At 44.4% G+C, this 144,179-nt stretch overlaps 2 protein-coding genes and 1 long non-coding RNA gene across 8 annotated transcripts in view; all 3 read right to left on the reverse strand.

Moving 5' to 3' along the window:
* Positions 1-807: 807 nt before the first annotated feature.
* LOC135234517 (probable phospholipid-transporting ATPase IIA) lies at positions 808-62,509 on the reverse strand. 4 transcript variants are annotated; one of them, XM_064299202.1, is made up of 29 exons: positions 61,673-61,724; positions 60,971-61,073; positions 58,961-59,105; positions 56,179-56,292; positions 54,719-54,827; positions 49,762-49,820; positions 46,933-46,984; positions 44,061-44,155; positions 43,334-43,414; positions 41,771-41,846; positions 41,243-41,319; positions 40,559-40,719; positions 39,296-39,438; positions 36,353-36,465; positions 34,094-34,303; positions 26,770-26,931; positions 22,851-22,943; positions 21,091-21,174; positions 19,760-19,930; positions 19,268-19,366; positions 17,770-17,859; positions 16,400-16,544; positions 15,775-15,839; positions 14,829-14,984; positions 14,017-14,081; positions 8,710-8,818; positions 8,200-8,257; positions 6,112-6,315; positions 808-2,633 (listed from the first exon to the last, which is right to left on the reverse strand). In XM_064299202.1, exons 1-29 carry the CDS (start codon positions 61,707-61,709, stop codon positions 2,497-2,499), a joined length of 3,213 nt encoding a protein of 1,070 aa, XP_064155272.1. In that variant the 5' UTR covers positions 61,710-61,724; the 3' UTR covers positions 808-2,496. The 4 variants fall into 4 exon arrangements, with proteins under 4 accessions (XP_064155272.1, XP_064155273.1, XP_064155275.1 ...); XM_064299203.1 differs by lacking the exon at positions 61,673-61,724 and adding an exon at positions 62,342-62,480 and having other exon boundaries at positions 809-2,633; XM_064299205.1 differs by lacking the exon at positions 61,673-61,724 and adding an exon at positions 61,410-61,594 and having other exon boundaries at positions 815-2,633.
* Positions 62,510-69,256: 6,747 nt separating this feature from the next.
* sall4 (spalt-like transcription factor 4) lies at positions 69,257-80,314 on the reverse strand. Of its 2 annotated transcripts, none has more exons than XM_064299207.1 (4): positions 80,125-80,314; positions 72,586-75,174; positions 71,924-72,228; positions 69,257-71,657 (listed from the first exon to the last, which is right to left on the reverse strand). In XM_064299207.1, the coding sequence occupies exons 1-4, from the start codon at positions 80,189-80,191 to the stop codon at positions 71,223-71,225; spliced, it is 3,396 nt and encodes a 1,131-aa protein (XP_064155277.1). In that variant the 5' UTR covers positions 80,192-80,314; the 3' UTR covers positions 69,257-71,222. The 2 variants fall into 2 exon arrangements, with proteins under 2 accessions (XP_064155277.1, XP_064155276.1); XM_064299206.1 differs by having other exon boundaries at positions 72,577-75,174; positions 80,125-80,313.
* Positions 80,315-91,376: 11,062 nt separating this feature from the next.
* LOC135234523 (uncharacterized) overlaps positions 91,377-144,179 on the reverse strand; it is a 54,080-nt gene continuing 1,277 nt past the window's right edge. Inside the window, exons 2-7 of one of the 2 annotated variants that reach the window (XR_010324126.1) lie at positions 133,198-133,249; positions 133,000-133,084; positions 131,673-131,776; positions 128,663-128,742; positions 99,507-99,687; positions 91,377-92,243 (exon numbers count right to left, since the gene is read on the reverse strand). This is a non-coding gene — a long non-coding RNA (uncharacterized LOC135234523). The remainder of the gene's footprint in view (positions 92,244-99,506; positions 99,688-128,662; positions 128,743-131,672; positions 131,777-132,999; positions 133,085-133,197; positions 133,250-144,179) is intronic. The other variant, XR_010324127.1, reaches the window with a different exon arrangement.

The raw sequence follows: 144,179 nt of genomic DNA on the forward strand, positions 1-144,179 counted from the left end.
TTTACACCCAGCTATCTTGCCTCTGTTTAATAATGGTTAAAGTGTGCGAGCAACTATACATTATGCGAAGCCAGAGAACACAATTTGTTCTTTAAAATAATTTAAGACGTATATTTATGAAGGAAAAAAGAATCCCTTTTTGTGCATCGCTAACTCAAACGCATCCAGGTTCGGCTGCCTAGGGAACGCGCCCGTTCCACAGCTGTTTCTAGCAGCGCGACGCGCGGTTGTAAAATACTTTCGTCTGATGTCAGGCGGGCTCAGTGAAAGTTAGCGGTAGTTACGGGAGGGGGGGGAGGGGGGGGGGAGGTGCAGCTCCCGAGAGGGGTAATTACGGCTGAGTCACGCGCTGCGGAGCGGTGTGGCTAACGCTAGCGTGGAGGGCGGCCAGCAGACGCTGTGACGCGCGGCCAGACGGGCCTGCGGCCGGGCCGGACAGACGGTTTACGCAGCCGCTCGTCTGTGGTCCAGCGGTGACCGGGCCCTTCAGACGCGGCTGACCTTACCGCTCGTGGGCCTTTCCTCAGGGACAAAGGACAATGACCGTTTAACTGTCTGGGACTGTGAATCACACCGTTTAAATAAAGAGCACACACCTCTGCCCCGCCCGGCTTCTGTGACTGATACGCACACACGCGCACGCGCACCCGCATACGTGCACACACACACACGACACACACACACACCACACACACACCCACACACAACACACACGCACACACACACACGCACACACACACACACACACGCACACACATACACACACACACGCACACACGCACACACACCCACGCACACACGCACGCACACACGCACACGCACCCACGCACACACGCACGCACGCACCCACGCACACCCACGCACACACACACACACACGCACACACACACCCACACACACACACACACACACACACGCACACACGCGCTCACACACACACACACACCCACGCACACACACACACGCACACACGCACACACACACACACACACGCACACACACGCACACACACGCTCGCGTGCTTGCGTACACAAATACATACACATATGCACGCATACAGACATACACAAACACGCACACACGTCACAGAGTTATACAAGCGAAGCTTGCGTGTGATGAAAGCTCACTTTTACGAACACGTGCAGTCACACAAATACAGTACTATACACGCACACAGAAGCACATACACAGAAATATGAACATGTGTGTGGGTGCACGCACGTGAACGCATACAAATGTACACACACGCTAGCAAATACATACGTAATTACAACTGTGCACAAATGCATAATGTTCAAACACTCCGCTCCCTCTCCCGCCCCCACACACATACACACACACAAGCAAGCAAGCAAATCTGCATCTTTCCATACATGCACTAAGCCCACTTACCAGAAAAGAAAAAAAATGCCAGTTAGAATTAAATATTGCACAGGGCTCAACTTCCTGTGTTACAGAATATATGGTCATTTTGAAGACAATTTCCTATTTACATGAGAGGATTTCAATAAATACAATTGGAAATCTTTATTAAGTCCAGTGTAATTAACTTTCCCTGCTCCGCTGTGCAAATGGTAACACAACTATGTTAGCTAATCATAAATATTTCTTAAAACCACAGAACATTCAGTCTGTAACTAATTCCAGTGTGAACAGACTGACAAGCTAAGTATTTTGGAGGGGGTCAGAGAGACCCCCTTTCCACTCCAGTATGTCCCAGAGCCTCCAAAAAAGCCTTGATTAGAGTCATCAAGTTACGGGTCAAATGACATTTCCCATAATGCACAGGGACTAAAACGGCCTACAGCATCGTAACACGTTATGTACTGATCCTGTGGCAAGAAACGCCTAGCTAGTTCTCCTGTGAGACGTGACATTTCAAATGTTTTCCAAAACTCAATCCAGGTCAGAGCATTTGAGCTGAATTAAACTGGAGGCTGTTTACCAATGTAATCGCTCTTCAAGTACCGCGTATGTCAATAAGTATGTCAATATACATAAGAAATTAGCCTATCGGGCGTTGTTCGCTTAGATCTTCCCCATTAGCTGAGGTGATACTCTTCACTCATAGGTTTAGTGTGACTGTGAATATCTATGAGAAAGAACCTGCATTCTTCAGCAATGTAGTGCATCTTCATTGATGGGCACACAAGATTACAGCCATCAAAACTCTGAACCAAAACACTCAAATGAAATAAAAGCCGAGTGCAAACCAAGCACACTCGAAAGATGTAATAAAATCGCCCCTGGGGAGGTGGACTGACGATACTGTACTTTGTGAATTCTCTCTGGGAATATGTATTTTTTTCTCTGACTCTCTCTCCGTGACACCTTTCTCACCCGGATAAAGGGGAGGAGCGATCGGCAGGCTTTAGGGCCAATCTCGGCACCAGAGAGGGGCGGGCTCTGTTCGAGGCGAAGGAGGGATCCGCCCCCTCGCGGGGATAAGAAAGCGGGCGTGGGAGGAGGAGGAGGAGGCAGCGGGAGGGGGCGGGGTTAAGAGGTCAGCTTGGAGTAGTTGGGCGGGGAGAACCTCCGGCGCAGGTACTTGAGGATGTAGAGAGGCAGGCAGCTGATCAGGGTGATGGCCGTCACCTTCCACAGGAACGACAGGGTGGCGATGAAGTAGACGTCTGAGAGAGAGAGAGAGAGAGAGTGAGGGAGAGGGAGAGAGAGAGGGAGAGAGAGAGGAGGGGGTGTCATTGACCTGAGGGGGTGTCTACATTAGCAGGGGAGTGTTCGCAATCAAATGTGATCTAGCTAGCTATTTAAACATAAAATCGAGTTAGTCACTATGAAGGTTTCAGAATATCAGTAAATTATGAAAACATAATGATAAATACTTTTCTCTTTAATTTATTAATATTTGTGGCCATGTAGTTCATCTTGTGATCAATAGAAAGATTAAATGTGATCATACAATTTAAGTGTTTTTCTTTTAATTTGTTATGAATCTTTGACTTGTATTGCAGAGGTTATGGGTTCAATTTCCAGGTGTGCACTGTTGAACCCTTGAGCAAGTTACCCAAACCGCTTCAGTAAATATTTAGCTATCTAAAAGGATTGAACGTAAAAAAAAGTAAGCTATATACATCTCACTCTGGAAATCCTTAAACGTAAAATGTAAAAGTGTATGAAAATGAATACCAGCCAGTTGAAATACCACCCAGCCATGAGTGACTGGAGATGGCAAAAGCTTTGCCCAGATGCTGGCAATTTTGGAAATGCTTGGTTTGATGAAAAAGCCGTGGGGATTGGTTCTCATGGAATCACCCCGAATGCCTCGAGAGCGCACCCTCACACCCTCCCTGCAGCTGCTTTGAGTCTCTCCCTCGCCTGCGCTCGCTCGTCCCACGGTCCCTTTCGCTCACCGCCGGTCGACCCACCCGAGGACCACATTCAAAACAACCGCGCTCTCCTTCAAAGCGACCGCCCTCTGGCTTTGTGGACGCACGACGGTTTCTCTCGAAAAACAAGGCTCTTTTACCCAGAAAACCTATCTTTCCTCCTCAGAAAGGGGAAAAGACGGAGGAGGCCTTTTCGTCGAGTGGAACCGTGGGGGCTCCCTCAAAGAGAGCCGTCTGGAAAGGGCATGACCAGCGCCCGCAAGCGAAAAGAGCAGCCCTCAGCTAAAATAAGGCCCCGGCAGGCTAATTAAAACCCAAGGGGGATAATGGAAACCCGCGCCGCGTGTCACGCTGTGCTGTGAAAGCGGTGGCTGCTGGCCGCCCTGTGATGTGGTCGCAGTCTAGGTGATTATTTCCCACCATAAACTCCCGGGCAGCCTCAGCCCGCTACTGTGCTCGACGAGCAGCCCATATGTGCACACGTCTGCCTCAGTGCCCCTGCAGCCAATGCTGTCAAGTGGGTCAAGTTTCTGTGTAAATGGAGGTGAATTATGTAATCGGGTTTCAGTGCGAATGCATGTGAATTATCTAAAGGGGTTTTAAAAGTGAATGAATGTACATGATTTAAATAAGCCTTCAGTGCAAACGAACATGAATTATGTAATCGGGTTTCCGTGTGAATGCATGCAAATCAGCTAAACAGGTTTCAGAGTAAATTCATGTGAATTATTTAAATAGGGTTTCAGTGTAAACAAGTGCTAATTAAGTGCTAGTCAGGTTTCAGCACGAAAGAATGTGAATTACACAAATCATGTTTCAGTGTGAATGAATGTAAATTACTTAAACTGAATAAACCAACACTCACTGCACACGCAAATTTTATATGAAAATAAAGAGGGGTGAGCAGTTAAGAGGAGGGAACATTTATTTTAAAAAATATCTGTGAAAATTATGCATAATTTACCGACTTTTAAAAACCTTCCCAATGAGTAAATCTTATTTTTATTTTGCTACACTGGGTATCTGCTAGATCAGTATTGAATGCAGTAGCACTGATCTCTGGGGTGCTCCATTGGTCTCTCGAACGAGGCAAAGTTCCACTTTACTTTGGAACAACACTACCGTATGAACCTTAAAGGACTGAAGTTACTGAACCGACATATTTCTGAAAAATTCAGACGCGGCTGAACATGTGCGCTACAGAAAAGACAGCTAAAGGAAGCGGAAGCCAGCCATATTTCACGCTCAGTAGCCGTGATTTACCGGGTCAAGAAAAAATGGGACATTTTATGAAAAATATGAAATATTTGTTCTGTGATTTTTTTTGTCTGTGAAACTGTGGTGCCAATGACCCTTGTCTCTGAGGCAAAAAAAAGGAAAATAGGAAAAAAAAATATATATATATATAAATGGAAAGAAATTTGTGCTCTACTCGAGCCAAGGCATCGAGAATAAATCTGCATCTTGTTTGCGCTGACAAAACGGCCTTTCAGGTCTATTTGCGCGTTCGCTGAATGTTTCAGTGGGCAACGGCCTCTGTGGGGAGGGGAAACACAGTCGGGCCTTTGTGAGCTTGATTGGCGGGTCTCCTGGGCCACTGACGAGGACGGTAGCTGACTCACGGGGACGTGTGAGGCGGGCTCTCGATCAGCTCCACCGGGGACCAACGGACCTCTCAGCGGAGCCAAAGGAAGAGGGCGGAAAGACGAACCGAACCGGCCGGAGGGAGCTTAGACGTTGGGGCAACGCTTCCGAAACGTCGGCAGAACGGTTCTGGAGGTCTGTTCTGCGTGCGGCGCTAGCCGGCCCGATAAACAGGCAGGCCTGCCGTCCTCGGGGGAAGGAAATGAACAAGGGGCTGTGGAATTTCCTCTTTGATACTTCGGGAACGCAGCCTGCCGCTTCCACTCCGCCCTCCTCCACGTTCACCTTCAAGCTTCCTAACGGCTCTGGGGTTCCAAAGATGACAGGGGGTGGGGCGAAAGGGAGGGAGGTGGGTGGGTGGTGGCAGCTGCACAACAGAGGCGCTGTATTGGTGGTTCAGCACAGGCATGGATTTTCTCAAAAAATGTGCAGGACAGCCAGAACTCATGACAGGAAATGCCCAGAGAATCCCATCTGCCAGGATGGATCTCTGAAAGGCATCCGGATCTTTCACAAAGCCCACGCCTGAGTCTCCTCAGAGGAAACGAAAAGCATGAGGACCCATCAGAACGCAGCCAGAATACGCCTGCTTTTTAAATGGCTCCTGACGGACGCGTTCCCACTCCTCCCATCATCCTGATCTCTGACAGCACTTAGCCAATCACACCGGTGAGGCCCAGCTGGTCACTCAGCTGGCATCGGCAGATGGGGGCGGTCAGGGTGATAAAGGTTTGGTACGTTACAGCATTACTGAATCAGACCAGCGGGTTGGAAACATGAGGGGGAAGGGAGCCGGGGGGTTGGGGTTTGGGGCGTGGCTATGAAGAAGAGGAGGGGCTGGGGGGCTGTGAGGTTATTGCAGAAGTCGAGAGGCTAGGATGTGTAGTTATTACAGCAGAGGGGGGTAGGGGTGTGGTTATAGCATCAGAAGAGGGTGGCTGGGGGTGTGGTTATTACAGAAGAGGTGTGGCTGGGGGTGCATTTATTATAGAAGAGGAGGGGCTGGGGTGTGGTTATTACAGAAGAGGAGGGGCTGGGGGTATGGTTTTAACAGAAGAGGAGGGGCTAGGGGAGTGGTTATAGCAGAAAGGGGGAGGGGCCAGGCAGAAACAGAACTCACCGATGAATTCGTGCAGGAAGACCAGCGAGGCGACGTAGCAGGCCAAGCTGAGCAGCTCCGCCACGATCATCAGCCAGTGCCAGGTCTGCACGGTCAGGGCCACCATCAGCAGCTCCGTCAGGATGAGCGAGGTGAAGGAGATGGCCACGATGTGCACAAACTCCGACTCAAACAGCAGCAGGGCCCCGTACATGATGATACTGCCTGCAGACCCACATCACAATACAGCGTCACTAATATATCAACACACCCAGCGTCGCTAAAATACAGACAGCGTCGCTAACATGACAGTTGCTACCATACAACACAGAGCACCACTGACATACAGCACATAGTGTCGCTAACATACAAACATAGTGTCGATAACATACAAACATACAGAGCGTTGCTAACATGACACACAGAGCCTTGCTAACATACAAAAACACACACACACACAGAGAATCACTAACAGACAAAAGAACTGGAGCAGCTAGACCTGCTCCGGATTGAGACTTCTTCCACACACAGCACACGCATTGTTCTCATTGGACCTCACACTATTCCCCAGTAAACTGGCCTGCTGTAGATTCAAACTGGCAAGCTCCTTCACTCCCATCTCAGATAAGGGCTCGAGGGTCAAGCAATCATTCCAATGATATTGATGGCCTGCTGCGTTAACTTCCGTGGTGCAAGAGAACCCGGACTAACGGGCTATTGTTCGGGTTTGGAAATGGAGAAGACTGCGGTATTCAAGACGGGTCATGTTTCGCTGATGAGAAGGAGAACAGAACACATTTTTCCGTAGTTCCAGACTTTTCCATAACTTCCTCTTGCCATGTTATTGTGACCCCAGAAACCTGACATTAAAAAATATGCTTCCTGTGATTGAAAAATGGGTGTCAACACAAGGAGATGAACCCGGTCACCCCAGAAAGATACTCGGGTTCAATTCCACGTGTTTGATCCAGCGCATTAGAAAATTCCCCACTTGACTGTCTCAAAGCGCACATACTCAGATAATATGAAATGGAGAAACGTGTCATATAAATTTGTGATTACTATATTAAAAATATCGTTTTTATATGTATCGCAAATATATATCAAATAAAAGTTCAGTTCTAAATACATTATAAAGATACACATTACAACAATCGTCATAAAATTATAGAACAATCCACAAGGTGTTGAGATCCATATACAACAAGAACAAATTCTGTGTCATTCACAGAACTAGCGTGCTGAAATCCATCTGGGGCTTAACCCTTTAAGGTGTGAGACACAAAAACATATTCTTAACTGAACATTCTAATGCTGATGTACAGTACCACTATGATAGAACATAAATAGAAACTTCAGAAACCACTTAAGGTTAAACAGAAGGGGCAGACAACGCTGAGGGGAGGGACCTGGACGAGCACGACACACAGGGGGGGAAAAAAAGGGAAAACTACTTGACATCTCACGACCACAGACGCATGAAATAAACACTACTCTGGTAATTAAGAGAGGAAGAAAGTGTGTGGGAGAAGAGCTTTCGCCACACACAGGAGTTGTTTGTATAACTGTGGGTGTGTGTGTGTGTGTGTGTGTTTCTTGTGTGGATGAGGGGTGTGGCAAAGCGCACTTTTCATCTGGGAGTTTATTTTGACCCGCGCAGACGGGCGTGTGACCCCAGATGCTGTGTCTCTTTTTCGAACGGGATACAAACAAAGCTTCTGGCGGCATTTGGGAAGGTTTACGCAATCGAGGCTCGTCAGGGAAAAAGATGCTGGGGGATGCCGTGTGAGTAGTGTGCGTGGGGGAGAGCAGCCGCGCTACTCCTCGTTTGTTATGACAGACTTCCTGCATAGAGAGCTCTGACAGAACTGGAAGCCTGCCTCCGTCTCCATGACTCCCGTAACCACAGCAACCCTAACTGCCATGTGTTCCATTCTGCTAGTTGTAGACTGGCCACCTTTAAAGACCTTGGGCAATTCTTTTTACTTTAGAGTACTTCACATTACAATACATTCTTACCCAGTATTTCATTTGGAGTTATATTTATCAATACCATATGTACATAATTAGGTGAGGCAAAAAGTGTGCTTGATTTTAAAATAAACTTACCTTGGTAAATACTTATCAGCACCCATATCAGAAACGTTTTGAAGGATAGAGGGCGGCCCTGTATGGGGAAAAAAATGTAAAAATCAGGAAATCAAACAACAATTAATGCTAAAGATAAAGGGATTTATGACTGTATGATGATACTGAAATATATGTCAAATTCCTTTTAAATTTATCAGGGGACTCAATCAATTTATTTAGGTGAGTTAAAGTATATGGAGGAGCATTCTAAAGCAGGTGGCAGACCCTGTAGCCCTCCAGGACTGGAGTTCAACCTGCAGACACTGCGGCCCTCCAGGACTGGAGTTCAACCTGCAGACACTGCGGCCCTCCAGGACTGGAGTTAAACCTGCAGACACTGCGGCCCTCCAGGACTGGAGTTAAACCTGCAGACACTGCGGCTCTCCAGGACTGGAGTTTGAGATCCCCAATTTAAAGCACTGAATCACATACTGTAAGCATGCACAAACACATATGTGAGCGCACACACACACACACACACACACACACCTTCAGGAGATCCTTATAAAGCTCAGGATACAGCATGGCCACTTCCGACTTGACGTCTTTGTCCAGAACCAGGGAGAAGACGGGGAACATGGTGTAGAGGGTGGAGTAACTGAAACACAGAGACAGACCTTCCGGTTTGGAGCTCCTCTACAGCCTGAGCACAATCAACACTTAGCCTCAGTCTGGCCCACAATTTCACCAGAGATTCCCTCTTCACAAACACAATCTGGCAACCTCAGAAGTCACCAGCGTGAATGAAAATGATTGGGCCTGTAGTGAGAAATCTAACGCACTACGCAGTCATTTTGAGACCGAAAAAGGGGAAAGGATGATTGAATCCGTGGCTTGGCTTTGTGGGACGACAGCGGACCGTATTGGCAGAAATTATGGAAACACCGTGCTAAAAAGAAGTTCAGTACTCTTAGTCTACATTTACACCGTCTGGTAAAAGTGACCCAATTCCCATTTTTCGCTCTCACATGTGGCACAGATCAGATATGTATTACGAACGAGCAAACAGTAAAAAAGCACATGGAATCGAACAATTTCAGATCCGTTTTGGGCCAAATTCTTGGAAATAAATCCAATAGGAGTCAGATACCTGCCAATGCAACCGTCATCTAAACGCACAGATCGGAATTACCCGATCATTGTGATTAGCACGTCATTCAAAATGGGATATTCTCATACTTTTTTCCACTATTTCATGATAGCTTCCCTCTCACAAAATAATAAATCAGTTTTTAACATTATAATTTTATAATAAAAAAGTACAGGACAAAAAAAAAAAATTTCAAACTGATAAAAAAATGTCCAACAGTAAGATACATCAGACTGCAATTACGTAGGTGCAATGATAATTACTTGTTTAACACAACTGCTAAATAATTCAAAATTTTTATGTTGCCATTACACTCATTACATTTATAATAGCAAAAAATGAGAACCATAATGGACATAATGCATTTATGTGATTCAATAATTTGCGCCAGTACTGTACTCAAAACACCAATCATACCAAATAAAACAGATTTCAGCGTAGATAAATGTGAGGTAATCGGATGACTGCCCTCTGGTTTACACTCATACACTTACTTATCCAACAAATCCAAATGTCATGTCCAAGTGTCGTTTCTGATTGTAGTGAAAACGCAAGAAAACGGACACGGACCTGAATCGCCAAACAGCGGCCATATTAAGCCCGTCTGGGGGTCGCGACGCATCACCGTAACGCTGGTTACCAGATCGGATGGCGCACCGACAGCTAAAAACCAGCTGAAATGCGATGCCCGTCTAAATGCACAGAATCGGTTACGCCCCATGTATCAAATATAAAGAAATTTGATGCGTCAGCTCAATCCATTATGTAAACAGGGCCTGATATTTAGAAATACGTCCTGGCTATTTTTAGTTCAGCGTATGATTTTGTTCTTCTGTCAGATTTTGGCAAAAAAAAAAAAACGTTGTGGTTAAAAATCTATGAAGCTAGGAAATACTTTTATCGATTATTTATTCGGTAGTTCTCAGACGTCATAAATTATTGCATTTTGCGTGTGTGTTCACCACTACTGACACAAGACACAAGTAATAAAGGTTTCCCACAAAAAAAAGTGCTTTAAAAACATCTGACTGATAAATATTGTTGCTGTGACTCCGATGACAAATTGTATATTTTCTTTTTTACGCCAACGTTTTTCCTACTTGATCAAGTGTGACTGACCAGAATGACTAACTGCACAGGGAAGCCTTTCAGTCAGGGCTACTTTTAAAGAGCTCTACTGGACAGCTACTCTGACTAATGTTACACAAATCCAAAAGGCCCAAATCTTCCCATAACTTTCTTAAATTATGCCTAATTTTTACTTCTGCTAGTCGGCGGCGATTCGGCCTCCAGGAATCGTGCGAGAGCGGGCGCTGTAAATCCGCGCGGAGACTCGCAGAACCTCTTCAGTTTCTCCGGGCTGAAGGAAACGTCTCGGTTTTCAACACTCGGGTTCCTTTTTTTCCCATTTTGGCCCGTGGAGCACACATGACCTCATGCAGCCAGTATCTGAACTCCTAAAGCGGGCCGAATGCGGGGGGGGAGGGAGAGGGGGGGCGGCGGCGTGCGGCTAACGGAGCAGTCGGGGTGAGTCAGGGACCCCCCCACCCCCCAGACACCCCCCCCCGCCTCCCGCTCCTTAGCCGACAGTCTCGCAACCCAGACAGTCTGGAAAGATGTCGGGACGCTCTCTCGCCTTCCGCTTACGGTAGCGTGGTGCTGGGCACGCTCCCAGGGGGCAGTGAGCGGAAGCCTTACGGTAGCGTGGTGCTGGGCACGCTCTCAGGGGGCAGTGAGCGGAAGCCTTACGGTAGCGTGGTGCTGGGCACGCTCCCAGGGGGCAGTGAGCGGAAGCCTTACGGGAGCGTGGTGCTGGGCACGCTCTCAGGGGGCAGTGAGCGGAAGCCTTACGGGAGCGTGGTGCTGGGCACGCTCTCAGGGGGCAGTGAGCGGAAGCTTTACGGGAGCGTGGTGCTGGGCACGCTCTCAGGGGGCAGTGAGCGGAAGCCTTACGGTAGCGTGGTGCTGGGCACGCTCTCAGGGGGCAGTGAGCGGAAGCCTTACGGTAGCGTGGTGCTGGGCACGCTCTCAGGGGGCAGTGAGCGGAAGCCTTACGGTAGCGTGGTGCTGGGCACGCTCTCAGGGGGCAGTGAGCGGAAGCCTTACGGTAGCGTGGTGCTGGGCACGCTCTCAGGGGGCAGTGAGCGGAAGCTTTACGGTAGCGTGGTGCTGGGCACGCTCTCAGGGGGCAGTGAGCGGAAGCCTTACGGGAGCGTGGTGCTGGGCACGCTCTCAGGGGGCAGTGAGCGGAAGCCTTACGGGAGCGTGGTGCTGGGCACGCTCTCAGGGGGCAGTGAGCGGAAGCCTTACGGGAGCGTGGTGCTGGGCACGCTCCAGGGGGCAGTGAGCGGAAGCTTTACGGGAGTGTGGTGCTGGGCACGCTCTCAGGGGGCAGTGAGCGGAAGCCTTACGGGAGCGTGGTGCTGGGCACGCTCTCAGGGGGCAGTGAGCGGAAGCCTTACGGTAGCGTGGTGCTGGGCACGCTCTCAGGGGGCAGTGAGCGGAAGCCTTACGGTAGCGTGGTGCTGGGCACGCTCTCAGGGGGCAGTGAGCGGAAGCCTTACGGTAGCGTGGTGCTGGGCACGCTCTCAGGGGGCAGTGAGCGGAAGCTTTACGGTAGCGTGATGCTGGGCACGCTCCCAGGGGGCAGTGAGCGGAAGCTTTACGGTAGCGTGGTGCTGGGCACGCTCTCAGGGGGCAGTGAGCGGAAGCTTTACGGTAGCGTGGTGCTGGGCACGCTCTCAGGGGGCAGTGAGCGGAAGCCTTACGGTAGCGTGGTGCTGGGCACGCTCTCAGGGGGCAGTGAGCGGAAGCCTTACGGTAGCGTGGTGCTGGGCACGCTCTCAGGGGGCAGTGAGCGGAAGCCTTACGGTAGCGTGGTGCTGGGCACGCTCTCAGGGGGCAGTGAGCGGAAGCCTTACGGTAGCGTGGTGCTGGGCACGCTCTCAGGGGGCAGTGAGCGGAAGCTTTACGGTAGCGTGGTGCTGGGCACGCTCTCAGGGGGCAGTGAGCGGAAGCCTTACGGTAGCGTGGTGCTGGGCACGCTCCAGGGGGCAGTGAGCGGAAGCCTTACGGTAGCGTGGTGCTGGGCACGCTCTCAGGGGGCAGTGAGCGGAAGCCTTACGGTAGCGTGGTGCTGGGCACGCTCTCAGGGGGCAGTGAGCGGAAGCTTTATGGTAGCGTGGTGCTGGGCACGCTCTCAGGGGGCAGTGAGCGGAAGCCTTACGGTAGCGTGGTGCTGGGCACGCTCTCAGGGGGCAGTGAGCGGAAGCTTTATGGTAGCGTGGTGCTGGGCACGCTCTCAGGGGGCAGTGAGCGGAAGCCTTACGGTAGCGTGGTGCTGGGCACGCTCTCAGGGGGCAGTGAGCGGAAGCCTTACGGTAGCGTGGTGCTGGGCACGCTCTCAGGGGGCAGTGAGCGGAAGCCTTACGGTAGCGTGGTGCTGGGCACGCTCTCAGGGGGCAGTGAGCGGAAGCTTACGGTAGCGTGGTGCTGGGCACGCTCTCAGGGGGCAGTGAGCGGAAGCCTTACGGTAGCGTGGTGCTGGGCACGCTCTCAGGGGCAGTGAGCGGAAGCCTTACGGTAGCGTGGTGCTGGGCACGCTCTCAGGGGCAGTGAGCGAAGCCTTACGGTAGCGTGGTGCTGGGCACGCTCTCAGGGGGCAGTGAGCGAAGCCTTACGGTAGCGTGGTGCTGGGCACGCTCTCAGGGGGCAGTAGCGGAAGCTTTACGGTAGCGTGTGCGGGCACGCTCAGGGGGCAGTGAGCGGAAGCCTTACGGTAGCGTGGTGCTGGGCACGCTCTCAGGGGGCAGTGAGCGGAAGCCTTACGGTAGCGTGGTGCTGGGCACGCTCTCAGGGGGCAGTGAGCGGAAGCTTTACGGTATGCGCCCGACAGGCACCTGCCCTCGCTGCTGACCTACTTTCCTCAGTCCCGCAGTTTGTGTTTGGGCTGCCGGTTGTAATCGCATCACCTTATGACCACCTTGGCTTGGCTTGATTGGCTAGAAAACATAGATTATGTTCCACAAGTGGCTGTGGTTTATGGCTCTGGACTGCACTGCACTGGCCAGGTTCAATAGACACAGGTCGCAACGGACAAAGGTTCGTAGCAGACACAGGCTCGTAGCAGACACAGGTTAGTAGCAGACACAGGTTTATAGCAGACACAGGTTCATAACAGACACAGGTTAGTAGCAGACACAGAGTTATAGCAGACACAGAGTTATAGCAGACACAGGTTCGTAGCAGACATAGGGTCATAGCAGACACAGGTTCGTAGCAGACACAGGTTAGTAGCAGACACAGGGTCATAGCAGACACAGGGTCACAGCAGACACAGGTTCGTAGCAGACACAGGGTCATAGCAGACACAGGTTAGTAGCAGACACAGGTTCATAGCAGACACAGGGTCATAGCAGACACAGGGTCATAGCAGACACAGGGTCATAGCAGACACAGGGTCACAGCAGACACAGGTTCGTAGCAGACACAGGGTCATAGCAGACACAGGTTCATAGCAGACACAGGGTCACAGCAGACACAGGTTTGTAGCAGACACAGGGTCATAGCAGACACAGGTTAGTAGCAGACACAGGTTCGTAGCAGACACAGGTTCGTAGCAGACACAGGGTCATAGCAGACACAGGTTCGTAACAGACACAGGTTCACAGCAGACAGGCGTAGGCTTGGCTGGCGATGTCACTCACCCGATAATGAGGAAGCCTTGGTAGAGCGGCACAGAGGCGAAGTAGAAGACGGAGGAGAACACGGCCTGGAGGGAAGACAGAGCAGACGCTGACAACGCTTCTGCATCCCCTGGCTTTCACTCAAGCCATTACCCAATTAATTTAGGCCTGTTAGTGAAATCTCTGGAGTGCCATCACAGCCCCATGCAGAAAGAACTGTCTGACTGCCAGTGTTACAAGCGCATCGTAAAAATGCAAAAAATGCGTTTTTGTTTACTGCCGTAACAAATGAGTAACACGACTGAATGCAGGGCCATCCAGCCTGCCATGGACACAATGCGATACAGATGTGTGGAGGAAATGCCTTCGCTTCTCTCTGTATCAGCACAGGCTTTAAACGGCCTCCTTCTTCCTTCAAGGGCCAGAAGCAGAGCTTAACTGTGAGGATATCGCTTTCAGTGGCTCCGTTCTGTTACTGGCCCCAGGCCCACTAGACACTGCGGCGGGCGAAGGGGGAGCGGGCAGGAAAGGGTTAAGTGCGGCCTGCCGTTTCAGGCTTCGCTCAAAGCGCTCTGTGGTTCAGCTGGATGCTCTTCACGTGTAAGTGGGGCGATTAGCGAGTGAATCACGGCGGTCTGGCGGGCGGCGAGCGGGGCTTTGACGGGCAGGAGCGAGAGCGAGAGCGAGAGCGAGAGCGAGGCGGGGAGGCCCGGCTCCGGGCCCGGTGACTCAGCCGCCGGCCGGCCGCTCGCGCCAGCGGGGCCCCGCCGCGCTCTGACTCACGTCTCCGTCCGCCGGCCGCGCCGCGCCCCGCCCCGCCCCGCCCGGCGTACCTGCATGGTGCTGATGCACAGGCTCCTGTGGATGACAAACTGGCTGAGCGCCGCCGAGCGCTTGTAGCTGTTCCTCCCGTGCACCATGAGCAGCCTCCCCAGGTGCTTGAACTGGGTCACGGAGAAATCGGCAGCCAGAGAGGCCTGCTTCCCTTCCTGAGAGGAAAGATACAGAAATATAAGTGTTTCAAGACCTTTTTACTCTGAGACCATTAAAAAAACACACAAGTTCTTAAGTTTCTTTTACTAACGGAGAGGGCCGTAAAATGAGCAGGGGGGGTTTTAGACGCAGAGCTGCTCTAGCTTAGCCTAGCTGCCAGAAAGCTCAAAGGCCCAGTCACTACATTCCAAAAATACGGTGATGTCCCGCTCTGCCACTTCTGTTTCACCGCCCTGTTGAAACCTGCAGGGACACGGGGCCTACTCTAGAGGTCTCCGGCCGTTCAGCCCTGGGCCCATGCATTAACCCCATGAAGAAGAGGTTTTTTGTAATGCTTTTTTTATTTATTGTTTTATTCTAAGTCAGTGTTCTAGAACTCCATTGCTTTCACTTATCAGAAGTGACTGTTACATCAGCCTTAGAATGTTCAGTTAAGAACATTCTAATTACATGCTGTGATTTTATACCTTAAAGGGTTCATACCGCCAAGGAAAACAGGGGAAATGGAGAAATGCATGGAAAACCCTAATGCTACAACCTGGAAGCTGGCGTGCGGGTCTGTGTGACAGTTCCAATATTCACATAGCATTAGCCGTCTGATCTGGACAACAATGTAATTCCAAAAACCCCAGGAGACGAAGGGGTGGGGGAGAAATAAAAAAGATGCGAAATGTAGAAAGTGAAGGTGTGTGTGAAAGGGCGGCAGCGGACGAGCGGAGCCCCTGGCAGATGGCCCGGGCTCGGCAGGAAACAGACGCGCGCCGGAGAGATAAGGCGAGCGCTCACTTTTCCTTCCACTCCCACGCCGCAGTCCGCTTCCTGGATCATGCTCACATCATTTCCTCCGTCCCCTGTGAGAAAAGAGCAGCTGCTCAGCGCCCCGCACATTTCTCTGACACTCGGTAACGAGCCTGGCACTCCGCTGCTCAAGTCACGCGGTGCATTCTGGGAAAGCCGTACGAAAGGCTCAACCGAATGTCACTACGCATGCTTCAAAGACGCATGACATTTTCTAACTGTGAGACTTCCAGTCACAAAGTATTAATACGACACGGAAATTACGCCAACTAAAACGAAAAGTGACCAAAAGTTTACCTCACACTGACATGCAGCATTTATGTTAACTGAACATTGAATGTGAACGTGACTTGTATTTGATCTGCACTCGTGTTTGAACTGGGACTGGGGAAGGCCCGGGATTCAGGGACGAAGGAAGAAAGGGAACGATGCAGAGCACGAGGGATGGAGGGAGGGAGGGAGGGAGGGATTCAGGGATGGAGGAAGAAAGGGAATGACGAGGAGCACGAGGGAGGGAGGAAGAAAGGGAATGACGAGAGAGGGAGGGAGGGATTGAGAAACGGAGGAGGAAAGGGAATGGTGAGGGGGGGGGAGGGAGGGAGGGAGGGCTCACCGACGGCGCAGGTGAGTTTTCCGGTGCGTTCCTGCAGCAGCCGGACGATCTGGGCCTTCTGCGTGGGCGCGCAGCGGCAGCACACCACCGCCGGGCACTGGCACGCCAGCTCCATGAACTCGTACTCGTAGAACTTCAGACACACCTGCGGGCACAGCGCCAGTCCGCAGAGGGCACCGTTCAGCCACGCGTGCCCTGAACGCTCACCCGCACCCCCACAACACCTTAACTTCAACTCACAAACAGCAGCAAGGGCCTTTCTCCCATCACAGATGTGATTGGCCTGTTCAGTAATCACCAAACTTACCTCAGAACTAAAGAACTAACTGAAAAGGTAACACATTTTGCATTTATTTGTAAGCCAAAGTTAAGGAAAGATGTTTATCAGCTTACGTTTGAGAGTGTGTTATCAATGGGATAATATTTTTTGAGATTATTGACAGTTTCAGCTTTTATTTTAGCTTTACTTTTTATGAATTTATGAATTTAAGAATTCTTTTATTTATGAATTATTCCTATGGCACTCATGGGTAGGCTTCCGGCCTTCAAAACATCCATGTTATGGCCGCTGAACATGCATTAGTTAGTGTTTCAAATTGAGCTGAAATATTGATTTGTCTGCACCACACAGTAACGTTGTTTGTGTTCTTCTGTCCCACAGAAACAAACTTGATTTTCTTTGACAGGCTTCATTAATATCGATATATGTATTTTCCTTCCTGTTAATTAAACCTGTGATGACAATTTTTGTTTGCCCACGGCAGGAGCCCAAATCAAATTTTAGGATGGCATGACTCATTTTGAAGTGCAATACATCAAACGACACTGATCTAAATGGCTTTCAAAAGACAGCAATCCTCCCGCAAACAACAGTAACAGAAATACTGATTTGCAAATCCAACTGCAGTTAATTAGCATTAAATCTGAACCCTGAACCCTCTATACGTGAATATAATGGTCAACTTCCATCTTTACCAGTTGTAGGAATGAGCAGGGGAGTATTTCACAAAGCAAGATCATCGAGTTAACGTGCTAACTTCTGACGCAACTCAGGCTTTCCTCCAGTCAGATTTCTGGCTCTCCTTAATGCCCTTTTGCGAAATACCTTCACCCTGGCCACATTTAAGCAGAAACATTACACAAAACCAAGGCAAGCAGAGGATTGTGGGTATTCCAAGGCCCAGTGTGCATGATACCACTAACTGTCAGGCTGTGGCCTGCATTTTTATCAAATGAAAATTACGATGAAGAAAGCGGCGGCTGTGGCTAACGGCTAACTGCTAACCACTCGATAGCCACTGCAGGGGGCTCCCTGGATGAACGCTGGGAGTAGCTTGTGTGTGTGTGTGTGTCTGTGGGCGGGGACTTACCTCCAGAGAGTCGCCCGATATCACCAAGGCGCAGTCATGCTTCCTCCTGAAGGCGTTGAGCTCCAGGTGTGCTTCGCCGCGCGTGGTCACCTGGGCGGATCAGAGTAATCAGGGCTGTGGTCAGCAGGAACGTGCACGGGCCCCCCGCAGCGCGGCAGAACCTCAACTGTCACGCCTCCCCCCAGCCTGATAACGGTTAGCAGCGCCCTCGCCGAAGGTCGTTATTTCATTAGCGCTTATCTCACAGAGACTAAAGCCATCAGGTGGAAACAGTGAAGACAGCGGCAAAGAGCAACACTAACTGAGAACGTGTCCTCTGAAAGCAAGCCCTCAGTCTAGTGGTCACGTGGACTTCGGCTGACCGTCCGGAATTTTCTTTCTTTCATTTCCTTCTGTAACACACCTTTCTTTTTCTCCCTAGTTTGGAATCTACAGTTTTTCCTCCATTTAACAGTGTATTTGCTTACTCGGTAATGTTGGTGCTGAACAGTAGGCACTCGGTACTACAGGAGAGATCGAGGGCAGGTCAGAGGACAGGTGTGTCTCTCACTGACAACGGCCGATAGCCTGTGTGCACCGCGCGGGCTATCGGCAACGTGAGAAAACCTGCATGACGACCGTGGGACGAGCCCGACCGCGCGGACTCCCGGGTCATAGTTGGATGACGACGTATCTCGGACTCGAACCCGTCGCCGTGCTGGTCTCCCGCCCCCGTGCGATAATGTTGCAAGGTCGTTTCATTTCAGGGGGCGGGACGGTGGCTTCTGACCGGCCGAGGGAGCCGACCCGGGTGGCGTTCCCGGGGCAACGCCCGTTTCCACGGCGCGCCAGCCCTTCTTTCGACCTTCCCCCGAAAACTGCTGCTCTGGCTCAAGCATTCCGGAACCTTCCGTGGCAGATTCCCCTGTCGCTGTGGGAGATGTGCGGAAGGGAAGCGGGGGCAACGACCGTATCAAAGCCAGCGAGAGGGTAGGGGCCTGCGAAAAAGATTAGGAAGCTCCCCCCCCCTCCCCTGGGGTCCCGCTCTACTGACCCTCTTCTGGTTTAAAGCGCTACCTGGAATGTTTAGGAACTCAGGAAGCGCTCACGCCTGTGGAAGGTGATTTATAGGCCAGCCAAGGCCTTGCATTCCCACCACAGAGCACGTTCCAAAGAGCTACAGATGATTTTAAACGGGAAATGAACCAGATCTATCTCAGAATCACGTAGAGTCGTGACAGAACCTTCCCCGGCGATTTCACTTCCCATATCTGCATTTTATTTAGTCATCAATTACTCCCACTGGGGGGGAAGAAGGAGTTGTTGCTGTTAAAAGCAGCTGTGATCAGGCCCGTAGCAGCTAGGCTAGGCTAACGTCTGAATCTAGTACGTTCCTGTAGTTTGACGGTTGGGATGCTGTCCCGGCAAGCTCCTGATCTGGGATGATCAGCCGACTCCGGCGGTGGCGGGAAGGTCGGGGAAGGGGAGAGGAAGGGGAGGGGCCTCGCTCTGCACTCACGGGTTTGAAGACGTGGATGTCCTGGTTGCGGGTGACCAGGTGGGCGTTCTTGGCCGTGCAGGTGGCCGTCTCCAGCTTGTCTCCCGTCAGCATCCACACCTTGGGGAACGAGAGCAGCGGCGAGCGTCACACCACGGGGTCAAAGGTCGAGACAGAGAGACAGAGACGTGGAAGGGGGCAATCAGAAAGGGACAGGGGGCCGAAGGGGGAAGAAGCAGAGACAGAGAGTAAAAAAAGATCATAGGTTGTGAGCAAACCACTATAGTGGCAAACTGAAGGCCTACTTTATTTATAGTCCACAGATATTATCAATTAAAAGTCAATGGATGTGTAGAAGTTTCCCAACAAGTTTTTCTTGTTATTTTATCTTTTATTTATCATGGTAAACCTTTTCCCCAGCAAAACGCTGCGATAAAGACTCCTGAGTTGAATGAAAATTAGCCGAACGGGGAGGGGGGTGGCGTGGGGGGGTGGGGGGGTAGGGTGTCAGACCTTGATGCCAGCGTTGCGCAGGATCTCCAGGGTGGGCCTCACGTCGGCCTGCAGCTGATCCTCCACCCCGGTCAGACACAGCAGCTCCATCTCCATCTCCAGGCTCTCGATCACCGTGGCCACCTTCAGGGACCGGTCGTGGACGCTCAGCTTGGCTTGGACGTAGCGGGCCTGTCGGGCCAGAACCAGAACAGGACTCTTTACCGGGGCTGACCCGACACAAGCCCGAATAAGACCGGCGCAGACGTCTGATGAAACAGGAACGTTGCTCCGGCAGCAGCTGGCAGCCATTCCGTGCCGAAGGCAGCTGCAGTTATATAATGATTCATAATATAAGAACCAGAGCGCGGCTCGTCACAGAGCATTTGCTACGAATTGACTGTGAATTGACTGCGATTTCCACATGAGCACGGCCCGACCCTGTCGACGTGGTAGACGCTGGCCCGGAACCAAAGGGAGCTCTCCTCCGCCATATCGCTTACACTGGAGAGACTCCCAACATCTGCAAGCTTTATTTAGGAGCAGCTGGGACATAGATATAGTGCGCTCCACATCAGGGGGGATAACTAGCAGCAGGGACATATTTTATACACTAAGCAGGCACACTATTTTAAATGGGGGAAAACCATGGGGGTGGGGGATGCAGTGGGGGTCCCGCGGCAGGACTGCGGAGGTCAGCTGGCACCGAGTCACGGCCTCCCTCCCCCCAGCAGGCTCGGGCCCAAAAGCTAAAAGTGAGATAAAGCCAAAACGGTCTGGGTGAGTCACCCGGGCAGGCACGCCGGTGACTCACCCCCATGACTCACTCATCCCACCCCATCGCGCGATTATGTGCTTCCTTCGCCAGCTGCCGAGGGGTTGCAGCGGGGGGGGGGGGGGCGGGGGCTGCCCGCCGCCCCGGGGAGCCGCGGAAAACGGCATCCCTTGCCCGCTGCCAAGCCCCGCCGCGGCGCTTAGCGACCCGCCGCAGCCCTCCGCCGTCTCCGCGTCTCGCCGTCTCCGCCGCTACTCGATACTCTTGGCTGTTCGTTGGGTGCGCTGGCCCGTCGGCTGCTGTGATTGCTCGCGGGGCGGGCCGGCTTATTCCCAGTCAGCTCCAACAGCCGAGGGGGGGCCAAGGGGGGGGGGCAGGGGGGAGGGATACCGAAGGCTTACGTTTCGCTGCTGGGTTGGGCGTGATTTGCATCCCTCTCTAAAGTAACCGTCTCTGTGCTTTACTGGCTGGCTCGTGCACCAGACGGCTAGACAACCATGCGACAGTGACAGGCTAGACTGTGTGTGTGTGTGTGGGGGGGAGGTAGCATCTCTTTCCGGTTGCAGGCGGACCTCACCTCAAAGTCCTGGTACTGCTCTTCGGTTAGGGACTTCTTGGAGACCACCAAAACCCTCAGGCCCTCCCTGGCCATGTTCCCACACTGAAAGAGTTTCAAAATGCAGTCAAAATACAATAGAATAGTCTTTTCCACAACCCTGCCCCACCCGATTTTTCAATAAATAATTGCGCCTCTTGAGGTTACTGCACTGCCCCCTTCTGTCACACAAGGAGAACCACAGTTGAAGAGTGTGCACTCGGTTAATGTACACCCAAAGGCCACTAACTATTCTACACCCTATAAAGCACCCAAAGTAGTACAGGAGGGCCAGTGACTATTTTGCACCCTACAGGTCACAGGCAGTGATTTTTTAACACCCTACAGGCCATACATAGTATTACAGGAGGGACACTATTTTATGCCCTACAGGTCACACACAGTGCTATAGAAGAGTCAGAGATTATTTTACACACAACAGGCCACATAGCAGAACAGGGTATTGAGGGACAGGCATATCTCACACTGACAATAACTCTTAGCCTGGTGTATTGCTAGGAGGAACCAATGCAATGTGTCCTGACACTCTATACTCCCAACCATAATTAAAGGCTACTTTTGATGGTTTGCAGCCCTGGCAGCTACTTCACTATTGGGTCACTGGGTAGTGCCTTTGCTTGTGGGACCTTTGGACAACGGACAGGCACAAGTTCAAATCCTCCCTTGGACTCTCCTTACTAACTCCTTATACTGGCTGGCTAACTAATAATTGCCTAAAAAATGGAACTATTGCTTTTACAACAGTATAATCTTTTGCAGGACCTCATTTATATTTCTGAAATCCAAATAAAGTACACACATTGGACAGTATTGATTTTGGCATTTTGACCGAATTCAACGATAGCTACCTTGCTAACGAGTCGACTGATGCGTGTGAGCAACTTGGCATTTTTGTAGGTTGCAAAGCTAATTTTTCTTCAGATTTATAAAGCCCATGAGGACCCTGTCATTCTGTTACACAGAAAAGAGGGGGCAATCCATAAAAGGTCTGCAATGGTTTTACACCACTTAAACCATCCGAGAACAAAAATGATCCATGATTCACTAAGAACCCACAGGGGTGGAAAGAGCATCAAACTGAAATACAACCAAAATAGTGACGCTATAGTGCACTGCCAGGTCATGCATATCTCAATTGTGTTATCTACATAAATTTCAGAGCTAAAATTACTCATTTAAAGAAAACTGGGGTCAATACAGGATGTGTCCGATTCATAATGCAATAAGCACAGATTTTTTTACGATGACCTAAAACCTGATGGAAATACAGATATTCTGTAATAGGGTGTTGTTGGGTTAAGAGAGACAGAAATTATTTGTCATTACAAGCTATGTCATGCAACACTAGAATTGTTTGATGACAAAAATGACACTGAACCAGTAATTTATTTTCTACTATAGTTTAAGTAAGCTATTTCATTGTACAAAGACAAATACATAAACATCCGAACCACTTTACATTCAAATGTATCAAAATACAGGGAGATGACACATTATGTTGACGATGGCAGTGAAGCCAGACTGACCGCAGTCGTCATCACACAGTCACTACCGAAGCCCTATTTTTAGACAGGAAATACCCTGATTGCATATTTAATGATAAGAATGATTAATTCCCTTTGTGTGCCATCAAAACACAGACCATTTTTGTTAAAGGGGGGAAAAAAAAGCCATATATATTGTATGACTGTAGGATTACTGGTCCATAAAAGGGGCGTTACCTCCTCCTCCAGCCAATCGTTGTACTGCACTATGCCAGCCATGACCACGTCTGCGCCCTTCATGTAGAAAGTGATTTCTCCAGTGGACTCGTCCTGGGAAAAAAAGGTCATGATGTTGTTAGAAAAACGGGACAAAAGGACTTTCACAGACTTTGACTTTATATGGACTACTACCCCCCATGCGTATGGACACATTTAGCATAGTGGACAAATCGTGTGAAAGAGGCTCCAAAAACATCAGCTTTTCACCAAAAGCACATCGAAGGTTACTTTAAAAATATACGCAAGACATAATAAGTTATATCTACAAGTGCCATAAAATATTAATGCTGCGTGCATTTTGTTTCTTATAATGTTGGTTTTGACAAGTTTAAAACATTTAACAAGGGTTAAAATGTACCCATTACAAAAGTCACAAAGCAATCTCTGACAAATATAAATACTCAGGTCTACAAAAATAAATATTATAATCCTAATTCATAATTATTACCACCACACCATTTTCATCTTACATGTTTTGTTTGCACTATCTTACATTTGACATGCACTTGGAAAAGCTGACTTGCTTGAAATATAAACAGCTGGCCCAGCGGTAACTGATAAAACACCTTCTATCCAAAGCCTCTTTTTCTGTGTACACGGTGAAAGCGACTCCTCGCTCCTGCGTTTATGCTAATCGAATGTTTATAAATATTTGTGCTGCTGAAAGGCAGTCAATCACAGGAAATTGCTGGGAAGGGCCGCAATGTCTCAGCAAGGGAGGAAAGAAAAGCCACTTTCACTGCAAACCAGTCAGGGTTAATTGCTGTCCTTACTGCACATAACATACCTCAAAGTGAACTCAAAGCTCTCTGAATCGCGCGTTCAAGGATGACCTATTTTCAGTTGTCGGCGGGAAATACGCACTTGATTTTCTTTTGTGTTTTTTTCTTTTTTGGCTTGTGCACAGAAATGAACGCTTGTTTGTGGAATCCGATGGGGACCGTAAAGAGTGTTTGAAAGGATTTTCCTCGGGGAACCCGTGCGCTAACTCGCGCTTCCTGAGGTTGAGCGATTCTAACCAGGACCAGCCAATGAAAACATTTTGGCATCTGAACACTCGGGGTTAGCCATTTCCTTCACGCGGAGTTCAGAGCGGGGCTAGCCCGTTCTCAGATAATATCAAACTGTCCGGTAAATTGGACGTGGTCGGCAATTATCTGCTCCAAAACATACGGACTCTCAGGAGGGGAAACATATTACGGATGACCTTTTCTAGCATCTGTAGTGCCCGGGTACTCAAGGGAAGAAATAGTAAGCTACATTCAAAAATACAGCATGAGCTAAAAAGACTGCTACGTCAGCAAACATAATTTAACTGTTGAAATGCAATACACTTCACAGAAGCATTTTACAAAATTAATAACTAAATATGTTTACCCCGCAATCTGTTAGTCAAAAATATATTTACCTTAGATTATTTTTAATCAAGTGCTGGGTCATACGTATTACCAATGTCACCATTTCAAGCATTCAGAATTAGGCTACAAAATTCAGTAAATAGATTTAATTTGTGAATATGGAAATCTCTTCCAGCAAGCAATTCCACGTATATTAAAAAAACATTCATAATGTAGTTTGTGGTGAGTCCAAAAGCAACTTCCACCGGTACAACCTTCAATCATCATTAAAAACAGCAACAGGAGAGATGAGCTAACAATTCCGACAGAAGCATAATTTATGAACTGTCATGCCGGAGATAAGCCAGCTAAAGAAGCCAGCCAAGATCATCTTAAATGGCCACATCATTTTCTAAGTTCTTTGAAGTCTGAAAAACTGAAACAGCTGTTCAAAAATGATAAAACAACAATTCTAAGGCGGCCATGTTTATATAACCAGAGAAAAACAATTTCCAATGGTCATTTAATAAATTGATGTTCTTAATTAAATTAAAATAATATATGGGCCAGAATCTGGCTTGGACAACAATGGGTTGACATGCAATACTGACATAACTGATTTGAACAATTCGATTTTATGGCAATTTTTGGTTTTACGGTTACTTGAACATCAACTCTAACTTAATATGAATGGTAAATGGACTGCATTTATATAGTGCTTTTATCCAAAGCGCTTTACAATTGATGCCTCTCATTCGCCAGAGCAGTTAGGGGTTAGGTGTCTTGCTCAAGGACACTTCGACACGCCCAGGGCGGGGTTTGAACCGGCAACCCTCCGACCGCCAGACAATCGGTCTTACCTCCTGAGCTATGTCGCCAATGCCAACCTAATGCCAATCAATCAATCAATCAATCAATCAACCATTACTTATACAGCACTTTTAGTGCAGGAATGCAAAACAAAGCACTTACCATAAAGATAATTTTTTAAAAAGATGAATGGGTCATATGGGTGTTTGATACCTCTTTTATTAAAAATGTTAAAAATTTGTTTTGTGTTTATTCAGTTTCCCTTTGTCTAATATTACATTTTGTCTAAAGATCTGAAACCATGCAGTAAGACAAATAAGCAATATTAGAGGAAGTCAGGAAGGGGGCAAATACTTATTCACAGCACTGCATATACATATTACTATTTAAGTCACCCATGCCTTGTAGCACTTAATAATGGGTCTTTAAAAGAGAACCAGCAGCAGAATGGGAACCCCGGTCAAATTCAGAGTTTCCATCTGCGTGGGTTGGAAAAGCCTAATTTAATTATATTCAGTGTAACTCCGCGGGGACCACCCACTTCGGAGTTAAGCGAATGGGCAGCTCAAATGACAATGTGTGTATCTCAGAGGTCCAGCGTGGCTGTGAGTGGGTAAAAAGCACTTAACTCATCAAGTGAGGGTCTGGCCCATAGGGAGCAGCACAATGCTGACTGGTGATGAACACGCGGCGGTACGCTAACACGGATTCTCTCAGGTACGCTAACACGGTACATCGCTCCGCAACAGCGGGGGTACTCCGATTGTCCGTTATGTTACGTTTATTCGGCAGAAGCTTTTATCCGAAGCGACGCACAATAACCGAGGCCTGCAGCGAGAAAACATTTCAAATCGAAAAATGAAACAATTCAGATAGGGTGGAGAACGCAAGAGTTTGAAAACCTTCGCTGAGTACGAGAGCCAGAGCGTCCCCTGCGGTTGTTTCAGCAGTGAGCAGAGGCGCTGTGTGTGGTTAAATGTAGCGGGGGAGCCGGGAGGGGGAACTCTGCAGATTAGCCTTACTGCTGTGCCTGCATGAGCAGTAGCGGTGCGCTCTCAGAACTGCCGCAAGCCAGCTTTGCACTCTGGCTTTCTCATTGTGATATTTAAACGTAGCACATGCTATTGAAGACAGGGACACCGTACTTAAGCAAATGGCAGCCCAAGTTTTGGGTCTGGGGCCTTTCAAAACGATCAACGCCACTTAATTGCAAGAACGTCAGACAGCCTGTGAAAACTTTTCAATCAGACAGGTCCTTTTAAAGTTAATCACTGTCTATCCTTGAACGACTAAAAATTTCTCATCTAAATGGTTAGTGGATAGCTTTCTAAGTTCAAAAGAAAAAAACATCTTTAGTTTGTTGATCTGCCGAATCAGCATATTTTCTGAGCAATCCAGCAGTGTTTTTAATGTATTTGCTAAACTTCCAAGTACTCCCAACGTACAGTACACAACACTGAGCCTTCGTGTAACCTTTTAGTTATAGAAAGTGCATATTGTAGCGATAGTCAGCGATACCCCAGTTTCTTACTCAAAACATCTGTAAGGAACTGGAGGACGGACCTTTAGGCCAGAGGACCGTCTGAGGCCAGAGGAGGTTACATTTACCTGCCCGGTGAGATCCTGCAGCCTGTGATATACCTGTATATACCTGCTTATAATTCCTTTGGGACAAATACCTCTAACTGCCTGCTTTGCTGTAAAATACACACCCAGCTTCCAGGCCTTACCCTCACAATGATCCCCATGCGCTTGCTCTCGTAGGTGAAGGGGAAAATCTGCAAGATGGTGAAGTTCAGAATCTGTCCACTAGGGGTCCTCAGCTGCATGGAGGACTGATCCCGGCCCACCAGGGTCAGCCCGACGCTCTCAGTCCACTGCACCAGCGACACCTACAGACACAGGGCAAGCAGGATCAGCAAAGCACTCATGCAAGTATTTCCAGTCTGTGCAGATGTACACTGAAGAAAATGTTTCACTGGATAAACCTAAAATTTTTATTTAATTTTGTTGCACATATTTTGTCGTTTTTCTCAGGTGAAAATATATAGGTTCATCTGAATGAACCCAAAAAACTTCAACTGAGAAAACCTAAGAAGATATATGTGCAACAAATTGAAGTTTTAAGTTTTAAGTGCAAGGCATTTCCAACCTCCAGTTTGTACACAGCATCACACTTACAAACGTTTTATTTGTTCTTACTTTTGTGTGTTTTGTTTTGTTTTTTAATAGCAATTTTACTATATGGAATAAAACAGACTGACTGATTTACTGACTCATAAATGTCTTATTTTGATAGAAAGGCCAGTTTAATGAGTCCAGCGTGTTCAACAAATGGTCAGGACCTACGTCTTGACCAAACAAGAGGAAAGACCAAACAAGCCTCCATTTGCTGAGTGAACAGACATATATTTACTAATTGTTTCAATATGGCACCCGTTAAGTTGATACATTATGATGGAAAAGTGAGTTTTCTGGGCCAATTATTAAATGGAAATGAAATATCGTTGACAGATGTGAAACACGCAGAATGCTTTTTCTATTGGTAGCACTTACACAGGTCTAAACTGGTTTAAGGTAGCAAGAAGGACGCTGGTTGTAGCCACTTTTTTCCATTGCTAACTGATTATGGTGATGTTCTGTATATGCATGCATCATCAAAAATTTTAGACGGGATACCCTCTTTCACAGTGAAATCTGTTTCATCTGTCATGTGAAACATCTTACCCACCGCTCTAACCTTTAAGAGTCAACTGGTCTTCAGTCCCTGAGCCATTGCAGACGGACACACCGGCACATTTTCATTTATAAAGCCCTTATTGGTAAGCCTTCAGTCTACCTCTGCAGATTTTTCAACAGGTCCACATCAAACTATAACCTTTGGTCTAATGAGCAATGACTTTGTAATGCATCTCAACACGATTCAGAGTTGGGGAAAATGGCACTAATTTATAACGCCCCTTGGAGCTGAAACCATCTGCCACTAATCGCCAAATTACAGCGTTTATTCCTCTTAGTAATTTTAAATCCCTAAACCATTGTTTAAAAACTGAAACTAGAACCTGCTTTACATAATGCTTATGTATTGTCAATTTTTCTTCTTTTAATACTGCGAGTTTTAACAATGTTTATTTGTACTGTTTTAATATTCTGTCTGCTAATGTTTGTTTGGCTGTGGCTGGGCTCCTCTGAAAGACATGTCGATGGCAGTAAGACCTCCCGGGGTAAATAAAGCCTAAATAAACAAACAAAACAAATGAAAAGAAAACCACTCTCAACGACAACATGTCTGAATACGACAGAGGTTAATCACAGAAAGAAGAGCACAAAATGCCATTGGACTTTCAAAAAATAAACAACTATCAAACAAAAACCTGAGCATTTCTCATCACCAAACGGAACAAATCAAAAAAGCGGCATCTTCGGTAAAGGAGGAAAAAAATAAACCTTTTTGGGGCAAAGGGCCACCGCACCGTTATGAATCCAGAGGGATTGTGGGTAGCGGCGGGGCCGATCGTTTGTCTCTGAGCCGGGGTCCCGCGGGGGCCGGGAGCGAGCCCGCCCGCGCCGCACAAGAAGCTGACAGCGCAATCACAGCAAGAGGAAGGATGCCTCGCCCGACAGCGGGAGGGGGGGCAGCGGCCGGCCAATCGCGCGTCTCCGGGGCGTCGCGGGAGGGCGTAAATCAAGCCGGGGGGGGGCCGTCTTTTGGTCACGCTTTTTTGCCGGGCCTCAGATGCTTTGAAAACATATATGGAGTTCATAATTCATAAAGAGGGCTGTGGGTCTTCGGTTTCAGCGCTGCTGCCGTCACTGGCCCTCGGCCCGTTGGGCAGGGAGGGGTCACGAAGTTCAGCTGCTCCTGCGCGGCTCAAACAGCGCTCCGCTTCTCTGCTGTCCGCTATCTACGGGGTGTGGGGTCAGAGTTCCAAAAAAGGTAGATGAAGTTTTTATAAATAAGAGGGATAAACATTCGATTGCCTTGCCGGCCTCTCGTACTTTTTTCTCATTCCTCTCTGAAACAGCGGCTCGGATGGAAACCTAAACGAAAACGAGTAACGTAAATATTCTACTGAAACGCGACTAAGCGCAAACGTAAGTATGTAAATATGTGACAATATCAATTATATCTGGGCCAGATTACTCTGCCCCAAAGTCTGTAATTAAGACAAACTAGAAAGGAAGCTGTCATTTTTGACCTAGAGAAGGAAACCCCACTGTTTTGAATAGGGGAATCAGAAAACACAAACAGGGCCGTTTTTGAAGATAAAGCGAAGCAGATGACCTCCATTAATGCAGCGCTGAGGGGGGCGTCTGTGGGAGGCGCGCGTTATTGCACAATAACTTCCAGACCAGGGGTTAGCCTGGAGATCAGAAACAGCACTCCCTCATGCCCCCTCAGGAGGAGGGGGGGTGTTTTCAGAATACCGGCCCCACTCCGCCTGGACCGTGCCATGAGGCTCAGCGACTCGAGTGTCAGGGTGGCAGCCCGTTGGGCCAATAACAACGCTCCGTTTGGCTTACGGCTCCGACCTCTGACCCCGCGTGCAGCTGGCCCCCCAGGCAGCCCCCGGCCGGGGCTGGGGTGCGCTCGGGCCCGTCCCTCGCGTGTCCGGGTCTCTGCTGACGTGGGGCACCACACGATGACGTCAGCACGCGCTGGCAGGAGTAGGGGGGGGACCCCGTCCCGCCACGCTTGACCTGATGTAAGACTACCCCCTCCCCCCGCCCCCCCCGTGCGGCAGGAGTAATTAACGAGGCTGCGGTCACAGGGTTCTGATCTCATCAGGGCAGCGTGTCGCCCCGCCAGCGCTCAGCGCCGCCAGGGTTGGGGGTCGATCCCGTCTCTCTCCAGTCAGTTCAGGAACTGAGCTCATATTCAGTTCATTCACTGAAGAAACTTCACAGAACAATACGAGCGTTTTTCAACACGTAGATTCAGTGAAATTCATTCCCTGAACTGGTGGAACTGAAACGCATTCGAACCCGGGAAGGCATAATGCTACCCTCGCCCACGTTACACGACGCACATATAGACACGAGTTCCTACCCGAGCTGATTATTATTTGTTATCCCTGATTTATTATGTTGTAACATTGGTTATGTTGCGTCTGTGTGGAACTTTGATCTTTGTTTTATTGACGGTTGAAAGATCATGGTGGTTCTCATTTCAAAAAATGTTTTTTTTTTCCAGGAGGAATAGTTCCCAGTAATTTTTGTAGAAAAAGTAAACAGAAATCCGGATGTTTCAATCAGCCGTGCCACAGAGAGCAGGCAGCCTCACGGCAAGGCAGGCTCGGCTACTCGATACGGACAGTATCCGTAAACACAGAAGCCGCGCCCCCACGGTTTCCTCAAACACCACGGCGTGCCACAGATCGGGCCATCGTTTGCACCGATGACCAGCCAACCCCCCCGCCACCCCCCTCCTTCCCCCCAACCCCCACAGAGAAGCAACCTGGACCCTAGAGTCTCCGCCTCCAGACACGCCCCTCTCAGAGCGGCCGGACGCCCCACTGTCTCTGGCTCTGCGATCCGCTCGCGCTCACACGCACAGTCCCTGTCATACACAGACTTCCTGTGAAGTCCTCCCTAACCGAACAGACGGCGGGCTGCGGGCCGTATCCGGCGGTCCGGATGAAGGAGCGCGCTCGGAGGAGGGGCCTGCGCTCTTTCACAGCAGACCCCCGCGGTGACTGATACACCTCGTTTAGATAAAGCCCCTTTACAGCCCGGGCCCACGGTGTGTTATAGCCATTACGTCCACAGGGCCCCGCAGCGCTGCTGAAAGATGAGGTGCGCTAGCTGGAGAAGTGACCGAGGAGCACGTCTACGGATCGGGACGCAGTTTTCAGCGAGGGAGCAAGTGCGCTTCATGGAAAAAATGTTAGCGTGGAGCCCTGCTTCTGTCAAGGGCACAGAGCTCACACAGCTGTACAGCACTCAACAGTGGTGATTAACCCTAACATCCCTGCAGTTCATCTAGGTCTAAGACATCACAGCATCTTCAACAGAGACCTGTCTGCATTAATCCATATCTAACTTAAACACACAGCTTGATTTTTGGAAGATGATGCACAAAATCCTCCTACAATGTATTTTCTTAAAACTGCTGAACTGTTTGTTCATAAAAACCGAGAATGCATAATGACGGCCAATCTGTTGCTGGATTTTGTGCCAGCTTCTGTTCTCCATTACTTAATAGCTCAGTCATCTCTTGGTCTCGCATTTTTGATGTAATGGGCTGCAGATGCAGGTTGCTCGCGTATCTTTGTTTTAACCGTTTTTCTGTGGTCCGATACAGTGGTGAACCAGCGCTATCGTGTGCAGCATTTTAGCAAGTGAAGCCAGGGTAGCTGGCTGGAACGAAAACCAGGGTACCCACTGGTCCCAGGACACCACTGATGAATTCTATTCACGTTTTTGGTAGTGACTGAAGGAAGCAGCCCCTAAAAACAACAGCCGTGTCCCTCTCTCACCGACTCCGCCTTTATTATACACCACCACTAGAGGGCGGGGCCGATGCTAGAAAAGCAGCTGCAACCTTTAACTTCTTTGTTTTTCACATAAATTATCACTTTTTCCCAACCCCCTCCCGGCCTCAGCGAATGCCCCGTCGCCCTGCGCCCCAGGAGACCTGGGAAATGATGTATTCGAGACATCTGCATCCCATCCTCTTAAAGCGACTGGGTTAAGTGGACCTAACCACTCCAGCCGAGGGATCGGCGCGTTTGGGAAAACACAGAGGTCTAATGAGAGCGGGCCGGGCGGACCAAATGGACATGGGGCGCAGCGAGGAAATCCGCAGTTTAGCCGGGGGGGACATTAATCAAGCGACGCCCCCCCCCCCTCCCGGGCACCTTCCGGGATGAAAGGCCCCTGAGGCAGATCAAGGACGGACGCGCGGCGCGGAGTTCACCAGAGGGGCTTTCGATGCTTCTTCCGGAGGCTTCCGAAAGGCGATGGAGAGGCGGGAGCCGCAAAAAAAAAAACCGCAGTCCTCTCCGCTCCTGGCACCTGCTGACGAGGTCGTCTCTCAGGAACGCAGATTTTTTGCCGATCGGTTTTTCTTTGCTGTTAATGCTACTCTGATGGTCCCTCTGGTAACCGCTAAAATGGGAATAATACAGTCGTAACTTCCTGTTCCTGTCTGTAAAGCAAAAACGCATCTACCAGACATCAATGTTTGCTCAATTGCATGTTACTATAGTACCACACAATTGGCTAAACTTCTCTCTATTTTTCTAGGTTGGGTCAAGACTCTCCCGCCAACAAAGAATGCTGGGGAGGAAATTATTTATCATTTATTTATTTAAATATAAATTTGGCGCCCAACATTGGGCAGAGCATTTCCATTTTCCACCCCAATGTTTGGCATGTCTTAATTATCTGCAGCCACAGCAGCGTGCATGCTGCGAGCGACCCTGCCGAATCGGGTCATCCACGGTTCTCTGAAACACGAGGTGCAGCCAGCTGCTGCTTTTCGCACCGCCGACCACAGCAAAGCTCCCGCAGAGCTCCAGGGAGCCACCAGCCACAGCCGGCACCGGCACCACAGCAAAGCTCACGCAGAGCTCCAGGGAGCTACCCGCCACAGCCGGCACCGGCACCATCCGGATTCGCTCCCAGGGTCGCCCACGCACCCAGCCCGGTGCCCTAACCCAATGAGCAGTCTGGCAGCCCCAGAACCTGCGTACAGTAATCAAGTGCGCTGGACATGCACGCAAAATGGTAAACAGAAAACTATGTGCTATTTGCAAGCAACGTATAATGTCTGCAGCTAATGTCAGGCTGTATAAAATCACAGGGCTCAATATGTCATACGCAAGTTAAGCAAACATTTCAGAAACAGGCTTGCTCTCTGTTTTTCCGGAAGGGTCTTTGGGTCTCAGGTGCTCTGTGTGGTGGTTTGGTTTAATCTGTAAGCACCAAAAAATCTCAGTGCAATGACTGGACACAACATGAACTGACTAATACTTCTATTTGTAAAATTTCAATTTTAGTCTCACTGTAGCATAACCAAATGGGAGAGTGATGCTGTTTTTGTCTATCGAGGATCTGTTTCTTTTCTAAACTGGACACTATGTGCTTTACCTAACAAATTTCAAGCTTTACCTTAAAAATTCCCAGGATTGAAGATAATGCACATATGTGACAGGTGTTTCTCGTATGTAAGAATAATGATGGCCAATCTCTCTTCTTCTGTAAATGGACGGGCCGTGACTTTAAATCATGGGAAATGGAGACCGATCCCATGACCTCTAACAGTACGAGCGAGCGCTCGGTAAAAGCCTGCCCGAAGCTCACAGCACGCGTTCTGTCTTTTCCTTTCCTTTGAAAACCTCAGCTGTGAGACATCCACACAGGGCCGGGAATGGGCGTAATGTCTAGTGATAAACAACTGATGGTACAGAGCAGGCAACGAGGAATGTTATTGTAAGGGAGTGTGACTGTGTGTCTATGTGAGTATGAGTGGGGTCTTTGATCTCTCGAGGAGAAACTCAGTGTAATTAACTGGTCTACACTGATTTTATGACTCTGGTACTTTATATCACCTTCTTTAAAGTCCTTAAAAAACGAATAAAGAAGATAGAGATTGATTTACTGAATGTTATCCTCAGTAATCTACTGTTATGTTATACTCGCTAAAATTAACTATGATTTGGGAAAGGGGGGGGGGGGGGGGTTGGCAGTAATTCAGCATTTACCAGTGCCCACACCCTTAACCTCTCAAAAGTAAATACTTAGCTGTGCAAAAATTGGTGAAACATACATAAAACACAAGGCCAGTGGGGCCTGCTACTGACATCACCGATGGAAAGTTCACTAATGTGAGGAGGGTAGAGTGGGGCGGAGCCACACAGAGCGGGATGGGCAGTGTTGAGGCGTGGCAGAGTTAGAGCGGGGTGGTAGGATGGAGCAGGGGTGGCAGTGGGCGTGGTTGGGCCGGGGTGGCAGAGGGCCTGGCGGGGCGGGGCTGGGTGGCAGTGGGCGTGGTCGGGGGCGGGACGGGGCTGCAGTGGGCATGGGCGTGGTCGGAGGCGGGGCCCGTACCTCGTCGGGGCTGGCGGCCTGGTAGACGCGGCAGGCGTCCTCGTAGTGCTGCTCGGCCTCGGCCTGGTCGGTCACGCCGTTGGACTCGTAGACGGGCGTGACGTTGTGCACCAGCGCGATGGCCTTCACCGCCTCGTGCACGCGGCTGCTGATGGTCTTCCTCACCTTGGTGGTGGGCGGGGCCCGGGAGGTGGGCAGGTCGTGGGCGGGCTGCAGATATCGCAGAGACAGGGGCGGAGTCATCAAGGATGTCACTCTGACTTTCCTCAGAGACACGTCACAAATGCGCTCAGCCCCATGCATAAAATTCTTCATAAATACAGACAGCTTTGAAAAACATGGCATGGTCCACAGTACGTACAGTACGTACACACAGCTTTAGAGACTCAAATTGCGATATTCAAACTCAAAAGCAAATTCAAAGCTCTGAACTGTAATTCAAAACAGTGGTACTACTCAGCATGCACTCCTTTTTATCAACACCATTTTTACTGAATTTATATTTTCATGATATTAATAAACAGGAACGAGAACAATGTGTGAGGGGGGCTGTGAAGACAAAATGTGAAAAGTAAAATTTGGAAAAAGGAAATAACTGCTTACATTGACAATAAAAACAGAATACAGAATTGGCTTTAATTGGCTGGTGTGACGCTTCAGAGTTGTAAGCTGATTGGCCTGTGAGGGGGGGAAGCAGTTGGAGATGTGACTGTGAATGGGGCCTCTCCAGCTGTGTAAGCTAATGTGGGCGGTGTGGGCGCCTGCTGTACACAGCTCATTAGCCCCAGGCAGGAGATGGGGGAGCTGCTTCACTAGCTCCTCACCACCAGCTCCTCACGCTAGCACACAGACCCTCAGAGGATGGCGCGGTGCTGAGGGGCGGGCACAAAAACTTTATTGGGTTGCTTGGCAACCAAACGACCAGCCCCTGAAAATAAAGCTGGAATAAATATAAGTTTATTGCAAATTCCATTTGCTCAATGCCGACCATCTCCAGGTTGAACTGAGCGTGCTCGGTGCCGAGACCACCTCCTCGAAGGGGCTTCCACGCGCTCGGCGCGTGACGGACACCAGGGCGCGTTCGGCCGCGTATGGAGAATACGCCGAGGCCTCTGCTGAACCGGCGCTAGCTAAACCCGCTAGCTCCGCGCTCCCCGGGCCGCTCCGCGGTCAGCAGTCGCGTAAACGCTAACAGATGTGCGCCAGGAAACCGCGCCGGGCTCAGGCTATTTTTAGAGGGAGCGCTTCCAGGGCTAATTGTGGCGTCATTAGCTGGGCCCGGGTCAGACCCGGGGCTGCTGGGTAATCCCGTTTCCTGCTCCGCTGAACCCCCCGTGTCAGGGGGACAGGAGCTGTCGGCGCGAGGCAGAGGGCCTTTGCCCAGGACGGTAATTAGGAGCCGATTGCTTTCAGCAACAAGGCCTGCAGTGGTTTCTCTGACCGCTGCCTACCCCTGCGAGGGTCAGCCTGAACTGCTGTCCAGCCAGGAACGGCCAGTACTCCACTCCAAATGCATGTATTTGAAATGCGCATTTGCATTTCTGAACAATTTTTCAACCACTGTGCTTAAATAATGTTATGAGCGAAAATAATAATATTCACATAATAAGACTGCCTTCTGCATTCAGAAAGCCTGAAAGCCTTTACTACACTTCAGTCACTTGTTAGTGACACAAATGCGTTTTGGTGTGAAGTGTACCAGAGCGTACCTGATGTGCTGCACTGCAGTATGCTAACCACGTCTTGATGCCAAAATGTGTGTGTCACCTGCTCTCTGGGCTTGATTACAAGTGCTGACACCAATCCTATAAATTATACCTCTGTGCCACTTGCAAAGCAACCTACACATCACCATTTTGATAATAACTTACACTGTTGGTACATTTATTTTGGAGGTACTTAGTATTTTGTAATGCATTGCATTTCAGAGGATTCTTGGCCGTCCCTGTGTCTAGCCAGCAGCTCAAGTGCTGTCTGCCCCTGCTGCTCTGATCAGGGTGGATGTGAGGTTTGCAAACAGGAAATAGATGTTGTCAAGGCTTTGGTGGGTAGCAACCTACTGAGTTGAGGCTCCCTTACCTGTGTGTTAGCTCTCTTACCTGTGTGTTAGCTCTCTTACCTCTTTGTAGGCTCCCTTACCTGTGTGTTGGCTCTCTTACCTGTGTGTAGGCTCCCTTACCTGTGTGTTGGCTCTCTTACCTGTGTGTAGGCTCTCTTACCTGTGTGTGGGCTGTCTTAACTGTGTGTGGGCTTTCTTACCTGTGTGTAGGCGCTGAAGACGTGGCTCTGCACTTCGTCCATGGAGTCCATTCCGTAGGCCACCGTCCCCAGGTGCAGACGCCTGAAAACCATCTCGTTCTGCGTGAGAGTCCCTGCCATGCACAAAACACAACCACGTTACATCACTCTTACACAGATCTACAAACACTGCCAGAGAAATTCCAAGTGCCTTGCTCTAGGGTGCAATGGCAATGCCCCAATTGGGATTCAAACCTGCAACCCACTGAGCTGCAAGCCCAATCATTTAACCATTATACTATACACCTGCCATTATACCACAATACATTTTTTACTAAAGAAAAAACCACACGTGGCACCTGGGTTCATAGCTGGCGGTTGCATGTTCAAACTCTGGATGAGCCACTACAGATATAGCACACCTGAACAACTTCAGCGAGAAATTCAGCTCTATAAATGCACAGTATGACTCTATTTAAGCTATGAATGTTAAGCAAAGAAACAATGCTAGAATCTTGAGTCAACAAAGCTCTATGTCAGCAGCTTTATGCCAGTAGCAGTAAAGACTAAAGAACACATGCATGAAGTTAAGGTTACTGGCCAATTAGGACTCAGCCCTCACTTCAAGGCCACCGCTGGTGTGCTGAGGTCACCGGGTTGCCATACAAGAGGTTACTCCCCCAAGAGAATGTAATGTAAAAAGCGCATCTACGGGCACCTGACAGCCAAGTGCTCCTCCCATCAGTAATCCCCTAATCTGGCATACATGTTAATGAATTACGAACCGTTTCTGAAAACGGTAGCTGCAGCTCATCAAACTGAGCTTTCACAGGCAGAAGCAAGCAGCGAAAGGGCAACGAAGACCCCTCAGGTGAAGGGCTGCAAGTACGAGGCCGGCTCAGGGGCTAATAGGATTTTAATGAGGGGGGACGCGCAGAGTTCAGCTACGCTTTTCGGAACGCGCTTCCTGGTCTCCCAGATCTCCCGAAAAGCCCTACCTTTACTGAGCTCTGACACCAGAGCGACATTAACCCAGAATCCCCCTGGACTAAAACCAAGGCCTGCAAGGGAAAGGGCCCTTAAAGTTTCAGGGGTTCAGGGTCGTAAATTTTAAGCGAAGCGCAATTTCCACCGCAGACGGTGTTCCGATACGCGACCGGCGGGAAAACGCCCAGAGGAGATTTTTGATTTAAAGTTCCATTACGCCTGTCCCTGAGAGTGGTGGCCAAAAGCCAAAAGTCCAAAGAGAGTGCCACGCCCATTGAGGGGGTGGGGTTCTGGGACTTGGGGGGGGGGGACATCAACCCTTGACCTTGACAAATTTTCAACGCTATCCCATCTCGCATTGGCCCAAAGCTCAGCCAGCTCAGCTCCTTCCCCCGTCCCATTGGGTGATGGACTGCAGCAAACCCGCCTGACCACCCCCACTCCCCCCCCGTCACGGCAACACAAATCAGCACTAGCTGAGGACACCCGACAGGTACTGTTTCTCATTTCTTACTGTCCAAGGCCAATTCACGGTCCATACTCAGCCATACTCCATCACCAGGAACCATTTCAAAAGTCTAAATCATCTGGTTTCTGACAACAGCTGGTATATACAAGAAAACAAGAAAGAACACAACCGTACAGTTTCACAAGCTCAGGGATCTCAAACTCACAAAGCGTGTTTGTTTATGGCATACTGCAGCACTTAAGCACATTAATTACAGTCTCCGATTGGCTGAAGTGTGCACACCATCTTACCGAGGCCTAAAGTGGCTGTTAGCTGAAAGGAAGACCAAAGTCTCACAGACATTGCACACTACTGTAGGCACTGCACAGTGGGGCTTTAGGCCACAGTGAATCGAACGGAGACAAATCCTTCGTAAAATGCCCTACATAAATAAAATCTGATTTGATTTGATAAAATAAGCTGCCCAAACCCTGATAGTAAAGCAGCCCTTCAGTTACCAAAAAGAAAAGAAAATGCAAAACGCTGAACCTCGGAATCTCAAATCTCAAGAATTCTTGGCTAATTTGGCACACGGCATCTTCTAGGCCAGGAGTGCAGAATGAGGGCAGGTCGGTCTCAGGACTTCATGGAAGATTCATCTATTAATTATTCATTTAACCCTATGATTAATTTAATCTGCCACTTTTTGATACAGTCATGAGCCGCAGATTACTCAGGCATCCTTGGCGAAAATGTTTTACTTTATTTGAATGCAGGAGTGAACAAGCATTGCAGTGTATATAGCTGGTCAGAAAATTACAGCATAATAATTGGTTGAAACTAAAACCAGCCAAACACTCCAGGAATGGAGTTGTGCACATGTGACACGTCAAGAGCTGGCAGAGATGTTTCCAGCAGGCCTAAAAGGATTGTGGGAAGAGTTGGGTCACAGGCAGTTCCACGCCACCTCCACTGCCAACTCTCTAAAGGCCAACAGGCTTGGAATAACACAGAGTAGGAGCCAAACCTGTCCAGTACACACACCCGCGTGCTAACGTGCTAACGAGCTGCTGAACAAACACTGAGCACCTGCCCGTGCCCCTCATAAGAACAACCTGTAATTTCAGCCAATAACATCCTGGCTTCTCTTCAGCAGTAAATCAAGGTCTGCACAAACTAAATTACATTACAGCTATACTTTCACTATGTGAAAGTCTTTAAAATATTCTATAAAATCCAAGTCATTGTATTGTAAACAACGTTTGCCACAAAATGACAAAAAACTGTCAAACAAAATACAGAACAGCACTTCTGAACATCTGTCTGGTTTTGGCCAGGTGGCAACCCTGGCTTGCACTGATTACAGCGCTGCAACTTGCTTCATAGTTTTTAGGTTTTTGGCAAACAGGCCACACAATTTGTAGAGGGAGAAAGGACAAGATACACTGGAGGAGAGCTTCACAGACACAGCTGTGACGCCCTGGCGTTTCTGCCAGCGGCGTTGGCCCCGGGTCACCCGGCCGACTCACCCGTCTTGTCGGTCAGGAGGTAGGAGATCCGGCCCAGCTGCTCGGGAATGGTGCTGGCCCGGACCACGGTCCCGGGAATCTTGGAGTCCCGCCGGATCATCCAGCTGAACACCATCTTTCCCATATCCAGGTTCACACGCAAGCTGGGCAAACAGGGCAGAGGGGCGGAGTCAGGAGGCGGGATATGGGCGGGGACTGACTGTTTTAAAAGAACACGCTAAAAATGTTCAATGGACGGGGAAGAAAGGATTTAGCCGATTTCTGTTTTTCAGAGCTCACTGGCACCCTCTGAACATTAATAAAAATCTCCAGAGCACAGTGATGCTAAGAGCTGAAAGAAAAGCCATACATGACTGACAATCAATACGATTTATTGAATACTAGAGCGGCCATGGCCACAGATATTGGCCAAGTGACACCTTTAAGTGTTTGCATGTTAATCAATGTAATTACTCCATGTAATACCAAGCATCACAGAAATAGCACATCTGTTGCGTTTAGGCATGTTATGAGACATCCTGGTCATAAACATTCTATTTATATTAACAAAAAACGTTTTTTTTTAAAATGTAATTCCTCTATGTTATAGCGTATATTTTATTGTTTGCTCAATTTATAACAAATAATAAAAAAACACATGCCAGTTCATGCAGAGAATACCATAATAAAAGTGCTATGCATGATAATAACAACCATGGTGTTAATAGCGGAGGCGACATTTACAAGCTGGCGGTAACAGGCACTACCTGGCTGAAATAGTTAGGCTATATTCCAAATACTGTACTTCACTTTATTTTCTTTTCCCTTCTTTAAAACACATTTTTAACAAGGGCAGATTTTTAAAGTCACTTACTTAGTCACAGATGGGAAAATGGGGAAAAAGTAAATAAATAGAAAGACGAAAAATCGGTCAAGCAACACAGGGCCTGCTCTTACACAAAATACCACATATCCATGGAACTCCTTAAACCCTGTCTGTCAATCACAGGAAATCTCAACCTCGCCGCTAAATATTTAATCTCCCGAATACTCCAAGGAGAGGTAAATAAATGTCATGGCGGTTCATTGGGGGAGACATGGCGGTAAACAATAGCGAGCGGAAGCTACAAACGCCCTTGTTTCGACTGGCCCCAGGGGGCGACCACCCACTGGGGCCTCCGGGGTCAAAGTCCACACTCATAAATCTGCTGTCAAGGCTACTGCAGAAGCACACCGACAGACAGACTCTGAATGGCGAGGGGGACTGGGGGTTTGGGGGCTCACCTGATGGGAACGATGTTGGAAAAGAGGAGGAGGAAGCGGAAGATCTGGAGGTACCAACGGCCAGCGAAGTGCTGCAGGGCCACCATGACCAGGGACACCACCACCAGCGCCCCAAACAGGATCTTCGTCAGGCAGTTCACTTCCAGGTCAAAGAGCCCCACCTGTAGTGATCCCGCCCAGGAAAGGAAGTGACCACATTTATAAACATTTACAAAATGTCTGCACAAAAGTCAGTCGTGAGGCCAGCATGTGATCATACACTACATCATAGAAAGAACAGGCAACTGTTTTCATACAGTTTGCATAATTCTGTACTTTTCGTTTTTCTGTCCACTCTCTAAGAAAGTAGTTAATATAACTCTGCAGTGTATGATCCATTGCATTACTTATGACACACCATACATCAAGTCAATTTTTGTCTAATCATGTACTACGTCACTAAACCTTTGATTACTTAACTCTACAGTCAACTATCAGCTATGTCACCATGAATGTACCTTATGAACAAATTCCTCCACTTCAAAGCGAGACTAAATTAGCTGTTAAAAAGTATATTTGTATCATACATTACACTCTTAATCATGATTATTATGCATTTCTGCAAAGGGAGCCACTGAAGTTGATGGAAGTATGGCTACTGATGTCCCAGCACACAAATCAAAATGGCTGCCGTTCGGAACGTGCCTTGTGCTTTGGGTTGGACGTGTTCATCACGCTGCGGAGCTCCTTGCCAGTGTAAATCACCACCCCGATCACGGTGCCTGCAGGAAGAGAGAGTGAGGACCCAGTCAGTGCATCACAGAGAAATGGGTGTGGCCAACCCCCGTTCCCCTTTAACAGCCCAAAATGTTCACCAACCTCAGAGCCACGTTTCAAAGGAAATGGAATACCAGAAGAAGCTTAAATGTGATTACTGTAATAAATTAAGTGAGTGAAATCAACGCACATCAGACTTTAACTGTGTTCCAGAAGAATCTGTGGTTGTTAGGAAATGCAGTTGGAGAGGGTGAAAGTGTGGTAAAAGGTTTTTGGAAGAGAAGTCTTAAAATTGCACACCCTGTTGTGGCCATATTCTTAGAGTGACATAAACTGGTTACAGGCAGTTATCTGCACAGAAACCTTTCCCCGTCTCTGAGAGAAAGCGGAGCCTTCAGCGTCCCCAGCTGGCCGCTCTGCTGGTGACGGGAGGGCGTGTTCCGGGGCCTTCCTTACCGGACGCGATGACGGTGCTGGCCCACAGGGTGTTCTCGATGCTCAGGCTCTCGTTCACCGGAGGGTCTCCATCCTCCTGGAGGCAGAACAAAGCGCACGTCTTCCGTTACTAAAGAAACTCCGGCAGCGAACAGCCCTCAACTTATTTAAACTTTAAACTATACTTTCTTTTTTTTTTACATTTATACAACTATAAATTTGAGAAGGTGGTGAGCTGTTAAACGGTCAAAGTAATCAGATTAGCCTTTTTAGCTCAGTAGGCCTAAGTTTATAGGCTCAAGCACAAACATAGTTCGTCCCCAATGGTTTAAGAAACAAAGAGAAAATGCAGCTTATAATCCTTGAATCGAAAGTGCATATTTTTCTATTTCTATAGCGCACGTTTTAACTAAATCATGCCGTGCTCATTGAATGGGTATCCAGGCTATGCTATTTTTGTATTCCAGTGGACTATTAAGCAGATTGGTCCCAAGACTTCAGTAAGAGAATAGTACTCAAAATGTTTTTAAAAGAACAAAGTACTCCACGTGTATGTTGTAAAAAGATGTCTGGCATTTCTAAAAGTCAACAATGACAGTTTGATGCTATTTTTCACAATCGGTGTTCCTATTCATTCCTGTTCTTAAAAAATAAATTCATTAATTCATTCATTCATTAATTCATTAATAAAACACATTAAAAGTAGAGACTAAGACAGTAAGATTTAACACTGACATCCTTAACTGAGACTTAACTGTTTAAGTTTTTTTTTTTTGATCAGTGGCCACTGAAAGTAATGAGAAATGTTGTTTTAAAAATGGAAAGCATAAAATAAAAGAATACACACAACATAACATTGTGATAGAACTTAAGGGCAAAAGCCATCGGGCTGCACTGATTTTTCTGAATAGACACTGGACTTACAACCTTCAGTACTCCACGGCAGCAAGATCTCGACAAACTAATTTCAACTGTCTGCTCCTGTCAAAGAACTCCGATCACAAAGATCCCAGAATTTTCACAGACAGTACTTTCCACTTGGACAGTTATCCACCGATTATACATCACAGCAAAACAATTGAGAGGTGAAATGAAATCCAACATCACGCTCACTTTTAAGTATGTGTGCGTTTCTAGACTTTATTATATACTACATATAACATTATTATATGCCAAACTCTATTTTCAAAAGATGAACTTTAGGGGAAAACAGGTTCTGTGGTGACTGTCCCCACATGGGGAAGAACAATAATAAAAATGCTAAAACAATGATTTTAAAATAGTTTGGATTTAAGCAGCATGGTTAGAAATAAAAATACCAACATCTCTTCCCAGAAAATGTGGTATTACAGTGCTATTTTTAAAACCTTTCAACTTTCTGAAAAACGGCTCACCAAAACAATTATGGCGGTATCACAATAAAGTGCAACAGTGACCACTAGAAACTTCAAAAAGTTTCAGAAGGTTGTTTTTTTCCCCCACTGTTGTCTAGCTGTATTTTTAAATGTTTTTTCACTATAAGTAACTGTTGCTTTTGGCACATTTGCCGGACACCGTGACCCCGAACCACGACGCCATGCTCACCCTGGTGAAAGTCCCGATGAAGTTGTGGATGTCGATGTTCGGCTCCTCAGCGTACACAAACGATCGGATCTGGAGGAGGTCCTGTATCCCATGGCAACGCACAGTGACAGAAGGTCAAAACTGGCAAACGTTCAGCCCCAAGCTCCAGGACTACAAGTGCTCACAATTCAGTCAATAGAGGAAATTAATTAAGATGCAACTACCTGAAAAATCTTCATGGAACATGGTGCGTTTTAAAATTTGTGATCTGAATGTCATGTATTCATGAGTTTAATCTCCTAAACTGAAATATAACTGACGCCAACCCTGATATTAACAGTACATTAGTGATATTTACCCATCAGGTAAATAAACTTATAATTCAGACAATTCAGGAAATGAACTGCAATCAAGGCCTCATTATAACATTATAGCCATAGTGTGTGTGTGTGTGTGTGTACGTGAGTGAGAGTGAGAGAGAGAGGGAGGGAGGGAGGGAGGAGGAAGGGAGGGAAAGAGAGAGAGTAGGAGGGAGGGAGAGAGATAAAATCCTTGAAAGATTTGGAGGCATTTCTAACATGGTGTAAACATTTCTGCACTGAAATGGCAGTGTACTAAATAATGATCACTGTCATACAAAAACATGAGCAGGGTAAAGGGTGCAGGAAACCCGAATGCTTGACTGTGATTGGCTGTTCCCTCACTGTTCCGGCCTTCAGTGTGGTAGGCTCACAGCCGGGCAACTCACCCCGGCGGTGGGCAGTCTCTGGGTACAGGCCACGGGCAGGCGTAGCTTCCAGTCCGTCTCTCCGTCCAGCTGGTCGGTCCGCAGGAAGCAGGACCCTGCCGGGGAGAGGGGGCGTCAACGAACATGTCACACATTGCAGAGAGGAGAGACAGGCCAGAGACCAGAATACACCTCCGCTACACCGCACAGAGCAACCAATCAGAACAGTACACACTCGAGTAGGCAATCAGCACTCGTATACGAGTGCAAGTAATTCTTGGCAAAGTATTACACTAAGGCTCTTAATGTATATTGTTCAGCCTCAACTGTTAACAGTACTGAGCTGGGACTGATAGGTGGCTCATACTGTGAAGTCACTGTTCTAGTGCATAGATTAGCCTCAAGGACTGGTATTGCACTGTAAAAAACAGTGCAATACCAGCACTGGCAAATATTGAAATGAGTCAAGCTGTCTCACCTCATTGGCAATATTGGCAATCACCTTATTTAGCTAAAAATAATAGAAATAAGATTTTTAAGTCTAAATATAAGACTAAAGTACTTGTTGAGATTGACTTTTTAGTTTGTTTTTGCAGTGTGAATAAAAATCGTGACAGGGCCAACTGTGACCGGCAGCCCCACAGGGAACGCACAATAGATGCTTTGTGAAATTATGCTGGGTATGAGGGAAATCCTTTGTGATTATTATTACTATTATTACTACTTCCTCCAACTCATGCCCATGCGCGCCTGACTGGTAAACTGCAGTGTCAGAAGCAGCAGCGGTGGCCACTGCATGCTCTGGAGGAGAGGAGACGCTAGTCCGCCTTCTCCCAAATCAACAGCGGAAGTTGCAGCAATGAGCGCTCATAAATACGAATGGGCATTCCAAACGGGGCAGAAAATGGGGGAAAAGCATTCATGGAAAAAAAAAAAGCTGAACTCAGTATTTGGGTAGAATTGAACTGACTTCCTCTGGTAAATCTAGGCTAAACCAGTGGCTTACGCAAAAGGAACTATAAAATCTGCCACACTAACTCTTAAAATAGAGTAAAGGCAAACAGATCTTGAAACATCCACTAACTGGAGCCAAAATGGAAGTCATTTAGCCTTGCAAACAAAGTGGAGCCGCTTAGCTCCAGCCCAGATGCAAACCATGGATTAACTGCAGTCCATCTTGGCTCTGTTTCAGTGACCCTGCTCTGACCCAGTAAGCCTCTGGTATCCTCATCTCTCCTGCACAAGCCCACAGACACCACCAGGGGGCAATGCTGCCCAGGATGCCTCAATGTGCTGTCTTGCAGTCGTCTTTATTTGGGAGGAATGTGCATTGTCTGCGCTAAATATATAATATATAGAACACACAATCAAAGTGTGTCCATTTAAAAGATTAAACATAACTCTAATTGGCCTAGATAGGTAGAATTGATTTATGATGATGTTTATAATGGTGAAATTGTCTTTATTCCTCCTGTCAGGTGTTATTTACTGAAACCTGCATGCTTGGCATGTTCTCCTCCACTCTCTCTGAGCTACACCCGTTTCCACGCAGGAAGGGGTTCCAAGCGAGCGCCAGCTCGGATCCGGGGTGAAGAGGATGCCGACGAGCACGCCGCTGCTCTTGGATCGGCAGGCCAGCCTGGCGAGCGGGAAAACCCAGCCCGGAGCGACACGCCCTGCTCGCGGTTCTCCTACGCAAACGCAGCGGTGGGCAGCGGGCCCGATCCCCCGACCGCGAGCGACCCGGTCTGAGCACGATTCCTAACAGGAGCGGTTCCAAAACTGCGGGGTCCCAGTGTCCTCAGCAAAATGTCGAAAATACTTCCCCTTTTTAAATAATAATCTCCTAATATTTCAGTACAAAGTGTTATATAAAATGCGTGAATAAAATATGAAATTTTATCTCCAATTCATTAAAGTATCATGGATTTTATACATTTTAGAGAAAATAAACCTTCTGTGTCATGTACACCTTGCTCATATTGCAGTCCTTATATGTAGGTGTTCTTACATGTCTTTGAGATGTACTGACACTGTGATTTAGACATGCTCCAATATGGGGTGTGTTAAAGAGCCACTGATCTCCAGCCTTCAGGTAAAACCCGTGGACCCAGCCCCCCGATCTGCAGAGTCAGGCTCCCGGGAGCCAATCAGGCGGTGGGGGCGCGGTTTCCTCTGCCCCCCCCCCAGGCCCCTCCTAAGGACTAATGGCCTCCATATGTGGGGGCTAATAACAACCTCCCCTTCCCGTAATTTCAGCGATGTTTCCCCCCTTTAAAGACACGCTGGCTCACATTTCCGCCCTGCCCAGATTATTCTTGGTCAACCAAATTACTGTAAACTGAACCTACAGACCCCAGAAATGCTTTGTATGCAAACGCAGTCGATATGCGGTTTAGTGGGTTTTGCGCGATCAGACGACGCCGTGCTTGTTTTTTCTGTATTTGTTTATTCATATTACCCCATAACCCGTCCATCCGTCCTGATCTGACCTTGTATTTGTTTAGTATTTGTTTAGACTTTGCTGTTTGGATCGTTACTTGGTTTTTGCATGTCTATTTTATATATGGTCTGAGTTGGGGGGGGGGGGGGGTATGGCACCAGCCTCAGTGTTTGAAGAGAAATCAGGGGTAGAGTGAAGCTGCAGAATGATTCATCCACACGGTTAATGGCTTAACCAAAGTGCCTTTGCTTGCATTCCCCCCCTAACCTTTTCCATCTCGATCGGCATGCATTCGAAGACACGGAAACAGCGGAATGCGTTCTGACGCAACTGCTAGGAGAATCCCTTCATCCCTGCTCAGATTTGACGTATTTATGGAATATGTGGCCCCCCCACCGCAATCTGGTATTTGAGAATTCCGGAAAGGAAAAATGAACTGCAGGTAGTCACCGTTTCGTTCCGAGGTGCGTAGGAAGATCATGTCGGCGGGAACGCGCTGGTTCTGCAAAGAGGAGAGGAGAGAGAGAGAGAGAGAGAGAGAGGTCAGGCTCGGTTTGTGGGGCCCGAGGGCCCGGGGCCAGGGCGAGTTTCCTGGGGTTGACTGTATGACTCCAGCCTGGCCTTTATCTGCCCCATTGCCTGCGCCGGGCCAGTCAAAACAATAAGCTCTCCTGTAAAACAAGCCGGCTGGTTACCAAAACGAGACCCTCGCTGGGGCACGCCCCGGGCGTGACCTGCGCTTCGGAGCTAACCCCGCGGCGGTCAGTGTCAGACGGGCCCGGCGGGAAGATGTTTTTAAACTGGGCCGCGTCTCGCGGAGTTCAGAACCGGTCCCTGACCTGGCTGGCGTTCCATTGCCCCCGGCAGGGCTGAGCTCGTCAGCCTGAAACGCCGTGCTGACGTCTGCAAAGGAAAGGCCAGCGCACTGCGCTATGTATGCAAGTGGGTTCTCTCCCAGGGGCCAGGCCCGCTCCACACAAAGTCCTAAATATTTTTTAAGTAACCTGCGGAAATTTCACAATTCCACCTTTCTCCCCCCACAACAACCTTTTGGAAAAACCACAGATTGTGTCAAAACTCCAGGCAAGTTCAGACAGGTTCTCCACACAAGTTAGGTACATCAAATGTCATAATTATTTTATGGGCACAAATTTAGCAATGGCTTGGAGAATTAAGGAGGCCCCACATGTTCACAGTGGTGGTGTTTATCAGCTTCTCGCTGTGAGGGGCGGAGAGGGGATGGGACATGGAAACAGCAGTCAGAAGAACCCTCTGCACATTTCTTGCGGTGACATTTCTCCGGTGTGGGTTTCCTCGTTCCTGTGAGAGCCGTGTCTTTCTGAACACGGTGTCCTCGGCGACCAGGGGGGCCATCAGTAAGGCAGGCTCCAGGACCCTGCTCACATTACGCAACACTTTGCTGAGACCCCTTCCCCCAAGCCCGGACGGGCAGGATGACGGTAACAGCTGAACAAAAGCGAGACATGCCAGAGAGGAATTATGGGGGATTACCAACAGCCAAACAGCAGATAAAGAGCCCAGTGCTGTGCGGAGGCTTAGGGCATTTCACAATGACTGACAGGTAATTCTAAACAGCGCTGTGTCACTGTCAACAAAGGTCACCCCCCCGCCCCCCAACACACAAATACACACACCCATACATGCACACAGTCCTACATATAAACATGCATGTATACACACAGCCACAAAAACACAAACCCATGTACATACAAAAACAAATACACACACAAGCATGTACATACATACACAAAAACACACACAAACGCACATACACAAAAATACACACACATACATGCGTGCAATCAAAATGCTGATACTGAAGTTATCAATGACCACGGCACAAAGAAACAAGCGTACCGCTGCTTCTCCTGCTCGTGACACTGCTTCTCGTTTCATTTCCGTTTTCACAAAATGTTTACAAGGGCTTCATACGCACGGACACAACAATAGCGCAACAACTACATGTACAAGCGTAGAATATCTTCCGATGTGCATGAAAAATATAAGAGAAGACGTCATCCTCCCTACAGATGAATCATATGACCTTTACACTGCTTTGAACTGTATGGTACTTCACACCATGAAATTCAGATTGCCCTCAGAGTTGTGTGTACTGTAAAGAAAGAAAAAGGCTGTTTTTATAAAAGTGCAGCAATCGTCATAGGCGTGTGCTGAATCGCTTCAGAGATACGGATCAATTTGTGAGGAGTTGCCGTGTGCTGTACAGCACCAACAATAGCAACAGGAAAAAGAGAACAGGCATTTTGCTGTGCGATTATGTGAAATGCACGTCATTGGAAAATATGAGCAGTGCAATAATCGCTTTTGACCGCATGCTTTCTTAGGGGTTTTTAAGGTGACACGTTATTATTTATTCATAAAATGAGTCATTTTCAAGAGGCAGACTAAGATAGGCGAGATATGGCGCAATCCATAGGGTGACAAAGTCTCAAGCCAAATCTCTGAATCCCCCGCGTGGTTGGGGGTTCAATCCCCTGCCCTGGCACTGTTAGCGGGGTGATCCCGTGCCTGTCTGTAACCCTCTCTGCTTTCCCCATTTTTGAATAAAGCAAAGAAGCGAAAAAAACAAAAGGAAGGCAAACTGTCCGGTCTCCTTTAAAGAAAGGGGAGACATCCCAATATAAACCAGCACCACTTTCAAATGCCTCTCTAGCGTGACATAAAACGTCATACAGCAACCACGTGGCTTTCTAGCGAATGCGTTTACGCAGGACGTGCTAATGTGCTGACCCACATTACAAAGGCCTGGGCGGCAGAGGCAGCTCTCCTCTGCAGGGCTGAAGCTAAAAGGCTTCCAATGAAAGGTACAGAGGTACAGACAGCAACAACAGAAGTGGCAGAATCCCAACATGGGTGCGAGAGCTCGATGAATCACCATGTCACCCGTCCGTGGGCAACTGTACCCATCACAAAAGACACAAACATCGAGGGGTACTCTTATGGAAAGAATGATATAATAGACGTAAATAAAACATATTGTCTGGCTAAATAATACTGTATTGCAAAACTTTGTATTATATGGGCAAACAGGAAACCCTGCTGCTTTGTTTAGATATTGTAAATTCTTTTTAAAGAATATCAGAAAGTATCAGTATGCTTTCTGATAGCTGCACTCAAACTCCCAGGTCTCGCTGCAGCCTTGGGGCTCTTCTGAACAGCCAGAAGATTCTGGAACTCTGAGCACCTCCTCAGATGATGTGTGCCGCGGTTGAGAAATAAGCAGTTAGAGCGACAAACCTTTTCCACAATGATAAGGTCTCCCACTTGAATTCCACTGCTCTTCACTTTCACGGTTCCTGCAAGGAAGGACATAAAAAGACAATCATTTGAGGCAGCACTGAAAACATAAAGCAATTCAAATAAATCATAAAATAAAAAGTTAGCATTGCATCTTAAATCACCAGAACACAATCAATAACAGTGTATCACAAACAGGAATTTCCTGAGGTCGTCAAAACTAAATGAAAGCAATGCAAAATCATGGGAACACACAAAGACTGAGTGGAAAAGGCAAATCAGGGTACACTATAAACTTATTTTATTCACCATTAAAGGCATGCAGCCTTGTTGTTTGTTTGACATGTCGAACTAAACTGATCTCAAGGGATAATTTCTCAGATTCTAACTCGAGCTTGAAATTCATTTCAAGCTCCAAATACATTCACATGTCAAATGATAATTACATGGTAAAGTAATGAGAATCTTTCACAGAATGGCCACAGGTGACCTTCAAAGAGACTTAATTAACATGCTTTTTTCTTTGTCCCTCAGACATTAAAAAAAATAAATAAAGATGTTCAGCAAAGTGGAAATTCCAGCAGGGAACATGCATTCTTTCATAAGACCAAAATGGAGCATGGATCTGTGGTTTAGGGTGTCAGGACTGTGAACCCCACATCACTGCCAAAACTCAGCTCACCATTGCCTCCCCCACCCACCCAGTTCTCATGGTGATAGCCAATGGGCAAACGTTTCACCAGAGTGGGCCCTTTCACTGGGAACTGCCTAGCACCTCCTCCAAAACTTGTTGTCTTTTGGAATTCTCTCTCTCCCTACTTTAAATCCTCATTGAGCTCTGGGCAGCCATTTCTTCCAGAAGATTCCAAAAGATGGGGGTTGCAGGAAGAGCTCAGAAAAATTCTTGCGAGCCCATTCAGAATGAACCAGCAACCTTGTTTGGAGCAGGGTGCTGACCTTTGACCTCTGCAGTGACCTCTGGCTTTTTGCATATGTAAGGAATTAAGCCTTGTTAATATCTCCGGGCACATGGATGACTGCTGTTTCACAAAAAAAACACTATAATGGAGCCAGATGTCGTCAAACTGTAACGCACAGGGGCAGCGGTGCAGTATAATGGTTTGCGAACTTGTAACGATCCCCCGGTTGGCGTGCTGTAGTTGGACCCTTGAGCAAGGCAGTTAACCTGAATTGCTTCACTAAAAAAATATCCAGCTGTATAATTGTCCTGGATGTAAAACTGAAATCTGTGTAAATCATTCTGAGTAAGAGCGTCTGATAAGTGCTGACGTCTACTGCAGGGCACGTGTACACAGTGAAGGAGACATGCAGATGAACGGATAGGTTCTGCGGTAGTCCTGCTTTGTGAAGCGAACAGCTGAGGAGCGGGCCCCATTCCGACTGATGTAATTTACCAGCCCTGCGGCACAGCCCTGCTTTCGTCAGCCTCGCAATGATTTCCAAAATTTTTCTCTGGGCCGCGACTCCTGAGGTCAAATTCCGTGAGCTGGAGGTAATGTAAACAAACCGCGGGCTGGGGTGCATTTGACTCCGACTCAAAGCAGTTTTATTACATATTTACTTTGATGGGAACATAACTCTCGACAGGCTTTGTTTTTCCCATTTGTCCCGTGGGACAACCTATGATATTAACCCTTTACGGTGTAAGATCACAAATATGTGAATAGAATGTTCTTAAGTGAACATTCTAATGCTGATGTAACAATCGCTACCGCAGATTAGTTCTAGAACACTGAACTTAGAATTTTGAAAAAAACATTTCAAAAAAACCTACTCTTCAAAGGGTTAAAGAGTTCTACAATTAACGTCAATTAAGTCTTGTTGCTAATCCAATGGATACCTTTTTGTGGTTAAGTAAAGTAGTAAAAATCATATGCAAAAAACATTTAAGCCTAACAGAATAAGAAAGGGAAAATTTCTCTCAAAAAGCCTAATTTCACAATTTTTTACTTAAACTGAGAGCTCTTAATTTATTAAGATTATTTTTCAATACTAATTTTCCACTTTACAATGATAGATTTTATCCAAACACTGAATATGGAATCAATGGCCAAAAAACGGTATACTCAACGATACGTCTACAATACATTTAATGATATTTTCCAAATGCAAACTAGTTTTCTTCATAGCCACTGTATCCAGTTTACATGCCTTTTTAGAGGCGCTTGCGAGGAAAAAGCATCTAGATGGACTGATAACAGTCATTGTCAGTAGAAAATCATGACATCTAGATTTTGGGGTAGAATATTCCCCCAACAACCGCAAACCATGTCACAGAAGGCACATTTTCATTCAGGCACAACGCTCCTTCCTCTTTCAGTAACACATTTCAGTGATAATGCCCTATCTTCACAGCATTTCCACTTCCTGTTACCAAAATGAAACAAAAACAAGTTCTAAAAAATTTTATATCGCAAGGGAGGGAACAAAACCCCTGTACTTAAATTCCTCACTTGAAGTTAAAGACAAGCCCATCATGGCAATCAATAAAACAGTGACATATTCATTTGTATTATCTATCCTACACCCAATGGAGACCTGAAGAGGACAGTCTCCTGCCCCCCTGGACTGCCTTGGCCGGAGAACTATCCTCTCCTCACTAGGCCAGGGATTCCCATTAACGAGGGCCTCCAAGGAGCTGCGTTTACGCGCAAAGCAAGCTGCCAGTTCAAAGGAGGGAAACTGATGGAAACCACAAGAGGTCAAAAGTTTTTTTGTTTTTTTACTGCTGGCAGCACATTTCTACCCTTCGCATTGTGCACTTCTACGTTCCTGCTTCAAATTAAGCAAAATACCGCCCTGCACCCCCCCCCCCCTTCCTGGAACCCCTGCCACGGTTGTGACTCCGCCCACTGCTCACTCATCGCTGGCAAGCCCCACCTTAAAGGCTGGCTCCAGGTGAAACAGGGTATCCATCAAACCAAATTGGCCTTTTGTCAGTAAAATATGTTTAAATATTAAGGTTAAATATGTTTAGCTGTTGTGAATTATGTATTGAAAAACTGCAAACCCTAGAAGGCTCGGCGATAAACCATATTTTTAATGGCCCGCTGGGCCACTTAATTTTGAAAAGTTACTGGCCCACAGGAAATAACCACTGGAGTAATAATTTGGATGGGATGTCACAAATTCTGTACGTTTTCTGTTTTACTGTATTTATGTTTTAATACCATTAAGTTCAAATTATAGTTGCCTGATAAGCATTGACAACTTTGCCTTTAAGACACACAACAGGAAAAAGGAAATGAAACACCCTTAACGCATGTTGTTAAGATAATGTATTAAATAGATCAATAGTGGTCATTTCATACCTTTCTCTTTCTGTATCTCACATATTTCTATTTCAGAATATGCTGGAAAATGTGTTTACTTGTTTAATACCAAATCAGAACTATATCACTGTTATTGATGTTTTGAAAAACTAGACAAATTACTTGTAATTAAATTAAATTACTAGATAAATCATGATATCAAATTTCTGTGACTGGATGCATTTACAACTTATTTCAACTAGTGCTCTGGGTGGACAAAGCCTAGGGTGATGAAACAGGGAAGCCATATCTGGGGGACCCACACGCTTTAATAGCACTATGTACACCCATAGCGTTAACCGTGGTTTTGCGTACTGTCCTAGTTCCCAAAGACTAATCAAGTCTCACAGAAAGTTAAGTTATATTGTGCCATTAAACACAATTACCAAACACACTTCAGTGGAAAAACATTTGAAAATGCAGAAGAACCAAAAAATCCCCCTTACAAGGATCGACAGTAAGCATGGCCCGGAGGCCCGGGGCCCGGGGCCACCAAAAGTTACAAAGTGGCCGCCAGAACGGCAGCACTGGTGGTCCGAGTGGCCACTGAATTTTCTCCATCAAAGGGAATATGTTTTCAGAATGTCACATTCTGTATCTGCACATTACCTGCCACATTAAATAAGCCATTGTATTTATTTGCGCAGAAACAATACGTTACATGCACAGCATCAAAAGAGTTTTTTGCCTGAAACACAGGAAGCATAAAAACTCCCTTTAAACCAGTAAGTGTTCTCAAGCTGTTTTAATGGGGCAAAAACGAAAACAGCTTGAGAACACTTATTGGTTTGAAGGCCATTACATCACGAAAATGGACAGCATTTCCCCGTAGCTACAGATTGCTTAAAGTTGTGGATAAGTTTAACCTACCCTTTGTTCTCCGTGCCAGCATTCAGGCAATAATTAATTATCAAGGTTGTACAGTGACGCTGTTTTGATTGCATATGCTCCCAGAAATTTAGATAAGGAGAGTATAAAATGTAATTATAATTTTTTGTTAAAATTTTAAATCATAATTTTTTCTTTTTACTAGCACACCGGGCCACCGGTGATGCATGATTTACTGGGCCAGATGGAAAATATAAATCATTCAGAGTCCCTGGGCCTCATTGTTGTGCCTTGCCTTAGACCTCATTAATATAAACAGTATAAAAGCATAAAGCATATAGTTTCATATGACTATACAGTTTCAAGTTTCATCTGGTTTGAACTGAGGAACTGAATCAAAGCCGGAATCAAAACAAAGTAAAAATCGACAGACAGCGATAAAGCATGTTGTGTTAACTGTACTAATGAGAAACAGTAGCTCAATATTATTTCTGCTGATTGACTTTCAAAGGACTTTATGATTCTCCTGTGTATTATGAGACCTTCTGCCCATTGGCTTTCTGTGTAAACAGTATCTGGAATATAGAATTCAGCTTTTATGACATTCTACATCACTAAGGTGAAACAGCATGTCCAAAGCCAAAAACAGAAAAACAAAAAAGAAAACACAAAACTAAATTAGCAAATTAAAAATAATAGAAAGTAACAAATAACAAAATTAGCATTTGTGTAGTTCCCACAATACAGCACAACAATACACTTTTCATTTTTGAAATTTTGAAACACTGAAATCTCACCTCGGGTCGAAAGCTTGCTGTAGATCTGCGAGTTCACTTCCTTGTCCCGAAGAAAGCATCGTATCTCTTCAACCGCCTCTCGCATGATGGTAATGATCAGGACAAAACCCTGGGCAACAAACATTTACAGACCATTTCAGCACAATTTATCAAGACTGTTACATTTCAATGCAATTCAGGGACAGTGTTCTATAACTTTCTGTAACTAATGCACCCTTCACTGATGCCCTGTGGCATAAAACAGACATTTACAGAAAGGTTGGTCCAAACTACCAAGAAAATTAGCACAGTAAAATGAAACTGATGTGACATGATTTTTTAAAAACTGAACTGGAAAAAAAAACTGAGTGAATTTAATTAAAACTTTACAGGGCGCAGAAATATTCTTGATAGATTTTGCTGGCTATCAAAGTTGAATTTCTTTGTAATAAATATTTCATCAAAGGTGCCTTTCAATCAAATATGAATTTTTACATGATTATTAATTTAATTTTGCAAGTCTCCTCTGAAGTTTCTATCAGTCGACCATTGCCTTTTGCAATTGGACTAGAATGCAAATAGAACATGGGTGATATGGGTGTTTGATAACTTTTTTCATTAAATGAATGAAATAATACTTTTTTTTAAGTGTTTTGTGTTTATGTAGATAATCTCCATAATTAACTGCTGCATTTGTCACAGAGGGATTCTCTTTTGAAGCATGATGCGTGCCCTCTGCCTCTGTTATCTCCCCCACTTTCTGCTTTGGGCTCAATCTCTGTGGAACTCTGTTTACTCAGTTTCCCTTTGTCTAATATTACATTTTGTCTAAAAGATCTGAAACCATTCAGTATGACAAATATGCAGTACTAGAGGAAATCAGGAAAGGGAAAAATACTTTTCACGGCACTGAACAGTGCCCTTTAGAATGGTCTGCATCCTTGATAAAGATGAGCACAGGAGGCTATGAAAAATTTTCATTGTTATCAGCTTTTTCTTGCATTCGGAATGAGGTAAAATTATTCAAAGAAAAAAGAATTTCATCAAGAAAGAACTATTTTCTCAATTACTGCCACCTCTGTAACTTCTTATGAACAAAGTCTTATAGATGTATAAGGTCATCTTAGTCTTTATAAACTCTTCAAGTGGTCTTCCATGACTTCCTGTTTTACTGGGGAATAAATATGATGTGGCACACATGCTAAACCCTCTTAGTCATCCATCAATACGGGGAAGGGAGAAATAACACGAATTAATCTCAGAGATGTACAGCACAAAGGTTAAGAATAACCATACAGGTTACTATTTAGCAAAGAGGGAGCAGCATCACCGTAGACACAGGGGCCTGCTAAACATCCTAAGAGATATAACACTAAACCCATTTGCACAGAAAGTGGGGAACAGCATATTAAACGATGACTTTTGACTGGAGTTCCCTTGAACGTGAGGAGCGGGCCAGGTGAGGGCGAGGCGTTTCTTACCAAGGGAACCCAGTATGTGTACAGGGCTCCCAGCCGGAGCTCCATCACAAACTGGGAGCAGGCCAGGAGCAGGAAGTACAAGTTGAAGAAGTACTTGAACTGGTTAAACAGCACCTGTCGACGGGGAAGCAGAGGACAAGTTAGCGGCCTTCGTTGCTCTTTAGTGGCTGCCCATTACGGCTCTGGACAGCGTACAGCTCGCAGGCTCGCAACACAAAAAAGTGACAGGCTTAGCGTTAGCATTACTTCTTACAAAGTGTTTAAAAGAATACGTAACTGAGCAGAGAGAAAAGAAAGGATCTGCAGTGCTTAGCTCTGCCAGCGAGTAAATATGATATGCAATCATTTATTAAATGGTAAATGGACCGCATTTATATAGCGCTTTTATCCAAAGCGCTTTACAATTGATGCCTCTCATTCGCCAGAGCAGTTAGGGGTTAGGGGTTAGGTGTCTTGCTCAAGGACACTTCGACATGCCCAGGGCAGGGTTTGAACCGGCAACCCTCCGACTGCCAGACAATCGGTCTTACCTCCTGAGCTATGTCGCCCCTTTATATTTATATATTTATATAAATTCTACTTATTGTTAAAAGGGTAATTACAGGGGTATCAACACCCCTCAATCAAGATGCACGTTCAGCTTAAAAAAACATGAGAAGTATTCAGTAGTGACACTCATAAGAGACACACATAAAATTACATTTTCTTACAAATAGCCGTAAACCCATGTCAGTGAATAAAAGTGTTCCCTAAAGCACAGATTTCTATTACATCCACTATACATAGATGGCCAAAAAAAAACATTAGCTTGCTTTAAGTTACTTTTTGCTCATCAATGAAAATTGTCTTATCCCACCTCTTGAAATGAGTCAACCTAGCACACCTCACTGACTATCTTTTTGACTTATTTAGCAAAAATGTAAGTAATGTTTTATGTCTAAATATAACATTAAAATACTTAAGACTGACTTATTTTTTTGGTTTTTGCAGTGTATCTATATTGCCCTTCATCAAAATTACTTTGTATACATACCACCTCTGTCCTTTAAAATATTTTTCAGAGGCGATTTGATCTCACAGACTAAAAATGTGTCACCATGACTGTGGAATTGGGAATAGCCAATTATAAGACCAAGGCCAAACTCGCAATGGTCTCCCTAAGCCAATCAGATAGCTGCCGGTGTGCTTTAAAGTTCTCCTCTTTATCATGCATTTCTTCATTGTGTGAGCGGAGTCATGCTCCTCTATTCTCTGAAAGAAGTCTGCATGCCATCAGATCATGGTACTGCATATCCTGAGGGATTTACAGATCCACCCACAGCAAACAAACAGACCGATTTCACAGACTCACTGCAACTTGCTACGCCTCTGTAGAATTCCATTACCACCACAGTGCAAGGTTACAGCACGTGTTAAGCTTACGTGAGTCCAATGCAATAACGCTGCTACATTTGGCATTGTTCAGGCTCAGTGCGGCTGAGACTTATGACGAGGAATCTCTCACTTATTTAAAACAATTCTCGTAATCTTTGTTTGGTTTCAAAAATAAATACGCATTTGTGATTTCAACTTCCACTGGTTTGATTTTCAAAATGAGCCCTATTTGAGTTCCAGCCAGTGATAGTGCCTGAGAACCAAATGACACTTGATTTTAATATTTCGATGCATACTAAAAATATGAAAAACAGCTTGGAGAAGGATACAAGAAACAAATCAGTGGAAAAAGCTCTGCACTGAAACTGGCAGTGATTTTTTCCTTTAAAGGAGAGACAACTGTGAGATCCTTCAAGTGATGTTTTCACATCACTGCATAAGAGAATAAAACACGTATCAAAAACTGCTTTAAAAGCTAATGCTACTTTGGCTGTCCTTTGATCCGTCGTTTTTTCTAAACCATGTGACAAACAAAACAGACAATAAACAGCCAGATCTTTTCTAAAGACCTGAAACCATTCAGTGTGACAAACATGCAATAATAGAGGAACTTGGGAAGGGGGAAAATACTTTTTCACGGCAACTGTTTTGATGGGTTGCCCATAAATTGCCCAATATTTTTTTGACAAGTTTACATAACTTAGATGGAATATTTAACCCAGGGGTCCTCAGTCTTACCCAGAAAGGGCCAGTGTGGGTGCAGGCTTTTGTTCCAACCAAGCAGTAACCCACCTGATTCTACTAATCAACCCCTTGGAATCTTTGCTAAGCACCTTGATTAGTAGACTCGGGTGTGTAACTGCCCAGTTGGAACAAAAGCCTGCACCCACACCGGCCCTTTCTGGATAAGACCCCTGATTTAACCCATTCATACAGCAGTATGACCCTACACCTTAAACCAGCCAGAAGAGGATATGCCCACCCCTACTGCGCCTAGTAACTCCAAGGATCTAGGCTTCTTCCTACATGCGATCCAAGGAGTTTTTCCTTGCCACTGTCACCTCTGGCTTGCTCTGTGGGTGTTCAGGCCAGGGTATACCGTGAAGCGTATTGTGAGAAATTCTTTATAAAATCCACCCTATAAATAAAATTTGACTGACTGCATGATATGTTACAAAAAATGTTGCACACAACTGACATTACCTAATGTACCTTTGAAAAATGCAACAACAAACTCTGTTCCACCCTGGATTTGAACCTGAAACGTCCTCGTAACGTCTCATTCCTTAACCATGCCGCCACCTTGTTTCCCAAACCTACCCTACAGCCCCATGTGTAGTGTGTGCTCCAAGCGAGTGGGGGTAGAGCCAAGGTGGTGTGGGGTGGAGCCTGAGGACCTGTCACTCACCCCGGGGAGGAAGGTGAAGAAGTTGTACTTCTGGTTGTTGATAACGTTGCGCGGGTACCTCTGCTCCCGCTTCTCTGGGTGGCCCAGCCACACCGTGCGCGGCCGGAACTCGCCCATGCCGCAGCATCTCGACCACGGGCAGCATCTGGAACACCAATCACAATGGTGAGAAATACCCTCGGCCCACCCCCTGCCAATGCTGCCCAATCCCCTGTTTTACCAGTCACTCAAAAGAGAAAGGGCTTATGGCTCGGAGCTGTGCTGCCAGGCTTGCAGCCTGGAATGAGAAGCCAGAAGGAAAGCGGTCTGACAAATCCTACGAGTTCTTAGAAACTACCGGAAGGTGCTGAAGCTACTGGCGGAACCACATAAGCCTATATGACTCTGTTCCAGGAGGCCAGAGAAGGTCAAATGTACATTTCCACGGCAGTTCCTGAATTGATCTTACTCTAAACATTCACTCATCTACCGGCTGCTAGCTTTGCACGCCTTGCTCAAATAAGGAAGTTTGCCTTTTGCTTGACTAGGCTGAGTAATTGGGTGGGGAGCACAAAAGCTGCAGGTGACGTTTCATGAAGAGTTGACCACAAGCCTCTTTGCATTAATTTCATCTACAAACAATGCTTTCTGCAAAGGAATACCTTGCCCTTTCTACCCTTCCCCCCCTCCCCCCCACACAACTTCACATTAAAAGAATCTGAAGACTGAAACGTTCCGAAAGAAATCCTTAAAATATATTTTTGTAATTATGAGGACAGTGTTCTTGTCAAAAAAAGAAAAGAAAACCTGCAAGGAATGTCATTCAGTTTTCATTTTACATACAGGAATACATGCCACTGCTTGAGTTAAGCAATCACTGAAATAGACAAAAACAATGGTTATGCAACAACAGGTTGCTTGTCTAGTACAGTCATTCAGTGCACACCTTTTTGGATTTGAATATTAGAATTGGCCAATATCATGCCTGGAGTGTTTAAAAAGAATTTAAAATTTTGAATAACTTCAGTTAGGCTTAAATTTGAAACCAAGGACTGTGCTGAACACCACTTTGGCTTAAAGTAATGTTGCTTCTACAGATTACCATTAGGACCTACGTTCACTTAAGCGCAATACAAATGGTACTCTTATGTACAACCGGTAAGAACTACACAAGCAGTTCTAGATGCTCTGTGCCATTGTTACAGCCGCAACCATGATGTATATTGAATGCTCCATGCCAAACTTGCCAAGTCATTCTAGAAGTGTCTGCCTAATAAATGAAAATTGTAGCCGATACTGCTACCACCGCTGCTACAATCACCATGGTCAAGATCAGCCAATCGGAGATTAGGCCTACTTAATATTCCAGAGAGGGAGATGCTGCTCTATTGTGGCTGCCTTTTTTTGCTTCTAAAGGAATGAATGGCCTGTCTGATCTTTAGCTTAACAAACAGGAACCATTGATAATGCCAGTAGGCCATCGTACAAGTGTTGCATTTAACATTTTCAAACACTAATACATCTTAAAGTAATACTGTCTACCTACGATATTTAAAAATGATACTGTTTATTTGTATTGTCCCCTTCAGAGGACTCCATATTTCAAAGCCACAAAACTGGTTGTACATGCTTGCAGTTTACCAGTGTCTAAACAAGTGCTGATGCTACTGAGTCACAAAATTAAATTTTAGATGGATTTCGCTCATAATAAAAGTGAAAACACCATGACCTTTATTTGTGCTGACACGGCAAACTGGAACAAATTCTAGTCTAAACGCATGAGAAACTAATAAGGGGTTTAATCCATTGTAATTGAGAAAAATCCTAATAATTTAAAATATCAAAATAAACAGAAGACAGTTCTGCTTCATTCATCGCATGAACTCAACTAGACATTCAAAGCTCCATCTTGTTGTAAATGGAGTAGCTACATTCTGTGTCCAAGCAGTAATGGTCCATCTAAAAGGACAAAAGCATACCCAGTCAAAAAAAAAAAAAATCATTACGGCCCCATTAGATGCTAAAATTCACCTCATAGTTGTCACCTTGTGAGTGCATACAGTTTCCAATGGGACATCTTGTCCCCACCTCTGGTTCTGTAGAGCCACAGGGTCTGTTACTTTTTTGTTTTCATCTTAAAATCAGACCAAAGAAACCAGGTTAGCTGTTAGTGTTCATCTAATTGCTTAAGCAATAGCCTAAATTAGCTAACTGACTGAATAACATCACAAAGCACCAAATCATGTGTATTTCCAGGACCAGGGTCAGAGACCACTACTGTACTGGGTGATAAACACTGGGATATTCATGGAATATGAGATTTAATCATATTCACACTAACGACACCTTTCTCCACATTACATTGGTAAATGATGTTATGGATGTAATGACGTTATTGAAAATTGCAGGAAAGTCATAAAATTAAGTGTTGTCGTAAGCTTAGCTGCTACCACAAAACGCAAGCTCATACCTTGACATGTGCTCACAACTATTTCAATGAACGTCAGCAATATAGCTAGGTAATACAAGATCTAGAGGGCATATTCGATTATACCAATTGTACCACATCCAACAAATATGGCATCTGTTCATTTTCAATTAGCTACCCTACAGAACATACACTGCGGCATTATATAATGTAAAAATCGACATGATCGGTCAACTTTTCCAAAACAACTGCTTCTTTTGTTAGCTCTAGTCAGCTAAAGATGATGCCAGTGAAAGCGAACACACCTGTCTGCGATGAGTATGGGATGATCTCATTTGCCATTCAAATTTGATGCTTTCACTGAATAATCCTAGGCCTGTGGCTAGTGGTTAAATTCTGCTAAACAAAGCACACTCTAGCTAGGCTAGATGTAGATGAAACATCTTAAAATATGACAGACAGTCCCATATTCAAGCTGTAAATATTGAAGAAATATTTGATATCGTAGTGAAAGTTCGAACCTCTCGTAAACCCGGAACGAGGCTAGCTAATGATTGCTAGCTACAGGACCCACCTAGAAGCTGTTTGCCTTGCACCATCCCCGAGAAATTGTTAGCAAGCTAACATTCATATGCTAACGTCACCTAGCCAGATAATTTTTCAAAACCCTATTTATAATTATGTTGTATCTGTCGCCTAATGTTACCTACACTCAAAATGTAAACACGATACACATATATCTGTGTTGCTGACAAGCTAAATAAGTGGTATACGAAGAAAAACAAAATAAAGGCATCGTTTTCTTCCTCCAAGCATTCATTCAGGTTGTCAAGTACGTTGGCGCTCTCGTTAGCTGACCCAACTAGACGGCTACAGAAGCTAGCCAGCTCCCCAGCTAGCAAGCTACCGTACAAACTAAGATACGATGAATATGACATCCCACTGCATGTCAAAAATAACGTTCTTGTTCTTACCCATTTTTGTGTTTATTGTCGTGTCTTTTTTTGTGTCTGACGGGCTGAAGTGGAATATTATCCGTCATTCCTGCAGTCCCAGTTTATGCGGTTGAAATTCCTCTCGCCTGTTCTCCGAGCTGGGCGGAGGCTCTGTGATCTAAAAGGGACACGCTTAGCTCGGAGACTTTTCGGTTGCCTTATCAGTCCCCGTACTCACTGTCAGATCAGCAACGACATAAATGTGAGAGTAGCAAGCTGAAAACGAAAAACACTATTTATGTATTATTTATGTACTTATATAACGAGCTATTGCTTTGGTTTGGACGGATTAATTAGAAATTATTCGTAATACTTTTATGTTGTTACTTAGCTACACTTTCCGATGGGGTTTGGAATGTGTACTTTCGCCATAAACACTATGGAAAAAGGTTACATTTTCCTGTCACACCTGTAACAGAGTTTATGTTTAAAAATCAAGTTAAGAATTGATACATATGAGGCGGGTTATTAATATGGCAATCATGGGATTTACGCGAAAAATAAGATTGACTTTGTGTAATAAAAACGTAATAATACTCCAGTTCTCAAATATTCTCAGAACATGAGGTAAAATACAGGCATAATGCTGAGGAAGAAAATGTTGCGTATTCTATGCACAATAGAATTTCACGCCCAATACATTCATCTTGCGAAGTCGAGAATGATAATAGCCAATGACACTGAACCAGGTGTTTTTCAGAGGAGTACACTGCGAAAGGTTTTGCCTATAACAGCTGGACGATCTGTGCTGATACAGTGATGAAGAAAGTAGGCTACAGGGGCTATTTAACATATGCAAATGCAGCTTATCCCTCGTGTTAAGTTGAAAAATAGTTACATCCATTATGTTACAGGTCAAATTGACCCACGCAGTGTAAATCTATTCCTCACAGTGAAATAATCCTAAAACAATGAAAATGTTTAATTTGTTTCATGGCCATTCATAAATAGTCTTACTAATAGCTACAAGAACATTTTTTTAAAAAAATTCTAAAAACTACATGTAACAACAGTTTACTGAACATGTTTCCTTTCACAGAAATATATAACAATTGTGAGGTAATGATTTTCAGTCATCAAAAGTATTTTTTTCCCCCATTTCACAAAGGTGATCATAAAACACTATTGACCCTAATCGACCTGTAACATCATCTTTGTATATAAAATATACACAGCCATTCCACAATACAGCTATGGCTAAATACACTACTTATAAGTTCATGACCCAAAAGGAAAAAAAAAAAAAAATTCACAAAATAAATTAGATTAATTTTCACTCAAAACAGAAGTTAATCGGTATTTCAGGTACATAAAAACTTAAAGGGGTAAAACTAAACTGCAACATAACAGGATGGTTTAAGGATGCAGAATATGAGAATATTACAATAAACATATGCATATATTGCATTAGATTATATTATATATATTTGTGGAACATTAAATTGTCTCTTTACCTGTATGTTACTCCTTGGTCTTCACAGTTGAACCATTGCTTGAAATTTACAGCCTGATTGAAGGACCTTACATAGACATTGTATTTTACTTCATTGATGTTTTACTGAAATCATGTCAAATACTGTTACTGAATGCTGACAGAAGTTGTTTTCTGTTATCATATGGAATGATTATATGTTTGGGCAGAAAATGATCTGTGAATCCCATAATAACTGAGTGAGAAAATATAAATAATGGCAGTATTAGAAAAGCAACAACATTACAGTTGATTGATTAGATTACCTAGTTTTATTCAATTATTGCTGAAAAGGTCCTTAGTTATGTTATCCCGTGAGTATTATGTTGCAAAACTCCCTGTAGAGATGTGTACTTCTCAAAAAGCATAACTCTTCTTATTGAGGGTACGTTCTCGGACTTCTCTAACTTGATCAGTTACTGATGTGTTTTTTAAAGGCGATAACAGGCACTCTATGACCAAAGTATTATTATTATTATTATTGCTAATATTATACTTCTTGTAATAACAGCTGATTTAATTCAATGATGGCTTTAAGTTAACACAAGTCCATAAACATGTATGAGAAAGTGTTTGCAGGGGACATAATGATGCACTTTCTCTGACCTTTTTTCACTGTGGATGCAGCCAAACTGTCCCTCTTGCATGAGTAAGGTCATTGGTTAACCTTTGCCATCTGGCCAGTAAGATGGCCTTGATGCTGGCTGCATTCTAATAAATGGAATTGTTATTCATGAAATATGGCCGTTCTTGTATGACGGCAGACAGGTGCAGAGAAAGTTTTCTCATTGTAGAAGTGCACCACCTGACCTGTGGGCTTGACCTACACATCCCCCCTGCTATGTGGTCCCAAAATGCCCGCTTGCAGAGCAGACAGCTGATAGGACACCCTCCTCCCAATCACATGGCACCTTTTGTCATGTAGAGCAGTGTCCACTCTTCTGCCAACAAAAAAAAGCTAATTCCCCTTTGTGACTCAAGCTGGGTTTGACTTGAAGGTTCTTGGATTAGGCCCGCTGTTGCCAATAGCTATGCGTAAGGCACATTCTTCCCAGCTAAATTAATTGAAAGGGTTTGTGGGATTAAACCACTTTTGGCCCTTGATGGTCCTCAGAATGCAGAAAAGATAGCAAACCAATTCTGTTCCAACTGATCTGCACAACTGGACTGCTCTCAGATCTCATATTTTCCAGTTACGAACTCTATCCTCCGGCTATGAAATCTGAATTTCTCTTGGATAAAAATTGCATATAAGAAATAAAATTTAATGAAAGCTAATGATGATGATGATTCGCCACGGGAATGAATCTACTGGTATCAAAGTGTAAAAATAGTCTGGTATGTCCAACTCTCTCACGTTAGACAGATAGAAAACTGTTTGTCAGTCACATATCCTTAAGATTATCAATATTTTACCCACAATGAAAAGTTAATGAATGTTGTCCACCCTAGTACAGTGTAGTCCATAAACATTTTGACAGTGACACAATTTGTGTAGTTCTGCCTCTGTACTCCAGCACATTGGATTTGAAAATGAAAAGAATTAGGTTTTAATTTGAGGGTATTTACATCCACATCAGGTGATCCTTGGAGGAATTACATCCCTTTTTATACATAGTCTGACCATTTTAGGGCACCAAAAGTAATTGAGCAATTGGCTGCTCAGTTGTTTCTTGGCCAGCTTTGTCTTTGCATCATTAGTTCATGCACAAGAAAGCTTACAAAAGATCTAGAGTTGATTATAGATTCCATTTGCATTTGAAGTCTGTTGCTATTATATTCAACATGAGGACCAAAGAAGTGTCAATGGCAGTAAAGCAGGCCATCATGACACTGAGAAATCAGAATAAATTCATCAGAAGCATAGCCAAAGCATTGTGTGTGTCAAAATCAACTGTTTGGTACATTGTTAAAAAGCAAGATTGCAGTGGTGTGCTCAGCAATAGCAAACAGCCTCGTAGACCACGAAAGACCACTGTTGTGGATGACAGAAGAATCCTTTCTAGTTTGGAGAACAACCCTTTCTCTAGCAGACCAAAAACATTCTGTAGGCATAGATGTTTCATAGCCTACCATAATGAGAACATTACACCAGTATAACCTCAGAAGCTTCACTCCAAGAGTTGAACCGTGGATAAGCATGAAGAGCAGAACAGCCTTCTAGAGTTTGCTAGAAAGTACATTTTTTAAAATTGTAAAGTTCTGAAACAAGGACTTATGGTCAGATGAGATTAATATTAACCTGTACCAAAGTTATGGAAAGAAGAAAATGTGGAGAAAGAAAGGAACTGCTCATGATCCGAATCAGGTCACCTCATCTGTGAAACATGGTGGAGGTACTGTTATGGCTTTGGCATGCATGCCTGGCTCTGGAACTAGCTAACTTGTCTTGATTAATGATGCGGCTGCTGACAGCAGCAGCAGGATGAATCCTGAAGAGTACAGAAACATCCCATCTGTTCAGATCTAAGCAAATGCCTCAAAATCCATTGGATGGTGCTTCACCTTGCAGCAGGACAATGACCCCAAACACACTACTAAAGCAACCAAGGCAAAAAGTGGAATGTTTGTGAATGGCCAAGTCAATCCAATGACTTAAATCCAATTGAACATGGGTTTCACTTGCTGAAGATAAGATGCCAGAAAGCCCGTGAAACAAACAGGAACTGAACATGGCTGCAGTACAGACTTGGCAGAGCATCACCAGCATATCTAAGGCAGTCACTGAATGCAAAGGAAACCATTGTATTCAACCAAATACTAAATACGACTTTAAGATTGTTAACTTGTCCAATTACTTTTGGTCCCCTAAGTGGGGGATATATATATAAAAAGAGCTGTACGTCCTACAAGAATCACCTGATATGGATGTAAAATACCCTAAAATCAAAGGGGACAGTCGGCACCATAACCTCATATACACCGCTTCATTTCAAATCCAATGTACTGGAGTAGAGCCAAAACAACAATTTTGTCAGTGCCCAAATACGTATGGACTACACTGCAATTGCCACTTTGGTATCTGTTCTTTTGATGCAAGGAAGTACTTCTTTTTATGTCTACAGAAGTACTTACAGTGAACTCCATAAAGTTTGGGACAGACATTTTTTTTTATTTGGCAATGTCCTCCACAATTTTAGATTTGTAATCAAACAATTCACATTGGTTACAGTACTGATTCTCATTTCTTTTTACATTTCACCATGGAGTATTAAACATGACTACTTTTATTTACATAACGTTCATACGTCCCTGACATTATGGTGCCCTGAAATGGGGCGGCTATATATAAAAAGTGTTTAATTTCTACATGCTGAAACTCAAATGTATAAAAATACCCTTAAATAAGAGATGAGTCTAAGAACCACCTGTGAATGATTTGATCACAAATTGTGCAGCCAAATCAAGAGTCATCCCAAAAATTAGAGCTCACTGTATTTCTCATAAACCTATAATGAACTCATTTTGTTTATTTGAACAAAATTAGCTTATTGTAAAATAAACAATATCTGCAGCATCAAGTTTCATTTACATGGCAACCGGTACTACTGTGGAACAGGAGCATAGTTTAGAGAACATCCAACCATAATCGATAATTTATGCTGGTCAGGGTCGTGGAGAGTGCTGGAACCTATCCCAGCATGCACGGGGGAAAAGGCTGAAATACAACCTGGACAGGTCCCCAATGTATCGCAGGGCACACTCATATCTTTGGACTGTGGGAGGAAACCAGAGTACCCAGAGGAAACCCATGCAGACCCAGGGAAACCCATGCCGAGCCCAGGTAGGATTATGAACCCAGGACCTTCTGTCTGTGAGACGACGGTGCCACCCACTGCATCACCGTGCCACCCTGATCACAGCAGCAGCCATGATCTCCGCAGCCAATTTCCCCACAGTTGTTGGAACCCAGGATGCATTTATGATTGGTCGGAAACCTGGGCCGCTCAGGTCAGAGAAAGGCCAAGTCTAATCACGAGTGGAGATGGAAATCAAGATCAGACTTATACCTGGATGTAAAGTTCAATGCAAATGTAACTAAAACAACTGGACCTGATCTATGGAAAGCAAGCATGGTTATCCAAATGCAAAGCATGGTGACCCAAGAGCGAGACGAAAGCCAGATAACATTTCAGTGGGTAGGAAGGACAGCTTAAACCCAATTAGCCTCTGGTTACAATCAGAGCTTTGGTGGGAGGCCATTGTCTAGCGCTGCTCAATCTTTTCTGCAGATGGATTGGGTGTCCAATGCGTATTACACTTTCCACAAGAGAGGCTGCATAGAATTGGGGAATGTTTGTTGAATTGGACAGGCATCTGTCATTTTGGGGGTGTACAAATTTATACATGCGTGCATTATAGTTTGTGAAGAATCCCCCTGTTAAGTGGAATTTTAAGAAAAGGAAATGCATACAAATCCCCCCGCCGCGCCCCCGCCCCCGCCCCCAAATTCCATGAGTAGAGATGGGGAATCCTGTGGAGGCCCACACACCTCATTGAGATGCAACAGCAGTTAGCCATTCAGCAACAGCACCAAAGCTATTCTGGAGGACCATTTTCACTCAACTCATTGTGCCTTTTTCACTGGCCCAGACATTGCTGAAACTCATTTATGTAGTTGGACGACATTCATTGCTTCAGTTTTAAGTAGCTTGGCCAAGCATGCCACAACACAGGCAGTGCAAAAGTCTAACCCCACAGCCAGGCCAGCAACATCTAAAACATGACTAAGAGTGAAGAGCTTGCATCACTTTGGAACAAAGAAGGGACAGTACCAGCAGGGAAGTTTGTGAAGTTGAACTCTAGAAAATTTGGATTTGGAAGTAAATCCTCTTTGCTATAAACCACACGCCCATGATTGCCTCTATAGCCTCAGCAAACAAAACGCCTGCAGGTTTAGAAACTTCTGTAGACAATTAAAATACCCTTAATTGCACAAACTCTGATCCAATCCAAAAAAAATAAAAACCACACACACCGAAACTGAAATTTTAAAATGTAAACCGAAACCCCTCGCCCACCACCACCAGACAGTGAACCAATTGCTCAAAATACACATCCCATTTGCACTGAGGCAAACCTCAAAAGCAACTGGGTTATTAGAGACGACCACACCTTGTGACCAGAAATCTGACAACCTCTTCCAGGGCATCATTCAATTAAAAAAATAAATAAATAAAATAAAAAAAACCACTTGCCTAACCAGATATGTTCAGACACAGAAATTGTTTAAACTGAAAAGGGTTTCAAAAATTAATTTCAGAGTAGTGATACAGTATGAAATGCATTCAATACTGACTGGCAAATCCTGACTAAATGGACATCACGGATAAATGTACCTAAACAATGGTGACAATGGCCATACTTTCCAACACCAAGAAATTTTCATGTTTCTGTAAAACAATCACGAGGGAAGAAACAAATTTGGAAAAGTCACCCTGATTTTATTTTCAAAAGACCAGAAAGTAACATTATGCATTAAGATGCTTGAAAAAGGAGGAAAAGAGTTGCAAAACAAGATGATTTACAAAGTCTACACTGTAAACATGCCAAAAAACTGGCAACAAAGTAACAGAGGCTCCATAATTCTTGTATTGTAGATCCCAAGACCCCTCTGACCCAGTTCAGATGCAGATTCATTATATTTTTAAAAAAGGCACAACTTGGTAAAATGCATACATTGGGAAGAGTGATTACCAGGACAAACAAATCTGTTCTGAGCAAAGACGTGCAATGTGTCCAACAATACATTCAATAAAATAAAAAAAGAAACAAAATAAAGAACTACATTTAGATAAGCTACTCCAGTTATGTACCTGAAGATGAGGTAGGAAAAAAAGGCAACCCCCTTAACAAAACCATTACAATTTATACTCAAGAGCAGCCTGGCATCTCGAGCTGGGGGATGCCAACTGGTTGGGAAAATAATTTGTTGATTTGCCAATTTGGTTAACATGACAGGATTTGAGATCACAATTAAAGATTGACAGGAGGTAGAGGAGTGATTTAAACAGGATCTGAAAGTAACACCACCAGCCCCACAGGTGGAAAAATAAACCAAAGAAGCAGACCTGATCAATTATGCTCTGTAATAGGTCTTCATATTTAAGAGGCAACTAAACAGCAAACAGTAGGGCTGAAAGGTGGACCAAGACATCAGGAAACGTGGGTGGGGGAATTCATTAAAGTGCAGCCAAGAGCAACAGTGTTCAGTGTTTTAATAGCCTTCAAGACACAGCTCTCTAAAGGCTCCAAAATGGTATGCTGGCACAGAAAATTACTGAAGAATGGAGCAAACATTCTCAAACTGATTCCAGGAAGTTGAAGAGGGCAAAACATTTCCACAGAAAAACCGAATGATAGAAATATTAAAGGAGTACATTTGTCAAAACACACAGACATGGTATAAAGACCTTCATTACAATCTTTTGGTGCTTAAAAGAAAAATATATACAAGTTTGAGAGGTTAAGCCAGGCACTTGGCAAAAAAGACTTTTTTGGTTTTGAAAGCTGGGAAAAAATAAATCTAGTTCTAATTGTCAACAACCTTAAAAATAACTTAATTTCAAGAGTTTGCAGCAATAGTCCACATTCATGGAAGAGAACTTCCACTACAAGCGTCTCCTAAAGCCAACTGGTTTGAACACAAAGTGGCACGTTTTGAATCACTGTGTGAAAAACACCTGAAGTATTTCCCCCCCAATCAATGTCCATAAAGTTGATGGTACACGACAGGCACTCAAGTGTTCATGCATTAAATTTTGAGATGGAACCAGATGAAAACGGACAGGGCACGATTCAATGTTAGGACACCACTTTTGTATTTCCTGAAATATCAAACTGGCAATGCCTTTTGTCAAAACCTCTATTCTTGACATTAGATAGACCCATTTGGATTAAAGCCATTTCAAGTAAGATGAATACATTCAACTTCTGGAGGGAGAAGAGACTAAAAAGATGACAGCCTTACAAAAAGTTACCCGCATATCTTAGACATACAAACAGTAAATACAACCAGAGACCTCTACAGTAGTTAAATTCAAGTTCTACTAAAACGAAACACTAGCATAACGAGGCAAACTCTTCAAATTGTACGGAGAAGGGAAGGAGGGAGCTGCATGTTTCAAGTTACAGGAAAAGCTAAAGAGCACTTTGCAGGACTCGCTCATTTTTGTTCACCAAGAGACCTCATTTCCAAAATTGTGGCAAAGCGCAAAAGTGATTGTACTCATGTGAGCAAGTGTTAAATAGGAAAAAAAAAAAAAAAAATAGCTACCATAAAAGTCATAATCTATACATTTCAGTAGGAAAATATGAGTATCACATCTGTAAAAAGAACCAAGAGATACAGGGCAAAACGCCTCGTCCTATTCCCTTCTCGGGCCAAAATTAATTCACCGCGATTTTGCTCTCTTCCATAAAATGGGGGAACTGGGATTTTGGCACACTCTCCCCACCATTCTTTTCCATTTCCGCCATCGAGGCGGGAAGGCCAGACTGGGACCCGTCCATCTTCACCAAGCCTCCGGTCGAGCCAACAAGGGGACCACCAGCCAAGCTTCCGGGCATGGGAATGCCCCCGTTCTGAATGACAGAGATCTCATTGGTCTTCATGCTCAGGCCGTTTGTGAACGCGGCCGCGTACTGGTTCCACATGGTGGGGTCGAAGTTCATCGGCGGCGGGGCCATGTCCTTATGGGATGGCATCATCTCCGGCATGATCTTGGACTCAGGTCCCAGCGCCATCATCGCCATGGGGTTGTCTAAAGACAGCCTCTGACCCCGCCTTGCCGAGTTATTCCACATGTGAGTCCCAACATGCACCTAAAAGTGAATGAGAAAAACAGAATAAGATTATTGCCAAGCACAACTTATGCATTGCTGCAGGCAAGAGAAAGCGCATCATGGGAGACGTTTCAGTAAGCTGATAAGGAAGTTTCAGAGAAAGGTTTTTCTTAATTTGCTTGATTCTTAACTAAAACACACTCAGTCGCACACATACTACAATCAAAACAAAGGACAGAATATAGATGCAATTTAATTTAAGACATCACATATCCAGAGTGAGGGGTGAGATTGGGAAGCCTCACCTTGAGGTTGCCCTTTGTAGTGAAGGCTCTGCCACAAATTGTACAGGCGAAGGGCTTCTCTCCAGTGTGCGTGCGCTCGTGGATCTGCAGGGCGCTGGCCGAGGAGAAGTTCTTCCCGCACACGTTGCAGAGGTGCTGTTTGGCAGAACGGCGGGCAGCCGAGGTAGAGGGTGGCTGCACCCCCCCTCCCAGGGACATGGGGTGCCCAAATAGGCTGTGGGCCCCCATGGGGCTCTCTGGAGGGGTCTGCATCTCCAGCTTAACTAGACTTGGAGGGACACGCATGTAAGGCATGTGGCTTGAGCCTGTTCAGAGGGGGTGGAAGAGCATAAATTTCATGAAATTAAAGCCATTTATTCATCCTTATGGACAACAGGAATGAAGTCAGTCAGTCAAGACGTATAGGCACTAATCACTGTTGGCACTGTTCTATTGCATTATGCATATTCTGATTGAAAGAGCTCCCATCGGTTTTCTACCAGTACGAGGAAGAATTAGAACTGCCTTGTCCCAATTTAACATTCCCTGATCTTCACTGGGCTAACAATGATAAGATAACGGTCTTCCATTGAATTTCAGTTTCCTAAATAATATGTAATTTGTGAACTGAATATATAGAAGGTATTAAAAACAACTCTTTCAAGAGGACCTACCATATTCACCATTTGAAAAAGACAGGCCAGGCTCCTCCTTGATAGGCCTGGGGGTGAAACTGGCTGACGTCAGGTCCAGAGCACCATTGGATTCTGGGTCATGGGGCCCGCCGTCAGAGTCGGGTCGGAATGCCATCCTGCTGCAGTCATCAGGGACAGTGGGATCAGGAGACTTGGACCGACTGCTCCCCAGCTGGCTGTCGACTGGAGATGAGGACTGGAAGGAGATGGAATCCGAGACAGCAGGGCTCCTGCCATTCTGGTACTCCTGGTCCCCTGGCAGGGCAGAGATTGGCTCTTTAGGGACCCCATCACTCCCATCAGTGCTGGCCTGCCGCTGCAGGTTTAGGGCAGACGCAAGGTTCTTCATGTGGTTCTCCAAAGCAGCAATACCCGAAAACATGGATGGTGGGTGGGGGGGCTGCGGCAGCTCTTCCTTCGAGTTTGGGGGAGGCAAAGGGGGCAGGGGCTCAGAGAACCCGTGGGGCCTCTCCCTGGGGTTCATCTCGTTCTCGGGCTCCTCCAAGCTCTCGTCATGGAAGCTGCTCATGTCCAGGGCCTTCTCCTCTTCAGGGGGGGTGGGGGTGGGGTCCGCAGCCTCCTGGCCCTCAAAGGGACTCTCTGGGAGAGGGGTGTTGGGGATCTGGCCGCCCATGTGCATGCGGATGTGCTGCTGCAGCACCACAGCGTTGGTGAACTTCTTCTGGCAGATGGGACAGGAGTGCTGCATCTTCAGCGGCGTGTTGGCTCGGTGGACGCCGTAGTGGGCCTTCAGGTTTCCCTTTGTGGAGAAGGCTCGGCCGCAGATCTTGCACTTGTAAGGTCGCTCGCCCGTGTGCGTGCGGTAGTGCATCTTTAGTGAGCTCTGGCAGCTCAGAACACGGTGGCAGATGACGCACTCGTTGGGGTCACCAGTCTTCTTCTCCAGGCAGTCCACCATCTGCTGCAGCTTGGCTGTGCCTGAACCATGGTCACCGGGCAGCCCGTTGCCATTCACGTGGTGGTGGAGAGCGCCCAGACCTCCTGGGGGCTCCTGGGAATGGTCGGCACCCATCTCCTGGTTGAACATGCCAGAGGAGATTGAGGCCCCGTCGCTTCCAGAAGAGGGAGGTCTTTGAGAGTACACATCACCCCCCAGGGGACCATCAAAAGTGGGCTTGAGACCCTGCAGCACAGAGGGGTGGAAGCCTGCCGAGGGAAGCCCCAGATGTGGCTTGCCATCAACAAAATTGGACTCTTCAATAGGCATGGACATGCCGTACGGTATGCCGCTGCTGGTGGGGATGTTGTCCAGGTGCTCTGGGACAGGGTGAGGGTTCATCCGTATGTGTGGGTACTTCTCCTTGTGCCTCTGGAAGTGCACCTTGAGGTTTCCCTTGGTGGTAAAGCGGTTCCCGCAGATGTTGCACTTGTAGGGCCTCTCGCCGGTGTGCGAACGCAGGTGAATCTGGAGGGCGCTGTCGTTCCCAAATGTCTTGCCACAGAACTTGCACTTATGCTTGAACTGGTGTTCTCCAGAGGCCACCTTTGGATCCACAGCTGGACTGGGGAGTTTGACTTTCCCCTTTTTGGAGGAGTCCAGGGCAGCCGCCATGCCAGCAAATGGGTTCTGGAAAGCCATCGCTCCCGGGGACTGGGGAAGCAGAGCGGGGAGCCGGCTGGCAAGGTCGGGGAGGCCTTTTGGCAAATCCGATTTGGGGGGGGCGGGGCCTGCCTGCATGCCTCCCGGGAGGGGAACAAGACCAGCGTTGGAGTGAGGCAAGTGGCTTGCTTGCTTTAGGGCTTCCAGGGACAGGCTCTGCGAGCCAGTCCTCTTGCCAATGAGGGCGGCAGCAGCCGAGAGCTGCTGGGACAGGTGTGCCCCCAGGGCTTTGAGCGGGTCTACGGCGGCCCCCAGGGCAGAGTGCAGGCTCTGGGGCGCCATCATGGCCACCTGGATCCGGATCTGTTCCGTCAGCTGAATCTGCTGCAGCTGCTGCTGCTGCAGGCTGACCAGCTGCTCCAGGATCATGGGGATAGCATGCAGGTTGGCGTGCAAGGAGGAAGAGGAGGCCAAAGAGGAGGCCGAAAAGGAGGGTGGAGACTTTGTCCGGCTGGACGAGTGCTGCGTCACCGCCACTCTGGTAGCAGGCATGGACTCCAGAGTCACGTTTGTGTCTTGCACTTTGGCGGCTGACAAGTAGATCCTGTCAGGGCTGGCAGAGGTCTCACCCATCTCTGCCTCCGCCCGTTTTGGTGCCTCGTCGGTGCATGGTTGCAGCTCTTCCCCGTCGCCCTCGCCCTCCTCCTCTTCCTCCTCCTCCATCCTCTCCGTTAAACCCGTATCTCCTTGCAGCCGCTGGTCGCCGCGAGGCTGACTTTCGCTGTGGTCGCCCGGGAAACCGTCAGGGGAGCCTTGTGAGAAGTCGCACGGCACCATTCCGTCGCCCTCCTTCATGATGACCACCTGCTGGCTCTTGGTGCAGCTCCTCTGGTGCTCCAGGAACTCGGAAGGCTCGAAGAACTCCGCGCAGCAGCCGTCGCACACGCGGGGGTCCTCCATGCGACTCCGCTTCGCCTCGATCCCGTCATCCTCCGCTGGATCGTCCCGAAGAGCACCTGCAGGCAACAAAGACAACACAGACACATCAACACCTGGCACCTACCATTTAGAAAGCACAGCCATGATTCAGTAAGTGCAACATACAGTCGTGCAATTACAAACACTACGAGAGACTTCAAAACCTCCATTTTAGCAGAGGTGGGAAGTCCAGGGGTCAGAATGAGACTCCTGCCACGAGTTTCTTCCACCCATAACTCCAGCTGAAGAATTGTGCCTATATTGCCAACTGAAACCAAATTCTGTGAAGGACCTTTACAATCTGAACCTGGATTTTCCAAGTTTGTAATTTAGTAAATCTCACCACCTAGATCAGTGGTTCTCAAACTTGGTCCCAGGGCCCCCCTGTGTATGCTGGTTTCTGTTCCAACTACAACTGAAATCCCTCAATTTTAAGAAGCTGTCATTTAGCCTATACTCTTCATGTTTAGAGAGATTTACCCTCTTAAGCCACATTGTGGAAATGGCTGTGTGCCATCAATAAAAGTCCAATATTCTTGCTGTACTATATTGCAAACAGTTCCAAAAAGAGGTCAAAATATTTTAATAGATCAAACTGAAGACCGATGTAAATCAATAGGCTTCTAAACGGTGAGTGTGAACACACGGCAATTAAAACTAGTCATTTGCTAAACCAAGAATTCAAATACAAAGCAAAAACCAACCAAACATGTTAATACATTTAAGATGAAAGAATTAGATGTGTTCAACAATCTAATTAGGAACCTGTTGGTTCACCTCAGACCAGTTAAATGTTTTTAAACAATATTTTCGGTACTTCGTGTAGTCCATATATTTGCAATATACCACAATTACAATGGCATGCATAACTATCATATATAATGTGGCTTAAGAGGGTAAATACTACTTCTGAAAAGCACCCAATTAAAACAGCTTTTTAACATTCTGAGATTGCAATTGCAGTGGGAAGGAAAACCAGCGTAAACAGGGGGCCCCAGGACCGAGTTGGAGAAACACTAACCTAGATGAAGGTACCAAAAATGCAGAGTTAAAACTTTTCCCCACCCTGAAGCCCTGCTGTACTCCATAAAAATGCACCAATTTTCCAGGACTGAATCAGTACAAGCACAAATTGACAATGTGCGTGAATTCAAAACAGTTTTGAATACAAAAGCAATGGAAAAGAATTAATGGTGGCCCATTCATAAAAATAAATAAAACTTTACTGAGTAAGCATGCACTGAGGGACTTAAAGAACATTAAATACATTCCACCACAAATTACTGTGACCTCTCCAATTCCTATACATGCAATTACTACATTTATGAATTCATGCCAGCCAAAAAGACGGCTTTTCGAAGTCCCTCTTACAAGAGAATCAATGCATGTTCTGAATGGAACCACTTTTTGGAGCTAGACCACACCCACTCCAATGGGCAGAACAATGATAGATGGTCTTATTTCAAGGAGGTGGGGTTTACTCAGATTCAAATTTGCTTACAGAAGCACCTACGCACAAGGAAATTTGAATTATACTTCATACACAACCACCACCCCCCAAATTTGTGAGAAATAATGAATGCATCGACAGCACAGGGAGTTTAAGCACTCAAGCCTAAGAATAAATGGGAAGTTTAAGTTTTGGAATTTGTCCAAGAATGATTTATAACCCCTTTTATGACTTGAGAGCTCTTGTAACGACAAAATATTGGATCCTCGTGAGCATTCCTAATGACCCAAGAACTTCCTTTAATGAATTCAGTAAAAACAGCAAGCCCTGCCACTTTAGCTGCGAGTATTCATAGCCATTTGTATGCATTTATTAAATTACATTGAAGCTATAATCAATAACTTACAATTTACAGCATGTTCTTAAAACTAACATCAGCAAATGTGAATAAAGCCTATGGAAACACAAAAAAAAGAGCTTAAAATGAGGACAACGGCAGGCAGCTTTTTTTGACTGGAAACTTTACACTTGAGATTACATTTTGCCTGCTTTTATAAACACCATATAGTCTGCCAAATAAAAAAAAACTCAATTTAAATTCAGAGCTGTAAATACATCTAGCCTATATATTACAGTGCATCCAATTTTTTGGACAAAAATAAAATTTGTTCAGCAAAAGAATGCCCTAAAGAGTAGCCCACCTCATTTATAAAAATAAATAATTTAAAAAAAACACCACACACACACAATATAGGGCAAGGACCACCCTTCCCACCCTCTAGGGCACACAAGCCTTACCAATCAAAGGACACCATGGGGGAGGGGGGGGCAGCAGTCAGTATGACAAAGCTGCCACCAGAGGGAGCCAGCAGTAAACCAGCAAGTCAAAATGTGCCCAGAAACACAAAGGTCCAATTCACAAAATCTACAACCTGAAATATGGATATATTTAAATAGTCAGGAGGGAAAAGGCCATCCTTCCCACCACACCACATGGCCACTTCAGAGCAGGAGCCACTTACCAATGACTGCCCAAAATTTAGATTGGAAGGTGAAAAATTAGCAGGAAAACAAATTAACTCCAGCCTACAACCATTTCCCTTGCTCAACACCCACAGGGAAGGAGGAGAAAGAAGAGGGGGTAGGCAGAAAGAATACATTCAGAAGACAGAAACTGCACTCCAACTATGGACACTCACCTACACAAACTGAAGCCAACCCAGCAATTCAAAGATAATCCACTCAGTCATAAACATGTATAACTAAAAGCTTCCAACTGGCATGGCCAAATTAAAAAGTTGAATGCATGCCATTGACATTTCATTTGTGTGCCAAAAGATTAGATGTGGCCACTTAACAGTCCCATTGTTAAATGCAAATGCACTCATAAGATGCGAGGTGGGGGTGACAGACCACCTGTCTGGATTCTTCCTGGAACCGTTGGACTTGTTAATTGCTCACCAGGCGACCGAAAGGGGCTAAAACCTGGCAAATGGCATTGTATTCAGAAATCATTCACTCAAAAGCTGAAAGGCAACCCAAACGAGCAAAAGTGGACATATTTTACAATGTACCGGCTGCATTATCGGATTTTTTTTAAAAAAACAGCGCAAAGTAAATTATGTACAAGTTTATGTAAGAAATCAAACATTTCACCCATCATTAGCAATCAAGGTAGTAGAGCAGATAAGACTAGTGAACTGTGGCGGATAAATGCAGCGGGCAGTAAGACCACGCGGGGGCGCTTTCCAGCGCAAACAGATGGTACTCAAGAGCGCACGCGGTAGATGGACCGCATTGCTAAATTATGAAATTTACCACTAGGTAACACGAAATACAGAATTCAATAATTCCAATATTCCATTTCCCAAGTAAGCGTTAAAAGTGAAGACCTTAGCTGCAGTTTTAACTGTATTCTCACGTTTATGAAACATACAATGTGGCAGGTTTAACCAGATGCTTAAGGATCTGGCCAGTGCGTCATGCTTCTGAATTGGCCAACTTGCTCTGTATGAATAAGAGGGAGGTGGGCAGTGTTTCAAATGTTTACATATGGCAATACAGATCGACCCCCAATCCCTCCACCGCCACTCCACCCCCACCACTCCATATGCACAAAAGGAAACAGTCATGCATTAAACTGGGGATTTATTACCCCTTGGTCAGTTTACTCGTGAGTCACATTTCATACCAACCTGTCGGGGCACCTTTTGTTTAACCTCAGACAACCAAATTAGCTACCTGGCAAGCCAAAAGAACCCAAAGCTTTAAGTTTTAAGAGCACGCAAAATGTTTCCACATGCTATGGTTTACATTACGAAACTGATTTAGATAAATCTTAAATAATCGTTGCCCTAGGTGACTGGTTCGTTAAGAGACTCCCCATACGTTTGTCATCCATCAGGAAATTAGTCAATCTATACACAGACAAAACGGTTTGTTTTAAGTTCAAAAACATATAACAGCGAATGGTTGCAAAACTAAAGTTGATGTTAAAACTGCATTACAATCTTATTACGTAGCAAACTTTGCTTGGTTACGTGGTTAGAGAGTAAACGACTGTTCCTAGAACTTGTAATAATGTCAGAATTAAAATGCCAATCCAACAGAATCTCACGGAGAAATTGGGATTGAAAACCGCCGAAAACAGCAACTCGGAAAGCAAAATTAATTTTTAAAATTCGACATCAGCAACAGCTCGATAGACCAAGCCTCGGCTTCACCACGATGTAAAGGGGAGTTGCAATTCAGCACCGTAATCCATTCGCCAAACTTGTCGAACATCAGTTACCGGAGTTGGGACTACTTAGCAAAAGTAAAACGTCCATTCGTAGTCTTTTCAACACTTTAGACATTAGGCACGATAGGTAGATCGTTAATAAGCAAACTCATATTGGTTTGGTATATAACTAGCCCGCTGGTTATCAATCGCAGCTAGCGGGCTAAGCGCCAGCCGCGTCCATTACGATCCAGTTGCAGATCAATACAATAGTCAGTCAACACAAACACTCACAACTACATTCATTAAAATTGGTAAGCAGCGTTACCCATGCACACAGAATTGATCGTAAATACCGAAGACTAGTACAAAATTATATAATATTTAATAAAGTTAGTTAAGACATTTTAGCTACTTTGAATTTTTCAAACGAATTAAGTTAGCCTACAGCTATCGAGCATTAGGCTACAATCAATGATGGTCAAAGACAGACAGGACGTACCAGCAAAATTACTACCAATCGCTTTCGCTATATTGCAACCTCGTAACTTGTACCAAATTAGTTAAAAATTATATCGCGGAATTGACGTAACTAACAAAACCCTAAACAACCGAAAAGTTAAAATCAAAACTACTTGCTTTCTGTAAGCTAGATGCTGAGAAAGCGTGGTCAATTCCAAGGGTCATGATCCCGGCCAAAGTGCAGGGTACCAATAAATGAAGTATAAAAAAATACATACGTTAACAAGCCATCTACATTCCGCTAGTAGTTGACCAGACAACATCGTTGGCTGCGAAATATTTGAAGTCCAAACTCACCATTTTCCGCCGAACCGGGCTCCTCGGAGTTGATGTGTTGTGGCTTGGCTTGCTTGCGCCTCGACATGGTACAACCATCGGGAGCAAAATAGTAACAATATTTTTTCCTCTTCTTCTTTACAACAAATTCTTAGAGTTGGGGAAATTAGCCCTTCAAGTAGAATTGCGCATGTCTGAGTAATTATTATTATCAATAATGCATTGCGATTTATCATGGGCCTCTGACAGCTGATTGGCTCCAGTCCAAGTGCTTACAGATTATTCAAATAGGACTCATTGATGAGAACAGCAGAGTGCGAGAAGGGGGAGGGAGGTGCATGCGAACGTGCGCACCGCACTGAGAGAGCGAGAGCGAGAGAGAGAGATTTACTCTGAATTCAACAACAATCTGCAAAATAATTACACTTAGGTGGTTGCTATATTGACCATTAGCTTACTGCATCGCTGCGATTGCCTACGAAATACGCCGTAAATACAAAGTATCTGTTATATTAATGAAAACTACTTGCTCTTTAAAAAAGTGTACACACAGCCAGCCAAACTTGGATGATAGCCTACATTTGGGTGAAGCGACAAGTAGAAAATTGGATATAATGCGCTAGGTTACACGTTGCGGATAAGTCATTTGGGATATATTTCGGAAGCTGGGTGTTGACATCAATGGTTTATTTAAATTGTCCGTTTTATTTTTCCGTTATTGCATTATTGAGTGCCGCCAGAAATGTATGGCAGAAGGCTATTTATGAACGTATAGAAACTTCCATGGTATACTACAATAAAGGGACAATTACAAATCAGTCAGTCTGTTTCAAAGGTATGAAATGCATAAGAAATAATAAATTGTGCCAGCACACATTAAAATCAAATGTTTCGCGCTTTGGAGATTAATAGGCTACAGTATACCACGAATTTGTTTCGCCTATCTCGAAATGTTCTCAATTTGAAGTGAACGCCTTGAGTTCGACTGGGTCTATGTTCAGATTAAGTGTTTTCTATTATTTATTATTAACACGTAGCCATCTAAATAACCTAAAATCTGTTCTTGGGGTTGGCGTGTGTAAAAAGTACATTTTTGGGACTCATTACAATGCACTCAAGCTTTGTAACAAGTCCGAGACATTTCACTAAATTATCGTCATTTCTTTCAAATTTACATAATGAAAATATTCAGGCTTGTGAGTTTTACAATTTGTTTAATTCCACTTCCCCACATTTGCTTCCTGGGGTTTGAATGGAAATCAAAATGTGTGACCGCCTTGTGTACTGCTGTCTGAAGGTCAGTATGCTTGAAGGAGCTGTTTATGATGACAAGCTATTTAACAGAGACACGGAGTTGCACGCATATTCCCTACATATGTGTGTCTGGAATTTTAACTTTTGGGAAGTTATAGAGCTCTGCATTCGCTCATTGCCCGTAACCAACGATTAACCTTATTGTATTAGTAACTCAAGCAGGATTAGGAAGTACTTCTAAAATGTAATAGGAACCTGATATGTGGGAATATTAAAAATGGACCTTCGTAGGTAAAAGGCAAAAATAATCATGTTCAAAAATAACATTGCGTATAGTATATGAGATGCTTTGTAATTATGAATATGTTTGGAGATATCACCCATCTAGCATGATCTTTGAGGCCAAAGATGAAATGGCTTAATGTGGGGTATGCCTAACAGAAGATAAAGACACCAAGAATAAAGAATAGAAAACATTTGCATTGCTATTATTTGAATTATGAAGCCTTATGATTTTCTGATCCACTTGAATAATGTAGCTAATTAGGTTAGCTACATTATTCCGCCCCATATTATTGTTATGCAAATCAAAGTAGTCATGTATAATACTTTGTCACATATCCTTTGCATGCAGTGACTGCTTGAAGTCTGTGACCCAAAGACATCACCAGGTGCTCAGAATGTTCTCTGGTGATGTTCTGCCAGGCCTGTAGGGCCTACTGCAGCCATATTCAGCTCCTGCTTATTTTGGGGGGTATTTGCTTTAAGTTTTCACTTAAGCATATGAAACACATGTTCATTTGGATTCAGACTGGGCGAACAAGTTGGTCAGTCAAGAATTTTCCTGTTTTTAGCCTTTGTTGCTTGAGCAGTGTGTTTTGGATCACTGCCTAGTTGTAGGATGAAACACCATCCAATAAATTTGGAGGCATTTATTTGATCGACCTTGAGCAGATAAGATTTTTCTGTACACTTCAGAATTAATTCTGCTGCTGCTATCAACATTTACATCAGTGAAGACAAGTGAACCAGTACCTGTGTCAGCCATACATGCCATAACTCCCTCACCACCATGTTTCACAGATGGGGGGGGGGGGGGGTGCTTTTGATCTCAGGTAGTTCCTTTTGGCTTCCACACTTTGCTGTGGCCTCACTTAAAAACAAGTCTATCTTAGTCTCATCAATAACAGACTCCAAAGGCAATCAAAAGGCTTGAATCAAAACTGGATACTGGAAGCTCTCTTCTACCTGCACCAAGGAAGCAATTAAACACACCTGACCAGTCAGAAACATCTAAGCTGCCATTTGTCCCAATTGTTATGATGCCCTGAAAATGGGGGCTATATATAAAAAGTGCTGTAATTTTTACATGGTGAAACAGGACAGAACAAACTGAAGAAAAAATATGTCTGTCCCAAACATTATGCACCTCACTGTATATATAATCCATATTTTCTTGGGTAAATTAGGAATTAAGAAGGATGTATTGACATTCAGAAGAGTGATATTCACTTGCTCCTTTTTTATAATTAATTTTTAAAAATAACAAAATATCTTTGTTTTTGCTTTGTATCCTCCTGTTTCTGGAACACTATCTACTTTAGATGGGACCACTATTGTAAGTGGAGGGATGAGCTGTTTCAACAAGCATGTATTGTCTGAAATACCAGTTGCATCCTGTTATTTCCTGTTATTTCTGAATAAAAAACATAATCAGGCAGTAGTAAACTTATCTCCCATTTCCTTAGCAGTCTGTTGACAAACTACATGGTAATTTCATTCAATTTTAGGTCTGACTCCACCATTAAAATATTTGTGGTAACTATGACTTGCATTACAAATTTAGACACATAATGACATATATCTCATGCTGCAAGTTTCTTTTCAGAGAAGGTATCAAATCACACAGTGAGCTTACAGAAAGCACTACATCTAATCAATTTCAATCAATTTTCAAAAGGCTGACTGTGTGTTACTGGGGCAATGTGATCTATCAAGTCAAATCTGAGAAAATATGTCAGGTAAAACACAAAGTACCATAATTCCACTAATCATTTTGTGTAATTAACCCAGAAAGGCATTTTAATCAATCAACCTATACAACATGACAGTTTAGTTTAAACACAGACAGAAAAGTCTGTTATTCAGTATATCACTTCTATTTCAGTCCAATAAGGATTGAGGGCGAATTAGTCTTTTGTAAATAATCTGCTAAAAGTATCCACAAGACTGTAATTATATTTAATGATTCCTACTATCAGCTATGACTAATCAGGATATGTCTGGTCCAAAATAGGAAACCGTTTGGAGCAGAATGTTCCCTATGAATGTGTCATTCTTATTCATAATGATAGCTATCAACAATAATCATAATTCATTTGAACATATTGAGTCATCTCAGACATAGAAATAAAACATGCTCTCAATGAAAAAAAATCTGTTCCTATGGGTTCCTGGAATGCAGTGGTAATCTGAAACTTGAATTTTCAGGAGATATGGCCAACACTCATTTCATTCATATGTAGCTATTTATTGAATCCCCAGAACAAACAGATGTTTCAGCCATGCACACATCAGCTGTCTTCTCAAATGTAAGCTAGTTGAAAAAACAGTAAAATGTGTAGTGTTAAAGATACTACAACAGTCAAAACAGCGTTAAACAGTTCCGTCTCAAAAAAATCAAATCAAGGTTTAATGAGTATTTGAGAGAGCTCTCAACTACGATTTACAAGTAAAGTCAGTGTATCTACTTTGTGGTGTTATACTTCTTGTTCGCAAACTCAGTGTGGCCATTTTGTTTTAGTGATTGCTGAAATTGCTAAACTATGTTTGTGAAGAAAAAAAATGTGTTTAATTGTTAGTCAAAGTTAAAGACAAATGTAGACAGAATCCCAGCCTTTGACACAAAAGGTAATGCAAGTGCTAGCTTCTGTCTTTGCCTGCATACCTATCAGCAAAATGAACTCGGCAAAAATATACTTCGTTATGTCTGTGATGGGAAAATAATGAACACTCGCAATTTTAAAAGTCAAAGCTAAGCATAAATGATGATTGGGTCCAGCCTGGAATGTCTCCTATGCCATGACTAAAACGATGATTGTACTAACAACAATTTGTGCTTTTCAATGTATTGACCCATCACTTTGGAAAGCAAAACCGTAGCCTCTCCGCATTGTTCTGAGATTCCCTGTCACCATTCTTAGCTACATACAGAGCAGTGAAGACATTTCTGGCACTTTGAGGGACCATATTTATTTTGTTACTCACATGATGGCAGGTGTTTTGCTGTTGCAGTGATCCCTTAAATGAAAACTCAGCAGTGTAAATGCACAATCAGTGTCATAAATGCCCTGTGTTTGTCTTTCAATTAGGCAAACTGACGTTCAGCCAAGCTGAGTTTGAATTGCGAACTGCGGCCTGATCCCGCTACAAATGGCTATGGCTGTTTTCAGCTGGTAGGCTGATGGTAGCGTAAAACACTTCCAAAAGCACTTCTTGCAACATTTGGTGAAAAAGAATAGGATAACTTGTTCCCTTCCACATGTGTGACATTTTCAGAAAAAATGAATAAGGAAAAAATTGTTATTTTGAGAGTTGGATCAAAAACGTGGATCAAAGACTTGTCTATGTTCCCTGACTAATAAGTGCAGCATGCAGTTTCACAATTAATAATTTCTGTACTCCTGCAGAATTACCTTACAAATCCTGTTGTTGTTTTTTTTTAGACATGTATGAATGTTAAAAGTAAACACATTTTGAATTGGAAAAGTATTAAAAATCACATTTTTCTGAAAAGACTGATCATGCCACTTTACATGCGAGAACACAATCTGCAGTGGAGTGCTTTTCAGTGAGTCTGGTCTGTGCATACCTATACCAAAGGCCTGTGAGTATGAAGACAGACGGTTGCTATCCTTATGGAATCTCAGACAGAGTGAGTCATCTCAGTGTGTAACAGGAACTCGGTCATCTGTGGTCTGTGCGTCATAACATAATGAAACACAAGGGGGTGGGGAAAATCAGCTGGAATAAGAAAAGGAGTCTCATCTTAATAACAAAATTTGCATCCCCTGTCGCGATAAAGAAATGATATCCATGAACTATGAAAAGAACAGACCAATCCCAGACTGCCAACAGTGACCAATAAAGAAATATCATCTGGATGAAGATTGTATCCTGAGGCAAAGCAAAAAAGTAAAAAACAAAAGCCCTTATTCCAAAACATTTCTAAATAGGTGCATTCATTAGAGTACACAAGCAGATTGCAGTTACTTGGCTAAATGGTAACTCTTATACTTAATCAGTACAATGTGAAAACTATCATCAGTATCACCCTACCTATGTGGCAGCATGGGAAATGCAGTGCAAATCATGGGAAAATGTAGTAAGAAATAACCTAGAAAGGAGTAAAAACAGTTTACAGAAATTACAGTTCCAATAAAGGGTAAAAAAGCAACATCAACAAATGGTATATTAAAAAACAAAAAACAAAGAACAAAACAAAACAGCAGATACTCAAAGAAACAATCTGCACATTTGATGCTCAAATTCACTATGTACACTAGCAATGTTTTAGTAAGATCCAGAGATGGCATAATTCAGAGTAAAGGGACAAAGTCCATCTCCTTATAAATCAAGGGGCACAGTTGCTTTCAAGGAAAAAAATCCAAAATGTTTCCCGCAAAAGTGTACACCTACGACTTTGAACATGTGTGGATTGTGACCGTGGACAGACTCACACTAAGGCTTGGCCGTGGGATAATCTACATTGCCTGTACAAAAAAAGTTTTACACCTCCCAATTTAGTCTCCCAGCTCCCCTTTGTCCTTCCAACATAGAACTGTCCACTTGGGCACTCTGCTACAAAGGTTGTGTTGCAGTTAATGAATCCTTTCATTTTGCTTTCCTTACCAGAGCAATCAAGAGCCATCTGCCAACTCCACAATGGCTACTCCTAAAACCTCGCTCACTCAACTGTCACCTCAAGAAAGGCACCTTTAAAAAGGGACCAGGAGTAGAGCCAAGGGCTTTCTGGAGGCAAACCAAGCCAATATTCTTAATATTTCATGCGCACCTTCAGACCCTGGCATGATGAACAACTTACCTTTTCATTACTTGCAAAATAATCTTTAAAAATAATATACGATGACTTCAGTAAGTTCATTGTTAAATTTGTTGTATATGTTTCTCGGTCTGGTGACAAAGCCATGGCAAAAAGCAAGACTATATGAAAGGGTAAAGGAAAAAAAAAATGTCACAAAAACAGTGTCTAATTTATGTACAAATTGAGGTTAATTACTGATAGTCCTCGGGCTCTGTCATTAAAGGCTCTGGCATCTTTTTCTTGCAGTTTTCTTAAACGGCCAGCTGTTTAAGAACAGTCAGGCGGGATTATGAGGGATTAGGCGCTCATTCCAAAATAGTTCAGTGAGCTTGCTTACTGGTCTTTCAGTTTCAGTTTCAAAACTTTGAAATTAAGTTGTTTTACTCTACAGGTGTAGAGGAACAGAATGATTTTAAAAGCCTCATTTAAAATGCAATTCTAACATACATAACTAATTGTGTATGTGACTATTGTATTAACAGCATTATGTAGGAAATATCTGTGAGCCAAAATCTTTTTTGCCAGGAAATTTTAACCCGGTAAGGATTACCTGGACATGTTATTTATATGTGGATAAAAAGTAGATTGCAGATAATTGTTAGCATAATGTCTTCAACCCTAACCCTAACTAAATTTACAGGGAGAGAAAATGCATATGGTTCAGACAGAAAAGTAATCATGAAATGCTTGTTATCTTGTAAAACATGAAGAATTGATAATTACACCTACATTTTTAAACTTGAAGCCAAAATATTTAGGCGTGATCAAGTATGAATGGATAGGTACAATGAGGAATGTTACTGTGCAATATATAGTCAGCGATAATATGAATATGGGACATATTCATGACAATGTATGGGACATGAAGGACTACTCATTAATCAGATCATTGATATCATGCAAAAATGTGCGCCTTGTTTCTAAAGTAGGAAAACTGCATTATGGTGAAGTCACATGCGGTTTAAACAAGTTTATAAGTTTCTGAGTAAAGAGACATTTAGAGTACATAGAGCTCAATGACAACTTTCAATTAAATAAAATACAACTCCTAAGTGACAATGAAATAAAATAGACATAGGTTTTTGCACTTTAAAAGAGCAGTTGTCCTTATTTATCAGGAATATATACAACTCAGTGAACAGTCAATCATCAAATATTCACTAGGGAACTTAATCCCACAAAATGTATTCAGCTTCGATATCTTTTGTACTTCTCAATTTATGAAAACAGAAGTAGCCAACGAGCAAGTGAGAACATTTAAAAAAGTAAAAATGCAAAAGAAACCTGAATGAAACATCCTCAAACTAATATTTTTGGATGGTTTATAGAGAAGTTTGAAGCAGGCTAATGTCTGATATTTCTTGTAATTAGGTAAACTCATGTAATTTGCTACAAGATAACTCTGGCAGCAGCTTTTATTGAGCCCACCCCACCAACAGAATGACTTGACAGACATTGCCGCCAATGAGTTCTGGCACCGTTTTAAAGAGACCTCAGTTAATATGTGTAAGGTCATTCATGCATTCTCATGAGGGCAGGTCCGATATCGCATGCCGTTTGCAAGACTTCAGCGAATGCAACGCAAAGCTCTGAAATAACATCTAAAACAACAAACAGATCTGAACTGGGAACTCTCAACATTCGCTGGAAGCGCACCTACGCCGGTAAAAAAAAAAAGATAAATCGCCACGTAAATTTACCGCATCCCGAGAATCATTGAAAATTATTTAATTCGCGACAGGTCTTATGGAGCATGATTAGTCGAGCTGCCAATTTAAATCGCGGTTATACCGAAATATTTTTTCAAGTGGTCAGCAATGGTGTGCAAAGTCCGCACTGAGACTGGGATAGGCTATTGTCTGATTATTTTGATCCAAAAAGCTCCACCTTCTTTTGTAATAACGCATGCGAATCTGCTAAGTGCTAAAAAAAAAAAAGAAGCTAGAGAAAATTTATGATTATTTTGCCAAGGGAAGATAGAAGGCCTAAATATTCTGACTGTTGTCCCTGCCCCCACCCCCTTCTGTGAATGGCCAGCATGCTTCGAACTAAAAGAAAGTAGATGAATGCTCTTAAATATAATGGCGTTTATGAAGGGAAAAAGGCAAACGTGTTAAATGCTCACAAGGACAAACCAAAGCTTGCCAATTACGGCCAGAAAACGTCCGAATGTTCAAATGAACGGATAAACAGACGCTGAGGCCCATCAGTAAATAGCCTATTTTAGAAAGGAGGTCTGTAAATGCCTTTTGTTCTCACAAAAGCACATGGAGCAAACGCCAATTACTGTACTCACAGACAGACCTTCAAAACGTGTGATACAAGTCAGCCTCACATTTGAAGATATTTCCAATACATTTGCCTATTTGTCTCTTAAATAATGCACTACATTATGAGCATCTGAGCTATTGTCTGGAAGTTTAAGTTAGTTCAATATAAAACCAGCCAATGAAATGCAAGCTCAATACATAAGTGTGTCCCTACAACAAAGGTAAATGTAGTCAAAATGTATGCAACAATTTAAGGAGAAGACCAAATTGTGTAAGATTGGTTATTCCGAGCCATCTCCAACACAATCCTCCTCAGCATTGTGTGAACTATCTTATTCCACTGTACACAAAGTTACGCTGCATCTGTTGATATCGGTAGAATGCAAGTTAGTCATTCCAATTAAATCCTACATCCATAGATTTAAATGTATTCATTCAGTATTCCTGAGCGCACTAACTGCAAACTGTGTTTTGCCTTTACACTAAGACACAAAAAGCATCTGGACAAAATATAAAGATGCAACATGAATTTTGATTTGCTTACTTGATGGGGATGGATACGTTTTCACAGCATGGAGGAAAACTATCAGATGCACTGGGATAAGACATTTTTAGCAAAGCCTAAGAATTCTTTATAACACCACAGACATTTGGTCACCAAGGGACTTGAAAATAAGAAATGGGAACAACCACAAAAAAGTTTACAAAAGAGCTTAAATGTTTAAGTGGATCAAGCATATTGATAGCACCAGCATACTGTGGACATCTCCGAGCTCTGCAAATATGGCTATCCAATTCAGATGGCTGAAGGTTAGCAAAGGCAGGCACCAGAACCCGCAGCTGCTCTGTCAACATTGAAAATGGACGTCCGCAAAAGGCCTCGTCAGCTAAAAGCCCCTAAATCCCAAAGATATGCTTTCCTGTTCCGCTTCTGTTTGCCATTGACTTGGCATCGCAACGCGTTCGCATCAGGAAAAAGCGGGGACAATTACCTTCCTGTTAATTGTGCCACAAAGGGAACTCTGTATATCTAACAAAAACAGGCTGACATCTTAAAGACTGGGGAAAAGAGTGGAGTGCTGTCTAGACGCTTTATTGCAGCAATAATGAGTCGGGTCTGAATACACCGGCGCAAATTATTCAAACTAAACAATCCATGCTCGGTGCGTGGCTGCGATAAACTCCTGGTGGAGGGGGGGGAAAAACATTCAACATCTTCCTAAAACCTCTTCTGGGTTTTATCGCCTGGCTGATAGGTTAAGATGAGCAAAGACGATATCTCTAAATTAGGCAATAACATGACTAATCTTGGACGTCACTTACACAACACTCACAAGGCAATGGAATGCAAGAATTTGTGGGCACCAGCTCAAGGCACTCTTGTGTCAGCGTGTCTCTCCTCTGCACTGTCTTTGGCTCAGAAGGACAGCGCAATATGGATTAAGCCTATAGCGAGCAATAAGAGAAATACAGTGGCACTTCGCACAGATGAACAAAAGTTTTGTGGCCAAGATTCAATATAAAAGCATTGTCCTTTGCTGTTAAATATGAGATTTCCCCCATTTGTTAGATGTTCTTTGTCTGTCAATTTGCAAAACCCCCAACATTTCATGAATTGGCTAAATTGAAACTCAAGGGCGCATATTGAATATATGGCCAGCTCAATTCACAGATTTTAACAAATGCCCTGTTGCGATTCTAGAATTAGCTTTTGTGAGAACATAAGCTGGCCAAAAATACTTGTATTCTGAAAGAATCACGGTGTTAGACAGAAAGAGAGAGATGCCAGATGACCTTTCTCTGCCTTTTGTTGAAGCAGATGTGCAGTAATTGTCTGTCTGCTGGATTGCTGTTGTTGTTTATTGGAAGTTATCAGAAGTGCTGAGCTGAACAAAGCAGTTGGGCCTGAAAGGGACACACATTCTATAGGATGGCATTATAATGGTGACAGGGCCTGCAAAGAGCAGCCTTGACCAGGGCAATACAGCGACAACTGCACACAGGACTTATGTCAGCTTTGGCCTGAAAATGCAGCTCCGTCCCTCAGCCAATACTGAAACCTTGCCCTCTGCCAATACGTCCCAACCTACGGAACGTCATGCTGCTATTCAGATTCCCACTAAATTGAGAATCAATCCGACTGAAATAAAAATGACTTCCCTTTCTTGCTACAGTTAAATCGCTTTGTTCTAAAATAAAATAAAAAATGCAATGGGATTAATTTACAAAAACCTAAGGTTTTCCCCTTAATTTCAATTAAAAATTTAAGAAACTGTTACTTCTCATTTTGGACGCAAAATTCTGTAAACGGCAAAAGTATTGAAAAATGTAATGTGCAAAACAAAATAATGAACACAAAACAAAGCTCATGGAAGTTAAGAATATGGGCGGAAAATGGTGAAAAGATTTGATATGATTCTGTCTGAAGTGCAAAGTAATAATAATAATAAACCTTTATTTGACTAGGAAGTCACATTGAGATTAAAACCTCTTTTACAAGTGAAACCTAGCCAAGACAGGGCCAAAGCAGTATAAAACAGCATAAAAAGTGAATTAGATAGATTAGTTCAAATCAGCAACATATTTAAGCTACTGTGTTACTTTCTTACATAATTCTGAAAGCTTTTCATTAGTAATTTGTGTGATAAATATTCAAATATTGCGTAAGTCACAAGTCCAAAGTGGAAAATTGATATCTGTAGTGGCCGCTACAAAGAGGAATCAGTCCATTACTGGCACAAATTCCAAGCGCAAGTCTTTATTTTGCCAAGCGAAATAAGCTTAGTTTTGTGAATGTGGAGAACTCGTATGATCCAAGTGTATGATTACAATCAGAGGCTGTTTTTGTGGCTTCCTTTTGTCGTGACTTACAGATGGAACACAAGACGACTAATGAAAACAAAGAAAAGGCAGTTTTTCCGCTTGGTGTAGAATTGTAAACTTTACGTGTGTTGTTTAAGTATCAGTAAAACTTGAAAGGCGCTGGTTACTGCAGACAGGTTGAGATATTTCACATGAACATGCTGGTACTGTGTCCTAATCAAGGTCAAAGGACGCTCTTCATTTGCTCACACTGCGTCTCAGCTGAGAGGACATTGTAACTGGTGCTGCAAGAACTTTTTAACAATTATGTTGAGTAAACATCCACTTAACAGGACTACTGGGTGGAGGGGGAGGGGTAAATACTTGGCTTTAATGTTGCCATTTTTACAAAGCAACTAACTGGAAATGGACATTAAATGTAATTGTTAGCTCTTACAGCATAAGGAGCCATTTTGAAAGATGCGGCATCACAGAAATGGTATCCTTGTAACATCCAATAAAGCACTATTCTGAATCAGTGCACGGAGGTGTGCTTTCACTGTGCCGATTTCGCCATGATGGCAATAGTGAGCGCAGTGCCTCTCGGCTGGGGGGCCCCTGCCCATGACTGCTCTTCTGCGCCTCCAGGCCGGAAAGGTTGCGGCCACAGAACACTGGCGAAACGATCCAGGTAAACACCAACGCTGGCCCTGGATGCGGTGAATACAGAATAAGGTTTTCACATTTTTTAAATAGCTGCAATCAGCGGAAATTCAACAGTATCCTTTGTGTCGCTAATGAAGGGATCCTCCCCAAAAATGATTCAACAGCTCACAGCATGGCCCCAAAATGGCTGACCTTGTGACTGACATCAGACGTCTCTTATGTGAACATGATAAATAAAGGCAGGAAAATCCCTGGGGTGAATGTATTCAGTGGCCCAGCCCCTTGTACGCCACATTGAAGCCATGGCGTCTGCTTATGGTTCATTAGGAGGGAAGCAAATCCAACATTTATCAGAGACACAAATTAAATACAAATTTAAAAAAAAAGGGGGGGGGGGTGTTATTTGTGTTATTTGATGTATGCTTACACTTATACGTGTGGTTGCTTTCAATTTACCTTGGTTGCACATCATGAAATACAAGGCAAACAAATATGACGTCTTGGGATGCATCTGTTCAATCACCATGGGTAACGACGCTTTTAAAAGCCCACCCCCAGAACCTCACTGTGTTCCTTTTTCCTTGACCGGTGTTTGTCCACAGCACAGTGCTCGCGCATACTTTAAAACGTATCGATTGATCGCCAAAAAAAAAAAAAAAAGTTGGCTGCCAGATGGCAATTTATTGTTGTGCTGAAACAGAAGAAAAGTCTATTTTCCTCAAAAGTGACCTTGCGCAAAATAAATAAATGTCGCAAGCACCCTTTACGTTGACCGCTGGTACAGAATTATGCTTTTATTCTCGGGAACTCGGAGGTTTACAAGCAGTCTTGAGGAGCGTTTAATGGTTGCTCCGGTGATTAATCACTGACTTGAGATTTCTGCTGCTGTACTGGGGCTTCTCTAGCCTCCCAGATTGTATTATTGCCCGTCTTTGTCTGCCGTCTTTGGATGTTGCTGAAATACTTCCTCTCCTATACCATAAATAACACCATTAAGTTCACACAAAGGAGAGGAGCACCAGTTCTCAGGCAAGATGTGGTTTCCAAAGAAGAGATGGACACGGTTTTCCAGGTACAAAAAGGAAACCAAGGACAAGAAAAGGAAAAGATAAGTTAGCGCTCAATGTAGCCTACGATTGATACAAGGGGACTGCTTCGTGTATTTATCGCTATTTATTGTATTTTATGATTAAATCAAACGTATGCGGGAACGCGCATTAAAGTGAGAGGACAGCGATATCGGCGTTCCCCACAAAATGATATTTTCTTTTCAAATAATTGTGTTTGGTTCACCCACCTCATTTCATTATATGCCTCTGGAGGTTACATATTTCAGAATGCCACTGCTAACAGTAGCCTACTTCAATAGCCGGTAACGCTTTGGACTTTCATGTAGGCCTACCTCACAAAAGGAAATGGTTTTTTTTTTCTTCGTGCTATTCCCAGCGCTTGCGTGGACACTAGCGTTTTCAGGCTACAAAGATTATTTCCTATTTTAAAAGTTTGGATTCTTTTTGCACTCATTCCTTGTTAAAGATTGACAACTAAAGTTGCTGTTAAAAGAAAAGTGCTCATTCATTCTATAGTGGCAGCACGCACGTGCGCGCGCACACACAGTTTGTAGCTCAAAAGTTGTGGGTTCAGTTCCTAACTGTGACACTTTTGTTGTACCCTTGAGCAAAGTATAAATGAGAGAGCGAGAGCGGATTCCACACATGGCTATAATTCGATGTCGATTGCCCATCAGTTTCTTTGCTGGGGTAAACACACTAATAGTTAGGCTTTTGTTATTACATGACTGTGACAACTACTTGCATCAACAAACAATAACATGCGAGAAGTCCACAGGGCCCGAGGTGAGTGGGAACCCCCACAGTGACTATTTCTCACCCTGGGTCTATCATTGTCTTGTCTTTTTTTAAAAATAGGAATTTATGAGAGCACACTTAAAATCCCACCACCACATGTGCTTCACACACATTATAAACATCAACATGATGTTTGTTTATGCCAAATATTTAACTTTATATTTTTACTATATAGCTTTTCAGAAGCAATATAAATATATCGAGTTAATCATTTTAATTGTTTTGATATAGTTAGTTATCTCCTGTATAAGTATATAACATTCAGTAGCCCAGCATTGCGTAGGAGCCGTTTTTACAGTGGTGGAGACAGGGGCTGTAAAGCAGGCCATTTTTTCCATTTCACAGGTAAAACATCACACATACAGCACACACACACACACACGCACACACACACACACACACATACAGCACACACGCACACACACACACGCACACACACACGCACGCACGCGCGTGCAAAATGAAAACGGGCTGAATCCGAGTCAGGCAGTTGCGGGCCAGATGTGAGTCTGCGGGGAGGGGGGATCCCAGAGTGTAATCTGGCCCCAGCTCAAACTATTTCCGGGGGAGGGGGTTAAATTAGCCTGTGTTGATATCCTGTCAGTGTGGCAGAGGGTTGCCAAGGTGGACCTCGGTGCGATGCTGTTCGGTTTGACCCCAGTGTGTGGGCAGCTTCAGTCCAGGAACCCCATCATTCCAAAACACTGATAACGCGTAAAATGCCAATGGGTGCCAAAATCAGTGAAACGATTAAAAGTGCACAGTGCATAGAGGAAGCTGTCAGTCAAACTGCAGAGCTGACTGGCTCTGAGCTTGGTGTGGGGGCAGACTGACTCAAGGACAAATTCAAGGACAGGCCGAGTCCTCTCTGTGACTTGTATTGTCACAGGGCTGTGAAAAGCACTGGAGGTGAAAGGTGCAGCAGTTGACACGCAGTCACACACACACACATGCACATACACACGTGTGTGTTGGGTAAGAAAAAAAGTGTTCGATTTCTGGAGTTTAATTTCAGACTGGTTCATTCTTTTGCGGTGTATTTTATTGGTATTCATTTATTAGGCATATAGGCCTCTATCCTGATTCAACTCAACTCTACACAACTCGTGCTGTGTTGCACCCAGTGATTTGCCTTTGACCAATTAGCTGTCTACTTTGATGTCAGGCACATAATTTTGCTAAATACACTAAGTGTTCAATGTAACGTTTGCTTGCAAACAGTTAGCGTAAACTTTGGTCGCGTATTATCTCCTCCACGATTCACATAACATTTAACCCAGTATATTAACCCTGGTTTTCATAAATATATATATATATATTTATGAAAACCAGGGTTAATTTACCGGGTTTTATATAGTATATATGTACTTAGTTAGATGTTATTATCTATATTTGTGATACTTTCTGAAGCTACCTCATGTTCATAAGGACTCAAGGTAGACTCAAAAGGGAGGAGGGTCGCTCTATTGACTCCAGACCAATGAGCAGTCAAATCTACTGCGTGGGCGACAGGGTGGTGCAATGAATAGCACTGTCATGTCACAGCATGAAGATGTCTTGGCCAGGGCACTTCTGTGTGGAGTTCACATGTTCTCCCCGCGTCTGAGTGGGTGTTGTCCCACAGTTCAAAGACATGCAGTTTAGGCTAACTGGAGACTGTAAATTGCCCGTTGGTATTAGTGTGCGATTGCATGGTGTGAAGAGCTCATTTTAAAATCAACTTGGAACATGATTTTGCTCTGTTTGGTATTAATATTTTAACTCCCACAAGGATTCAGTTTGAACTCTTGGAGAGTGTTAAAAGATCAACTCCCAAAAAAGAGTTAGTTTAACTCTGGGCTAGAGTCTATTTGATGGTCATGCATGTACACTCAAACTGAGTTGATTCTAACCCCCAGGGGGTTTATTCCAAAGACCAAAATTTGCTGTACATCTACACACGTTTGTGCACACACAAACATATGCACACAAGCACAAGCACAAAAAGCCTCGCAGGCATGCACACACCCACGCATGCACATGCACACACCCACGCATGCACATGCACACACCCACGCATGCACATGCACACACCCACGCATGCACATGCACACATATGTGATAAGCAAAAGGGTACAATTGAAAGAAGCTTGAGCATTGAGTATTTAAACATCTCTATATCATTAGTATGACAAGCAACTGTCGAGCTTGAGAATGCTGTTGGTCAAAAGTTATGTGTTTAGTTATACAAATTATACCATAATCATACATGGTTTCTGCGTAGAAAAACACACAAACACACACACACACACACACACACTGCTGCACACATATATTGATTGATTATGTTATGTGAAAATTGCAGCCAGATGGTAAAGTGGTCAAGATTTCCGCGAGTGAGACACTGATGAACATTGATGATGGAGAGGAACCACTTGCCTACACACCCCCACCCTGACACAGACCCACACACACACAATCACACTCAACACACACAGACCCACACACACACAATCACACTCAACACTCACACACTCCCACCCTGACACACCCACCCAGACAGCCCACAGTGCGTACACAGGCACACATACTCTCCACCTTGATTGGTGCACTAAACTATTTCAGCCAGTGCCATCAATGACACCCTGATAAATAATTCACCAGGTTCCACAGGTTTCAGCCGAAGTACTCAGATTGAGGAACAAATTGCACGCAATTGTGTAATTATTTCTACATTTGTTTTACGCAAATTCTGTTGATTTCATCAACCACTGACTGAAACATGTGTGCCATTTATGTTTGCATTACTGTGTTAAACACAAAGAGTACTGTAGTTTGACTGGATCTGGGTTAAAACTGACAAAAAAGGTCCGAAGTCTTTCTCAAAGTAACTATTAGGAGTACTAAGAGGTCATGCTGTAGTATTGTTAAAACCTAGGAACAGGACACAGCAACTATCTTAAAAATTTCAAAATGTTTATCTCACAGTACTATAGTCATGAATTAGTCAGAAAATCTGCAGTGATACCATCTTGCTGGTTTTTCTTGAAAAAATAAATGCAGGACAATGACCTTTGATCTCCAGAGAATAGTTCTCAGGAAAGCATCATGAATGATAAAGTGTGATATTTTTAAAACCAGCACTGATTACATAAAAATTTCTCCACTCTTTTGATCTGTGTCTTTGTATTAACCAGAAAAAGCAGGCTAAGCACTTTCATGCATATATTGTATAGGTGAGGATACCAAAGCCACATAGAAACAACAGTGCAGTTCATGTCAGTTTGTCAGAGGAGGAGATTCATAACCCCTCTTGTGTGACAGTGTCAGCTGTCTGGATTTTATTATGAAATGCACAGCTGTCAATCATTTTACTCAAATATAATCATCCTACAACTAAATGTATGTTCAATCTAAACAGAGAACATGGGTCAGACCAGTGTTCCTGCTCTCATGTTATTCCAATGCTAATGATACCCTGTAGAAAATGTTAAATATGTGTTTAGATTTACATTTTGAGAACCCCCGCCCTCTTTCCCAAAAGAATAAAGAAACCGGTTCTACTAAAAATGTGATTTTGCTGATATATTGTTTACGTAAACACAAAACACTGATTATTCTAAACACAGAGAATACAAATGGCCTAAATTCCATAAGAGCTAACGACTAATGCTCTGACAACTGCGCATGCAGAAAAGCTAAAAATGACTTCTGTTAACAGCATCAAATGGTTAAGTAATAATAATAATAACAACAGCAAAACAACAACAATGACAATAATAATAATAATAACAACAAATAGCCTAAAAGTAAATTAACTGTAAATTAAGCATGGATTGGTTTTTTCGTAATGTTTAAAAAAACATTTTTTAATGCGGTTTTCTTCCCTCTTCCTCAAACCACTTTGGGAGTTGCTTCTTCAGAGGCGTAAAACCGTTTGATTACTGGGAACCAATTTTCCTCTCGCTGCTCATTCCCCTCGCCCTTTCACCTTCTCTTTCCGTTGCCAGGTATCTCCAGAAAACCGGAGCCGTAATCACAATGAAGTTGGGTTCCGTTCCTGCTGACGGCCTTCCCGTGCTGCGACTGCGAGAAGCCGACGGTAAATCGGCGAGGTGTCACGCAGCGAGCGCGACCTTGCTGCCCGCCATTGTACGCGACGGAAAGTGCACCGCCTCTCTTTTCTGTTTATTTGAGTTTTCTCTCTGCTTTTTTTATTGATTTTACGCGATATAAACGTGTCCATCTCTTTCATAAACACGCCACATAAACTGGCCAGTGGCAAAATTAATCAGTTTCTGTTCTCCACGTGGCTTCAGTGCTAAATTCAGCGAGGCAATCGAGTCGCTGAAGTCCAGAGATAATTAAACTATAACAGAGTAGGCTATGTAGGCTACCCTGTTAGAGTTGATTTAACACTGAACAGTTTACTGTGTAAACGGAGCATATTTTCTATGGTTTTATTATTCTTTGCTGTAGTTTGACAGCGCTGTCACTCATATCTTAGCTCTGATTAGACATTGTATGTGGTCGAATAAAATTGACTAAATATAAGACCGTTATGTAATGGTCATGAATGATTGCAGCTCGGAGGGGTATTTTACGGCGTAAACAAGAGTGTTTTCATCATTACTATACCATTTCTTCCTGTGTAATTACCTCCCGCCAGCTTGCACAGTTCACTGATTTGCTATGTCCGACTATTGATGCAATTCAGACAAATCAATGAAAAAAACAAAGCCAAAAAAAACAAAAAAAAAAACTCTAAAACGCTATTTGCATTCACCAACACTCTCCAGAGTATGAGGTTCATTAAAGGCAAATAACAGTCCTGTATGCACTCATTACACACTGTGGGTGAAATGCATAAAAAAACACGACTAGAAGAAACCATGAAGAGAGTTCAGAAACGAGGTGAATCCTAGAGACACTGAGTCAGCCTAAATGCAATGTCCTTTGTCTTCAATGGATTTACATGTTGTGGCAAAAAATTGTCACTGCATTTTTCCTGAACTTTGACAATCACTGAAACCTCCATATTATATAAGTACTAAAATACAGGCCTACTAATAAATTGAATTATCTGATCACAAATAAGCACAGTTTGATTGGGCCTGAGGGATTTAAATGAAAGGTTTGGCACTCACATTCAAGACCACAGCATGGTGCTTGGTGACTAACATCAGGGTAGCCAGGGATGGGCTGTTTTTAAAATATGCCTATTTCAAACATGTAGTTACATGAACACATTTAATATATAATACCACTCTCTAGCCACTTTCGTTTGCATGGTTTATACCTCTGCGCCACCTGCAAAGCAACCCACACCTCCAACAAATTTTGATTGTAGTTTATACTCTATAGTGCCATTTATGTGGGAGACGGATAGATTTTTACAGACAGCACTACAGTGGCCTGCTAGCAGCAGGGCCATTCAGCAACCATCTTGCGTTCACTCACCAGCTGATCCCCATCTCGACTGCCTGGCTTCAGCTGCTTGCTCGGGGACTGTAGCTGCAAACCTCTGGGGGATGGGCAGCTGTGCTGCTGGCACGCTACTAGCAGGCCACTGCAGGCTTGATAGCCTTCAGAAGGAGCGGGGGGGTCAGTGGCGGTGATGACAGCAGCATTGCAGAGGAGCCTGAAACAGAAATGACAGGGGAGGTGGCGGGTGGCATTACATTCCCCCCATTTTTATTGCCATCTCAGTGCCTGCTCTTGGTGGTGTACAAATGAACACAAAATATGTCCATGACTGGCCATAGCATGGGTAAGCAGGGGGTGACGTCACCATAATGGTAGAAAACAGAGAGAATGGTCACCAAATTTCTGTCAACAGGGACCCAGGAAGTAATCACCAACCACCATTGGAGTTTTTCCATTGGTTACTACCAACGTGGTCTGAATGTTGGAGCTCCTTTGTGACCCCTACCAGTAAAGTGATGTCAAGGGCTACGCTAATGCCTTACATCCCTGTTTCACTACCTCAGGTCTTTAAGGTGTAGTGGTGGGCGTGGTTGCAGAGTAGCAGCCAGAGGTGGAGGAGTGGGAGGAGAACACAAGAATATTGAGAGGCGTGGGTATTGGTCTGCATTAGTGTATTGGGGCCAGGGATTGGATGATGGTTTCCACTAGTAACCAGTGGATGGGTGTGTGAGAATGTGAGTTGGGGGGGGGGGGGGGTAACGTTTGTTGGAAAGGAGCAGGTGGGCACTAGAAAGAGGACATAAACATGGAGGCTAGCTGTGTCTGGACCACCAGCTGGGTGTAATAGACAGTGAAGAATGAGAAGATTATTTGGCTTTTAGATAGAATTAGATCAACCATGAATGTGGTCAGTACGAGTCAATCAAATGAACGTTGATACTTTACTGTGAAGGTTATTTTAAATGTAATTACAGAGAATTAATTTCAGAGAATACAAATTGATATGCATTGATGGTGGGAGGGTGGTCTTTCGTTAATTCATCAATTCCTATTTAAAGAAATGCTAATTGCCTGCAGTACATAAGTAGCGGATCTGCATGCAAGATGTACGTATGTAGAAATGCTCTTGTTTCAGAGCCGCATAATGAAACGTTAGCTGTACATGACGCTCAGAACGTTACATTCACAGGTCCAGCCCCTTGCAATTCGAAACGCTCACAACAAGGGGTCATTACCATGGGTGGGCTTCAAAGAGACTTGGGGAGGAGGGGGGAATCCGGGGAAAATGGAACACAGGGCACTTGAGAATGAAAGCGGCAGTAGCTCTCCGGCTCAAAAAAACAGGACACCTGCTCAATTTATCGGGCTCTCCTCAGTCGATTAACAACAGTCCTTGAACCTCTGATCCCGGTGTGTGTGTGTGTGTGCATGTGTGGGTGTGTGTGTGTTTTGTGTTCGTGCGTGTGTGCGTATGCACGTGTGCATATGTGTGCCTGTGTGTGTGAGAGAGGCCAGCAGTTGGTAGCGCAGAGCAGCTCATTTGTGGCCGGACAGTAGCCTCTGTTCACCTGCCACCAGCGCGGTTCACCGTTCTGCCATTGTTACCTCCACATTACCGATATTAAAGAAACATTCCAGCATCAGTCTTGCAGTCAGGCTGTTAGGAATGAGATTATTATTATGTATCATTATTACACTATCATACCACAAGTTTACATTCAATTATTTCTCTACTTCCTGAGGCCATATTTTGACCTAGGATGACTCACAGTGAATACAGCTATCATTCAATCAACATGTATCAGTAATTTTGATAAACAATTAAAATAAATTATTACTTTAATGAGTTTGGCGAGTTCAGGGATCAGGGAAACTATCGCACCAAACTGAGTTTGTGAAGAGAAAGTGTAAGGCTTGTGTTTACTTTTAAGTTAAGCACAAATGTTGATTGAATACTTGCCAACATCTAGCATGTTATCCATTCTTACGACTGGATTTAAGTTACAAAGTTTAATGTATCTTTGTGCTCCAGCTACAATTACAACCTGAGATCTTCATGTAAAGTCGTTTGCTATCCTTTTACTCCAGTACCACCTGGTTTATCAGCAAGATGGAATCATTCTGGCGTCTGACTTAATTCCCAACATTTCTGTAGCCTTATATTTTTGTTCAAGATCCTGGTGGCTTCCATCCAGTATTCTAAAGATGTTTGAGAAAATGGTGGTTAACCTCGTACAACGCATCTCTGCTCACTGAGAATTTTATGTGCATAGCTGCTACCCTTTTGAAAATAGAATGCTTTTGCGAAATAGCATTTCTGAGTAAATGTGTTCATCAGAGAACCCGTTAACAAGGGAAGACGTCTCAGCCGTGGAAAAAAGCAAAGTGTTTACAAACCTTCCCTTGGTATTGTTTGCTAGTGAGCCTCTGTCATCTTTGTCAGTAAGAACTATGATCTTGCATTAGCATGAGTCCAGCAAGGAGGGAGATGGATAAAAGTGTCTTATGGGTGTCATGGCAACCACATAAATGGCTCCTTAGCTCAACAATGGGCAGAGGGGAGACGAGGGAGGCCTTTTCTCCAGCTGGACATCTGTTGCTCTTCATTCAAAATTATGGGATGTTATGCTGATTATTTTACGCCCTGCTTCCCCCTTTGAAAACCGCTGGCTGTGAAATTGATTATGTAATTTAGAAATATTTAGGTTTCTACCCGGAAAAAATACCCACATAGCAACTTGGAAACCCTGATTATTACCAACTGTACACAACATTTTTAATAACATCAAAAGTTTAATGCCACGCTAATGTCATAAGTTTACTAAATACACATTAATTAAATGTTCAACCATGGCAATATATTTTTTAAAGTAAGATGAATGGTGCTCAGCTTGTTTTTCGCAGAGATCAATTAAACAATAATACAAGTGTAGATATGATTTCTTCAGCCATGTGGCTGTGGGTGCTGAACTTGTTTAGATGAATTACAGTATACGGAGAGACACAGGCAGATCTGGCATTTTCTCTAGAAAGAGGAAGTACAAGAGCGGCCACAGCAGTCAGGTAACTGGAACAGAGGACATAATCAAAGTGGCAGCCATGACACAAAATGGAGGAAGGCAGATAAAGGTGGCTTAAACATAGAGATTATAATCGCACACGCTCACACCTGCTGCTCAACCTTCAGTGTGACAGTAAAGGTGCTCAGTACATGCACAACTTTACCCACACAGCACATGCATAAATATAAAAAAGGCTGAATTAAGGCGTAATTGTTCTAAACGGATTTTAATGTACTCGAGTTTATATTCATTCAAATTTCTGGCTAATTGAGTGGGGTTTGAGTTTTGACCAAAGCCCGAAGTGCAGCGAACAAAAACAAGAGTAAAAGAGGCGCCCGTTAGCGACCGCGGAGAAGTGGAAGTGTTTCAAAACGGCTGTTTAAAACTTCCACTTCGAGAGCGGCTTAAGTTAAAGTGCGAGCTGCTCTCACCGATCAGACGGAACCCTGTCGCTGCGTTTATCTCATCTCGCGGCTGGCACAGCTGCGGCTCTGTGGAGTTGCCGGCCTCATCCGCTGGGTCCCCGACACTAAAGACACGGGAGTGAGAGCTCAGCCAACCGCTACGTGCCGGACGTGGCCACACCGGGGATAGAAACACACACTTCTATCCGTTCGGAGGATCCGGTTTAATTTCCAGTCCCGGTACGCTATTAATCACATATCGGAGAGGTCTCCCACGAGACTGCGGAATGCAGCTGCGTTTCATCACGTTGAGTGAACACAGGAAACAGAAGAGTCGCGCTCAAAGACGCAACAGGCAGATGTTTCAGGGGCTCCCTGATGACTCCTGTACTGGGGTACAGTACCTCTGTGAAGAACCGCAGGTATCGCGCCCTCTGACTTTCGTGAAATAGTGACAGAGGCTTCCTGCAGTGTGCTTTGCAACACTCACTCTCCGGAGATGGACAGAGGAGGAAATGGAGTGGCCACTGTCGCACAGGGCACAGTGGGTCAAAACTCAAAACAACAACAAAATAAAAGGGTTATTATTTGTACGATGCAAACATTACTATTATGAAAATATTACGAATAATAGTCATATTTATATTATTTATAAATACTATAAATATAATATAATTTTTAAATGACACTAGCTACATAGGGTCCATATTAACTGAACTGAACTTCAAAAAGTAAACATGAAATATATAACATGAACATAAACTGGCTGCGTGAAAATCAACAGAAATATTCAAATGTATTGGGTCAAATGCAGTGCACTTTGCTGGAGTTTAAACCTCAGGTTTATCCTCCACAGAACTACACTACAACTGGAACAGCTATCCAAATCAGTAAAATAAGGATTAGCTGTTAAAATTGTAATGCAGGTCTGTGGTCTAGGGGTTTAAACTCCAGCTAAGCACACCGCAGTTTATCCAGTAAGACCGGAAGAAAGATGAATGGGCCATCACACAGAAAACAGAGAGGGGTGTACTGAAATGCACACTGAACCTGTGCAAGACACCAACCCTGCTTTTTCCTCATCTAGGGTTCTGCCTTATAACCTAAGGACAGAGAAACTTCCCCCAAACAATTTACATTACATACAGTATATGAGTCTATGACTCCTGGTTGACATGTAATGTAGAAGGGAGTGTAAGACGTTTGCAGACTGGGCTCAGAAATGAGGGACATAAGCTGAACCCCACGGTCATGTGACACAGCTGGAGGTTTTGTCTCCCCCACCTCAGCAGCTCCAGAGAAAGGGACGCAGCCTTAAAGAAACGAAAGCGGCCGAAAAGAGAAGGAATACAGAAAAGTGAGCGTGGAAAGAGAAGATCTATCTCTGAGCCATTGTTCCGGGCTCTTCTGAGACGGCGGCCCGGGAAGATAATGGGGACGGGAAGCCACCTGCTTTTGGCCTTAGCGGCCCTTCTTTCACAAAAGCGTGGGGCCCCCCTGTCCCGCTGCCCGCTTTAGCTCCCCGGCCCGGGGACGACGCGCATGGCTGCTACTGTTTTTGCCCCAGAATTAGGACCCCCCCCCCCCCTCCCCTCCCCTGGTACCCAAAACCTCGCCCTGACCTGAGATCAGAGAAGTGTGGAGGTATCGGAAAAAGAAGACAAAGGCCCTGCGTGGCCCCATCTGGACCTGTCCGCATTCGACAGGCCCAGATTATGCAGATAGGACAGGGCTGCCCCCATCGCAGGTGCGTTGTCGGGGTGACGGGGGCCCGACAGTGCGCAGGAGGGTCCCGTGGGGCCCCCACCTCAAGTATCCACATTGATTAAACAAATTTGCCACAAATCATTTTGTAAATGCCCAGTGGGGGCCTATACAGCGGCCCCATTCATGCGAGCGCCGCCCCCCTGCCGGACGGGGGCTCCCCACTTCTGCCTTGTTTGAGCACTGACAGCTCCTGACCCCCCCCTCCTCTGCAGGGTGGGCCCTGTGGAGCAGGGAATTGTGGGAAAACTAACGACAGGCAAAAACTGGACTGGCCTCAGAGACACAAACACACGTGTGTGTGGGGAAACTCACACACACCTAAACAGAAAAATACATATGTGTAGAATCTTCACATGCGCACACACACACACACACACACAGACAAAAACTATGCATACACACACAATCAGACATACACACACGCACAGTATTGTGCATGGTCACACCACAGACTTTCAGGATGTTTGAAGACACAGCTGTATTCTAAGATGTAGCTGCTGCTACATCTTAGAATACAGTTGCTATTATAATCTGCTCAAAGAGACAGAGAAGTGACATGACATACCTCCAGATTCTCCCATTTGATCTGTCACTTCTGCTTGCCACTAGTCTAGTTTATTGTTCACTTAGCAGGGGCCATGCACAGTTAAAACAAAATAAAATTGCAGCAGTTAGCTTCAAACTAATTTACATGTGGTACTTCCTGGGCAGGAAGAATCAAATAACATACAAAAAAGAATATAATACTATATACTATATAATACTAATACAAATATTTAGAATCAGTAAAATTAAGAATGAAAAAGAAATAGGAAGTAAGTATTGGTGAGAACATGAGTGTGTGGTCTTTAGCCAGTGTTAAACTTGTCTTAAAAATGTTTAAACTGGTAGACTCGGTGACATTGGCAGGTATTAAGTTCCATTAAAGATGTGCCAGGCTCTCTCTGCCCTCTGTGCCATAATGGTGCCACCGTGCCACTTTTCAAAGCCTGGCACAAGCCGCTGTTTCACTGCCCAGCGGGCAGGCGTCTGAGCGCCCCACGCGACGCGTGGAAAGCCTGGGCCCCCCCGCTGACCCGGGATTAGCGTGCGGACGGGGCGGATCGCTCAGGCGTGGGGTACCGCCCTCTTCTGGTAGTCCAACCCCACCCTCCCTGGGCGTCCAGCGCTGCTGCAGCTGAGCGAACACTCTCCAAGCGGACGGATCTCCGAACGGGACCCCTGAACTGCGTTACAGATGCCGGCTCGTGCTTCGACGAAACCCCTCTGTTAACTCCGCCAGTACCCTGGGACGACTTCCCCCACTGCAAAAAGATACTGGGAGCTGGAGATTCACTACTCCATGCCTGTAACTCCCCCCCCCCCCACCACCACACACACCTCATCTTCATGTTCATATAACAATTTAGATTTTCAACAAACTTTTATGCTCTACTGAGGAAAATTGCATTTTTGCCGCTCCTGTACATTGATTATGTTTTTATTTTCCTTTCATTGCAATTGTTGGTTAAATTTACCTTAAATAAATCAATAAAAAGGATGGTGAATATGATGGTGAATTTACAGAAGAGATTTTTAATCTCATTTTTAATTTTGTTGTTTTTATTTTTTGATTGAAGTTTAAGTTCTGTGCTTCGCTGAAGTTTAGAATGAAACCCTTATTTAGACTGTTCGTGTTTTGTGCGGCTAGAGTTTAAAAAATTATGATATAATTTATTGTAGTGCGTGATATTATGCCAATAAATCATCAGGAATCAGGCGCAATTTCATAATTTTTACTCAACCAAACCAAAGAAAAAAAACAATAAAAGTACGCAAAGAATCCAGTACAGTCTGTGTGTGGAGCCGGAAACCGCTTCATGCGTGTTTATGAACGGACCATCAGCGTTTAGACTGATGCTGTAGACAAACCCACCGTGAGTCCCCAGCTGCATGTGGTGAATAATTGTCCGGATGAACCATTAGATATGTTACTGATTACCATACGATGAACTGACACACATACAGCCGGGCTGAAAGATGTACATTGTTTCCAATCAGCTTGAAAAGGTGCAGTGGAGCCAGCGTAAATTAGAGGACTAATATTATTATTAACAACTGCCTTTCGAGCCTCATGGGGTCCTAGTGTGCTGTGGTGGTGACCCTGTTTAGCAGGGGTCATGAACCTACACCCCCCCCCCCCCTCCGCTCTGGTGCCTGACGCTCTGGCAGGGGGAAGCCTGGCTGTGTGCGGGGGGGCGGGGGGCGGGGGCAGGGGATTGAGTGGCGGCCCTAACAGGGGAAGATAAACAGGAAACGCCAGCCCCTCCCTGTCCTGCCCACCCTCACTGTCACCGCCGTCAGCGTGCCAACCGTCAGAGGACGCGGTGCACAGACAAACACACGCACACACGCATGCGCGCACGCACACACACACACACACACACACACACACTGGCCACACGGGGTCCCACTGAGACAGACTGATGTGACTCGTTGCCTAGGTGACAGGGTGCATTGCACAGGACATTCTTTTACTATCCTCCAGGCATTTACTAAAGCTCAACCTCCTGGGTCAGAATATCATGTCATATGTCATATTTCCAGAATGATGCAACCTCACAATGGCCTTATATGGACAAGATGCCAAAAAGAAGACCATCAAATACGAACTTCAGCAAACTGTAAGCATGAAAATCAATGGGACCAAAATGCCGTGAAATCTTGGCACTTCCCTCTCTTCTCTCTGGTTTTTCCTCGCTCGCTTACCATGCTAATCAGATACTGTCAAGACTGGCTGGGTCGGTAATGGACTTTAATGACATAATCGTGTTTCAGCGTGAGAGGAACACCCTCCGAGCGGTTATCAGCAGCGCGCGCTCCTTATCTGCAGAAGAAGAGGCCGAAAGCCGTCGTTAAACTGAACAAGATCAATCTCATTGACTAGAGGGCCCATGAAAACGTCTGTTGGAAAAACGGACACAGACCAATCACCCCTCAAACAGCAAAGGAACTAACTGAAGCGATCAAACCCAAAACTATAATAAAACACGAAAGCTTCAGATATACATGTTGCTGGACCTGAGAAACATTTTTGACAAGAAGGTGGATTTTTAAAAGTATATACCTTAATTCACAGACATTTACAAAACCCATTTTTGATTTGTCTTGTGCGTTTACACATTTGCGTATTTGTAGCTGCTCTCTCGACTAGATCCCCTTTGAAAATCAGATGAAATCTCGAAGAGGTTTCATCTCATGGCCCAAATGAGGAGCGTACAGACATGGCCCGCTCCTCGCGCCGCCGGGTCTCTGTCCGTGTTCCTGTCTCTCGGCTGCCTCTCCGTGTCACGGCTTTGCCATGGGGCGCTGCTCCGGCCCTCCGACATGTGGTCCGGGCCCATTATTTTAACTGCTTCCAGGGCCTTCAGAGCCTCCGTGACCTCGGAGTGCAATCAGGAGCAGGAACGGCCACGTTAACAGGCCGGCGCTCAGGACAGCTTGGGTTACCAGCGCTGTGAAGGCCGAAGCAAAACAAGCAGCCCAACGTCACATTCCTGTTTTTAATGACTCACGCCTCGCACTACAGAAGAAAACAATAAACTCTGGTCCCTTATACCTCTCTCTCTTTCACACAGGCTGTCTCTAACCCCCTCATACTTGCTTTCCTACTCGTACACTCCTACCCACTCGCTCTCACGCTCTTTATCTCTAACAGATTCCCTCACACTCTTCATCACACTCTATGTCTTTCCCTCTTCATCTCTTTGCCTCACATACTTTCTCTAAAACACGTTCTCTCTCTCCCTCCCTCTTTCTCTCTGCTCAGCCATCCGCAAGCATGAGGGAGACCCACCCAGCCAATGACGTCTCCAGAGGGGCGTCGCTTAGACTGAGGGGGACCCCGAGCGGCGGTGACGAAACGAAACAGCGCCTTAAACTGCGGACAGAAACCCGCGGCGGGCTACGCCGCGGACCATAAGACTGTTGCCACAAGCAGGTCTCCCAGCACAACCCACGAAAAAACCTTGTCCACGCGAAAAGGAGTGGCACCTCGGGAACCTTATCTGCAGGACAGGTACTGGGGCACACGCCAAAAGTGAGAACACACTCGGCTTAGGGTTCGAATCCAACTCGTTCCTGATGTGGGCTACAAATACGTCATTCGGAAATTATGCTATAAATGCTGTGATACATCGCATTGGATATGGTTTGACAATAATCTATGTTTAAATGTATCTGTCCCTATCAAATGAACATTAAATAAATAAAGTTCCCGCAAACACGCTTTCTTTACAAGGTTGTTTTTACTTTGGATTGAGAAAAAAATGAGACTCAGGGGAAGCAGCAAAGACCTGGGGCAGGGAGGGAAGGTGATTGGTAATGTTTACAGCAGCTGTCAGTAAAAGAGATGCTTCCTTCCTGCTGAGTTCTGCGTCCCTGTCTGCAGCTCAGCCGTTTGGAGGAACCGGGTCACATGACCCCAGAAAACACCGCGCCCGGCCTGACTTCAGCTTCTCGCCCTTATCCACTCGGCCGACGTTACCAATCACACAGTGCGCAGCGATCGGTAACGGAGGGGAGGCCTCCCGACACCCTCGTCATCAGACAGGGGAACGCCGCCCCGCAGGCCGTTACTCATAAAGATGGCCACCCAACTGACGCACACACTGCACATTACTGTAACCAAGGGACACACAACTCTCCTGCCCCTGAAATATGGAATGCCATCTGATTTGTGCTCATCCTGCATTTGACTGGATGTTATCTGGAAAATATTTAAACCAGTCAACAGAGTTCCAGGGTACATTTTTCACGTATTTCAATGGGAAAAAAAACAGCTATTCTTAAAACTGAAATCCTGCAATATCTTTGCCAGCCTCTATATAGATCAATATGAAGGTATTTCTCTATGCTATCCAGTAAAACAAAACAAAAAGGAAGGAAAGCAAGGTATCCTTCAATTTGGAAAAGTTCCAGGATCTGAAGAAAATAGAAAAAAATAAGCAAGTAAGCAAACAAAAAGATGTCTCAAATTTATATAAATACAACTGCAATTTCTTAAAGTTAATAAAGTGACATAAAAAACGTTCCTGTGTTCACAAAATAATGGCCAGTTGATACTATTGTATATTCCCATCCCTGAGAAAAATGTGATAAACCATAAAAAGTTGTTTTTATATTTATCACACAGAAATATAGACATACATATACAACGCACACACACACATACACACATACACACATGTAAATTAAATAAAATTAACAGGGGCCAGCCTTAAATTAGCTGCATGCAGTTTCTATGGTTTAATTTCTAAAAGGTCACAAGCAGCAGTGGTTTTTCCAACACAATGAGAGAAATATACTACATGACTCCACTGGCAGATTTTTCCCATAAAACCCTTTGATAGTTTAGCCATCTGGCCAGAGCCCAAAAAATCCTCATAAAAGAGGCCCAAATAAGGTCAAAGGTCACCCCCTCCCTGGGTCATGGGGCCCTTGAAGGTGGTTATAGTGGACTTTACTAAAGTTGTCAGGCGCAATCCCCTGACAAATTAATGCGCATTCTTCTTTTTTTAAAAGTATTCAATTACAGTCACAAAGAGGAATTTTGTTGATACTCTTTAGACAGGGAAGACTCACATCAGTGAATGGAATCTTTGTACACTCTCAATTCTCTGCCTGAGATGTTTGGCAGATAATGTTTGTGAGACTGGAGAGGACTGGATTAATCAAGTTGTTTGATCATATGCATTAGAACCTCAACATACCAAAAAAGACAAACAATTTTATGAGGTGCTCACAGTGTGTATGTATATACTTTGTGTGTGTGTGTGTGTGTGTACATTTTTATAAACTTGGAGCCTGTTATTGAGCTAAACAGCAAAACCTACAGGAAGAACCAGCAGAACCAACAAGACACGTCCAACAGCATTTGGCAAACCAACACTAAGAACAAGTACAGTAAATAAAATGCGGGATGGTGAAAAAAGAGCAGTCATGCTTTTGTGTGACACCTCTTGGTGTACCTGGGAGGATAAATTATCCTCACTTGTTTACACAGAAACTAAGGATGATTAAGTGTGGAACAAAAGGACCAGAAAATCTGCCTGTTACTGTTACACTACTGACTGAAACCTCTATGCTAAAAATAAGAAGAAAACAGCAGTACCGTGTGCGTGTGTGTTGATGGATGGTCCCCTGTTCGATAGGTGTCAATTTTCAACGTAGTAGCTCATGCGGCGACATATTTGTTCCCCCATCCCAGGCTATTCGTCATCTGGAGAAGAGGGCCAAGCGCATACCAAGCATAGCGGACCGCAAGAGCTTGGGAGATGCCGGAAAAATTTGAGAAGAGCCCATAAATGTTGCTCATCTCTTACCCCCTCTCTCAGCATTGCTCCTTTTGTTAATCCGTTTCTTTTATGCTTCTACCTTACAAGGAAAATATCACCAACAATCAAAGCTTTAGATAACTGCGGTTGGGTCTTCTGTGTCAGAGCAATTTCTGTCCGTTTAGCTTGGAATCTATCCCAACTGACTGAACAGCTGGCTGCGGACCTGAAAAAGCAACGCTCGTTTGTGTCCTTTTACATCTTTATTACCTTATTACGTTCAATGACTAATTCTTGCCACAAAATAGACATATGGACATCTGAATGAACCTTTTACTCACATACATACAAGAGGGATTAGTGAATACAGAAATGCCTGCACACTATACGACATTTGCAACAACAAAAAAAAATTAGATTCAAGCATCCTTGAAAAGGTCCATCTGACCAAAATCACAGTTTTTTTTCACGATTATGTCAATTAACTGTTTAGAATATGGAGTGGGCCTTGTGGGTTGTCAACAGCAATGTCTGTGCCAAAACCTTGCACCTGAATAAAATTTATTTACAAGGATTTCAATGAGTACAGAGGAGCTACATCTCAGAAATGCTACAGAACATCTGCATCTACAGAGATGATGTGGTCATGGCTTTTCCACATTGTGCAAATCAGTCAGGATGGCAGATTCACTTGATTGACTTTTGACAGAAATGGCTGAAAAGGCAGGTTTTATTATATATATTCTTGTGTTCTTCCTGTAGTTGTGGTGCAGTTTTATGATGGTTTCTCTTGCAGGACAACACAAGATATCTGTCTTCTGCCTTATGATCTTTCTGGTCTTCTCCTTTTAAAATGACTGCCCATCAGCTGGACCCTTCTTAGTCTGTACTGAACATTGCACCTGGAATTCTTAAGCTTCTTTGCTATTTCTCACTGGGAATAATGTTCTTACCAGGATCTGATTACTTGGCCCTGCATATCTAAGCTTAACTCCACCTTCTTTGTTCTTCTTTCTTGCAACTTTAGTGCCGATTTAACTCTCACTACAGGCTAAAGGTATTAGGGTTATAAAAAAAACTTAAGGTAGATAAGATTTCACTCAAATTTGAATTGCTTGAATTTGAGCAGTTAAGATGCTTCAGTACTACATCATCACTGAAGACAAGTATGCCAGTATCTGTAACAGCCATACATGCCTAAACCATAACACCCCCAACCGCCATGTTTCACAGATTGGCGGGGGACCCTCCATACTTTGGCCTCCCTCTGATACAAATTAATCTTAGTCTCAGCCCTGTACAAAACCTTTTTCCAGAATTCTGCAAGCTCTTTCAGGTAGTTCTGACTAAACTGTAACCTGGCCATCCTGTTTTTGTGGCTAACCAGTGCTTTGCATCTTGCAGTGCAGCCTCTGCAATTCTGTTTGCAAAGTCTTCTGCGGACAGTAGTGACAGGCACATCCACGCCTGCTTCCTGAAGAGTGTTTCTGATCTGTCAGGCAGGCGTTTGGGGGTTTTCTTTCATTATGGTGAAAATTCTTTGGTCATCAACTGTCGAGGTCTTCCTTGGCCAACCAGGCCCTTTTGTGATAACTCAGCTCACCAGTGTGATTTTTCTTCTTAATGATGCTCCAAGCAGTTGATCTTGTATGCCTAAGGTTTGGCCTATGTCACCAACTGTTTTTTCATATTTATCTGCCTCATAATGGCTTCCTTGACTTTCATTGGCACAGCTCTGGCCCTTATGCTGACAAAAACCAATAACAGACTCCAAAGGCAATCAAAAGCCTACAATCAAAACTAGACAATGAAAGCTGTCTATTGAAAGCTTGCAATAAAGAAGCAACTGAACACACTTGACTAATCAGAAACACCTATGAAGCCATTTGTCCCAAATATTATGGCACCCTGAAATGTATTAAAAGTTCCATTGTTTCTACACGGTGAAACCTGTTTCTATACAGGGAGCTCCACAATGTTTGGGAAAAAGCCATATTTTTTATTCATGACTGAAGTGGTTTTAGCTTACCCTTAGCAAACTTAAGTTTGCTTAAGCTAAATGCACCCGTAGTGGCTAAGAGCTCCAGTCATAGGCCTCAATTGCAAATTGTACACGATGGACTTCTGTGCTGCAGCATCGCCGGGCTCTTCGCCTCCAGTGGTCATATGGAAACTATACGGCTTGAGACCCACGCGTTTATCAGCGCGCAGTACATTAATGTGCCCCTGACAAGCCCGCAATTACCCCTGCCCTGTTCCTGGCGGGGTCACGGTGGAAGTGGTCCCTGTGTAACGGGCTGGGGGTGAGCCGTCACAGCGGCCGTCGCCCTGACGAGCGCTGCCGCCGCCGCCGCCGCCGCGCGTGGAGCCCGCCCGCCAAACAAGACACAAAGTCCTCTTTGTTGCTTTCATTCACCCCACATAAACCGCGAGAGAACGCCAGTGAGAAAGAGCTGAGTTGGGTACGCGACGGTGTTCAGCCACCGCACACAGGTGCCGTATGGAACCATATCACATTCATTCACACCCCAGCTGTGTTCATGCTATGGACTGGTGTGGGTTATAGACCAATTATTTGCTATACACAGGGTTATGCGCACGGAATAGCTTTTATTAAAAATATGGTTTGACAGAATAGTCTTTGTATATATAAAAATGCTCAGAAACCACTGATTGGTTGAGTTGTTTGGTGGCTATACAGTGAGCTCCATAATGTTTGGGACAAAGACTTTTGTTTTTCTTGATTTGGCTCTCTACTCCACAGATTTACATTTGAAATCAATTACATGTGGTTAAAGTGCAGATTCTCAGCATTTATTAAAGGGTGTTTTTATACATTTTGGTTTCACCAGGTAGAAAATACGGCACTTTTTATACATAGTCCCCCCATGTTTTTGTCCCAAACATTATGCTCACTGTGTCTGACAACCGGGAGCTGTATGTGAATTATTCACTAGATTATTAACCATCTGTTTTAAAAAAATACTTTTCTAGCAATTCTCAGTTCCAGCATAATGCAGGTGTTACATATGAATTATGTGTTTCATATACTGTATGTATATGTATGCGCATATTAGCAGATGTGAAATAGCTACAAAAATGCAATAATTAGTGTGTACAGCACACTAATGAGCTATAAAATGAGGGCAAACAAATACGGCAACAGACGCAACAGACACTGAATTTAAGGCGTTGCTGGCTTGAATCCCAGGCACGCATCCAAGACACAGCTAGATCACAAGATAATACGCGAAACTATATGTTCCCATGGATACAGCTGCTTAAATAATGAACACTTACACAGCAATAAAATGTGACATCCTCTCAAAGTGTGTGGGCTTCTCAGATAGGAGGGTAAACTCAACCCCGTCAGGCACAGGGCCTGCTCTGCTTCCCAAACAAAGCCTCACAGTTCAGCTTACTCTACACCCATCAGAGAACAGTCAGGTGTCTCACTGGATCCAGGACTTACATTTCAAGAAAGGCAACCGACCCTCAATTCAAGTCAGGTCATAGTGTTTCACTTTACTCTGAGTTCTGTGTCATTCTCAGTAAAACAGATACTGTTCAATGAAATGAAATTATATTACAAACACTACTTCCGGCTTTCGAATATGCTCACTTGCTTTCACAATAAGCAGAATCCACGTGCATTAGAAGTATCAGCAAAAAGAGGATTACAAAGGATGTCATTGAAAAATGGCAAAATGGAGATAATGGATGTGCCTTCAATGAACAGATCACAGGATCCCCCTGGCCCTGCAGGAATTTAGCGGCACTTAAATTCGTCCTATGAGAGAACAGAACCCAGGGAGTTTTTGGGTGGACATTCCAAGCATTCATAAACCTGCCTTGTATGGGTCACTGACCGTGCATGTGTTTAGTGCGTCCAACTAACGGCTTTCCCTGGGGTTCATCTACTGAAACTTAAAAATGTATTTCACTGGTGCTCCTGAGTGCCTCCTGCTGTAAAGGTGCTAGCTCCTAATTAACCCAAAGCTGAGCTCTGTAGCATGCATGCATGGGTCGAATCTGGGCTATGGCATAAGAGAACTAGAGTTAAACGCAAGTATTATTGGGACAGTGATGCAATTTTTGTTGTCTTGGGACTTCACTCCAGCACATTGGATTTGAAATAAAACAATGACGATGAGAATGATCTATGTAGGAATTACAGCCCTCTTTATACATAGTCTCCCCATTTAGGTGATGTGCTTCCTGTGTGGGTACAGGTGTAACACACAAAGGTGATGCGCTTCCTGTGTGGGTACAGGTGTAACACACTCAGGGGGAGTACTTCCTGTGTGGGTACAGCTGTAACAAACTCAGGGGGAGTACTTCCTGTGTGGGTACAGGTGTAACACGCTCAGGTGATGCGCTTCTTGTGTGGGTACAGGTGTAAGACACTCAGGGGGAGTACTTCCTGTGTTGGTTCAGGTGTAACACACTCAGGGGGAGTACTTCCTGTGTGGATACAGGTGTAACATGCTCATGTGATGTGCTTCCTGTGTGGATACAGGTGTAACATGCTCATGTGATGTGCTTCCTGTGTGGATACAGGTGTAACATGCTCATGTGATGTGCTTCCTGTGTGGATACAGGTGTAACATGCTCATGTGATGTGCTTCCTGTGTGGATACAGGTGTAACATGCTCATGTGATGTGCTTCCTGTGTGGATACAGGTGTAACATGCTCATGTGATGTGCTTCCTGTGTGGGTACAGGTGTAACATGCTCATGTGATGTGCTTCCTGTGTGGATACAGGTGTAACATGCTCATGTGATGTGCTTCCTGTGTGGGTACAGGTGTAACATGCTCATGTGATGTGCTTCCTGTGTGGATACAGGTGTAACATGCTCATGTGATGTGCTTCCTGTGTGGATACAGGTGTAACATGCTCATGTGATGTGCTTCCTGTGTGGATACAGGTGTAACATGCTCATGTGATGTGCTTCCTGTGTGGATACAGGTGTAACATGCTCATGTGATGTGCTTCCTGTGTGGATACAGGTGTAACATGCTCATGTGATGTGCTTCCTGTGTGGATACAGGTGTAACATGCTCATGTGATGTGCTTCCTGTGTGGATACAGGTGTAACATGCTCATGTGATGTACTTCCTGTGTGGGTACAGGTGTAACATGCTCATGTGATGTGCTTCCTGTGTGGATACAGGTGTAACATGCTCATGTGATGTGCTTCCTGTGTGGATACAGGTGTAACATGCTCATGTGATGTGCTTCCTGTGTGGATACAGGTGTAACATGCTCATGTGATGTGCTTCCTGTGTGGGTACAGGTGTAACATGCTCATGTGATGTACTTCCTGTGTGGGTACAGGTGTAACATGCTCATGTGATGTGCTTCCTGTGTGGATACAGGTGTAACATGCTCATGTGATGTGCTTCCTGTGTGGATACAGGTGTAACATGCTCATGTGATGTGCTTCCTGTGTGGATACAGGTGTAACATGCTCATGTGATGTGCTTCCTGTGTGGATAAAGGTGTAACATGCTCATGTGATGTGCTTCCTGTGTGGGTACAGGTGTAACATGCTCATGTGATGTACTTCCTGTTTGGGTACAGGTGTAACATGCTCATGTGATGTGCTTCCTGTTTGGGTACAGGTGTAACATGCTCATGTGATGTGCTTCCTGTTTGGGTACAGGTGTAACATGCTCATGTGATGTGCTTCCTGTTTGGGTACAGGTGTAACATGCTCATGTGATGTGCTTCCTGTGTGGATACAGGTGGCAACAAGTGACAGCTCCATCCAGGGGCCCACACTGTTTAAGTGAGGGTGAGAGACATCCAAGAACTCGTCAAATATTTCTGTGCCCCTGTTCAACCCTTTCTTTCCATGATACTGCCGCCCTGTTTGTTCTTCTTCCCTGCCGTGACTCAAGTCAAACACCTTCTTTGTTGTGGGCTAAACTCTGTCAAAAAAGCCGGTCTTTAAAAAAAAAAAAAAAAAAGGCTGAAGATTTGCCACTTCGCCCCGACGGTGCGGGCGAAGACAAAGAAGCGAACATTCCGCAGGTTTCAGCCGCCGAGTCGCCACCAGGGCCCGAGCTCGTTATCGCCAGGAGCTCCACGCTCCATTCGGTCACAAAAAGGAAGTGTCAGAAAGATGCGAGCGGAAAAATGCGTCCGTTTTCAGGCCAACGAGCGAGCGGGGGGGGGGGGCGTGGGGGTATGGGGGGGCATGCACCATTAACTGCCGGGGAGGAACTCGATTTCCCAGGGCCCTTCAGCAGTTAATATCCTGCCGGTAACAAGTGTCCGGGAGAGGGGACTAGAGTTACACCTGGGACGAGACGAAGGCACAGATGCATCATTTCGTTGACTGGAGAACTTCCTGTCCATTCAGAAAATCACTGGCCTGTCTGACAGTGGGCTTGCTGAGGTCACACATCTGCTTGTGCTGTTACAGTCCGACTGACCAGCGTACGAGAGCGACGCACACGTGTCTCATCATCACAGATGAGAACACAATTACAACTTCATCAATAATTAATCTGACCCACGTGGAAAGTTGCCTCTTTGAATGTATAATTTTGGATGTGAGAACACAATGCAGTGCCTGGTCGGTTCCTGGTTCCTTTACTAATTTTCTATTTTAAAGTACAAAAATGTATAATCATGATAACCGTGCTCTGATTGCAAAATGGCATGAAATTCCAGGATACTAATTTTCTGCTTTCCCACAATCAGCATGCAGAGAGAGGGAGGGAGGAAGGGATGGGGAAGGAAAGAGAGAGAGAGAGACTCACACACAAACTAATACAGTTATACAGACACACAGAAAGACACACACACACACGCACATATTTTCCCACAGTCCTTGCCTGGGGGCCAGTGTCACTAGTGGTGGGGGTGGGTTCATTACAGCAAGTGCTTATTAATCTTTCTTAATTATAAGTCTGCACTTAAAGAAACGTCCCCTGTGGCATTTTTTATACTGGTGCCATGTAGTCACAGAATGAAAAAAAAGAGAGTACCTACAGCAGGGTCTGTTCCTATGACAAGTGTAGTAATCACCTCCAGTGCATTACATCCAGGAACACACAGGAAGAAGGACAAAGTGCCTCAGTATGGGGGCTGTAACACTACACTGCGACTCACAAGCCTGGCCAGGTCTGGGTCTGTCTGACATTAGAATAACACAGCGCTTATAAATGGCTGTCAGGCACGATGTGTTCTTTAGTGACATTAATGGCAATCTTCTAGAACACTACTAAGGCATTATGTGTAAGTTAGCATGATGTAAACTATTGCTGGGCTGTGGGTCATTGTTAAATGTCATGTGCTTGCTGCGATGTAACTCAAAGGTGTCGCTGAGTGTTTTTGTTAAGCAGCGTACAAATGACATACACACGTGCCTGGGTAATGGTCTATCTAAGCACTGTTTTTTTTATCAGCCTTTTGCTTTGCCGCCAATGTACTACTTGCTATTATGTGCGCCCATGGCTTGTCCTAGTTATCTATGTGACATGCAATTCACAAAATCCTGCCTCCACGACCTTGTAAGATCACCTGAATAAAAGCGTCCGCCAAATAAACTGTAAACATTGCCTAGGTTGCCTGGAAAATTGTTCTCAGCCCCAAAAAGGACCTGGAGGAAAGTGAACCTCCTCCAGAGAACCAGCAGATTTATAGGTTACATGAGCTCCGGTCAATTTCCTGTGGAAGCTGCCGCTTTTATAAAAGGCAGTAATTACTTTTCAAGGGACCCTTCTTTACAACACAAAAGCTGTGATTATAACCTTCGCTGCAGAAGAAGTCTGTCTTAACAAGTGTTTTAGTCTTGTAATGAGTCTTAAAGTCTTATTTTTTTCCACTCAAGCAGAAAATATTATCTGGTTTTAAGTTACTGTTTGCTTGACAAGCGAAAATTTCTTTCGCCATGGGCAAATCTTGAGATGTCTCACCGCTGTGGCAATCTTTTTGTCTTAATTAGCAAAACAAAAAAGTAACAGAAATGAAATTATAAGCCTAAATACGAGACTAAAATACTTGTTAAGATTGAGTTGAGTTGAGACTTATTTTTTTGGTTTTTGCGGTGTTGGCTGAATTCACCTTGCTTGTAAAGATCGATTATCATCTGTTGTTCTGCGACGTCCACGTCTTGTGGATCATACGTGATTTTGGGACTGATGTAGTGGGGGGCGGAGCGAACGCGTCTTTTCCCGGCACACATTCCAGACCTCGGGGGTGGGGGTCTATTTTAGAGGAATGCGTCTGCGGAGGAGCAATTGTCCTCTCCTCTTCTCCCAGCACTCGCTTAAAAGACATTCAGGATGGTTGGAGACCCCCCCTCTCTGTCTGATAAGTGAGCGAGTAGAGGAGGGGTGGGCTGGGATGGAGGGAGTGGGGGAGGGGAGTTTCAGTTGGAAGGAGGTGGGGGATGGATGCGTCCACATGAAAAGGCCAATCAACTTTTTTTCTGTTTTTTTTTTCTCTCTGTTGCTTCATTCAGGTTGCCGTGGCCCCCGAGGACTAGGCAGCCGCAAAAAAAAGCTGTCCCCGACCCCACCTTCTGACACACCCAAAGTGAGCCCTAGCACCCGTGCTGCAGTAGCGCCGGTCGTCAGCAGACCTCCCGACGCCTACTGTCGCACGCCGACACATCCACACGCCAGCCGGATCGGTGCCGAAACACAGGTCACAGTTCACCCTGACCACAGACCAACGGTCAACTTTCACTGGCGTTTTTTTCCTTATATATATAAGTTCTTAAAAATATATATTTTGATGTCCCTTGACATTTTTACATCAACTATGTGCTCAATTAAATCTGTTTCTAGGCAGGATGTTGTATGTGAATGTTTTGGACTGCAAACATACAGATTGTGTAAGCCGTCTGATAACAGAAAAAAGTAACAAAGTAACAAAGATAATAAAGTAATAAAAATTATTTACACAGCTGTCAACACTCCTCCTGGAATACATTTATGGATGTACTGATTGAGTGGACATTTGTACTGATTTCCTCCGGAAAAGGGACCTAAATAAAATATAGAGTGCATTAAACACCCTTGTTTGGATGTGTTAGCACTACAGGTTTACTGTTAGCCCAGTACAGAGCAGTTCTGGGCCCTGTGGCTAACTTTTATAAAGCTGTCTGCTGCTTCCCTTTTCAACAGTTTAGCCTCTTGTTGCCCTCCATGTAAGCCCAGCGGGAGATTCGGGGGCGAGCACGCCGCCCAGAGACCCGGTCAAGGAGGACTTCTCCCGAAATGAGAACTATGCACCTCTGGCTCATCTGGGACAGCCAGCACTTCAAACGCATGTATGTGAAATATGTAGCTCGCACGCACATATTTCACATGCAACACAGGTTGCTTGGCTCTGTTTTTTTTTAAAGATGGTTTGTACATCGGTGCCACCTGCAAAGACACCTACACGGCCACCATTTTAATTGTAGTTCCTGGGCACTTTTTTTTTGTTGGTATTTTGGTTTTTGGAAATAATTATTTTTTGAGGGGGCATCTGCCCCGTCTCTCCCATGCGCTCACGGCTGTTGCCTCCTATGGGACCAGCCGACGGGACGCCCCCCCCGGATCGGCACGGCCCCCGGCGTAAATTCAATCTCCTCTTCAAATTAACGGCCAATCAGCCGGGAAATTCTACGACGACTGCCAGAGTTAATTATTACCGCCATTTCAGCTTTGATTGGGGGGAAGGTTGCGGCAGTTCAGGGAGACTGTCTGGAATGTTTGATAAAGTGCAAGCTTTAATGTATAACTCTGGGTCAACAGAAAAAGAAAATTCACATGCGAGGGGAAAGAGACCAGCCAGCTATGCCATGCCGATGAGCCAAGCAGTGCACCCTGGACATTCACTATTTCCCCATACAGTCATGAGATTCACGCTCCATTCTAACATAATCAGTGAACATGCGCTGAATGGCTTCACAGGGTGTTATATATATATATTTTTTTTTTGTCTAAAGTTGGCAAGTGCCTGAATCGATTTATTTAACTTCCAAAGTTATCAGGTCTCCTGCTGCAGATGAACATTTCCCTGGGTTCAGGACTGGCATATTCACAGCTTGAAGAAGGAAGACCCTGCACTTCATCGCTTCGCAGAAGCGCCACCAGTGGTATTTCTGGTGCACTGCATGCAATGATAATTAATGAATGTCACAATTTTGCAAGGTATTATCACTCCTACTGATACATTGCCAAAAAGACAATCATGACTAACTATGAAGGGGTGCTTTTCTAGAAAATTTGAAAATCAGATATTTGCATTTTCAGGAACCTTTTTCACATGTTGTATTTGCTATGCCCCAGCATCTACACACATCTGTGAAATATAAACAAAACATCAAAGTCTGTAAACATTAATGAAACAATATTGCCGGTAAACTGGGAATTCTGATGTAATGCAATTAGCACGAAAGGTTGAAAAAAAAAACACTCAAAATGCTGTTTGCAAGCCTGCAGCTGAATAAACAAAACTATCAGAAATGAAAAGCGAGCCTGTTTGTATGCAGAGGTCAATCTATGATAAGATTAAGAAACAGATCAGATCACAGAATCAGAAATAGTGCTGCTGATTACGTGGTGATAGCAGACACTTGAAATGCCTATTTAAAACATCTGGTAATTTACACGCCACATGCCATAAATATGAACAATTAAGTTTACGGTGAGCCTATATTTATTTGCTGACAATCTTTTGTGTTGGGGGCAGGGGGCAGGATTTTGGCCCTGAAAACAGGATTGTTCAAATATCTCATCGAGCAATCTTCAGTGGAAGGGAGAGAGTGATTTTAAACGGAGTCGCAGCCATGTTGGGAGACAAATCCGGCCCGGGAGATAAAATATTCTACAATTAAGGTCGTGTCAATAGAAAGACCTTCAAGAGCTGTGGAGAGAGCAAGCTCAAGTGCTCCTGAAGACCCGGCCTTCTCTGAGCAATAACCAGTCAATATCCAGGCCTCTCCATTAAGCCCAGCTCCCCCTCACCACCACCGCCTTCCCCCGGCCCATCCTCACCCCTGGCAGGGGGCTAATTAAAACAATTTTGAGGACAAAAGAGGGCTCCATCGCACCCCTCTAACCAGCCGAGCCACTGATAGGGCGGCGAGGGAACACAGTTGTCACAGATTAGCTCTCCTTCAGAGCCACAGATGGTTGGATCGGAGCGGTTACCCCGGAGAAGCTGCCGCTGGATGCGGCGGTCGATCCGAGGCGTTAGGCGCCCCGCGACACAGCTAGCCGGCTACGCCTAGCATGACGGGGCGCAACCGTTCACCGGGAAAAAAAGCAATTCCGATGGTACACGGCATACCACTTTGTTTTGAATATTTGGTTCATCGCTCACTGTTGAGAATACTTCCAACAACAGCACAGCAGTCGCAAATCCAAATACAGCATTGAGGTATTGACAGACTGTGCAGAGTGAGAATGTTAACTTGAGAATACAACGTTAGCTTATCATCCAAAACATACTGGAGAGAGAGTCTGCTTTTCAGGAGGAGAGCTAAGCTTGTTACTCGGCGGGAAAACACGTGGCGCACACGCTACAGTCGGTAACGTGCCTACGAGCGTTTCGTGCGCAGGCTACGCAATTAACACCTTATAAAAAGCACACGAGACCTGCCATCTGGTACAGGTTACCCGCTTCTGAAACAGCCGCTTGGGAAGTGCAGAGGTCTGCCGCCAAAGGTACCGCAGCCGCGGTAAAAGGGAAAAAAAAGAGAGAGAGAGAAAGTGACGTGGCTGTCGGAACAACACGCCATCGCTTCTTATATGCGGAAATTCATTTCTTTCCTAGTTCACAGAGATGCCATGGATATGAACCCTTACCTGGAAAACTTTGAATGACTAGCCAGAAACCAGGGTGTTGGGGTCTGGGCGGGGTATTCCGGAAAAATCTGGAGTTTAATGAGAGGGCGGAAACTGATTCATGTTTTGAGGCTAAGGAGAAAGACTTTGAGGTTGTAAGAAATGAATATCATAGCCATATTTTATCAGTGAGATTTATGAAGAACATTACGGATGAATGCTAGGAAGTTGTGCACTTTAATAACCCCTTTACTTTAGTTTCTATAACCAGGAAGCAAAGTGAATGGTGCGGAGAGGCCAAACATCCATAACTATAAAAAAAAAAAAATTTTGACTTGATTTCCACCATTTTGGATTTCTATTTGAATATTCCATGCTTTTCTGTCTGGTTGACTAAGAGAAGGTGCTAGAGCATATAAACAGCCTTCCTCAAAACCGGATGAACAGATGAAATTCTAATGACAGATTGTTCTGAGGGAGTGTTCGACTCAGAAGTCAATGTGTCAGCACTTGCTGGTAAAATGAGTTCCACCTGAGCAGTGTGCTACAGCACGGCTTCAAGAGAACTACTTTTATTACTCCCTCGTGGAAAATTAATTGGATTCAGTCATTACAAAACCCACACATTAATTTCATAAGCCCTTCACACCTGTTTCAAAAAAAGTTTAAACTGCACTTTACTTAATAAAATGCTGAAGTCAGTGAGCATTTTGGTACATTTGTTCCCCAATGCACACTTAAAAGTCAAGACCGGATGACCAACGCTAAGATGACCTCAGAGAATTTTCTGGCAAATAATTATTTAGGTGGGTGCAGTTCCCAGGCCTGTTAACGGGTATGTTTGATCAGTCTTCCCACAGGCAGAGGCAAAAGCAGCCATGGCCACAGCTGACTAATCTCTCATCAGCCCCCACCCCGCCAGTCCGGCCGCAGCCTCTGGTCAGTCGGAATGTATAATGGCTGACTCACGGCCATCCGGGCCCGAAAATTACAGCTCCAAACTAACCCCCTGACCCCGCCCCCTCCCGCAAAACTAAACATTTCAGTTGCGTCGCCGCACACCGCGACCTCATTAAGCCTCAAGTCATAGCCTGAATATGGGAGTGTCCGCGTGGGCCATGGTGGACATTACCAGCAGACGAGTCCCGTGCCAAACCCAAACCCTGCAGAGGGCAGTGGAGGGAGCTCGTCCAACTCGGCTCAGCACGCGCTGCGATTCGCTTTTAGCCTTCGTTTCCTTTCCCGGAAGAGGAAAATAATGAGGACGTTCCTCAGAGTTCATAAATTTGAATGGCTTTGGTCATACAATTAGCATAAAAACCAGTTGCAAAGCAGGATTAAAGACTGGTTTCATCAAATAAAAAAAGAGAAAAAGAGACAAATGTGGGCACAGGTTTTGCATCTTTCAATCCGGTAAAAGACCGGAGATTGCAAATCACCACAAATATGGCGGAGTTCAAATTCAGCTCTACTGCTTGTCTGACGCTCAAAGTTCAACCTGCATGAAGGCCTGTTCTCAAACAGGTAATATCCTATAGTCCATTTTTGAACATAATAAATACACAATTACCACCATTTGTTGTATTCCTGATCTCCAATGATACTGAAGATTTATCAAAATAGACTTTTAAGCGGAGCCCATAAATACTCAGTGTAAAAGGCACTTAAACATGCAAAACAGTTTTTTTATGTATTCCAACATTTGCAGCATTTATTAATGTCTCCTCCCAGTAATTTCTATAGTTACTGGGTAGACAAAAGTTCTTCCTTAACTATTGTAAATTTGAGTCCTTCAATGAGACGAGGCGCATTCAAAACCACAGACTGCGCTTCTTTTTTATATTTTGTGAAATCCTGCCTAATCCATACTTTAAAATGTCAGAGCTGTATTTACAACAACAAAAAAAAACACCATTCACGTATGTCTCAATTACAACTCAAAAAATGAATGACAAGATGACGAACAGAAACAGCTCTCCGCTCAGCTTAAAAACTCCAGCTCAGCATCTGCACGCACTCAGCGCGCTCAGCGCAAACCTGAACGCGTTTCCCTCGCGCTAACCCAAAAGCAAACGCTCCGCAGTGGCGTTGCTCCCTTCTGACGCGCGCGACGCACCTCCGGTGATATTCCGTTTGCCTGCGCCGGCCCCGGCTGTTGCCGTGGAGCTTTAATCGCGACAGGAATTCTTTTGCGGCCGAAGGTGTTGACGGCCGGGTCTCATCCGCGCTTTAAAAGCCGCCGTCGTTATCTCCCCAGCCGGGGCCATACTTATCTGGCCAGAAAGGAACTGTATGTAAGGAGAACAATAGAGGTGATTGAGTGCTTTCCACAATTGGTGTTGGATTACCTTTGGCCTTTTTTTTTTTAATAGATGATATCTGTCCAAGGGTGGAGGGTGACGGGGGATGAGGGGGACGAGGAGGAGGGAGGTCGTCTCCAAACTTTATGCATTTGATCCTTATCAGCTGAAGCTTTTGAGAAATGGTTCTTCTCATAAGCGCAGAGCAGCGTGCTATTAGACTGTGCCAACAGGAAACACCCCCAAAGCCCCTGTTCAGACAGGTGAGGTCAATCTAAACAATGGTCTACTTAGGGAAAAAAGAACAACTGACGGAATCTTCCAGAAGAGGGGACACGTCAACAACAGCAGTGTAAACAGCTATCTGCGGGCAAGCTGAGGACAATTTGCAGCATACCAGAAAACCATTGAGAAACAATGGTCAAAATGGACATGGCTTATATATATATATATATATATATAATTGCAGTACCATGGGTAAAGTAATCCTAGATCATCTTCACGGCAATTCAAAACACAAACAAGTCTTAAATCCAGTTTTACTTAGTGACCACCAACGAAAAAATAATTTAATATTAACATATGCTAATGAAATAAACAATAAAGATAAATAGTAAAAATATATGTATTTAAGAAAATGAGATGTTTTGGTCATCCTTTTAAAGTAGCTATAAAGTAATTTAGCCAGACAGATCAGAGGATGCGAATGTGGGCGGGACTTGTCTCACAGGCAGGAGCGAATGAAACTCATTTTTTCACAGGACACGTGCCAAATCCTCACACCAGGGCACCACACTCATCTGAAGGAAACAATTATACAGACACAGCGGTGGCTACACATTTACATATCAGCATTTAACAGACCTTCTTGTCCAGAGTGTCTTGTGCTTTTCATTTTCATATAGTGTTCATTTAGACAGACGGATGTATGCTGATGCAATTCAAGTTAAGTACCTTGCTCCAGGGTACAAGGACAGTGGCCAAAATGGGAATTGAATTTGCAGTCTCTATCCATTTTATAACATCTACCACCCAGCATTACTACACATTTGTAAGAGTGCATATATTGCAATATTATATTGAATACATAATGCACAGCAATATGATATATTTTTTAAATGTTTTAAAAATATGTATATATATATGAAAGAAACAGCAACTGCATATTTTTCTATGTATACAGTGAAAAAAATTTATTTTTGCTATTGAAAATATATTTTATGCTGCTATATTGCAAAATAATCCCTTTCTGTAAGGGCAAGGCTAAGCTGCAGCCTGTAGGATTCCAGCACCAGAGCTGAGTTCAGTGAACACAGCATTTCTATAGGGTAATGTGGTTATAAATGTCCATTTCAAATTGAAAATTTTTCAAAATGGCACAGTAGTAAGAAGCAATTCATCTCATTTTCATCTGTCTTTCTTATGAATGTGTGTATATTTAAACGTGTTAGCGCGTTAACACATTATTATTATTATTATTATTATGATGATGAACCATTGACAATAAATACTATTTGTACTATTTATTTATTGTCAGCTGAAGCAAAAACAATCCTGCATCAACTGGGTCAGTCAGCATTTTTTTCTTGAAGTGTCGCATTACATCAGACCACCAACAATTTCAATAGCTGTGTGTGTGTGTGTGTCTTTGGGGGGGGGGGGGCAGGGGGGTTGGTACAAATATGCTAATTCCACAGATGTTTGCAGTCCTCAACACATTCCTGCTGGCCTATAAAAACAAAATCCTGGGGAGAAGAGACTCACTGTCTTCTCCCCGCACTCGTGCACCAGCGCGGTCTGCGCTAGCGAGGGTACGCGGCGGCTCTGTCCGAGGAGACGCGTCGGGGCGCGGCGGTTCCAGAGTTTGGGTACGGCCCGGTCGTACGGTAGCCCCGTCCCCGCGGGCCGGGCCGGTGTTACCGCAGCGCTTCCCTCCGTCCCAGCCCAGCGTTCGGTGGGAGCGGGGGAAGGTCGCAGCCCCTCCCTCCCCCCCTCCCTCTCCTCCCTCTCTCTCTCTCTCTCTCTCTCTTTCCTCTGGGAAACTTTCCATGACATGGCGGTTTCGGTGCTAGTACTGTCCGGCCAGGGGCTCAAACTGGACATCTGTCATCGCGCGGCCAACAATGGCGGCCTGTGCAAGCCGTGTCATGCGAGAACACACACAGGGTCACCCAACACTAAAGACTTATTCCCATCTCAATAAGCTGATCTGTCTTCATGTAAATGAACACAAATCTCTCTCCCCACCCCCCTCTCTCTCTCTACCCCCTCCCCTTAAACTTTTCCATTGTTTCAGAATGAAATTTAAATTTGACTTTGGGCTATTCCCTGAAAACAGCTACTGGTGGTTACTGCAATCCTCACTGCAGTGAAATTAGGGTTTTTTGAAAAAAGCCTATGAGCACTTGAGAATGAACCCCAAAGAAAGTGATATAACGGGACATTCCAAGCCAAAACCAGGTCAATGACCTTTACCGGGGTGATAGAGAAATGCCACATATGTCCAGCTATGCCCAAACTGCCCCAGGAACCTTTTAACAATAAGAATACCAGTGACTGATATCATCTAACCCAATTGCCAGGCTTTATCAAATACACATTACTGCTTTCAGATACCGCAATATATTTTTTTAAAATGCAATGCAATGAAATATATTTTTCATATGGTACTATCAAGGTATTTTGTTATTTTCTTTTAAAAAGTCCACATCCTTTTACATACAGTATTCACATAAAATGTACTTCAGTGCATTCCACTTCTATTTAGATGGTCTGCATCTGGAATAATTTGTTCTGAGATTACTCTGACCAACAGCATGCTGTGCTACGCCTTTCAGTCACACAGTGTGGGTCTCTCTCTCTTAATGTCATTCCTAATCTCCTGAAAATGCTTGTGCGAAAGCAAAATCACACACAGAGTAAGGTGTCAGGAGCGACCATTTTAGAAGTGGGAAAATAAACTGTCAAATGTTCTATTAATCACACCAATGAAGGCAAAGTAGACAAAACTGCCGACACGCATGCCAAGATATCACGTTCCAGGACTACTACTGCTTTAGCGTGCTAAATATTCTGACACACACAAAACACACTGTAACACAGAGAAACAGTGGGCTGTACCAAAAACATTGGGGGAGTGGGGAGGGCAGTCCACTCCTCTTTAAGGACACATAGGATAGTGCATTAAAAACCAGGAACATACCAACTAAACATGCCTCTATTTTTATATTGTAAGTCAGCTCTGTGAGGGGCAATGACTCATATCAGCACTTTGTGCATCAACCTGCATGCTTCAACCCAGGGTTCAGCCAGGGTTCATTTTCAAACATTCTTTTTATTCATTTTCCAACATTAAAAAAACGGTTTAAAAAAAATGTGTAAAACAATTACTGTTTTAAACACAGAAAACAAACACAGATGCAACACAAACATGTTCAATGCAATAGGACTTTAACATTCTACAATTTGATTAAATTAAGATGACAGATTACAGTCATTCAGTGCTTTTTGTTTCATGATCTGTAAGTGCTTCAAATTGAACTCACCTCAACCACCACCAATGTTCAGGACCCACCTGGGTGATGCATGGCAGCCATTTTGCACTAGGATGCTCACCAGACATCAACTAAGTTGAAGAGGGAGAAAATCACAGAGTCAATTAATCTGGGGATGATTAGGTTACCAGGTGAAGAAAGTCATTTTTCCCAGGATACTGGGGAAGCTCATATTCTTAGTCATTAGTGCCATGGGACCATTAATGATCAGAGTAAGTCAGGAGCTCAGTTTAACATTTAAATTTAAGGAATGTGTCTGCACTTATGCATTGGGGTATGTTTGGTTCAGAGGGAAGATTGCCCCCTACTGGCCCACCAACACCACTCCCAGGAGCAACATATTTTTCCTGGGAGGTCTCCCATCGAAGGAATAACCAAGTCCACACCTGCTTAGCCACATCCTGTGAGAGCAGGGTATATGGTGGTATGACTGCAGCTATTTTTAAAAACATTGTTTATTGTTTAAATTACATAACAATTCCACCCTTTTGGGCCATATATTATCAGGATATTAAGGGAAGGTACCCCAGGTGAAAACAATTTGGCTGGATAGGTCCATTCTGAGATATTATGATATTTAACTTCCACAACTATGTTAGTTTAATAAAATATCCAAAACAATGATCAGGAATAACTTAAATAGTTCATTTAAATGTTTTAAAGCAGATGCGTCAAGTATAATTAAGCACAAAATTTCCTGTACAAAAAACCTTTTTTTTCAACTAAATTTATAATTATAGCGACTAAGTTTAACATGGTGCTTCTTAACCAAACAGATGGTTAAGATTTAAAATATATATATTTTTTCATTTCTAATTTATGGGAGATTTTATGTGAAAAAATAACAAAAAAATAAAAATTAATAAATATGATGGTTTCATAATTAATCAATAAATTTAAATAAAATAAAAAAACCCTCAGGAAAATGACCAGCTATTGAGTTATTCATCACATTTAAACAGAAAAATGAACTTAATCCACTGAGAAAAAAGTGTTTTAACTAATGTGCAAATTAACCCTTTTAAAATTATTCATAAGATAATTTGCATATGTTCCTAAAAAATAAATATATGAAATGAAAAAATAAAAAAATAAATAAAAGTCATAATACAAAGATATCAAAGATATGAAATGTCATTTTGATTGGTGGAAAGGATTTTTTCCCCCTTTTCACCTGTGGTACCTCCCCTTAAAAGGCTTCACATTATATAGTCAGTTTTATTGTCACTTTCATCTATTGAAATATATTAGACTGCTGTAAAACATATGCATCATTATATTTTTGAAGAAGCCTATACTAAGAACATATTGGAGTATATTCCATTTCAGTAAGTTCAGTATCCATGTGAAAATGATCATTGACATTGTTGATATTGCCAGTGATGAGTAGCAAAGCTTTATGGGAGTTCTGGCTGTTTACTGAGCTATCTGGCACCCGCTCGCCTCTTAGATCAAAATACCACGGGGGAGTTTAAAAGCTGTGGGGTGAGAGATTCACACGTTTGCTCCATTTTAGGGAAATGAAAGATGAAATGACACAAAGAGAAATAAAACAAAAGAGATGCAAAAACAGACGGCCACTCTCCCCTGCTCTCCCGCGCTCTCCGCAATTCAGCCGCGGGTTCGGGGATTTTTGAAGTCTCGCAAGTGGAACAGGATGAGATGAAACGGAAGGGACCCGACAATTCTGAGTTTCTTCTTTTTTTTGGGCGGGCCTTTTGTGTGCGTGAGCGTTTGGTTAAAAGTGCTCAGCTTCAAACGAAGAACAAAAGAGACGTTTCCTGCCGAGCAATTAGGAGGCTCAATAAATATGCAGCTGGGGGGGAGGGGGGGAGGGTGCATGACTGGCCCTTTCAAATTCAAACCTGAATTCCAGAACAATTCCCTGCCACATTTTTTCCCCAAAAATAATGGGATGCATAACTTCTTGGATGTGGTTCTGGGAACACGAGCAGATTAAGTAAAACATAGAAAAACATATATTAATAAAAGAGAGAAAAGAATTGAATCACTGGCAGGAAAAAAAGAAAGCCTGCAGGGCTCCGGTCATTTTGGACGAGTACACGAGCAGTTTTTGCGGTGCGAAAGAGCGAGCGGGTAAAGCAGAGCGGGCCCTGGAAACGGGCCCTAGAAACGCACAGAGACCCGGAGGAGAGCCCAGTACACAAGGAGACAATGCCTTTTATGTGCGGGTCTCAGATTTCCAGCTTGTTTTCTTAAGATGAGGCATGTGTGAGTAAAGAAAATATTTTGCTTGCTTGTGGCCATCTGTCTAAAGCAGTGGCATCTGAGTGAGGTAAAAGCCTAACGGCGAGCTTGTTTGCTTCCTGTGCAGAGTCTAAGGCGAGGACTCATAAGCACATTTTCAAAGCTTCCTTACTTAAACGACTCTGGTCGGAATGAAGACTAAAGACTAAAATACCTCAAATTAAACAACTTTGGTTGGAATGACCGTGAGACTAAAAGACCTTCTGATCACGATTTCCATTAGTCACTGCTCAGCCACTAAAGACTTTAGCACTTTCATTTTCTACCTCAGAAATGTCTTGTACCACATTTCAGCTCGAGTGCAAGTCAGAATATAATTAAAAATGTAAAAGCATCTTGTTGGGTGCATAGCAGCACAATGAATTAATGAATAAATAAATTAATATATATCTGATTTAGAAATACTTGGGGAATTCAATAATGCACTTTCTTATACAATTTAATACAATGTTTTAATACATAGATGTGTTGTGTTATGCACATTTATTTGTTATATGTTAACCATTTTGGCCCCAAGTCTTTGGCTCCGTGAAATTGTTCATGGCGTTGGTTGGTGTTGGGCAGCAGGGTGGCACCCACAGTGATGCGTGCAGTGTGAGCGTGCTCCCAAAAGACTCTGAGGAAGAGAGTCCTTTCTGTGCGGCTTGTGCATCATTGACAGGACTGTGCCACTCACACGTATCCATGCGCCACACACTCGTATCCATCCGCCATGCATTCCCACACTTCTTACCGTAAATGCGTATCCCAGCCTTCATCAGCGACCATCGCCATGCTGCTAACAGCAAAGAAGAGTGGTTGGTGTGCTTGTACTGAACTCTTGAGTGGGCAGCAGTGCTGGGATGAAAACAAAGGGTTAAACAGACAGAGCTCAGACTGCCCAACAGACTGTGAAAGCATACAGAGATAGCGGTCTGCTGACAGGAGACAATATTAACACACACACAAACACCCAGCATGTACACACAAGCATTCACACACTCACACACACACACACACACACACACAAAACACACAGCATGTACACACAAGCATTCACACTCACACGCACGCACACACACAAACACACACACACGCACACGCACAAAAACACACAGCATAAGCACACATACAGTCTTTCTGTCATTAAGGATGGCTGCACTTGTGCCTAATAATAGAAAACTAATCATCAGATATATACATTATTTTGTATCAATAATAAACTCATAAATCAAAAATGGATTTAACACAACAAGTATACCATATAATAATGTTTGCTTTTTGCATCCCTTAAAGATTTGAAAGTGTGTGTAGATGTGCATGTATGATGTGTGTATGTTTATGTATGTGTATGTATGGTGCGTGTGTATGCGTATGTATGGCTTGCATATGTGTGCATATATGTGGGGGGGGGGGGTGACCACATGGCCCATTTCAATAGGCTCAGCTCAGGGAATCAGCCACGGTGAGGGCTTAACACCTCCGCTCCTTCCAGAAAGTTCCGCGGAATCCTTAACGACTGCAATCAGGGCTTTAACGTCTCAGCCCAAAGATAGTTTTGTCTCTGAAACCCATTGTGGGGTTTAAACATTAAACAGAAAATGCCTTTGGCCCCTTCCTTATTGGTCAGACCCCCCTCCATGTTTAAAATGGTTAAAAAAACATTGCTTATTCTTTCAAACACAAAGGAACTTGTCAGAACGTCACGCTTCCTGTCAGAACTCAGGCGGAGCTAAAACAAGGACGATGCAAATCACTGAACTATATGGAAATCAACTTAAGGCGCTATATTTTAAGTGCTTCCACAATGGGAAAGGACATTATGGAATCAGCAAAATAAAAACCATGGCTTAAGCTACTTGATGCAAATGCTGTGCGCATTATCTCCCATACCCTCATATACATTACAAATAAGTTTTATACATTTACATTTTAATAAGTGCACTATGGGAAAGACTCCTAAAAAATTCTGCAATAGTACCAACACATACGCAGTACCCCAAATACTACTTTATGTCAAACGAAGAAAAATTGCTATCTCATGAAAGGCAGACATGCCGATTTAATTGTTTTCTCCCCACCTTTTTTCAGCTATTGTTCCACATTTCTTTCTGTTTTCTGTCCTTCCTTTGATCCAATTTGTAAAGTTTTACCATGGCAACCGACCTGCATTGTGATACAATATATGTGTCAATCACATATTTATTCTAAAAAACCTTTCTTATTTATATAGGTGCACTAGAACCAACTGAAAAAAAAACATAAAACAGCATACTCACTGGTTTACCTCCAAGAGATAAACTCCTAATCTCAATGAACAGACAGGGCCAGCTAAAACAGAAAGTAGATTAAATTATTTTCTGTTCTACAGTGCCGTGAAAAAGTATTTACTCTATTTTCCTGATTTCCTGTATTATTGCATATTTGTCACACTGAATGGTTTCAGATCTTGAGACAAAATGCAATATTAAACACATTTTAAAGTTAATTTATTTAACACCCATATCACCCATGTGAAAAAGTAATTGCCCCCTTAGTTACTCAATTGACCAATTAACCAAACTTAATTAGTTCTAGCTGATTGAACAGAACCAGACTTGATTGAAGCCAGTCCTGTGGAATCTACACATCACTCATATTGAACCTTACCATCAGAGTGAAGCAGTCACCACAAAGTTTCTACAAGCACACTATGACACGATCAAAGAAAATTCCAGAAGAAATGAGGAAAAAAGTTGTCAAAATAATGTCTGGAAAGGGTTATAAAGCCATTTCTAATGCTCCGGGACTCCACCAAACCACAGTGAGAGCCATGATCTCCAAATGGAGAACACTTGGAACAGTGGTGAATCTTCCTGAGTGGCCGGCCTGCCAAAGCTTTTCCAAGGGTGCAGTGGCAACTCATCCAGGAAGTCACAAAAGATCCCAGAAGAACATTTAAAGTGCTGCAGGCTGCTCCAGCCTAAGTTAAGGTTTCATGGGAGGATTCATGGGAGAATAGCAAGGCAGAAACCACTGCTATCCAAGAGAAAAATCAATGCATGTCTCAATGCAAATAAGCACCTAGATGATCCCCAAGCCTTCTGGGATAAAGTTCTATAGACACGCGAGTAAAAAGTGGAACTTTTTGGATGACACGGGTCCCATTATGCTTGGCGTAAAGCAAATACAGCATTTCACAGTAAAAACATCATATCAACAAACAAACAAGGTGGTGGTAGTGTGATGGTGTGGGGATGCTCTGCTGCCTTGGGACCTAGACAAACTGCCATTCCAGAATGCCCATGAATTCTGCTCTGCACCAGGAAATTCTTAATGAGAATGCCGGATCATCTATCCATGAGCAGAAGCTGAAGCGTAACTGGGTTATGCAGCAATGATGCAATGATCCAAAATGCAAAAGGTTGACATCGGAATGCCTGAAAAGGAACAAAATTATAGGTATGGAGTAGCCTACTCCTGAATTGAACCCAACGATGCTGTAGCTAGACCTGAAATTAGCAGTTGTTACTCAACAACCTACTAATTTGTCTGAATTAAAGCAGTTCTGCAAAGAAGAGTGGCCTAAAATTCCACAGTGATGTGAAAGACTGGTGTCAAATGGCGCGTTTGGTTGCAGTTATTGCTACTAAAGGTGGTGAAACCAGTTAAGTACAAGGGTGTAATTACTTTTTCACATGGGTGTTTGATGACTTTTTAATTAAATAAATGAAATAAGTTCATAAAATGTGTTCTGTGTTTACTCCAGTTACTTTTGTCTCATATTCAATTTTTCCTAAAGATCTGAAACCACTCAGTGCAACAAATGTGCAATAATGGAAATCAGGAAGGAGGCAAATACTTCCTCACAGGAGTACATTTCTTATTCCTGTATGCATATTCAGTGCAACGGAGGACTTGCTTCCTCTTTTCATATTACACTAACGCGTTGTATGTGCCTTATAAATAGTTAAATAAACAGTTACTGACGACTTTAGAGTATTCATAATACAGACATAGCTTGGAAAGAAAGCTTACTTATTTCAATGACTGCACTTAGGCACATAAGTCTCCAGAAAATTTGCAGTAGCACCAAATGCAGTAGCGTAATCCCAAAGATTAAAAATGGCTGCATCTCATGACAGGAAAAGCAAACTCAGTTCATTTTCCCCCTGTATTAATCCACATCTCTCTCTCTCTCCTTACAATTATCAGATATATTCAGACAAAAACAAAGTGAATTCATTGATTCTTTTTACCATAACCAGACGAGGCCGCAGTCTAACATGCTAAATAAGGGGTGCAAAGGGCCAAGTAGGTCAATGATGCGGTTGATAGGACTGTCTCCCGCCCCAAGCTTATTTAGGAATTAAACAGGGCAAATTCATTCTGATGACCACTCACCAAAACAGGAATTGTGGTGAAACACTTCCAGAAACTTACATAAACGTAACGAGCACGCAATGTAGCCTGTATTTAGAGCCTCGACTGGGTACACGCCCTGTGAATGCACACCGGTGTTTGTTTAGTCTGCCGAACGCAGACGAACGCAATTCGCTCCGCTGTTGGGGCTACGCGGGCGGACGCGGCGAGCATGTGCGGCGTGGGGGCCTGTGACTGCACGCCGAACCCCCCCGGGGGCGACCCGTCGCGCTGTCTGTTTAAAAAGCCAATTTGCTCGCAGATCAGAAAAAATACAGTAACTGGAACTGGGGGGGGGGGGCAATCGATGTGGCGGCGAGCTCGACTCCAACGTGCAATTATACGGCTTTACAGGCGACGTGCAATTAACTCCCTTTGTCTGCTCCGCCGATTGTCCAAAGCTCCAGATTTGTTGGTGTGTGTTTTCTAAGAAATTAATCAGCTGGAAGATGACAGACCTCTGGCTCTGCAGGGATCAAACCTTGCTTATAATGTCAATGCCTTGACTGTGAGGACGAGGAAAAAAAAAATAAACGTGCTGACACAAACAAAACAATCCATATCCACAACAAACAGAGCGGTTAATTGCACTTAATGGCACTGTGTCATTCGGCAAAGGAGGACTCCGGGAGCAAACTGAATCGAAACAATATGAGGTCAACGGCACTGTCATTCGGACAACATAGTTTGGACATTATTACGGAATGAACACGATTTAAATTGAATACATTTTATTTTTTACAGTTTGCGGCAAAAAATCATGACAGAGTTTTCAAAAAAGGCTTGATTGTTTTAACCCCCCCATTGCCCCTGGATTTTTTGAAATGATAGAACCTTTCAATTTAATCTTGTCAATTTAAGCTTCATCATTAACAAATGCCCATGTTTGGCTTGTAGCTGATGTTTATTGCTTGGCTTAAATATCCAAGGAAGACTTCAAATTTCCTGCCATTCTCTTGCCCCAAGCCTCACATTCGTCTTTCCGGGAGCTGTTTTGGGTCAGGGCAGCCTCGCTGCAAAGTGCCATTTCTTTTAACCAGCTGTGGGTGGAAACTCCTTTTTTTGGGAACCATTTATGACCCCATTCAAAGACTGACATCCCAAAACACAGGAAGGAAGGAACCAAGAAGTACCATACAGTATCAAGAGGTCTGTGTCCACTTCCTGCAGCCTTTCTAACAAAGTGTGTGTGCGAGTGCACACACACACAGGAATGCCTTTTGTGCAACGTTAAGTTTGGACCTCAGTGGGCAATAAAGTTGAATGAATGTGTGTGCTTTTTTTTTTTGGAAGGAGGGAAGGAGGGGGGGTTGGGCCAGCAAGCAATTTAATGGTTGGGGCTTTTCCATAGAGGTCATTTAAAATATTGCGTTTGCAATCAACAAAGCAAGTCCTTAGTTAGCAGAATTACCTTACAACTTCTTTATTCCAAATTGATCAAACTCTACTCACTTCAGTTACTGTTTCCCTCATCTTCACACAGGAATCTTTTGTGGCAGATAAAATATATGTTATGCCTCCCTAGCGGGTGCATGGAGAGAACACTTAGCTTGTTTATGATGTCACATCTATCTTGGGGGGCACTTGGCCCCCCTTCTCTCCCCTCCCCAGCCCCTCAAGCCCCTCCCCCTCCTCCTCAGGAGAGCTTGGGATTAGTCTCTGGTAGTCTGCAGATAATAGATCAAAGAGATGCATCAGAAATCACGTCTTGTCTTTCCCATATAGCACTCACGGTGGAATGTTAAAAGCTCTGCCCAGCCAATCAGCACTGCCAGCTCTCAGCCAACCACGGTGCTCGAGCAAAACCCAAGTGGTCTCTCGAGTGGAAAGTCACAGTCCAGTTTGGAAACTGGATCTATAGCAAACAGACATTACATCAACGCTATATTATATTCTATGTAAAATTCCCAACATTTATTTGGTTTTTGAATATTGTGATTTATGACAATTTATACCACTATATGTTGTGATATAGCCCCAATTTTTTCCAGGTTAAATGATAAAAAATAAGCCATTAAAAAAGAAGGTTAATATTTAACAGCTGTATGTGACAGAGGTTCATACCACACGATCATGCAGGCTCTGTCACTAGAATTTGAATGGGGTCGCAGCCCAGAATGGCAGAGAAAATACTCTCTTCCGAGTTTAGACATTTACTGACACCTATAGGCAACACTGGGGAATTACACCAGAATACGGAACATTCTTTTTCCTCCCTTGCAAACAACCCAACAGATGATAAATTACTGGAATAGCTCAAAGAAATGTGTGACTGGACAGTGCAATCACACAACTAGAGAGGTTCCTTAATCCCACAGCACCCTACCGAGGGACTTCGTTTTAGCAAACGTGTCGTCATTGTGACATTTTGCCAAAATAAAGGATAAGATCAATATAACCTTTCAGAATAATGTGGCAATACATTCAATTGTATGGCGTTTAACAGCGTCTGCTTGGCTTTAAAAGCTCACAAACTGAGATGAACATCTAAGAGATTTTCTCTCGTTTTCTCAAGCACACTTTCAGAAAGCCTCAACCACCGTCAACCCGTCACTGTAACTACAAATCCACTTTTCGCCTCAGAACGATACTCATCTGTTCATTGACTTTCTTTAAATGCTGTTTGATCATTCCCATTATCGCAGTAAGAATGATGACTCGTGTGTTGTGTTCTGATAACTTCGATAATTCAGATAACAGTCGAGTGAAAACCAGTTATGGTACAAGGTCTCCCATTATCTGCAGACCGCCCAGAGAACATCAAAGCACATGGAAAAAATAAAAAATAAATTGTTAATGCTTGTTTCCCATTTCACATTAGAGACCTTCTCATAATTCAGAAATATTGTAAAACAATTCAAGTCCTTGCATTTGTTCTTAACTGTGATGGGATGCGATTGCCACGTGCAGTTTCCTGGTGTCCTGGAGACAGTCATATTGATCCATGTTAGTGCTGTAACATTAACACATTCTCCTTACATGACTGCATATGTTTTACATTCCCTCTGTTAGTCTCCCCTTTGGTCAGTCTTGCAGAAGACAAACGGCAGAACCTGGCAACCGCTTCACAGTGTTAAAGCTCATCTCTGGTTTGAGCCTGGTGGAAGCAGCTTCAGTTCGGATACGTAAACCCGTCCACTTTTCAGAACATGACCAATATTTTTCAGCCAATTACAACGCGGGCCTAACACAGTTCAAACGTGAACTACAAAACACAGGGAAGTGGCTTAACGATGAGGCGTTTCTAACGCGTGACACTTTCCTGAGCCTCCTTCGTCTGAGCGTGTCTCTGGGGCGGCGCCCAATGATGCTGCAGTTAGTGTTCCCAACCAATGAGGTGAGTGTGTTCTCCTACACCTCTTTGGGTTGGATGGTGATACATGGTGATCAACCAGAACACCTCCAACCTACAGAGTAATGCCCATCATACCGCCACTGGCGACGGCATCACTACTCAAATTGAGAATGGAGGAATTGGTTCTGAAGAGGGATTTGAACTCCTGGAACATTTCCCTCCCACACTGGAAGAAGCCACCCTCACATCAGTTCGCAACCTTCAAAAAATGAGCGTCATTTACGGTTTTTCCCCACATGCCATTTCCTTGGCAGCCGATTTTACGCAGATTTCAGATCGCGGAAATTTCGATAATCGGCGGGTTCTCCTCGGCCTCGGCAAACTTCGAGCTGATCGATACCATAAAAGCCGGCAGAAGTTGACAGGCCGCAGTCGAGCTGGGGAAAGCTATCAGGGCTGAAAGGGAAATCAATATCCAACTGTCCCTGGGAGAGTCCTCTTCAAGTGGAGCCTTCACCGTCCTCCAATTACTCCGGGCTGAAGACGGGGACGCAGACAGAAGGCAAGGCTGGAACGGAATAACAATAAACGCGCCGCGCTAAAGGCACTTCCATAAAAATAATAAAAAATGACAAATACCGAGTGGGAAAAGCGCCACAGAAATATCGAGGTTTGACCCCAGTCCACCCAAGAGGCAGTTTAAGGCAGTGGTTCCCAATCGGCAGTGGGTCACCAGCTGGTCACGGAATGGGTTGAGGTGGGGCGAGAGATGACCAAAAATTAAAATACTGAATTGTATTCTTGCTGTTAACACCGGTCAAATGAAATGCTGCATCTGTTACTGTCACTGCTGGAGTGACACTGCACAGGCATTTCTGCTGACATGCGGGAGAACTGGCATTTTATTAAGGGTGGGTGGCTTTTTATGCGTTAGCATGGAAAGTGGATGAGAGAAGCTTGTGGGTCTCTGCGCCCTCAATAACGGGCCTCACGGCACAAAAGCGTCGCGTCCGCACCGCGACCCGCCGCAGCCGTCACCTTCGGCACACCGCCGCGCCTCCACGCCTGGCAGAGCGCGCCTCTCCTCCTGGCAGAGCGCGCCTCAGAACGCCGACGGGCGGCCGAACACCTGGAAGCGAAGCGGCCAGAGAACGAGGGCGCCGCCGCAAAGCCACGCCCCCCGGCCGTCTCCGGCACGGCTTTCCCTGCAGACACGCAGCCGCGGGCGGGGACGGCGAGGGGACCAGCGCAGACGCTGAGGTCACCGTGGTCTAACTGCCTCCACACGCCCACTGCGGCACCCTGCAACACGCTGCAACCACGTCAAGCAAAACACGACCCGTCAAACAGGGCCTGTGCCTCCTTCCTCTTTAAACACGCAACAGTAAGCATCATTCAGAGATGTGTACGCAAACGTATCATAAAACCTGAAAGTGAAATACATTAGTGGCTTCTTGTAATCCGTACACACTGAACGAAAGAATCCGGCCTCATTCTTTTTCCCTTTAAGTTTAATTTTTGCGGAGGCCAAAAATAATGAATCCAGTTACATGCGAGCGTGTGTCACACGTGCTTTAACGGAGTGATTATTTTAGACGTGATTGGCTGGATGGAAGGTTTACTGGTGTTAATTGACTCCAGTCTGCTGACGTACCAGTGCTCACGCGTGTGTATACACAGCACTCCAGGCACTCTTACCTGGAACGTGTGAAGCTGAAGAGACAGCAAAAGGTGTCGTTCGCAGCCTCTGTGACATTCATTTAGATCCACTTATTTAAAAAGGTATGATTGCTTTGTTCAGTGTGTGCACCAAAAATACCACTGATATGGTTTGCTTAAAAAGAAAAAAAAAAAAAAACCCAGCACCTTATGTAATGAAACATGCTGCACAAAGGACTACTTCTCTCTCTCTCTCACTCACTCACACTCACACACACACACACACGTGTACACACACAAAAAAAATGTGAGCATGGTCTCTGTGAGATGAGCTGCATTAATACCATAATGCCTCTTTTGAAGGGTATGGGCATAGAACAGGATGTGACACGGCGCTTCTCTCTGACACTGAAACAAAGGAGATAAAAGGGCTGCAGAGCGACATTACCAGGAAACCCGGGAGGGAGCAGCAGACCGCAGAGCTCGCCTGAGGATCAGCGCTAACCTGGGGGCCACTGCCGCCCCACACGCTTATCTCCACCCAGGCTGCTTCACCACGGCACCGTGACAACCACTCCCCCCCCCAAACAAAAAAAGCAGCGCTCTCTTTCAGTCAGGGGAAATGCGTTTGCGACGGTTGCGCATCTGCGCGTCGGTTTGGGCTGGTGTTTGTGCGTCTCCTCCGGAAAGCTGGCAGAGCTGGTGCGTTAGGCGGAGTGAAGGACAAAGCCGTCAGCCAGAAGGATACTGCTGTGAAATCACTGAGGCGTAGTTCCTTGTTCCTATGCAGATGAAACTATGTAATCTGTTAAACGCCCCTCTAAATACTACAGGGGTGTGATAAGATAAGGGTAAGAATTGTAAGAAAACATTTTCCACTATGACCACTTGAAAGTAGCTTTATCGCTTTTATGAGGTATTTTAGGTTTATGGCTTTTGAGCCATCGCCATCACAAATCAGATCACACTTTTCCTGAATTTAAACTGATTGTTTTATGTATAAAAGGCAAAAATCAATCTGAGTGATCTTAGCTCTAGATATGACTTAGCATTTCGACAAATATTTTCTACTTACAAGTGACTCTCATTGCTTTATATGGGTTGGTTGCCATATTGAAGACAGTAAGATCATCCGCAGATGTGCAGTGAGCATTCTGGCACAAAATGGCTGCCATGTATCACCCAGGTGGGCGCTACACATTAGTGACAGCTGAGATTCCTTCATCTCTATAGTGTGCTGAGAGATTCTGAGATGTTAACACAATGCAATAGCACAACAGTTAAAACCTGAAAGAAAACCAACAACCTACCGACAGACATAAATGCCATTAGTTACCCCCCTACCCCTAAAGGTCTTAAATGAATGACTGTTATTGACTAATCAAACATGCATATTTTTGTTGTTTTTAATACCGACACTGTTCTATTTTGCTGGTTGTAGACTTGCATGTAGATAACTCAAAGTCAATCACCTCTGTGTTCCGAACTAGTAAATGTCCTTGTCCAAATTTTACCCAGGGGCAAACATATCTGGAGGTATCCCTTTAAATCAGAAGGGGTAAGGTCAGAAACCTCTTCCTCATCTGAGTTGCAAAGAATGCTTCAAAGAATGCTTGGAATTTCACCAACAGAACCAAAAAAAACAAACAAAAAAAGCAAACAAAATAACATTCCTCCTTGAAAATCTAAGCGATGGAGGCCTTTCAGATATACAATGACACACCATCAAAAGGAACCATGTGCAGTCAATGAATTACCCCTTTTCAGCCATATAACACACTCAAATGCAACCAGCCTTGACGATTAAAATCATGATTTAAATCAAACCAAACTGAACCTGAACCTTAGCGTTCCTCTGAGTTAATGCGTAAGGAAAGAGAAAAATCATATAATCAGTTGTTAAACTTCCACTCTGAACCATTATGAACACTGCCCTTCTGCTGGAAACTAGGCTTTACAAAGATAGAAGCCAGGAGGTGCACCTGAGACCGGCTGGTGTTAACCCCCCGCCCAAGAGACAACTCACCTCCTCCCTGAATGGGCATTTTCCCCTGAACTCAACACCACCTCTCTCAGGCTCACTTCATTTCCTGCTCTGTTGAAGCAAGGGTGTTGGCTGAAGCTGAGGGGTGTGTTGGCTGAAGTTGAGGGGTGTGCAGGCTGAAGTTGAGGGGTGTGTTGGCTGAAGCTGAGGGGTGTGTTGGCTGAAGTTGAGGGGTGTGCGGCTGAAGCTGAGGGGTGTGTTGGCTGAAGCTGAGGGGTGTGTTGGCTGAAGCTGAGGGGTGTGTTGGCTGAAGCTGAGGGGTGTGTTGGCTGAAGCTGAGGGGTGTGCAGGCTGAAGCTGAGGGGTGTGTTGGCTGAAGTTGAGGGGTGTGTTGCTGAAGCTGAGGGGTGTTGGCTGAAGCTGAGGGGGTGTTGGCTGCAGCTGAGGGGTGTTGGCTGAAGCTGAGGGGGTGTGGCTGAAGAAGATGTTGCGAGGTGTGCTCCCTGACACTGTAGGTGCTTGTTCAGGCTATAAATTCTGAAATTTTGGCTGAAGCTTAAAGGTTCAGGCAGAAGCGAGGGATGCTGGCTTAAGCTAGTTGTTTTGCTGAATTTAGAGGTGTTTTAGCCAAGCGAGGGGTGTTAGCTGAAGCTGAGGGGGTGTTGGCTGAAGCTGAGGGGTGTGTTAGCTGAAGCTGAGGGGGGTGTTAGCTGAAGCTGAGGGGGGTGTTGGCTGCAGCTGAGGGGTGTTCTGGCTGAAGCTGAGGGGGGTGCTGGCTGAAGAAAGATGTTGTGCAGAGCAGCTGTGTTCTCCCATAGACACTATTCACACTTGCTGTTGCTCTGCTTCAGCTTGCTTTCATAACACATTTCTGAACAATTTAATCGTCCCCAACTGGAACAGCCACTTAAACCCAGGTCAAGGACCAGAGCAGCGGAGAAGGCCAATGCACTGGCCTTCAAGCCAGTTTTTTTTTACACCCTACAGACCAAATAGTCCTACAGAAGAATCAGTGACTATTTTACACCCTACAGGCCACACAGCCAGTTTGACAGCCTACAAACAGTAATTGGTGCCTTGGTGCTACTTTGCATTACTACGAAATAGTGTGACTACAATTTCTTTTAACACCAAGAGTGGCTGCAATTTTAAACCCAATTACATCTTACTAGCCACATAGTATGACACGAGAGCCAGAGACTGCTTTACATTCCACGTGGCATGTTGCACTATAGGAGAGAACTAGCACCAAGCAGAGAAAGCTGTCTCCATTCCCCATGTGTTTGTATCCATGAGATTTGACTGCAAAACTAAAGATACATGTTATACTACTTTCTAAATGTGAAAAGGCTGCCCTTTAATTTTGGGGAAAATTATTTTTCTATTCAACACTGAAATATGCAGATGCAAGAAGGGTCTGTACAAAACACTGCCAACATGCTGACGCGAAAATAAAAACACAAACTATTAAAGAAATCGATATAATTCTGGTGAGATGTCTGTCCCCATATAGCTGGCTGGCTGGACTGTTACATGGAGTGTGACTCTTAAGTCCTATTCGCACGGGACTAGCGAAGTCTGTATTTTACTCAAATTTACTCATAGACGCCGCATTGACTGCTTCGGCCCGTTGCTGTGATATGTCAACGTCGCTGTCATATTGGACCAGGCAAGACTGGCCTGAAAACAAATAGAAGTCAAGGGGGGAGCTGCGTTTTTTCTGGATAAAAAAAACACTATAACGTTTACATTTCTCAACCGATTTCAATGAGTCGTTTTTATATTCAAGGGTTTATGATCTACGTGGAGTATAAAATCTTTTATTATCCAGTTACTTAGAATCTCGATAGTTAGGCTATAATCACTGCTAGACGCTCAAGAGAGGAGTGTGTAGGTAGGTAACAAGCAAAGCTAGCCTTACA

This window comes from Anguilla rostrata, chromosome 11 (genome assembly GCF_018555375.3).
Source record: "Anguilla rostrata isolate EN2019 chromosome 11, ASM1855537v3, whole genome shotgun sequence".
In the NCBI taxonomy this organism is placed as follows: Eukaryota; Metazoa; Chordata; class Actinopteri; order Anguilliformes; family Anguillidae; genus Anguilla; species Anguilla rostrata.

Excerpts from the sequence above, each read along its gene's own strand:
- LOC135234517 (XM_064299202.1), bottom strand. The coding sequence starts at position 61,709 with ATGGCAAATGAGATCATCCCATACTCATCGCAGACAG. Across the intron at positions 22,944-26,769 it reads GCATGGGGATCATTGTGAGG|GACGAGTCCACTGGAGAAAT; the intron begins GTAAGGCCTGGA and ends TTTTTTTCCCAG. Across the intron at positions 16,545-17,769 it reads TATCGGGCGACTCTCTGGAG|GTGTGTCTGAAGTTCTACGA; the intron begins GTAAGTCCCCGC and ends CTGTGCCCGCAG.
- sall4 (XM_064299206.1), bottom strand. The coding sequence starts at position 80,191 with ATGTCGAGGCGCAAGCAAGCCAAGCCACAACACATCAACTCCGAGGAG. Across the intron at positions 72,229-72,576 it reads TTTTTCAAATGGTGAATATG|GCTCAAGCCACATGCCTTAC; the intron begins GTAGGTCCTCTT and ends CCCTCTGAACAG. Across the intron at positions 71,658-71,923 it reads CTACAAAGGGCAACCTCAAG|GTGCATGTTGGGACTCACAT; the intron begins GTGAGGCTTCCC and ends ATTCACTTTTAG.